The sequence below is a fragment of the Schistocerca cancellata genome, chromosome 2 (assembly GCF_023864275.1).
Source record: "Schistocerca cancellata isolate TAMUIC-IGC-003103 chromosome 2, iqSchCanc2.1, whole genome shotgun sequence".
NCBI lineage: Eukaryota > Metazoa > Arthropoda > Insecta > Orthoptera > Acrididae > Schistocerca > Schistocerca cancellata.
The window spans coordinates 802,544,391-802,688,569 of NC_064627.1; positions in this window are offsets into that span (position 1 = coordinate 802,544,391).

Consider the following 144,179-nt stretch of genomic DNA (forward strand, 5'->3'; position numbering starts at 1 on the left):
GTAGTTGTAAATTGTCGTAGCTGTGCTGGGAAAGAACCAGAGCTCCAAGACCTATAGAAAGCACTGAAGCTCAAATAGTTGTAAGTACAGAGAGCTGGCTAAAGCCGGAAATAAGTTCAGCCGAAATTTTTTCAAACGATCTAACAGTGTTCAGAAAGAATAGATTAAATACAATTGGTGGTGGAGTATTTATTGCTGTCAGAGGTAGTTTGCCTTGTAGCGAAATTGAAGTACATAGGTCATGTGAAATAGTATGGGTAGAGGTTATAACTGACAATCGGACTAAACTATTAATTGGATCCTTTTACCGACCCCCCGACTAAGAAGACATAGTTGCTGAACAGTTCAAAGAAAACTTGAGTCTCATTTTAAATATGTACCCCGCTCATACAATTATAGTCAGTGGTGACTGCAATCTACCCTCGATATGCTGGGAAAATTATACGTTTAAAGCCGGCGGCAGGCATAAAACATCATCCGAAATTGTACTGAATGCTTTCTCAGAAAATTATTTTGAACAATTAGTTCATGAGCCCACTCGAAGCGTAAATGGTTGCGAAAGCATACTTGACCAAGAAATAATCCTGGACAAATAGTGAGTGTTGTGACGAATACAGGGATTAGCGACCACAAGGCAGTTGCTGCTAGGCTGAATACCGTTACTCCTACAGCCATCAAAAAGAAACGCGAAGTATATCTATTTAAAAAAGCTGATAAAAATGCTCTTAACGCCTTTTTAAGAGACAATCTTCACTCTTCCCGATGTGATCTTGTAAGTATAGAAAAATTGTGGAACGTTTTCAAAGAGATAGTATCAACAGCAATTGAGAGACATATACCACATAAATTAATAAGTGATGGTACTGATCCACCATGGTACACAAAACGGGTCAGATCGTCGTTGCAGAAGCAACGAAAAAAGCATGCCAAATTTAAAAGAACGCAAAATCTCCAAGATTGGCAGAGTTTTAGAGAAGTCGAAATATGGCGCGTACTTCAATGCGAGATGCTTTTAATAATTTCCAAAAGGAAGTTCTGTCTCGAAATCTGGCAGAAAACCCAAAGAGATTCTGGTCTTACATAAGCACACCAGTGGCAAGACAGAATCAATACCTTCACTGCGCGATAACAACGGTGAAGTCACTGATGACAGTGCCACTAATGCAGAGTTATTAAACACGGTTTTCCGAACCTCCTTCACCAAAGAAGACGAAGTAAATATGCCTGAATTCCAATCAAGAACAACTGCCAAGATGAGAAACATAGAAGTGGATATCCTCGGTGTAACAAAGCAGCTTAAATCACTTAATAAAGGCAAGGCCTCCGGTCCAGATTGTATACCAGTCAGGTTCCTCTCATAGTATGCTAATAAAATAGCTCCATATTTAGCAATTATATACAACCACTCGCCCACAGAAAGATACGTACCTAAAAACTGGAAAATTGCTCAAGTCACACCAATACCCAAAAAGGGAAGTAGGAGTAATCCGCTGAATTACAGGCCTACATCACTAACGTCGATTTGTAGTAGGGTTTTAGAACATATACTGTATTCGAACATTATGAAGTACCTCGAAGAAAACGATTTATTGACATATAGTCAGCAAGGATTCAGAAAATATCGTTTTTGTGAAACACAACTAGCCTTTTATACTCATGAAGTAATAAGTGCTATCGACAGGGGATGTCAAGTTGATTCCATATTTTTAGATTTCCAGAAGGCTTTTGACACCGTTCCTCGCGAGCGTCTTCTAATCAAACTGCGTGCCTACGGAGTATCGCCTCAGTTGTGCCACTGGATTCGTGATTTCCCGTCTGAAAGGTCACAGTTCGTAGTAATAGACGGAAAGTCATCGAGTAAAACAGAAGTAATAACCGGCGTTCCCCAAGGAAGTGTTATAGGCCCTCTATTGTTCCTGATCTATATTAACGACATAGGAGACAATCTGAGTAGCCGTCTTAGATTGTTTGCAGATGATGCTGTTATTTACCGTCTTGTGAAGTCATCAGACGATCAAAACCACTTGCAAAATGGTTTAGATATCTGTATGGTGCGAAAAGTAGCAATTGACCCTGAATAAAGAAAAGTGCAAAGTTATTCACATGAAAACTAAAAGAAAACAGCTAAATTTCGATTAAGCGATAAGTCACACAGATCTGAGGGCTGTAAATTCAACTAAATACTTAGGGATTACAGTTACAGATAACCTAAATTGGAACGATCACATAGATAGTATTGTGGGTAGAGCAAACCAAAGACTGCGATTCATTGGCAGAACACTTAGAAGGTGCAACAGGTGTACCAAAGAGACTGCTTACACTACGCTTGTCCGCCCTATTCTGGAGTACTGCTGTGCGGTGTGGGATCCGCATCAGATGGGACTGACGGATAACATCGAAAAAGTACAAAGAAGGGCAGCTCGTTTTGTATTATCGCGAAATAGGGGAGATAGTGTCACAGACATGATACGTGAATTGGGGTGGCAATCATTGAAACAAAGGCGTTTTTCGTTACGACCGGATCTTCTCATGAAATTCCAATCACTAGTTTTCTCCTCCGATTGCGAAAACATTCTGTTGGCACCCATCTACATAGGGAGAAATGATCATCACGAAAAAATATGAGAAATCAGAGCTCGCACGGAAAAATTTAAGTACTCGTTTTTCCCGCGTGCCGTTCGAGAGTGGAACGGTAGAGAGACAGCATGAAGGTGGTTCACTGAACCCTCTGCCTGGCACTTTATTGTGAATAGCAGAGTAATCACGTATATGTAGATGGAGATGGGAAGAGTGTTATAAGCCCACTGTGTCTGCTCTTGAGGGAAGGTGGCCCACAGTAGTTGCAACTGTTACTCAGTAACTTGGATTCAAGCACTGGGACGTGGCTGACGTCTGAGCTGGTTTCACACATGTTGTATCGGGGACTGATCTGGGGGTTTGACTGGCCACGCCACTGGAGCGCCCACCGTCATGAGACATGTGGCACGTATGCGCATCCGTTGTCCCGTGGCACCACGATACAGGTGAATGAGAGGTAACCCAGAGGACATGGGGTGTTCGTGACGTACCACTTTGTCGGCAGGCTGATTTCAAATCACTACCCGCCGTGAGCTGAAGTCACAGCCAATGTTTCCCAACGACATGACGCCAGGAGCAACTCCACTGCCTCTTCAAAACATACGAAGAATGAGACCTCTCTTCGTATGGCCACCTTACCCGCCTACGATTGGCACGATGGATATCGCAGAGCAATGATTCATCACCAAACACATTGAAACGTCGATCATCAGTAGTCCGTATTTCCCGGTCACAGCGCCACACCAAACGAGTCCGTGTGATTTAAGTGAAGTCCACGCCATGGACAGTAATTTCATGTCCGGCTGAGGCTGGTCTCGGATCAGTGCTGTGAGATGACGCAGAATATTGCAGGGAGTCCATACTTGTACTTAGGTGTGCGCAGGTGTGACGGGGCTACGGTGTGGTTGGTGCGTAATACGGCAGTCTTCCTTTGTGGTGGTCATACGTTGTCGACCTGACCACTCGCGACGAGAATGCCTGCCCTCATATTTCCACGCAGTCCATCACTGAGTCACTGTCACATCCGAATGCCCCACAAATATGGATACTGCGCGAGTCGACCGCCCAGCCAAATGTAAAGCCAGAACGAGGCCCATTTCAAACTTGTCAGGTGCTGATACCGCTGTCTCACACGTGTACGTGAAGTCTCAGCGCCATTCACAGTGATCACTCAACATGTGACGCTGTTCACGCCCCGTATAAATGCTGCCATGCTTGATAAAACTAATTCACACACTGATGGCCGTCTTACCGACATCAGAAAATTGCAACTCCATTCATTTACATACCAGCCGATGGAATGTACATTTACGAAATTACACTGATATGCGACCGTGTCCTCCGGGTGCTACATATATTTTGTCAGGCAGTGTATTACAAATATTAATCCAGCAGTGGTGATCAAACTGGAGTTAAGGAGGCAGTTACAACAGCAAATTCATGTTTTAGGTCGGTTGACTATTGTTCTCTTTGCTTGTCAAACGCACCGCCTTAATTTCATTCTCCTGGTAACATCATTTCTGTGCCCATGTCCTTCACCTTATCTCAAGTCCTTTTCTCCATATGAATGGCGTCCATCTTCACTATACCGATCAGCACAAAATGTGAATTTAAAATTAAATACGAAGAAGTCCTACATAATTTTAGTACTTCATCAGTAGTTAACTAGTCGCGAATTCCGCTTCACTTGACACCTGTTGTTCTCGGTGGCATCAGAAAACAGCGAATAATTTTGCTGTATCTTTCACAAGCACCTTAATTAGGCAGCAAACGCAATCGGTAAGTAGGCGAAGCTTCTGATCTCTCTCGAAGCATTTAAATTGCAGCACCATGAACACTATGAGCAACGTATGCAAATGATCAGCATTTCATAGCAACCGCTCATAGCAGGTATTATGCATATACGGGAAAACTGAGCAATGGGTTCAGAAATATTGTTTGTAAGAACATCGTCCTTTTCCGTGTGTATAAGGCAACGCAAATGAAAACTCGACAGATGGAAAAAAGTAAGTAAACTGCTCTTTTATTTCACAAGCAATCATCATAAATATTAATGCATTTATCCGCTGTGAGAGAAGACGGTCAATGACTTCATTGAAAAATGTTTGCGGTTGCCTACTGGAACAAGACTGTACTCAGGCGTGCACTTCTTCGTGCGGCTACGCATGTCATCCTTCAGGGATCCAAAGATATGGAAATCGCATGGACAGAGACGTGTACTGTACGGAGGCTGTGTGAGGGCTTCCCAGGAAAACAGCTGCAGCATAGTCGGAACAACAGGCGCTCCTAGCTCTGGAAAAATCACGGTGACTTATTTTCTTTGACTGCAAGGGCCCCTTCTCTTTTACTTTCTGAAACACGATGCCACGAATAACACACAACAGTAGGGACACTTTGGAAAAACTGAGGCGCGCCAACACGTCCAAGTGCCCAGGAATGTTGACAGACGGCATCATTCTGTTGCAGGATAATTTCTGTCCAGACGTTGCCAAGGCTGTTTTGGCTACACAGCAGATGTTCCCCTGTTAGGCCCTTGCACACTCTCCATACAGTCCAGATCTATGCCACGCGATTTCCATATTTTTTGAGCACTGAAGAAGGACTTTCGTCGCCGTTGATTTGCTTCGGACGAAAAGATGCACGGCTAGGTACAGTCATGGTATAAGGTGGCTATAATTTCGCGCATCACAAGCGCTTATCCACATACTTTTCTATAACATACTGTAACCTCCCCCTCACTTATCGATCTTAATGACAGTGAAAAATTAAACCGCGTGTACCTAATGGAAATTTGGGAAAAGCAATCGTCACCGAAGTTAATTTGTCGGTAAAGAGGGAGGAAAGGGTTACATCTAAGTGAAAGGAAAAATGATAATGAAACTGGTGGAAATTAATTTTGAAAAGGGGTAAAGTTAATAAAGAAAGTAAATGTGCGGCCGTTACGTTAACAATTAACTAGCGGTAATTAGATATTTGAGATTTGGGGAAAATTATGGTCGCCAGTCCTAAGGACAATTACTATAGTAACTGAAAAAGAAAGGTTATTACACATATAATTAGCAGTAGAAGCGTGGCAACTGAAGGTTGACACGTGTAGTGTGGAAACTGAAAGTTTGTCAGAAGTAATAAATTTCTCTATACTCTGACTTAATTTAGCAAAAGAATTAATAAAACCGGAAAATCGAAAGTTAATTTAGTGACAGAAGTTAATAGTGAGCTTTCTTTCTGAAGCACATCGAAATTCAGTAAAATACGGTTAGTCTTGGACTACCTCAACAATCATTTCAAAAGCTACTTGAATCTACGCAATTTAGAAATAAGAGATTTAACTTTGAACTTGAATTAAATGATTCTGAACAATTAACAATAGTAAAATTTAGTACATACCAAGCTGAGCTGCAGTCACAGGTAAGCTAAAATATGGTAACAAAACTAGCACTCTTAATTTGTGCTTGTGTAATCTAAGTATTGTAGCCAGCCATGAATATTTTAACTGAACTTTGAAATTAAAGTAGCGAAATGGAATGATTGTATTTTAATACTGGCGTCTGAATTTGAACGACACTCGGGTTCATTCCGGAAAAGGAAGGGACCCTGCTTGGTAATGCAATTGGGACAATAAGCAACAAAGGTTCATGCTAAGTAGCTGTAATTTTGTGATGCAACAATTTTAAAAGTTTGAAAAGCTGAGGTCTGCCATACAGTTCTAAAACTTTACGTGCTTCCAGTCTTCCTTGTTGGTTGATTGAAGGTTTGAAGCCGTCGATCGAGGAGGTGGCGACAGTCACTCATTGTCGGCCGTCGCTGTTGCAGAAGCTGGATGTTGGCGCGCCTTCTTCTCGACACGGTCACCAGGCGGAACGGGCTCTTGATGTGCGCCAGCTAATGCTTCCCGTCCGCGACACCATGTCAGAAACTATCATCGCAAGTCGAGCGCAATTACATGCTGCCAAACCCCGAAAGCGCGGTAACTCGCGGTAGCTTCACACAACACACCTGCTCCACTCGCTACTCCAGCCAGACTCCCTCTGCCCGCGTTCCACGCGGCAGAGTTAACACTACCAAAGATCCTACACACTTTGATTCTTCACACGACCTATCGATGTAATCGTTCGATAGCAGTTTTCCCTAGGCAAGACCCAGCGTAAAAATACAAATAATATTTACGAAACAAACCAATTATACATCGACATAAATGCATAAATATATATATACAAATAGTAAAACAATTACAATATGTAAAGACACAGAAATGTCATATATCCAGGTAACAAAATAAGGAAAACAAATTTATAGTACAATAGATGGAAATAGGAGGATATGCATTTCCGGCGTTACACATGCCCCACGTGTAACCTAAACAGACTCAGAAAATGTCCCAAAAAAGAAACAGCGGAAATGCATATGCTCAAAACATCAACAAAATTTAGCATTCGTCTAATTAACCTAAACCAATTTTTAGACGATAATTAATGAGTGGAGACACTCTTAATCTTATTCCACTCTGTCATCTTGCACAAAATAAAACAGGTTGACAACATACTAAAATTCATAGAAAACATAGAAAATGGTTTAGCTATTCTAAAAATCAAAATTCCTAACAGTATCAAGAAATGGAATTCTATTTACAAAATTAACCAGATTACATGCTCATAGAAAACAGGTATATCAAAATACGCAAATTAATAATTAATTACATAGAGTACGTATTTTATATAAACTTTTCATAATTAATATTCTTGTCATGAGGGTGCACTTAACGCTAAACAAGAAAATAATATACAACAGATCGACAAAAACATAAATATTGACAACAGAATTCTTCCACATCAGCTGTCCAGGAAGAAAAACAACTCCGCCTTCCGTACTCGCAAGTACAAAGAATGCCGACAGCGGCACAAGAGCCGACAGCGACACAAGAGCCGATAGCGGCTCTGCCTTGCCAGTATTGTTGCGCCTGCCTGTGCGGCACGCTTGATCTCACTCGCCCTTGTAACCGCGTTTCCAGAACGTCCGTTTCACTGAATTCTTTCGGAAAAACTCACTCCCGAGTAATCTCAAGGAGTCCATAAACACTATCACAGTGGATAACTCAACACTGTCCATCATCACACGCATGTACTAGCCTGAAACTTAAAACAGCGTCTAAGTACATCGACAAAGACTAGTAAAACACACATTCATGAAATCTGACAGCTAGTTACAAAAGCATTTTTACATTCCTTAATCTACTGTGACTCAGCTGAAAACTTAAACTAGCAGCTTGGATTTTTCAGATGATTACCAATCAGTTACTCTTAAATCATTTAGTCAAAATTAATTTCTTATTAATTACAACTTCTTTAATGTCCTGTTGGTCAGGCAAAAGCATGGAAATCTAGCATATCGTGAAATATTGCACTCTATATTTACATACTGTACAAATTACCCATTCTGTGGTATTAAACAATCCTAGGTTGGTACAATTCCAAGTCTACAATGTTCCGTATACCTAATAGTTTTCCAGAGCTTGGATACTCTAAGCAATAAGCATTTGTGTGAGGAATATCAATGACTTTATATGGTCCATTATGAAAAAACTTAAATTTAGAGATTTCATTGTCTATCTCGCTCGATTTCTCATGAGCTTTTACAAGTACTAAGTCTCCGATAGCAAACTTAGCAAAACGCGGTTTAGCGTCATGACGACGTATGCCAGCATCGACTTTTAGCTTCATTACTTCTCGCAAACGATCTTTTTTCACGCCAATACTAATGTCAATCCGTGGAGGGAATTTGATTATCTTTTCCAATTCACTTTCTACACTTTTGTCAATGCCGAAACTCCTCACGTTACGGCAGTTCAAATTCATTCCTACGTCAATGTCATCCGGCCAGTTAACAATGTGTATAGGCTGGTATTGCCTATGCACACCGTCTCCTGCCTCGTCAAAACCAACTACCATTGTTTTATCTAGTGACATACATGTCAAAGTTTTGCTTTCGCAGTTAATCACTGCACGGTACTTTAATAGCCAATCCAACCCGATAATTACTTCCGTAGTTAAGTCTGGCACGACGACAATCTCTTGTTCAAATCGTACCCCACATATCTCGAAGTGGACAAAAATCTGTTTTGTGACCGGTTTACTGGCCTTCCCAGTAGCACCGATAATTTTCACTCCTCTTACTGGCATAACTACGATGCCAGGTCTGTCTTTCAGTAACTGAAATATTTTCCCAGATACAGCACTCAATTCTGCACCGGTGTCAATCAATCCGTTTAGTTGTAGGTCGTGCATATTAACAGACACTACTATCTGTCTTCACTTGTGCTCGACTGTTTCTTTATTTTCCCACAGTAAATCCTCGTCTATATCCAGGTCATTCCAGAAAAAACCATCCGGCTTTGATCCTAAATCCGGCTTATCTGGCGGCTTTTTCAGCCTCTGTTCACATACAGTTTTAATTTCAACACGTTTGTCCTGAGGCTTAGTCTGTAGCTTCGCCTTCAATACCGAAACCTTTTCCTGTAACTCGTCAACTAGTGAGTGTTGCTTTGCTATAAATTCACTAATTGTCACCTTTGTTGATTCCACTTTGGTCAGATTGATCTCATCTACCAATCTACCTGGAGGAATGTGCCCAGTAGTATCTGCAATTACTTCCTCTAGATCTGCGCAACCCACACTGTTATCGTCTGACCGTATAATGTCAGCTCTAACCTCATACACGCTGTAATCTACGTGCTTTTATACCAATCGTGTCCGCCTATCACTAAAATTCTCGTAATCTTTCTCCTTAATACTCTCGCAATGTTTAAACTGGAGGCTTGCGTCGGATGGGTCGGCTACTTCTACCACTACGACTTTCGGTAAGGTCTGCCGGTTAGGGCCAGAACTTCCCGTTACTACTTCAACATCCAACTCCTGCGGGACTAAACACGACGTATCTTGCTCGTGCTCCCCATTAACATCAACTATTTCTAGTAAAGTCTGCAGGTTAGGGCCAGAACTTTCTATCATTTCACAAACACTATCTTCCTGCGGGACGAGACGCGGAAAATCCTGCACGCGCTCCCCATAAACACTTCTCCCATACAGGCCCCTATAATCTCTTAGTTCGTCGTATAAGCGACCGAACTGCCTTAACCAGACCTCATCCCTCTCTGCATCCCCTCGCTCGATGACGGACGTTTTATCCGACATCTGATATTCTCTCAACACTTGCGAATCATTCTTAAACTCAATCTCCAGTTCCGCTGTGGGTATTACAGCTGCCACTTATACAATCGATTTCCGGAACACTACTTAAATTGTTCTCACTGACAGTGAATGTACTTCCTACTGCCGTGTATACAGCTGATCTACTACTTGTGGGCGCATTCCTTTCTCCTAACACTGGCACACTCTCCCGCCGTTGATTATTCCACACGGAATTTTCATAACGACGACACCTGGGTTTTCTCCTGTTATTGGGCCTCCAAAATTTCTCCACGCCCGGTCGGCCCCTCACCGGCGCGGCTAATGGTTTACCTGTCTCGTCCCAGCAGATACGCTCCCCAGATGCTGCTGAGGTGGCTGATCACACCCTCTGGCGTTATTACTATTCTGTGAAGCCCGTATCACGTTAGTATGATACTGGTTTCCGTCATTCCTGTTATTATTTGCATTGTACCGATTGTCATTACGGCCCGAACCACTATTGTTATTGCTGCCATGGTTGCGGTATGCATTATTCCCCTGGTTTGCGTTGTTGTGGTTCCCGTTGTTGTTACCACAGCCTCTACCACTGTCGCGATTATTGCGCCAATTGTCCTCGTCCTCCACTCTTTCCAGGAAATCATTGGCTGTCTTGTAATTGCCTCCTACGTAGCGTTTTGTATCATCTGGAAGCTTCTTGTAGAGTTCCCAAACTATTTCGGATTCCGTGCGGCGATCACGCAAATATTCCAACTTGCGGATCCAGCCCTCACAAAACTCCTTCATCGAACCGCGCGAATTCGCATCGAAAGGCCTCGATACGACAAATTCGCGCCAGACACTTTGCTGTTTTTGCTCTGACCAGTATTCAGCCAGAAACAAATTTTTAAATTCGTCAAAAGTCAGGTTCGTAATGTTGAGGTTTAAGCCCCAACGCTTGGCATCACCAGCCAGCACATCAATAACCGCATTACTTTTTCTCTCATTAGTCCATGATCTGGGTAAAACTCTTTCACAATTCTTAATGAAATCCGTCGCGTGTATACCGCCTTTTTTCAAGGGGTCGAACCGCTCCTCTTTCGTCAACAATTCCGAACTATGTGCATAGATTGGCACATAGCTCTGTTTTTCGTCAAGTTTCTTTTCTAATTCCGACACTCTCGTAATTACTTGGCAAGTGGTTGTCGCAAGCGTTTCTACTTCCCTTTTTTTCTCTTCGCAGGTATTAGCCTGCTTCGTCACTTTGGTATCTACTTCGGATACTAAAGCCTTTAAAGTTTCCACCTTCTTTTGATCCTCTTTTTTCACTAATTGAATTTGTTCCGTCACCTTATTCTCGATGATCGGAGCAACTGATTCTCCTACACTTTTCTCGATTCTGCTAATTTCGGAATAAAAACGAGTATTTATGCTCGCAATTTCCGCCTGAACGCCTATCATTTCCTGTTTAAGATTACCGATTTCGGTATTAATTACATCAATATCTTCTTTGATTTTATCAACTTTTGTGTTAACAACTCCAACATTGTTGTTAACAACGTTAATAGCTTTGTTCTGATTTTTTCAGACTGAGCTTCTTGCTTGGCAGCCTGAGCTTCTTGCTTGGCAGCCTGAGCTTCTTGCTTGGCAGCCTGAGCTACTTGCTTGGCAGCCTGATCTTCTTGCTTGGCCGATTGACTCTTGATTTCGTTAGTCAAAACATTCAATAAATCAGTTAAATTCCCGGAAACTACCGGTTTTACTTCCGTAGCGGCTTCCTCTTTGATTGTCCCCCCGTATTCGTCATCAAGGGATTCAGATTTGATTTTCACTTCCGATTCCGAAACATTTTCCAAAGTTTGGAATTCCATTTCTGCTCTTTGTTGCGTTTCGGCGGTCGCGTCTTTCATGCTAGCCGCCTGCCCCTGAACAATGGGTACCGCGATGCGCGTTTCCCACTGTTCGACAGATTGTTCCGTATCCAAGTCTACCAAATTTTGGCAATTGTTGCCTTCACTCATTTTAATAATTTTCAATATAAATGATAAATCTCAAATCTAATTAGGATTCCTCACACTAATATTCTCGCTGACGTATCGACCATTTCATAACCAGTACTTTGTTATGAGATTTGCACAATGCAAAATTCGTGTCCAGAACAACCTCAAATCCGAAGATTGTCCTGTCACCAGTTCGCCACGTGTAACCTCCCCCTCACTTATCGACCTTAATGACAGTGAAAAATGAAACCGCGTATACCTAATGGAAATTTGGGAAAAGCAATCGTCACCGAAGTTAATTTGTTGGTAAAGAGAGAGGAAAGAGTTACATCTAAGTGAAAGGAAAAATGATAATGAAACTGGTGGAAATTAATTTTGAAAAGGGGTAAAGTTAATAAAGAAAGTAAATGTGCGGCCGTTACGTTAACAATTAACTAGCGGTAATTAGATATTTGAGATTTGGGGAAAATTATGGTCGCCAGTCCTAAGGACAATTACTATAGTAACTGAAAAAGAAAGGTTATTACACATATAATTAGCAGTAGAAGCGTGGCAACTGAAGGTTGACACGTGTAGTGTGGAAACTGAAAGTTTGTCAGAAGTAATAAATTTCTCTATACTCTGACTTAATTTAGCAAAAGAATTAATAAAACCGGAAAATCGAAAGTTAATTTAGTGACAGAAGTTAATAGTGAGCTTTCTTTCTGAAGCATATCGAAATTCAGTAAAATACGGTTAGTCTTGGACTACCTCAACAATCATTTCAAAAGCTACTTGAATCTACGCAATTTAGAAATAAGAGATTTAACTTTGAACTTGACTTAAATGATTCTGAACAATTAACAATAGTAAAATTTAGTACGTACCAAGCTGAGCTGCAGTCACAGGTAAGCTAAAATATGGTAACAAAACTAGCACTCTTAATTTGTGCTTGTGTAATCTAAGTATTGTAGCCAGCCATGAACACTTTAACTGAACTTTGAAATTAAAGTAGTGAAATGGAATGATTGTATTTTAATGCTGGCGTCTGAATTTGAACGACACTCGGGTTCATTCCGGAAAAGGAAGGGACCCTGCTTGGTAATGCAATTGGGACAATGAGCAACAAAGGTTCATGCTAAGTAGCTGTAATTTTGTGATGCAACAATTTTAAAAGTTTGAAAAGCTGAGGTCTGCCATACAGTTCTAAAACTTTACATGCTTCCAGTCTTCCTTGTTGGTTGATTGAAGGTTTGAAGCCGTCGATCGAGGAGGTGGCGACAGTCACTCATTGTCGGCCGTCGCTGTTGCAGAAGCTGGATGTTGGCGCGCCTTCTTCTCGACACGGTCACCAGGCGGAACGGGCTCTTGATGTGCGCCAGCTAATGCTTCCCGTCCGCGACACCATGTCAGAAACTATCATCGCAAGTCGAGCGCAATTACATGCTGCCAAACCCCGAAAGCGCGGCAACTCGCGGGAGCTTCACACAACACACCTGCTCCACTCGCTACTCCAGCCAGACTCCCTCTGCCCGCACTCCACGCGGCAGAGTTAACACTACCAAAGATCCTACACACTTTGATTCTTCACACGACCTATCGATGTAATCGTTCGATAGCAGTTTTCCCTAGGCAAGACCCGGCGTAAAAATACAAATAATATTTACGAAACAAACCAATTATACATCGACATAAATGCATAAATATATATATACAAATAGTAAAACAATTACAATATGTAAAGACACAGAAATGTCATATATCCAGGTAACAAAATAAGGAAAACAAATTTATAGTACAATAGATGGAAATAGGAGGATATGCATTTCCGGCGTTAAAATACAACCACATTAGGTATTATTTGATAGGTAGTACATCGTATATATGACTATTTAAATGAGACTGACACTGTCACATATGCCTTGTAAATAATTGTTAACACTTATTGCATGGAAGGTGATGGAGTTTCTTTATTATCATACTAGTAGAGGTTGGAACGACAGTGAAAATGAAACGGCAGACGGAACTTAAGCCCTGGTTGGAAGGCCCTCATAGGTATGTTGGTCCTGCTTAAGCACAGAAAAAAGTAAGATGGATATCGTAGCACCTAAGTGCTGGAGCACACTGGCCAGTTTGTAGCCAAACCGGAATGATTATACTTCGGAAACTACGAAAATTTTGGACACAGGTGAGAGGAACGAAGAAGCGGCACCTCCGAAACCACGCAGGCTGGGTTATTTCCAAGGATTTTTACTCAGAAGCATACCATTATACGAGTATAGGTTTTTCCTCGCAAACTTTCTGCGCTGGACGACAAAAGACTAAAATATGGTTGGTCGGCGTTCAGAAGAATCCGTAGAGAGGGAGAATGTTCAGTGATTTCGGGAATATGATTCGTTTTCGGAATTACGATGGTGGGGAGCCAAACCTTGCTGGGAAGCCAGCGCTGGAGAGACGCAGCGCCTCCACCTTTCGTAACTTCATAGAATAGTAGAGGCTGAAGCTGGAACATCCTACGATTCGCCACAACCAACTCAGCATTATTTCAATCGAAACTGCCGCAAGGAAAAAAAAGTTGCCTTACTTATTGAACTCACCTCATAAAATAAGATTTGAAAAACAATGATCTTAAAAAGAACTGCACTGTCATTAATACTGGAAGGGCCTGCCGTGGCATTGGTAGCCTACGTTGAACGCAGAAGGCCGAGAGTGGAGAAGGGTGCGATGGTGGTGTAAGGGTAGAGGACTAGTGGAAAACGAGAAGGGGGCGGCGAAATAAATAGGGATATCGGGGAGAATAAAATTTGAAGGGTAAAAGATGGGTAAGGAAAGACTGGGAAAGGGGAAGAAAGAAAGTAGGGAAATATGGAGAGGGGAGGGAGTGGGAACCATGATGCGGTGAAATGGGTGGAGTAGATTCAAAGGCGGCAGGACGGGTAAATTTCGGAACGGAGTTCATGAAATAGGAGGGGGATACGGATTAAATTTCTTTGAGCTTTGATAAAGTATGTGAAGGGTGTATACGTGCAGAGTTGTTGGGATGTGGTAGAGGCGCGGTGGCATACGAGAATTGCGGATAGACAGGAAACTATAGAATTATTGGAATCGAGTTTGCGGAGGAGTCGAGTGTGAGCGAGGAGAGGATGGAATTTGATGATCATAGTAAATTAATGCATATCTTGGTATCACATGTCGTTTATTCCACACTGTTATAGTAATATTACTATACGATCTTTGAATATTGACAACGTTGTACTATGTTCGTAGTTATGTCATCACTGCGAGTGTTCGGAAATCTGGAGTAGAGCTCTGTGTGCGGCTTCCAAGGAAGACATTAGCATACAGTGAATAAAACGAAGACGGTGTACTGTGGTAGTGTCCGTAGCGCCATAAATGGGAATACGGCGAGCGTTGTAGGCAGCGGATCACGGAGCCACCTCGTGGCGGCGCGTTTAAATGCCGATTCTCCTGGGGAGATGTGTGCGGTCGATATAGATACCAACGCTACTGCCGCTGTCCGCGACGGCGAACGTCCATCAGAGACGAGGGTATCTGCAGGAGTGCCCCACGGAAGTGTGCCAGTTGACATAGAGGATCTGGCAGACAGGGTGAGCAGCAGTCTGCAGCTGTTTGCTGATGGTTTTGTGGTGTATGGATCGACGTCGTCGTTGACTGACTGCAGCAAGATAGAAGAGATTTCTAGTTGTTGTGGTGAATGGCAGTTAGCTCTAAATACAGAAAACTTTAAGTTAATGCACATAAGTAGGAAAACAATACCATAATGTTTGAATACAACATTGGTAGTATGCTACTTGACACAATCAGGTCGATTAAATATCTGAACATAATGTTGTAAAAGTTATATGAAATGGAACGAGCATTTAAGGATTGTAGTGGGGAAGGAGAATGATCGATTCATTTTATTGGGAGAGTTTTAGGAAAGATTTGTTCATCTGCAAAGCACACTGCATAAGGAACAACAGTGCGACTCATTCTTTAGTACTTCTCGGATGTTCGGGATCCCCAATAGGTCGTATTAAAGGAAGTCTTCCAAGAAATTTAGACCCGAACTGCTAGATTTGCTACCAATATGTTCAATCAACACCCAAGATGCTTTGTGAGGCCGGCCGGGGTGGCCGAGCGGTTCTAGGCGCTACAGTCTGGAACCGCGCTACCGCTACGGTCGCAGGTTCGAATCCTGCCTCGGGCATGGATGTGTGTGATGTCCATAGGTTAGTTAGGTTTAAGTAGTTCTAAGTTCTAGGGTACTGATGACCTCAGACTTTAAGTCCCATAGTGCTCAGAGCCATTTGAACCATTTTTGATGCTTTGTGAACCCAAGTGGGAATCCCTCGACTGAAGGTGATGTTTTCTTCGAGCAACGCTGTTGAGAAAATTTAGAGAACCGCCATCTGAAACTGACTGTAGGAGAAGCATACTGCCGCCAACGTACATTTCGGGTAAGACCTTCAAAGATAGTTAAGAGAAATTAGGGCTCATACGGAGGATTTTAGACAGTTGCTTATCCTTCGCTCTATCTGCGAATGGAACAGAAAGGTAAATGACTAGAAGGGTTACAGGGTACCTCCCGGCACGCACCGTATGGTGGCTCGCTCATAAAGTATCTAGATGTATAAGAAGACTCAGATTCAGCGTGGACTTACAGTTATTGGAAACGATTGAGATTAAATTAACACGTGACTACATAAAAGGAGACGGATATTTCTGTTTAAATTCAGCTTGGATTTCTGCTCTCTGCCTGGTCAAACGACAGAACGACAGAGTTAACCCATTGGTAACATCGACAACTTCTTCGTTGGCAATCTTCAGTTGTGCGGTGGCACCAGCTGTATACGATGTGTGCATTGTCTTTCTGCACATGCCTTATTCTGGTTCCTGGTATACGTAAGTCCACCTACAAAATGTTTTGTGACCTGAAGATGACGGGGTGTCCACATCCCTGAGTCTGTAACGAATTCAAACCCTTCTTCTGCTCCCCTGGATGGGGAAAGCATGCCACAGGCCGCTGCTGATCAGAAGCAGATTGGCACAAGTGTGTCAGTGGAACATGTGGTGATGGATAAAAGACGTACTGTCACTTTTTGTCTCCGTCGATGCCCAGGAGCCGCACCACCCACCTGTGGAAGAATGGTATGTATCCTCTGCACCAGATACTGATTTTCCGCAAGATCCCCCCACGTTGTCCCATGCGGCAGTCGCTTTTCCGCACAGCCGCAACAAACAGCGTTTTCAACCCGAGTGAGCGGCACCGCGAAGAAAAAAAAAAAAAAAAAAAACAGAAACACGATGGAAGAGCGGGAACCACCTCTTTACATTGATTCATCCGTTGACTCTGCCATGAACTGTGATACACGACTTTAAAGGTGACTTGCAAGTAATCAACTGCAAACCGCATAATTTTGGTAATAAATAGATGCGGACCCGTACATTTCTCACCTTGAATATGAGCAGAATTAGTTCCGAGCCTATACTTTCGGCGCTGAGACAATTTATTTATGATTCAAGCGCAGACCTAATATTTCTGTAAGAAGTGTTATTTGATTGGTTTTCTATTCCCGGATTTTCTTCTTTCATTAAAATAGTTCCTAAATTATCTGCTGGTATTGGATTATTTTATAGAGAGGGAATACCACTGACTGATCTCGAAGTTCTTGGTAAGGGCCGTGAAATAGCTGTACTTTTTGTGACCTTATTGTATTTCTCCTTCATGCCCCTTCAGGATCTGGCAGTTCCACATATCTTGCGCGCTTCTGTAAAGAGGATATAATTTAACTATTTCGTAAAACTCCCCAGGAACTTCTGTAAGGCGGAGCTTATTTGTGTTTTGCGTCCTGTGGATAAGACCCCTAATTTTAATTTCAGTAAGGAACTAGACGATTTGGTGCGCTCTTCGCAAATACGCGATTTGTGGATATGTCACTATCCGGCTCTCGTCAGATATACGCATTTTACATTTACTTCCAGCATCAGACTCGATCACTTTCATGTTTCTGATTCTTTATGAGGCCAGCTGTTAGCGACAGACATGATATGAGCTTGTTTCATTGATCACTGTGCCATAGCTGTAATTTTAAGTCATGTGCCACAACCAGTAAAACTGTACCGCCTCCCCTGGGTGTTGAACACATCCCTCTTAAAGTATCCTTCCCTCGAGATTATCGTTCAAGAGGTTTGGGCCCGTAGCTTGCGGTCGCAGGACCATTATCCTTCTCTTCTGGAATGGTGGTCAGGGCATGCAAAACCTTTGCCCCAGGGAGCGTTAATGTGTTATGGTGGTGACAGGGCGAAGGATCTCTGTCGCACCTAGGAATTTTATTATTCCGTCTTGTAACTATGGCGGTACCAGACAAGCCCTCTTACGGATTGTGGATGTCCGCCATGTTCAACGAAGCTTCTTCAGTTAAAGAAACAACAAACGGACGGACTTCGAGTGCGATCAAAATCCCGCTCCTTCCTAAAAGGATGAATTGACCTCCTTGTATCACCTTATCCAGTTGCGGACCAGTCTAAAAACAGCATGTTATCACCTGCCTTATTCACACTGATGGTCACGTATTGACGTCGAACGTGACATTTCCAAAGCCGTCTATAATTACACTACTGGCCCTTAAAAGTGCTACACCACGAAGATGACGTGCTACAGACACGAAATTTAACCGACAGGAAGAAGATGCTGTGATATGCAAATGATTAGCTTTTCAGAGCATTCACACAAGGTTGGCGCCGGTGGCGACACCTACAACGTGTTGACATGAGGAAAGTTTCCAACCGATTTCTCATACACAAAAAGCAGTTGACCGGCGTTGCCTGGTGAAACGTTGTTGTGATGCCTCGTGTAAGGAGGAGAAATGCGTACCTACACGTTTCCGACTTTGATAAAGGTCGGATTGAAGCCTATCACGATTGCGATTTATCGTATCGCGACGTTCCTGCTCGCGTTGGTCGAGATCCAATGACTGTTAGCAGAATATGGAATCGGTGGGTTCAGGAGGGTAATACGGAACGCCGTGCTGGATCCCAACGGTCTCGTATCACTAGCAGTCGAGATGACAGGCATCTTATCCGAATGGCTGTAACCCATCATGCAGCCACGTCTCGATCCCTGAGTCAACAGATGGGGACGTTTGGAAGACAACAACCATCTGCACGAACAGTTCGATGACGTTTGCAGCAGCATGGACTATCAGCTCGGAGACTATGGCTGCGGTTACCCTTGACGCTGCACCACAGGCAGGAGCGCTGCGATGGTGTACTCAACGACGAAACTGGGTGCACGAATGGCAAAACGTCATTTTTTCGGATGAATCCAGGTTCTGTTTACGGCATCATGGTGGTCGCATCTGTGTTTGGCGACATCGCGGTGAACGCACATTGGAAGCGTGTATTCGTCATCGCCATACTGGCGTATCACCCGGCGTGATGGTATGGGGTGCCATTGGTTACACGTCTCGGTCACCTCTCGTTCGCATTGACTGCACTTTGAACAGTGGACATTACATTTCAGATGTGTTACGTCCCCTGGCTCTACCCTTCATTTGATCCCTGCGAAACCCTACATTTCAGCAGGATAGTGCACGACCGCATGTTGCAGGTCCTGTACGGGCCTTTCTGGATACAGAAAATGTTCGACTGCTGCCTTAGCCAGCACATTCTCCAGATCTCTCACCAATTGAAAACGTCTGGTCAATAGCGGCCGAGCAACTGGTTCGTCACAATACGCCAGTCACTACTCTTAATGAACTGTGGTATCGTGTTGAAGCTGCATGGGCTGCTGTAACCTGTACACGCCATCCAAGCTCTGTATGACTCAATGCCCAGGTGTATCAAGGCCGTTATTACGGCCAAATGTTGTTGTCCTGGGTACTGATTTCTCAGGATCTATGCACCCAAATTTCGTGAAAATGTAATCACATGTCAGTTCTAGTATAATACATTTGTCTAATAAATACCCGTTTATCATCTGCATTTCTTCTTGGTTTAGCAATTTTAATGGTCAGTAGTGTACTTTACCGACCATCACATTGTCTCTGCTACTGATACGATTGCCACTGAAGCATTTTCTCCTCTCATGTATTGCATGATTGCTCGCGCATTAAATGATGAGTTACTCAGTGATTTCACTTGCGATGATATCAGTGGTTAACTATCGCAAAATTCGCCGTTACTTGGCGGTACTCCTAAGGAATATTACGCACATTTTTGTTCTCTTACAGGTGATACAGTTACGTCACTGGTAAATGAGGCGATTCGGGGGGGGAGGGGGAGGGGGGGAGGGGGCTGGTTCCTGACTGCTTCAATGTTGATAAATTCTGCACGATTACACTACTTAATTTCGATTACAGATCTGTCGCCCGGGCGGTTAATAGCCGGTTGTCGATAATGCTAGCGAAAATTCTGTCTATTCACCAAAGCTGTGTGTCTGGGCGCACGATTCTGATTTCTATAGTTGAATGCTGGAACGTAGCCTCGGCTACTGCAGGGACTGCGGTCTCAGGAGCATTGCTTTCTACTAATTTTAATAAGACATTTGACTGGGTCAGTCATGGTTTCTTCATGCAGGTGCTCGAGGCGACCGTTCTCAATCATACTCCGTGCAGGTATTATTCAAGCTTTTTACTGGTATTCACGCATCTCTCGTAGTGAATGAACAACTTACTCCCATATCACATCCTTACGGGCCGAGTGGTTCTAGGCGCGTCAGTCTGGAACCGCGCAGCCACTACGGTCGCAGATTCGAATCCTGCCTCTGGCATGGATGTGTGTGATGTCCTTAGGTTAGTTAAGTGTAAGTAGTTCTAAGTTCTAGGGGACTGATGACCTCTGATGTTAAGTCCGATAGTGCTCAGAGCCATTTGAACCATTTTTGATCCACAATCTGACGGGGTTTATCGCTAGGAAGCGCCTTCTCCATGTCGCTTTTTGTCTTGTTCTTAGAACATCTGCTTCCCCGTGTTGCTGATCAATTATGGGACTAAGATATTAGAAGAAACCTTCTCAGAACGAGGGTACGCGAATGTTGTTATTGTTTTGCTACGTCATATAGAAAAAATTTCCTTGCTCAAGGACATATTGGATTCCTTTCGTTCTCTCTCTGCGGCCCGCATTAATGAACGGAAATGTACCCTATTACTAGAGCAGGGTTTTCAGCAAGTTGCAGTTCAATGGGCAACGGTGGCTGCTTGCCACAGATCGTTGGGAATTACCGTGGATCGCTGCCCAGTGAACAAGGCTGCACTCAATTGGCGGGAGGTGACGAATCGAATTCAAGGAGCAATTCGTCAACACAAATACCATTCCCCTAGTTTTGTTCATAATGTGCGGATCTTAGATTCCTACATTTTCAGCAAAATGCACTATGTTGCACAAATATGCCCGCTCCGCACGACGATGGCGCACAAATTGATGAAACTGTCCGGTCGTTTCCTTTGGAAGAATTATATTTTTCGACTACGGTGTGAAGTGATTCTGAGGGCCCGTCCCCTTGGAGGGCTGAGACAACTCAATATCAAAGTGAAGACTTCAGTATTGTTTCTTCGGCATACTGTTTTAACATGTATTCGAGGAACTCATTCTACTACATCTCGCTTATTTACGTGTCTTCGACCGTCCAGTCTGACTCCCCTGCCGATGCTACCCGGAACAACTCTAAATTGCGGAACGTACGTGAATTTTATATTATAGTAAGTTTTCTGGGAGCTAAAATTTTATCAGCGGCACTCATTACCGCCAGATCTTTGCTATCTCGTTGGGGAGTACAATCATCCCTCTCCCTATCTGAAATGGAAACAGTGTGGTTCCACGTTAGTCTTCTTGTCCTCCCAACGGAAGTCGCCTCATCGTGGTATGGGGTCATTCACAATCTGCTGCAGACCAAAGAACGCTTGCACCGCACTGGTCTTAGTACGACTCGTCTTTGCGACACATGTTGCCAACCTGATACATTACCACACAGGCTTGTCCCTTGTGGACGAGAACACTGGCACTGGATTCGCCGACAACTGGGTTTCCTTACCTGATCATCAGAAGTGCTTTCTCGGTTGACCGCCTTCTGTGTCCGGACTTTTCCATTTTCCCTTCGACGAAGACTAATTCGATAGTATGGATCCTCGGACACTACGCACCACTATGTAATCGTGTGTGACGACGATCCTGACACCCGTGCCGTGTTTTTCGCCAATATATGGTGAACGCTCATTGAAAGCGGCACAGGCTTCCATGTTATCGTGTTTTATTTGCAAATACTGTATGTTGCACCTTGTCTTAAATCGTCAAGAAACTGGATAGTTTTTTTCCTTGTCCTGGAGTCTTCTCTCATTGTGTTCTTCCTAGAGAAAAAAAAAAAGATTTCTTTTGAGTCCCCGAACTGTAGAATTTGTGTCTATGAGGCTTTCCTTTCATAAAAGAAAAAAAAAATAAAGAAAAAAACAAGAAATATATAAACCATAAAAATAAAAAAAACACTTGAAATAAAAAACAGCAACCTAGTACCCTCTCCATGTGGGGAACCAGCTTAGTAACAGGTGCAAGGGGGGGTGTAGGGGGGGAGGCATCGTGGCCAGCCTGAATATGACAGTGCTCCTTCTTTCTAGTGTTAAAAAAAATCCTCCTTACGGGTTAGAACCCCGCCACCACTTAAATTCTGAACAAAAATCTTCAGCAATGATGGCCAAAGACTTTCTGCATAAAAAGTCACCCTCATTCAGCAACGGCCTTCAGGAGCGGACAGAGTTTCAGGGCACTCTCTTCCTCTTGGGATGGGAAACTGCCCCTAAAGGGGGAAAATCAACAACGATCAACGGATTGACTATGCAGAAGGCAATGATAACCACTATACTAAAGACACATAACGTGTATCCGAAAGACGTGATGCCTGTAATTGATGAAGTGTCGTGATGCTCCCTCCATTGGCAAAAGTTTTCGGACTATTCCCCTGTTCAGATCTCCGGGAGGGGACAGCCAAGCGGTTGGTGACTATGAAAAAAGATTGAATAACCAACGAAAGGATAACGTTCTACGAGTCGGGACGTGGAATGTAAGAAGCTTGAACGTGGTAGGGAAGATGGAAATCTGAAAAGGGAAATGCAAACGGTCAGTCCAGATACAGTGAGGTTCACTGAAGTAAAATGGAAAGAAGACAAGGGTTTCTGGTCAGACGCGTAAAGGGTGAAATCAACAGCATTATAAACTGATATAGTGGGGATAGGATTCGTTATGAATAGGAGGGTAGCATAGACAGTGGATTACTCTGAACGATTCAGTGATAGGGTTGTTCTCATCAGAATCGACAGCAAACCAACACCGACGGTAGCTTAGGTATACATGCCAACGCCGTAAGCCGAAGATGAAGAGGTAGAGAAAGAAACCGAGGATATTGAACCGGTAATTCAGTACGTAAAGGAACATGAAAATCTGATGGTCATAGGGGATTCAAATGGGGTTGTAGGGAAAGGTTGAGGAAGGAATAGGAGAAAGGGTAACAAGAGAATATGGTCTTGGTACTATGAATGACAGAGGAGAAAGACTGAGTTCTGCAATAAACTTCAGCTAGTAATAGCGAATAGACTGTTCAAGAATCACAAGAGGCGGAGATGAGAAAGACTGGGAGATAGGAAAGATTTCAATTAGGTTACATAATGACCATGTAGAGATTCCGAAATCGGATACTGGATTGTAAGACGTACCCAGGAGCATATATAGACTGATGTCACAATTTAGTAATGGTGAAGAGTGGGCTGAAGTTCAAAAGACTACTCAAGAATAACCATAGCCTAAAGAAGTGGAATAAAGAAGTACTAAGGAATGAGGAGATACGTTTGACGTTCTCTGATGCTATAGACACTGTGATAGGGAATAGCTCAGTAGGCATTTAGTTGAGGAGGAATGGACATCTCTAAAGAAGGCAATCACAGAAGTCGGAAAGGAAAACCATAGATACTAAGAAGGTAACTGCGAAGAAATCATGGGAAATACGGGATCGATGAAAGAAGTGTAAAAACGTTGGGGGAAATTCAGGAATACAGACATACAAGTCACTTAGGAATCAAACAAATAGGAAGTGCAGGAAAGCTAAGGTGAAATGGCTGCAGCAAAAAGGTGAACAAATCGGAAAAGAAAAGATTGCCGGAAGGACTGACTCAGCGTATAAGAAAGCCAAAACAACGTTCGGTGAATTAAAAGCAATGGTGGTAAAATTAAGATTGCATTGGGAATTCCATTTTTAAATACAGAGGAGAGGGCAGATATGTGAAAGGGTACCTTGAATGCCTTTATAACGGGGAAGACATGTCTGATAACGTGATAGGAGGAGAAACAGGAGTCGCTTTGGAAAAAATAGGGGATTCAGTGATACAATCAGAGTTTAAAGAGCTTTGGAAGACTTATGATTGAGTAAGACAGAAGGAACAGATATCATTCCATTGGCATTTCTAAAATCTTTGGGAGGAGTGGTAACAGAGCGACTATGCACGTTGGAGAATAGCATGTATGAGTCTGGCCATATACCATCTGGCCTTCAGAAAAGCATCATCCACACAATTACGCAGATTGCAAGAGTCGACAAGTGCGAGAATTATCGCACAATCAGCTTAATAGCTCATGCACCCTAACTGATGAAAAGTATAATATACAGAAGAGTGGGAAAGAAAACAGGAGATCTGTTGGATGACGTTCAGTTTGGCTTTAGAAAAGGTAAAGACACCAGAGAAACAATTCTGACGTTGCGGTTGACAATGGAAGCAAGACTGAAGAAAATCAATCGTAGGATGTGTCGACCAGGAAAAAGCATTCGACAATGTAAAATGGTGCAAAATGTTCGAAATTCTGAGAGAAATAGGGGTAAGGTACAGGGAAAGGCGGGTAATGTACAATACTTACAAGAAGGAAGTGGGAACAATAATAGTGGGAGACGAAGAATGAAGTGCTCGTATTGAAAAGAGTGTAAGACACGGGTGAAACAATTACGTAAATAAAAGAAAGATCCAAGAGCGGAATTAAAATTCAAGGTGAAGGGATGTCAGTGATAAGATTCGCTGATGATATTGCTATCCAGAATTAAAGTGAAGAAGAACTACAGTGTCTGCTGACGGACAGAACAGGATAATGAGTACAAAATGTGGATCGAGAGTAAATCGAAGAAAGACGAAAGTAATGAGAAGTTGCAGAAATAAGAATAACGAGAAACTTAGCATCAAGACTGGTGATGGCGAATTAGATGATGTTAAGGAATTCTACTACTTAGGCAACAAAATAACCTTTGACGTTCGAAGCTAGGACATAAAAAGCATTCTAGCACTGGAAAAATGGCGTTCCTGGTCAACTAGTCTACCTGGTCAACTGGTCTACTATAGTTCAATTCTTTTATCTAGGCGGCTCGCGCATGCCCGCCCAGACGCGGGAGATTTCTGCGTTGCCAGTTGCACACGACGCACACGCCAAGAGAAGCAGCGCCCTAGTATAGCATAGTTCGCAAGCTTACGTTTAGGGGGCAGCGCGCAGTTCATGAAGTAAAGCCACCACGGCCGCATTAACCCTTTCGCTGGTACAGAGACGTGCTCCCCGCATTCCGCGCTGTGCGCGATTTTGTCACTGCACTGCTCGCCTGTGCTGACACATGGTGTTCCGACTGCTTTGACACTCTTATTTCGATTCCACAAAAACTATTTGGCCCAAAAATTAGATTTTTACACATCTTCTTGACTGATACCTTCCCCCATAAATGACTTAATTTTCTTTCGATGTTCAACCCAGTTGCCGTGCGGCATTAAATGTAGTAAACCATTGCACGAAATTTTGAAGAGTTCGCAGAGGTAAAAGTCCATAGCGTATACTTTCGTATGGTCGATTTTAGTTGCCACAATGTTGAGAATGAAATGTGGACAAGATACCTAAATTTCATACAGAATTTACTGTATAATAATATCTTATTTAATTTAAGTACCACATAGGTACATGACAAAATCGCGCACAGCGCGGAATGCGGGGTGCACGTGTCTGCAGCAGCGAAAGGGTTAATGAAGAGACAAAGCACTAGAAATTTCAAAAAATTGCATTCAAACGAATAAAATTCGTGAAGTAAGACACTTCGATATTGTTTTTAAATAAAGAAAATATCACGCACCATACAAGGTTTGAACTCGTCACCTTTCACACACGAACCCAATGCCTTAACCGTTGCGCTAACGCAGCTCGTACTACGATGGAATTCCATGAGAACTGTAACAGGTCATGCAAAATACTGGCAAGTACGGTTGGTATGATTATGAATTACTGACACTTCGTCGAAGTACAACAGGAAATAAACAATTACCGCTTTTCTTTATTCCGAAAAAGCTGTTCGTCAGATTGATACAAACACCTTTCCTTGCTATCGCTTGAATTAGGAGACTTATTGCTTGTTTGGTTTAATTAATTAATAGCATATGAACCAATTGGTATAAAGAATGCTTTTTCCAAACTTTCTATAAAAGAAAGTCTGCTATCAAGACATCGCTTTTGTTCTATTACTTTATTTATGACTGAACGTTTCTAAAACTGAAGACACTCGTCCATGCTCTGCACTGCAGTCGAGATGTGGCAACGTCGTTCTCTGTTCATTGGCTGACTGTGTTTTGTGACGTCAGATGCGCAGAACGAACCTGAACTCGGCCGCCAACATAAATGACGCGCACTTTAGTATCAAACATAGGCCTTAATTTTAGGAAGAAATTTCTGAGAATGTACGTTTGGAGCACAGTATTGTATGGCGGTAAAACATGGACTGTGAGAAAAACAAAAATAAGAGAATCGAAGCATTTGAGATGTGGTGTTGCAGAAGAATGTTGAAAATTATGTGGAATGATAAGGTAGGGGATGATTAGCTTCCGCGCAGAATCGGAGAAGAAGGGAATATAAGGAAAACACTAACAAGAAGAACAGACAGGATGATAGGACATCCGTTAACACATCACGGAATAACTTCTGTGGTACTGAAGGGAGCTGTACAGGGTAAAAAGTGTAGAGGAAGACAGAAATTGGAATACATCCAGCAAAAAACGGGGGACGTAGATTAGAAGTGCTACTCAGAGGTGAAGAGATTGACGCGGGAGGGGCTGTAGAATAGGGTATGAAACAAGAACTCTTGATTCCTTTTAGACTATTGCATCAGAAACGATTAGTAAGTAATTAGGCGTCAACATAACGACTTATATCACAGTGGTGTGCGCGACTTCAGTGGAAACTAGAAGGAAACAGAGTGACAGACGCTGAGGTTGGACAAAAATGTGTAAACACAGCGAGAAATGCGTCCTTGAAGCCTGCTTGCCATGCTGTGCTGTTGTATTTGATGACGAACGTCATCTGTAAAATGTCCTCAATGCCTTGCAGCTGTCAGTCTTGGTCAAAACAGTGCCGTGTGTAGTTGTGAGTGAATTATGTATGGGATACGTCATTTCGAACGTGGGCAAATTGTTGGTGCTCTTTTGGTGCGTTATCCCCTGACCAAAGGAGCCAACATATTTGGTGTTTCAAGAGGCACTGTATCGAAGATTTATACTGTATCCAGAGAAAGCAGAAAAACGTCATCCGCTAAGCCACAACCCAGACGAAAGCGTATGTTAAGACGGTCACTGAAGAGGATTGTGAGGAAAAATGAGAGGACGACAGCTGCAAAAGTCACTGCAGAACTGAATGTCGCAGTCGAGAACCTATTCAGCACCAAAACAACACGAAGGAACCTCTGTAAGCTGGGAATTGCAGGGCAAGCCAGAATTCCAAAACTCGTAACAGAAGAACGTGGTGCCCATACCATAAAACCTTGGATATGAATCAATGAAAGAAAGTCATTTCATCGGACACTGTTTCCAGCTTATGGCCGGGTTTACTTACAAAGACTGAAACAAGGTGGGCCTTCGGTGGTGATTTTGGCAGCCATTCGTGACATTACATGGGCCGCATGATTACTCTGCATGATCGCATTACTGCCAAAGATTATGTAACCAAAAATAGAGGTCTATTAAAAGTTGACAATGGTTTCGACGGTTTTAAAACCGTCTTCTTCAGGAGATGTAATAATCACATTATTTATAGTCAGTATGGGAGTCGTTGACAATCTCTAGTACTTGATTATACGACAATTTTGCCTGACAGTATTCATCCCACGGTGCAATGTTTGTTCCCCAACGGTGATCGTCCAGGACTGGTTTTGTGAGCGCGAGAATAATTGTTGCCCTTCCCCTGGCCACCACTGTCACCAGATCTCAATATTATGGCGCCTTTGTTGTCTGGTTTGCAGAGAAGGGTGCTGGAGGTAGCCTTGTATGACAAGAGATGGAAACATGTACACTACTAGCCATTAGAATTGCTACACCAAAAAGAAATGCAGATGATAAATGGGTATTCATTGGACAGATATACACTACTGGCCATTAAAATTGCTACACCACGAAGATGACGTGCTACAGTCGCGAAATTTAACGGACGGGAAGAAGATGCTGTGATATGCAGATGATTAGCTTTTCAGAGGATTCACACAAGGTTGGCGCCGGTGGCGACACCTAGAACGTGCTGACATGAGGAAAGTTTCCAACCGATTTCTCATACACAAACAGCAGTTGACCGGCGTTGCCTGGTGAAACGTTGTTGTGATGCCTCGTGTAAGGAGGAGAAATGCGTACCATCACGTTTCCGACTTTGATAAAGGCCGTATTGTAGCCTATCGCGATTGCAGTTTATCGTATCGCGACATTGCTGCTCGCGTTGATCGAGATCCAATGGCTGTTAGCAGAATGTGGAATCGCTACGTTCAGGAGGGTAATAAGGAACGCCGTGCTGGATCCCAACGGCCTCGTATCACTAGCAGTCGAGATAACAGGCATCTTATCCGCATGGCTGTAACGGATCGTGGAGCCACGTCTCGATCCCTGAGTCAACATATGGGGACGTTTGCCAGACAACAACCATCTGGACGAACAGTTCGACGACGTTCTCAGCAGCACGGACTATCAGCTCGAAGACCATGGCTGCGGTTACCCTTGACGCTGCATCACATGTAGGAGCGCCTGCGATGGTGTACTCAACGACGAAACTGGGTGCACGAATGGCAAAACGTCATTTTTTTGGATGAATCCAGGTTCTGTTTACAGCATCATGATGTTCGCATCCGTGTTAGGCGACATCGCGGTGAACGCACATTGGAAGCGTGTATTCGTCATCGCCATACTGGCGTATGACCCGGCTTGATGGTGTGGGGTGCCATTGGTTACACATCTCGGTCACCTCTTGTTCACATAGACGGCACTTTGAACAGTGGACGTTATATTTCAGATGTGTTACGACCCGTGGCTCTACCCTTCAGTCGATCCCTGCGAAACCCTACATTTCAGCAGGATAGTGGACGACCGCATGTTTCAGGTCCCGTACGACTGAAAATGTTCGACTGCTGCCCTCGCCAGCACATTCTCCAGATCTCTCACCAATTGAAAACGTCTGGTCAATGGTGACCGAGCAACTGGCTCGTCACAATACGCCAGTCACCACTCTCGATGAACTGTGGTATCGTGTTGAAGCTGCATGGGCGGCTGTATCTGTACACGCCATCCAAGCTCTGTGTGACTCAATGCCCAGGCGTGTCAAGGCCGTTATTACGGCCAGAGGTGGTTGTTCTGGATACTGATTTCTCAGGATCTATGCATCCAAATTTCGTGAAAAAGTAATCACATGCCTGTTCTAGTATAATATATCTGTCCAATGAATACCCGTGTATTATCTGCATTTCTTCTTGGTGTAGCAATTATAATGGCCAGTAGTGTATATAGGAGCGCTTCTCCTGCCGCTTCTCATCTGCTAACTTACTTGCTACTTTTACTCTTTCTCTCCTGGCTCCACAAACCGCAGTCGCTTTTTGGCCTCGTCAGGTAGCGTCTTCCGCAGTATTCTGTTTTCGGTATCTTATTTCCTTGCTTCCAGTACCTGGAGATCCTTGGCAAACTGGTCCCTCCATCTCAATTTCGGCCTGCCTAGAGGTCTTTGTCCTTCCGGTTTATTCTCTGAGACTTCTCTCATTAAAGATCCCGGCTCATCTGAATCTTCTTATCTTGACTTCCGCCACTACATCTGGTTCATTGTACAGCTCCCTGTTTTTGTTCTTCGCCATTCTCCTCCCTCATAGATTGGTACAAATATCTTTCGCATAATTTTATTTTCAAAAACTTTTATCTTTCTCTCTGTTTATTTTGTATTCATCATATTTCTACCCCATATAGTAACACTGGTCTTATTATGGGTTTATACAGGGTGAAAAGTATTTAAACCGACAATCTCTGGGAGGTTGTAGGGGACATCAAAACAAATGTTTTTCCCTAATGCCATTTTTTCCTATGAGGAGTATTTAAGCTGGTAGAGGAAGATTTCTCTGGCGACAAATTAGTTAAACCAACTAACACTTTTCTAATTTTTTTATGACAAAGAGACAACACAGTAACACAACCAAATTTCAATTACAGTAGATTTTCAAAAATGCCTCCATTGACACGTAAACAAAGGTTACACCGTCGGATCATGTTCTGCCTGACACAGGCAAAAACCCCAGGAGTATCGTGAATTGCTCCTGCTGCTGCTAATGTCTGGGCAACCAGATTCTCTTCTGATGCAACAGGAGTTGCGTAAACAAGGTTGCACATCTCTCCCCACACAAAAAAGTCCAGAGGGCACATATCAGGGGATCGAGCAGGCCATGGTACACGACCATCTCTGCCAATCCCACGTTTCTGGGAACCGTCGGTCGAGGAATCAACGTACACGACGACGACTGAAATGTGCCGGCGCCCAGTCATGTTGGAACCACATGCGTTGCCTTGCAGGGAGCGGGACGTCTTCCAGCAATTCTGCAATGCTCTGGCGAGAAAATTGTAATAGTACCTGCCATTTAATGGCCTAGGTAGCAGTTACGGCCCAGTTAAGCAGCCCCCTACAACACCGAACCACACATTAACGAAGAACCGCACTTGATGAGCGCTAATAACTGTGGCATGTGGGTTATCCTCACTCCAAACAAGCGAATTGTGCATGTTGAATACTCCATCAGGCCCGAACTTTGCTTCATCGGTAAACAACACAGAGGATGGAAATGTAGGATGCTTTTCACACTTTCCAGGTACCACTGCGAAAACTGTGCTCTGGGTGGATAAGCAACTAGTTCCAGGTTGTGGACACGCTGAAAGTAAAATGGACGTAACAATTGCTCTCGAAGGTTCAAAAAAAAAAATGGCTCTGAGCACTATGGGACTTAACATCTGAGGTCATCAGTCCCCTAGAACTTAGAACTACTGAAACCTAACTAACCTAAGGACATCACACAGATCCACGCCCGTGGCAGAATTCGAATCTGCGACCATAGCGGTCGCGCGGTTCCGGACTGATGTGCTAGAACCGCTCGGCCACACAGGCCGGCCGCTCTCGAAGGACTGTTCTTACATTCGTCTGATTCGTCCCCATGTTACATGTAATTGCACGAGTGCTAATTGAAGGATCCCGCTCCACATGTTGCAAGACGGCTTCCTCAAATTGCAGCGCTCTTACCGTGCGACGGCGTCCCTGTCCAGGTAATCTTCAAAATGACCCGGTAACACGCAGACATTGGTACACAGCAGCAAAGGTCGTATGATGCGGGATACGTCGATTAGGATATTGCTGTTGATAAACCCGCTATGCAGCTACGTAGTACGCATCAACGATATCAGTGCACTCACTCAAGGTGTATCGCTCCATTAGTAAACAGAGACAATGTACTACTACATTGGTGGGCAGCAGTTGCCTACAACTGAAGAGCGTAATACGCCCTCTAACAAATGAAGATCGTAATACGACCTCTAACAACTGAATAATAAGGCCTCCCCGGTTTAAATAATCCTCATAGGAAAAAATGACATTAGGGAAAAGTATTTGTTTTGATGTCCCCTACAGCCTCCCAGAGTTTGTCGGTTTAAATACTTTTCGCCCTGTATATTCTTACTTTGGTTCCTCTTGGAAACATTTTAGATGGCAATAGTTTGTTGTGTGAGTATGATGCTTTGGATGCAGTTTAATCCCCGCCTCTATTTCTGGCTTCACATCGTTTTTGTCGTTTACTACTACCCCCAGATATATAAATTTATCTTCTTTTTCAAACATGTGGTTATCGATTTGCAGATTTTCCGTCTTTTTGTTCTGTAATTTATTTCTACTCTCATGAATTTTGTTTTGTCATTGTTTACTTCTAATCCACCTTCCTTTGCTTTTTGAAAGGGTCTTCTTTGCCAGTATTTTAAGGTCACCCGTATTTTCAACGATTAGTGCGACATCTGCAAAGACCAGTACATTTAGTTTTGTTCCTATTGTAATTCCTTCTTCTACTTCACTTGCTTGTTGCACTACAAGGTTAGACAAGAGGGGTGATATTCCTTTTCCTTGCCTGACTCCTGTTTTTATGTCAAACGCTTTGGAATATTCTTCATCCATCTTCACTAACCGTTTCGAGCCTTTCAGTGTCACTTTCACAAGATTTATAATTTTCTTCGGTATTCCGAAGCTCTCCATTTCCTCCCACAACTTATCTCTGGTTATACTGTCATAGCCATTTTTAAAATCCACAAATAGTATTGCCATTGTTTTGTTATACTACCACGAGCTAACAGATCTGGCAATTACATCACAGGGATGGTCCGACTAAACGCTGTTCTCTTATTTCAGTTTCCATCAAAAGATTCAATTCAAGTATTAAACCAGGCTCTCCCACATACGCCGATGACCGGAAACAGTATTTTCACCTGACTAACAGCGTGTTGTCCGCCTGTGCAACGCGGTACAGCAGAAATTCCTCGTGGTGTGTGTGGAATTAACGAGTCGTTCGTCGTCTTCCGTAGTTACCTGACACCCGACTCGACGAACAGGTAACGTTATTCCCGCAAATTATGGGCCAGTGGTATGTAGATGCGGAGTCGTGTCTAATAGAGTTCTAGTTGCGTTCCTCGGGTTCAGAATAGGCGATTTTTGTGAACGAGACATGAACATGATGTCACTGTCATGCTCCCAAAACTGGTGTATTGCGATTCTGACATTACAATACGAATAATTATTCCACTCTAATATTCAATCGCCGCCGGGATGGACGTTAAGCATGAAGGAATGCAAGGGGACGATAATATACGCGCGGCACTGATATTACGATACGGGTAGTTATTCTGCTGGAATATGCAATCGCTGTGGGGGAAGACGTCAAGCGTGAAGGGATTCAAGTGAGTTGCAATAAAACCTGACGTACAAAGCTGTCATAGCCTCTTCGATTACCGCCTCACGTCCTATGAAAGCCCAAAAGGATATCTCCTATAGCATAAAATTGCCGTCACCAGCCTGCGTCCATGACGCGGTGCGTTTCGAGCAGCCTCCGCCTGGATGAATATGTATCCGTACACAACCATCGACGTGACGTGACAAGAAATGTGATTCATGCGATCGGACGACACGTTTCCATTGATACACGATCCAGCCTCGACGACCCCGTACGCGCGGACCTCGTAATTGACGTTATAGTCAAATGTTCAAATGTGTGTGAAATCTCATGGGTCTTAACTGCTAAGTTCCTAAGGACAAACACACACACCCATGCCCGAGGGATGACTGGAACCTCCGCCGGGACCAGCCGCACAGTCCGTGACTGCAGCGCCCTAGACCGCACGGCTAGACATTATAGTCGCGTCAACTCTGGAACACGCTGCAGAATCCAATGTTCAAAAATGTGCGCTGAACAGTGTGCCCCGAAACATATATCGCTGCACCAGAACTGTAGTCTGTTATCTGGTCTACCCGTCTATCCAGATTTAGAGAGCGTGCTAACCACCAGCCTCAAAGTTCTTTCATGAGGCGTAAAGTCAGTGTCGCCTCCTCATGGTTTCCTCACGCTTCAGCCACCTCCATGGACACTCGCTTAACAGCCAATCATGTCCTTCGTTTCCAAGATGCTAGATAGTTTTCTATCGGCATATCTTAACAAAGTGTCCTTAGCTAAAGTAGTTTATGTCAGTAGATTTCGCCATTTGCTAGAATAATGCCGCAGACGTCTTTGTACGCGTATATACTTTCCTCATCGCGTCAGCTACCTGCAGTTCCAGTAAGTGGTACGTGACCTGTAGTTGTTATCCTGTTTTCGCTGACCAGCCTAAGTTCTTGAGCACAAATGTGATGTCTAGGAGTATTTTATAAACACAGACATCAAAAACAGCTTTGCGTCACCCCGGTTCCCAGAACTCCTGAAGATAGACGTTGGCTGTGGATATTGTATCAAAGACACAGCTCCTGTGACGGTTCAGAAATGTCACTAACCCCCCCCCCCCCAAAGATGTAAACAACCATACATGAGCAGCGCCTGTTAGATCGAGGGGGTCCGACAGCCGATCAGTTCCAGTCACTCCACCAGGAAGGAGGTACACGGCTCGTGTTGTCTGTAGTTCAACCATGCCTAAACTGTCAATACCGTCCGCATTGTTACTTTGTGCCAGGAAGGGCTCTCAACAAGCAAAGTGTCCAGGCGTCTCGGAGTGAACCAAAGCAATATTGTTCAGACATGGAGGAGATACAGAGAGGCAGGAACTGTCTATGACGTGCCTCGCTCAGGCCGCCCAAGAGCTACTACTGCACTGGATGACCGCTGCCTACGGATTATGGCTCGGAGGAACCCTGACAGCAATGCCACTATGTTGAATAATGCTTTTCGTGCAGCCACAGAACGTCGTGTTACGACTCAAATTGTGCGCAATAGGATGCGTGATGCGCAACTTCATTCCCGACGTCCATGGCGAGGTCGATCTTTCCAAACAAGACACCGTACAGTGCGGTACAGATGGGCCCAGAAACATGCCTAATGGACCGGTCAGGACTGGTATCACGATCTCTTCACTGATGTATGTGGCATGTGCCTTCAACCAGACAATCATCGGAGACGTGTTTGGAGGCAACCCGGTAGGGCTGGAGGCCTTAGACACAGTTCCAGCGAGTGCAGCAAGGTGGAAGTTCCCTGATCTTTTGGGGTGGCATTATGTGGGGCCGATGTACGCCGATGGTAGTCATGGAAGGCGCCGTAACGGCTGTACGATACGTGAATGCCATCCTCCGACCGATAGTGCAACCATATCGGCAGAATATTGGCGAGCCATTCGTCTTCGTGGATAATTCGCGCCTCCATCGTGCACATCTTATGAATGACTTCCTTCAGGATAACGGCATCGCTCGACTAGAGAGGCCAGCATGTTCTCCAGACACGAACCCTATCGAACATGCCTGGGATAGATTGAAAAGGACTGTTTATGGACGACGTGACCCACCAACCACTGTAAGTGATCTACCCGGAATCGCCGTTGAGGAGTGGGACAATCTGGACCAACAGTGCCTCATGAACGTGCGGCTAATATGCCACATTGAATACAGGAATACATCAATGTAAGAAGACATTCTACTGAATGTTAGAGGTACCGGTGTGTACAGCAATCTGGACCACCACCTCTGAAGGTCTCGATGTATGGTGGCACAACATGCAATGTGCGGTTTTCATTAGCAACAAAAAGGGCGGAAATGATGTTTATGTTGATCTCTATTCCAATTTTCTGTACAGGTTCCGGCAGTCTCGGAACCGAGGTGATGCAAAACTTTTTGATATGTGTCGTTCTATAATCGTACTGGCACATATCTATCAGAAATGTACAACGAACTTTTACTTAGTGACGATATCCTACAAGACTTCAAAGTAGGCGGAACTATTTTACTTAAAAAATATTAGAATCTTCAAAATGTACACGGTCCTGTCACATTACTGTGACCATGCCCCGTTTGCGACGTCACGGTGCCATAACCACACACAGGCAGCAGGTGGTATATCCTCATTGGGTATAAAGCGTTTCGGTGGGACGCAGTGCAGTAGTTTCATCTCGTGGAGCCGAGTGGTCTGCTGGTGGTCTGCGTATTCCCAGCTCAGCATCTTTGTTTCCCGACAGTCACAGGAAACAGCTGATAAAGACGCTCAGTTACGACGTTGAAATAGCATGTTGGGAAGACGCAGACCACCGGCAGTACACCCGATTCCACGACATGACACCGAATCGCCTGGAAAGTCTAAGATGTGACAGTGCAGTTGTTGTCATAATGGAGAAACAGAGCGACTTATTGATGTCGAAAAGGGCATCATCATTGTATTTTGTGCCAAGGGTGGAAGTATTTCCAAAACAGCGAAGTCCGTAAAGTGTTCGCGTGTATACATGGCTAAAGTATAACGCTCACGGCAAATTGGCGCTTTCCAAAACTGGCGCCGAGACAACTGTGGTGCACCACGCACCATAGATGACAGAGATGAACAACAACTGCGGAGATGTCAATGGGCGAGCGGATGTGCATCTGCTGAGCAGTTTACCGCCAACATGAACCGAAGAGCTATCAACAATGAATCCTCAACGACCGTTGCTACATATGAGCCTCCGCAGCATGCGCCTGGCTCATGCACCCATTGTTGTTGTTGCTGTGGTCTTCAGTCCTGAGACTGGTTTGACGCAGCTCGCCACGCTACTCTATCCTGTACAAGCTTCTTCATCTCCCAGTACCTACTGCAGCCTACATCCTTCTGAATCTGCTTAGTGTATTCATCTCTTGGTCTCCCTCTACGATTTTTACCCTCCACGCTGCCCTCCAATACTAAATTGGTGACCCCTCGATGCCTCAGAACGTGTCCTACCAACCGATCCCTTCTTCTAGTCAAGTTGTGCCACAAACTCCTCTTCTCCCCAGTCTTATTCAATACCTCCTCATTAGTTATGTGATCTACCCATCTAATCTTCAGCATTCTTCTGTAGCACACATTTTGAAAGCTTCTATTCTCCTCTTGGCTCTGAGCACTACGGTACTTAACATCTGAGGTCATCAGTCCCCTAGAACATAGAACTACTTAAACCTAACTAACCTAAGGACATCACACACATCCATGCCCGAGGCAGGATTCGAACCTGCGACCGTAGCGGTCGCGCGGTTCCAGACTGAAGCGCCTAGAACCGCTCGGCCACACTGGCCGGCTATTCTCTTCTTGTCCAAACTATTTGTCGTCCGTGTTTCACTTCCATACATGGCTACACTCCATACAAATACTTTCAGAAACGACTTCCTGACACTTAAATCTATACTCGATGTTAACAAATTACAAATTTCTCTTCTTCAGAAACGCTTTCCTTCCCATTGCCAGTCTACATTTTATATCCTCTCTACTTCGACCATCATCAGTTATTTTGCTCCCCAGATAGCAAAACTCCTTTACTACTTTAAGTGTCTCATTTCCTAATCTAATTCCCTCAGCATCACCCGACTTAATTCGACTACATTCCATTATCCTCGTTTTGCTTTTGTTGATGTTCATCTTACATCATCCTTTCAAGACACTGTCCATTCCGTTCAACTGCTCTTCCAAGTCCTTTGCACTCATGCTGACTGCTAATCACAGGTGACGAAGTAAAGAATTTGCATACCAGTACCGCAACTGGACGTTCAATGAGTGGCGACAGCTGGTGTTTTCAGATGAGTCACGTGTTAAGCTTCGCCGGACAGATCATCGTTGATGTGTAGGGCGTGAAACCTCTGAATGCAAAGCCGGAAAGTTCCAGGGCGGAGGAGGGATTGTCTGCGGCATATTCCCGTGGCATTCCCTGGGTAACAGAGGCCCAATGGATCAGCACAAGTATGTGTCTATCCTTGAGGACCATGCAGTTTGTTTTTCGGCGACAAGATGGTATCTAGAAGCAGCACAGTCCAACGTGTCACACAGCTTGCAGTGTGTATGCGTTGTTCGAAGAGCACCTGCCCGAGTTTATGGCACTCCCCTGGGCACCATCCCTCCTCCCCTCCCCCTCGAATTTAGACCCAATCGAGAACCTGTGGGACGATGTTCGCGCCATGGATCCTCAACCGAGAAACCTAGCGCAGCTGGTCACGGCAATGGAGTCAGCATGCCTCCACATCCCTGTCAGTATCTTCCAGAACCTCGATGACATTCTTCCTGCACGACTCGCAGTGGTCCACGCTGCAAAACATTCTGATAAGTGGTCACAGTAATGTGACTGTAAAGTGTATAAGATTTAAACATCAATACGGCCGGAGTGGCCGAGCGGATCTAGGCGCCACAGTCTGGAACCGCGCGACCACTTCGGTCGCAGGTTCGAATCCTGCCTCTGGCATGGAAGTGTGTGATGTCCGTAGGTTAGTTAGGTTTAAGTAGTTCTAAGTTCTAGGGGACTGATGACCTCAGAAGTCCCATAGTGCTCAGAGCCATTTTAACCATTATTTAAACATCAATATGTGTCCGAATGCTGGCTTGTTTTCCAGCGCACTGACCCAAGGCTAGAGTCCGAATAACCCCCTTCCCGTTTTTTCTAGTGCTTCCGCATCCATACAACACAGCGAATGGGCGTACCGCGTCGAATCAATTTCTCAAATATCTCGAAACTGTCGCCTTGGTGTGAAGTGCCCACACACGGTCTTCGTGGATAATATTTTCGAAGGCCACTGTACATTTCTATTAATGTCGTCTTCACAGTATAGCACAGTGAGAGGCGTGTAGTAAGGAAGTGTTTAAGAACAAAATCATCGCAAGATTTATTACTTACGAAAACTCTCTACGTGGAACACAAATATTATTTTCCACTGCCTCAGAAAACTTGCATTAGTTCGACTGCATTTTAGATAACAAAAGTTTTGTGTAGGCTATTATCCAGTAAAGTTTTCACTGAAAGACGGAACTGACTGTGTTTCTGAATTATGTCCTTTTCTGTCGAATCTTGTAACCGATATTTGGCGAACCTAAAAACTTCCGAGGGTTCTGCGTGACCAGACGCCATTACGGCGGATGGGGAATTCTCTTTTAAAAGGATTACCATCGAAACGTCGCATCGGAATAACTCTAACCGAATAAAACGACGCACTCAGTTAAAACTCCGACTGCCTGCAGACGTAAATAGCGGAAGGGTCACCCAGTGTGATGGACGCCGTGTCGGCGAGATAAGGAGACTCGGGGCAGTTCAGGGCAGGCGGAGGCCAGCAAGTCAGCGCAGGGTTACAGATGTTACGCGTTTCATGCGCAGTCGCAGGAACTTGGACTGACTCGGGATGATTGATGACGCGATATGTGCACACGGTGCAACAGCGACTACGAATTTTTGTAACGTAACAGATCTCAGAGCTAAATAGCTGTTTCCATGCAGAGCTGTTTCTTGCAACTCTATGCTCAAATATTGGTTGCCAACCTCTGCCGCACGGTAATCCACCAAATTGTGGAAAGGTATCTGCGTACTTCGATGAAATCTCATCTCTGCGACTGAACCAAATGACGCTGTAGTTCAAGTGCCATACTGACATTTTAGACGAAAGGTCAAAATCTCGTCCGGCCATCCATATTTGATTTCCTGTAAACTCTATACATCGATAAAGAGAAATACGATTTCCTCGTGTACTTCGCGCGTGTACTTCAATTACATCTTCACGTGTGCTCCACGTGTCACTATGTGAGTACTCCATCTCGAATTCTTTGACAAATGTGGTACTCAGGAGTATAGCAGACAACAAGAATACTTTTAAAGAAGTCTGTTTCAATCGTCTCGTTTGGTTGTCCCTCACGTTATTCGATCACGCGCCAGTTGCTTCTTAAGAAACTTCTGCCTCCATAAGCTTGTGGGTTATTGTTGTTGCTCTACTTTTCTGATGTGGTCTTGGCGGTCGCTTCCGATGTAAGCTAGGAGCCGACTGTGTGGTGAATCGAACATTCTTTTCTGGGGACAAGCAGAGTCGACTTCTTCCTTCGTGCAAAGTCAATCTGTATGCAGAGCACATTATGAGGAATACCTTGTAAGATGAAGAAGAAACCGGAATTAAAACAGCTTGGATAAACACTAGTCATCTTAGACATCCAGAGACTAACATACTGATGGCAGAAAATGAAGAACAGTTAAAAATCCTCTTACCGGAAACGAAAGAAGTAAGCACAAACGCTGCTCCAACGGTTCAGTGCCTATGCTGATAGGGGCTGAACCAACGAGGAATGGGATAGAATACTCTTCTCGGATAAGTGCAGGTTCAGTCTGAGTAGTTATTCTGGACGTAGCCTTATAAGCGTGAGGTGGAATACGTAATTCACCCAGGATCATTGTCGAACTTGGCCACTTCGGTGATCCATGTGTTATTGTGTGGGTAGATGTAATGTTATTCGGACGTACTGACCTCCAAATCTTTGAAGTCGGTACATTCATCGATCAATGTTGTTGAGATATTGTACTCCCTCCCCATGTGCGAATTTTCGGGGGTGCTTTGGTCCCTGACTTCATTTCTATAGATGACAAAGCGCGATCACTTCGAACTGTCGACGTAGAGGAGCTCATTGAACAAAAGGATATTCGACGAATGGATTGGCCTGTCCGTTTTCCCGAGATAAACCCCATCGAGTGTGTATAGGATGCGCTAGTGATACGTAATGCAGCGCTTCAACATGCGCAGACGACAATCCAGCAGCTGAGAAATGGAACGTCACACTGCAAGAATTTCTTGCCAACCTTGTGGCCACCATGGAAGGAAGTTTGCAGAGCTTGCAAACTTTTGTAATGTCCAGGGAGCCATCACAAATCGCAGTGACATCAGTGTAATTATAGTCTGTGAATAAAAGCGCCACATATATCTGTCTCACTGCGTATTTCTTGCCGTTACCTTCTGTACGATAGTGCAACTGTTCTTTCCATGTATGGTCCAAGTTTCAGCGATATATGTTACTTGGCGGTGACATTTTATGCGAAAGTTACTTCCGCCCTTTTTGCCTACCAGTGCATTTACAAAGTTTCCAGATTTTTAAATTTTTTTTTTTTTTTCCGCGTGGGATTAGCCGAGCGTTCTAAGGCGCTGCAGTCATGGACTGTGCGGCTGGTCCCGGCGGAGGTTCGAGTCCTCCCTCGGTCATGGGTGTGTGTGTTTGTCCTTAGGATAATTTAGATTAAGTAGTGTGTAAGCTTAGGGACAGATGAGCTTAGCAGTTAAGTCCCATAAGATTTCACACACATTTGAACATTTTGAACAGAAGCTTTTTTTCTGTTTTTCGACATTTAGTTCAGAATCTTACATTGTCTCTCATGTGATACTCATATTATAAAGCGGTTGTACTGGAAATGTTTCGTTATTTGTTAGTTTCTTTGAATTAGAAGAATTAGTAATTACCTATAGGGTAAATCATTTGGGTATTGATAGATCCTTTCCTTTTGCAAAACAAGAAATAACGTTACAAGAAGCACCTCGTGCAGTAAATAAATAAATAAATTGTTCCTATGTGGTTACATTGATGGCAGAAAATCGTAGTCTACTGCTAATGCACGTCACAAGCTCGCAAAATGATGATTGTCACTCAGAGTAAGAAGTAAATGAAATACGAGAATTAGCTAACCATTCTTTTATTCCTCTCTGTCCATGAAAGGAGACACATTCAGTGGCAGCCAGACCAGCTATCAACTCCCATTCCGCGGAAAGAAATTGGGCTATTAGATATGCATGCTGCGAGCGCCAAAACGTCCGTGTACTTAAAATGCATGGATCCACTGCGGGAAAAAAGAGCCGTTTACTAGGACAGAGCGAGCGGCCCGTTTGGTTAAATTATGCATGTGAGACGACTTGCCAAATGGGAAACGCTTGCCAGCACCACGTGCCCTGCTTTAAGTTAAGCCTGCAAGGGTCGCCCGTCGTGGTGGCACCACAACCGCTCCGTCACCAGGTGATTACAGCACGTTTCAGTGCTCACCTAGTGGCGTTCCATTGCATCTCATGTTAATGTAGGTCAGTTATTTCGTAACAGGCAAACGCCATGATCTTGGACCAGCACCTTAACGTGTATTTTTTTCTGAGGTCGTTTTTTTTTCAAATCTTTATTAACACAATACAATACAATATGTAGATACAAACAACCCACAACCTTAATAATTAGTGAGTCTGCATATGATACAACATAGTTCAGCACCATTATTACATTAAATTTTCTACAGCTGGCAGATCTATGAGCAAGTTTAATCTACACTACTGGCCATTAAAATTGCTACACCAAGAAGAAATGCATATGAGAAAAGGGGTATTCATTGGACAAACATATTACACTAGAACTGACATGTGATTACATTTTCACGCAATTTGGGTGCATAGATTCTGAGAAATCAGTACCCAGAAAAACCACATCTGGGCGTAATAACGGCCTTGATGCGCCTGGGCATTGAGTCAAACAGAGCTTGGATGGCGTATACAGGTACAGCTGCCCATGCAGCTTCCATACGATACCACAGTTCATCAAGAGTAGTGACTGGTGTATTGTGACGAGCCAGTTTCTCGGCCACCATTGACCAGACGTTTTCAATTGGTGAGAGGTCTGGAGAATACGCTGGCCAGGGCAGCAGTCGAACATATTAAACTTCCTGGCAGATTAAAACTGTGTGCCCGACCGAGACTCGAACTCGGGACCTTTGAAAGGCAAAGGTCCCGAGTTCGAGTCTCGGTCGGGCACACAGTTTTAATCTGCCAGGAAGTTTCATATCAGCGCACACTCCGCTGCAGAGTGAAAATCTCATTCCAGTCGAACATATTCTGTATCCAGAAAGGCCCGTACAGGACCTGCAAAATGCGGTCGTGCATTATCCTGCTGAAATGTAGGGTTTCGCGGGGATCGAATGAAGGGGTCGTAACACATCAGAAATGTAACGTCCACTGTTCAAAGTGCCATCAATGCGAACAAGAAGCGACCAAGACGTGTAACCAGTGGCACACCATACCATCACGCCGGATGATACGCCAGTATGGAGATGACGAATACACGCTTCCAACGTGCGTTCACCGCGTTGTCGCCAAACACGGATGCGACAATCATGATGCTGTAAACAGAACCTGGATTCATCCGAAAAAATGACTTTTTGTCATTCGTGCACCCAGATTCGTCGTTGAGTACACCATCGCAGGTGCTCCTGTCTGTGATGCAGCGTCAAGGGTAACCACAGCCATGGTCTCTGGTTTCCGAACTGATAGTCCATGCTGCTGCAAACGTCGTCGAACTGTTCGTGCAGATTGTTCTTATCTTGTAAACGTCCCATCTGTTGACTCAGAGATCGAGACGTGGCTGCACGTTCCGTTAAAGCCATGCGGATAAGATGCCTGTCATCTCGACTGCTAGTGATACGAGGCCGTTGGGATCCAACACGGCGTTCCGTATTACCCTCCTGAATCCACCAATTCCATATTCGGCAAACAGTCATTGGATCTTGACCGACGCGAGCAGCAATGTCGCGATACGATAAACCGCAATCGCGATGGGCTACAATCCGAACTTTATCAAAGTCGGAAACGTGATGGTACGCATTCCTCCTCCTTACACGAGGCATCACAACAACGTTTCATCAAGCAACGCCGGTCATCTGCTGTTTGTTTATGAGAAATCGGTTGAAATTTTCCTCATGTCAGCACATTTTAGGTGTCGCCACCGGCGCCAACCTTGTGTGAATGCTCTGAAAAGCTAATCTTATGCATATCACAGCATCTTCTTCCTGTCGGTTAAATTTCACGTCTGCAGCACGTCATCTTCGTGGTGTAGCAATTTTAATGGCCAGTAGTGTATTTCATTAATCTATTCTATTTCTAAGCTAATCTACTCTGCAGCGATTACAATTGTGCCAGTTTATGTATAAACCTACTATTGTGGCCTGTCACCGAACTAAACCCAGTGAGCATGCCCCTGGCACTGGGCTGGCGAAGTTGGTTTTTTCGTTGCAGTCCCTACTTTGTTAGTGTGGTTAGTGTTCTATTCTACCTACTACTACTACTAACTTCTAGCAGTGCAATTATCTTTGCCTGGGAGGTGATGCACCCGCTGGCCTAGTCCAGTAGCGCGGCGGAGTCCAGTCGTGAGGCGACTGGCCAGTTCAGCACCCGGCGGTATGGGCGGGTACATCTCAGTCTATTCTGGGTTTTCTGTTATCCATTTTGGTTCCTTAAAAATTCCCTCAAGATCTTCTGTGACACCTCGTTTGCCATAATGTTAAGGACATTAAAGGTTTCACCACGTCGTATTAGGGCATAGGTGTCGTTATTCGGTAATTGTGTTCTTAAGTCATGCGCCACATCATCGTATAACAAGCAGTCATAGGTGATATGCTGAGGTGTACCATCTTGAGCACCACAGTCACTCGTTGGTGTATCTCTTTTTCGAAACCCACATTGATATGTCAGGTATGGCCCATGTCCTGTGAGAAAGTGCAGTAATCCTCTACTTGGCTCCAAGTAGGTCATCCCAAGTCGTTGCTTTATGTTAGGCAGCAGTTGGAAGACCCTTCTACCAGTTCCTTCGTTTTCCCATGATTGTTGCCACAACTCCTCCCCCCTTCTTTTAACAGCAAACTTGTCCCCTACCTGCACCCCCAAGATTTCCCTAGTCCTATCTAGCTTTCCTTTGGAAACCCAGTACCATGCTGCCTGTTCTCTTAATTTTATATCTAGTGGTCATAGTCCCATCAGCACCAATAGAGCCCCTCCCAGGAGTTGTTCTATATGCCCCAACAGATCGCAGAATCATGTTTCGCTGCACCCTTCTCACAGCCATGAGTGACATTACGCTCGTGAGCCTGTGTGCCCAGACCCCACACGCATATCCTACTATTGATGACAAGATGCTGTTATGATAAAGCTTGATCAGTGCGGGTGGCAGGTGAAATCTTTTATGTCGTATGTTAATAAGATTATTTAGAGCTTATAGGGCTCGTTGTGTTGTGGTTTCTATGTGGGATGTGTAGCTCCATTTTTCATCAATGGTTACTCCTAGGTACCGTGCTTCGCGACGCCGGAAAACTGGTGTTCCATCTATTCTGACTGTGGTATTCCTGATCAGACTGATATGTTGACTTATGCGGTGCAACCTCTAGTTTTGCTTCTTGGCACCACTCAGTTAGTATTCTTATTGCTCTTTCTGCTTTTGGTTCTAGATCTTCTCGGCTACGGCCGCCAACCAACAGGTCCTCAGCGTAGGCTATCACGTCTAGCACTTCCTCGCTGAATTGTAGTTTCTCCAATAACGGCTCTAAATTAACGTCCCAAAAGAGTGGCCCCAAAAAAATAGCCCTGGGGACACCCCTTCGTGATGGTTTTGCTTATTTTCTCGCTAGGCGATGATAACCAAACCTCCCTGTCCATGCAATAGCTCCTCAGACAGCCATAGAGGGGCCCTGGGCATTCCTTCTCACGCAAGCAGGAGAAGAGCGAAGGCCACCACAGGTTGACAAAGGCGCCACTGATGTCCACCATGATGCCAATCACACACTTGTGCGGGGCTGAGCTGCAGACCTCAGCCGCCAGGGCGATTGCGTCAGACCCCGATCGCCCCGGCCGGAATCTGAACTGCCTGTCGCTCATCCCGGGCAAAGTCTTGTGTGCAGTAAGTCTGTCAGTTAATAGCTTCTGCAACAATTTCCCCATGATGTCCAGGAGACATATTGGCCTATACGACTTCGCCTCCATGGGATCCTTGCCATTGCCCTTTTTTATAATAACCATATTTGCTCTTTTCCAGATCTTTGGGAATTTACTGAACCTAAGAAATTCATTAAATAACCCCGTGAGAGGTGCTATTAGCTGCAGGGCGAGGAACTGTACCACCTCCGTTACTATACCGTCTGGCAATGGTGGCTTTCCCCGTTTTAATGACATAATATGTGCAGCAACTTCTTCTTCAGAGAACGGGTACACCCTCGTGTCATTGGTGTACTCCTGCTGATCCGCCCTGCGGATTTTCTGCTGGCTCTCCGTTTCTCCATTTTCCTCGTCGTCTGGCAGCAGAGTCCACAGGAGGACCTCGGCAGTCTCTCGCCAGGACTCTGTTGTTCTGCCACCTTCCCTGACTGTGGAGAGAACCGCAGGAGACCTTTTCTTTTCCCTGACCAGCTTGTAAGGAACTCCCCAAGGGTCAGTTGCAAGTTGCCTAAGTACGTAGCCCTCCCAACTTCTGATCCTTACCTCTTTCAGTTCTTTTTGAAATATGTCCTTCGCTTCTCTACATTGCTGCAACCAGTAATGTTTTTCTTGCCAGACGGCACTTCGCTGGTAGTACTTCCTCGCCCGTCGCACAGGCTGGCGCAAACGTTCGAGGTCAGCGGTCCATGGTGATGGGGAGGTCGCTACGGCCCTTCTCCTAGTTGGTGCTGCAGCCTTTACCACCCTAAGTACCGACCCCACTAGTTCTTCGCCGTACCTATCCACGTCAAGGTCACCCTCGGGCAATGGAGGAACATCACACTCTCGAGCTAGGCGCTCCCAATCTATTTTATTGAAGTTGTATTGGATTTCCTACCGTAGGTCCCAGCGGCACTCTTCGTGACTGAGGTGAAAGACAATCAGGTTGTGATCGCTTGTGGTTACTTGATCTTTAACTACCCAGCTTTTAATGTTGCTACTTCCGTTAGGTGTGGCCAAAGTGACATCTATGTTAGTCCCTAACCCACCTCCACCCGTTCATTGGCCACAACAAGCTGTTGGGCCATGATCAGCTCTTCAGCCTTTTCGCCGTTTGCGTCTCTGGTGCTGCTGTCCACCATAGGGGGGATTTTGCATTCATATCAGCTGTGATTATGACCCTCCGCCCCTGCAAAGCTGTGGTGATTCTTGTAAGGTGGTCCAGGTAATCTTCAAAATTTCCTCCATATTGAAAGTACATATTTATGATACATATCAATAGCAGTGGTGTCTGTAACTCCAAGAAGTTAAAGTGGCTGTTTGATGACTGCGTTATTGTTGCTGCCCTTAACTCTTTGTTTGCTATTATCGTGACTGTCTGAGGTTCTTCCCCGGTGGAGATTACCTGCCAAGAGGCGGACATGAAGGGAATTTGCCCAGCTCGAGAATATGGCTCCTGCAGACAGATTCCGTTCAGTCTCAGCTCCTCCACTATCCTTCGCAGCTATACACTTATAACAGTTGATTTGCCCTATCGTGATTCTAGATGTCATTATGGAAAGTATGTGTGGAAGGTGCAGTCAGGGCAGGTTTTGTTCCAGTCTGTCGCAATTCGCCCATTGGCCAGGACAGACTGTGCGTATATTTCATCCATGTCGAATATTTCCCCTCTTCTTTCAAAGACTTTCTTAAGCAAGTCACGCAGGGCTCCGAACTCGGTGGGGAGGTTCATTGACCTTAACTGTATCCCGTCCACAGCCTCCATTGTAGAGAAAGTGACCTTTCTTCCGTGTTTGTGCCCTACACGTACGACGTGCCTAAGTGCTGTTGTAAGGACAGTCGGTTGCTCCAGGCGCGAGAGCTGCATGGCCAATTCTAAGTTGGGATATATTCTTCTTGGATCCACTCCTGTGTGTGTGGGTGCTGCCTCCAGTTCCATTGTACTCGTGACTGAACTATCCTGTAAGACTAATTTCGAGGGTTCCTTCTTGCGCGGGGATTATGGTGTTTGTGTTGGTAGCCTGTGGGTCGTTGTCTGGCGTATGGCTGCTTTGTGTTGTGATTGGTCGGCCCATAGTTATTGGTCGCGCGACAAATTTTGCAGCTTTAGGGTTGAGTGTAGAGAAGGCAACTGGAGGAGCCTGAGCCACAGGTTCGGTCTGTGTAGATATGTCTACTTTAGATATTGTCTGTTTGTCTGACTCTCCTACCGGTTCTGTCTGTATACTTACGTCTGTCATGATTATTTCTTGCTGTTTTTTTTTATTTTCATTAGGAATTCCCTAAATTTGCAAGCCCTTTCAGCGTCTCTCCTTTGTTTGCTGGGAGACTTCCTTTTCTTAACTGTTTTGATTTAGTTTGCAGCATCAGCCATAATCTGTTCTAGCTATCAAGCCTTGTTCCAACATTTTATAGGTTGGGCAGTTGCTGCCAGTTGTTCCTCAGGACTTTTTCCCTCTGCGAGTGCATGGCACAGAAACTCTTGGTTTGCTGCAGTTTTTCCTAAGGTGGTCTTCAGAGCCACACCTGGAGCAAGCCGGCTTGCTACTATAATATTTATGTATATGATCAATGTCCGCGCAGTTGTGGCAACGAGGTACCACCAAGTAGTCTTTCACATTTATTGGATGAAAGCCAATGTAAACCTTCCCCATTGTCGTTAGCCTTTTCCAAAGGGCCCCCGAGACCTCTGCCACATGGTTGACTACGTCTCGGTCCCTTGGTCCTGTCCAGAATCATAATTTGAAGTCTTTCATAAAGCTTTCAATGTCCACGTCATCGAGGTTTTGTTGGTACACGGTTTCACAGAGGTCTTCATTTGTTAGTGTTACTGGTACATCATACAGGATAACTAGTGGGTTTCTTTTACGTGGGGGCTCACACCGAAATGACTTACATAATTTCTGATTGGCGAGTAGTTTATTCTTGTCATCTTCTGTGGCAACATCAACAATGACAACGTTCTTTGTTGCCTTGACCCTATTGATTTTAATTTTCTCTGTAGCCGGGTTTACTGAGGTTGCAAAAACCTCTTGAACTTTCTTGATGTCTTGACCTGATAGTGGTCTTAGAAAGACCGCCGTATTAGGTCGTTTAGAGACTTTTGCAATTGTTTCTCTCGTTGATTGGGCCTTTGTTGCTGCTTGTGCAGCTACGCCAGCCCATGTCTTAGTAGGTTGTTTTCTTAGTCTTTCAGTTTCTTTTTCGAGTTCTTCAGTTCGGCCCTCCAGCTTGGCGTTGGCAATTGACCATGCTGCCAGTTCATTTTTAAATGTTTGAATGGGTGCCTGACTAATCTTCCCGTTCTTAACATTCTGGTCTATAAATTGGCTTAACCTCATGAATCTTTTCATAGTGCTCTCCTCCGTCGCTTGACCCAAGCCGTCTTCTGGCGAGGGATCAGCTAGCATGGAAGTCTTTGTGGTCGCACTCGAGTCGCTTGTCTCATCAGTAGCCATCATTTCGTATTTGAATTGGGAGCCACGTCTCTTACCCTGGACCAGCTCCTCTGGCATGGGGGGGACTAAAATGCAGATCGTCCACGGGCCTCGCCCCTAGACCAAGGACCCCTCAGAGCTACTTGGTTCAACGCGCCATTTCCGGCGCAATGGTCCCCTTCACCCATCCCGCATCAGCAAGTATACCCCGTAGTCCGGAGAGGCGGATGCACCTCCCGTCCTTCGCCCCCTACTAGCCTGACCTTCCACCTGACGGTCAAGGACCCACTCCTGCTCAGGTGGTGGGCCGGTCACCCAGTCGTTCGGGGGTCTGGGCCCATTTAACCTGACCCAGGCTGTGTTACCACCTCCTGGGATTGGCAGAACACGCCTCGGAAGATCAAGAGGCGCGGCGAAGCACACTTGCCGACTTGGGACAGGTTCCCACGACGGCAAACCAAGTCACCGGCACAGGGACACAGTTGGTGGCGTGTCCCTGAGTTCTGGGGAGTAGCGGCGCCAGCAAGGCACAGCATGTCGCAGCCGAGGCCAGCAGCACGCCGCACCCACCCTACACCACCTCTCAACCCAGAACCAGGAGGTAGTGTCCCCTGCGCCATGCACCCTCTGCTTTCGCTTTGGGTTGGGAGCCTTTTAACGTCGTCCAGGACGTGAGGAACTACAGCAGCCAGGCCGCAGGGCTCCGGGATCGTCGTTTCACTTACCCTCATGCCCTCGCCCAACTGCCAAGCTCGACTCAGGAGAGACAGATGGTGTGTCTCTCGTAACGCAGCTTCCCCTGCGCCATGCACCCCTTGCTTTCGCCTCGGGTTGTGGGCGTTTAACGTCCTACCTTGACGGGAGTTTAACGTCATTTCTTGACACAACGACAGCCCTCACCTTTCCACAGCCTGGAGATGTTATGAAATTGTGATGATGTTGATGTAATTATGTTATGGCCCGGATCTTATGTTGTGGAGTTTGACATGTGGTCTGTTTATGTTTGTAAGTGAAAAATACCTTTTTAGGCGTTACCACAAGTGATAAAACGATTTTTTTTACTCTTTTCGCGGCGAACACCACTCGCAAAATAGGGAGACGACGTTAATACCGGAAGATTTACGTCGCAATCAGAAAAACTTCTAATTATTCAACAACACTTGCGAAATAGGAAGATAACGTTAAAACCGGCAGATATAATGCAGCAATCAGAAAAACTATTATTGAAGGAGTTGAGCGTGCAGTTGGGAGCTGTAAGGGGGAGCGATCTGCAGATACTAAGGTTTCTTAAGTACGTTTAGCCTTGCTTCGATGATACTGCTCCTGTTTTCCAGACACCCAACCATAGCTACTGTCTCATATATAAGGAGCGATTAAAAATTTTCCTTTGGAGGGCGTTGCTGCAGCGTATATGCAACGTAGTGCGCCTTCTATACGGGTCTAGAAGCACCGACGTGTCGGCAAGGGATTAGTATGGCATTCGTGTCTTTCCGACGTGAGTACGGTAAATGCGGAAACGTGAACCATGTCGTTGTTATTACCACACGCATCCAAACGGGATCAACGTGCTGTCATTATTTTCTTGATTGCCGAAGGACAAGCGCCGTAGACATCCATCGGAGTGTGAAGAATGTTGATGAGACAGCGTGTCTTCCGAAAAGCACCAATGTGGAATGGTGCGCCAAGATTCTTGCTGGTCGTGGTTCGACAAAAGAAAAATGGTTCAAATGGCTTTGAGCACTATGGGACTTTTAACTGCTAAGGTCATCAGTCCCCTAGAACTTAGAACTACTTAAACCTAATTAACCTAAGCACATCACACACATCCATGGCCGAGGCAGGATTCGAACCTGCGAGCGTAGAGGTCGCGCGGTTCCAGACTGTAGCGCCTAGAACCGCTCGGCCACCTCGGCCGGTTCGACAGAAGAGCCTGGCCCATCTGCGAGACCATCCTCATCCGTAGCCGACAAGTGGGAGGAACTCGAGCATCCATCCCATAGTCCTGATCTCTCTCTATGCAATTATCACGCCTTCGGTCCCTTGAAAACGGTCTTGAAGGGCCGACATTTGCTGTAAGATGTGGATGTGGTACAGACAGTTCCGGACTTCTTTACAGAGCAGGACACAGCGTTTTACCAAAGCTGGTGAGCCGACGGTATGATTGCCTTAATTCTCACGGCGATTTTGTCTGATGACGTACCGATTCTGGACTCTATGGCCTTCGAACAGTAGCTTTCTGAATGCCCTTTATATTTTCCAGTGAAACGGTGACTCTGACCAGACATTTTCGGAAACCTTTCCTACGTTTACAATTCCATGTAGCTGTTTAATTAATTATCCATATGTGGATAGTCTACAACTCCAGACGAAGAATATGCGAAAATAGTGACGTTAACCCAAGCTATGAGTGTGCGTTTATTTGGCAGGGCATGCTGCGCCTCTTGACTGGACACACAACACTTAATCTGTTTAAGCTGAACGACTCCGACTAACCAGAGAGGCATCTGCGATGCGGAAACGAAGGGACTCCAAAACATTGTCTTCCACTGCGCATTATTAAGCGTATTTAGACAACAGAAACGGCTAACAATATTAACGACAAACAAAACACTTGTAACATTCATTTACAAACACGAACAAATGAAGCGTGGAAATATATGAACAGAAAAGAAATAAAGCAAAGAATTTAATAAAAAGATACCATAGTGAATTCTGGGAAAGATTCGTAGCCAACATTAACAGAAGACAGAATATAGCTTTTAAACTTCCGAAGTACATGAATAAAATGCAGGAAGGTACTGCAGACATTAAATAATAACAGAAGATCGATGGTTGCACCATTACAGAAAAACACAAACACCCTCTTCATCATACCATAGTATGATGAAGAGAGTGAAGAAAGATATAACATAAAAATTGATAACTGGATATTAAGTAGTGATAAAAGAATTAAAATCAGCCTTAAATGTAACAAAAAAGGTAGAAAAGCTACTGCCCTAGCTGAATTAATCAAATATGGAGGAATCATTATAGAATTTTGCTTCCTCCCTTTTTTGAAAAAAAATATGAGCTGGAAGAACTGTTCTGTACCTTGAAGAATAGAATACAGCTAAAGTTATTTCAGTCTTTAAAAAAGACACCTTTGATAAGGTGAAAGTACCACTTGTGAAGAAAATATTTGAAATAAAAGGTTTTTCAAAACATCTTATTAAAACCATAGACACCCTATATCTAAGCACAAAAATAGTTATAACTTCAGCTCGAAAATGTCAGATGAAATTTTAATAAATCTAGATGTTCGACAAGGGTGCAGAATATCACCTATTTATTTAATTTATATACTGCCGACCTAGTTATGAAGTGAAAAGATGAAATACTAAAGTAACAATAATTGGTTATAGTGTACCAATGAATAATCTGTTTTGTGCTGATGGCCAGATAATTATACTAGAAACAGAACATAATTTACGAAGATTAATACAGAAATTGAGCCAAAATACAATATATTACAACTTAAATATATCTACAAATAGGACAAAGAGAATGGCTTTCGAAGCAAAAAATTCCAATCAGACCGAAAATAATAATAAATGAGAAAATTTTAGAGCAAGTGTCCCACTTTAGTTATCTAGGGAATGATATAAGTTTTAACTATGACAAAGACATTGAGAAAGAGATTAATAAGTATCAAGCTATCTGCGGGACAAGTAGAAGAATTTTGGAAAGAAAATAAGAAAAGCAACACAAATGGAACTCTACGAAGTTATGGACGTATCTACTCTTGTAGGTACATGGACATAAGAAAAAAAACAAGAACCACGTATCTAAAGCAGCAGAGATAAAGTTAATGAGATATGTAAGAGGTTGTAATAAAATATATAAAATAAGAAATGAAACAATAAGATCAGATTTAAAAATCTTTTCAGTTAATGAGAAGATAAAGAATAGAAGGAAATGGAAAAATCATGTTGATAGCATGACAGAAAATAGATTGCCAAAAAAAGAAAATGAATTATCGGCCGACTGGGCTGAAAGTAATAGGTAGATCTTGTTAGAGATGGACGGATTGTGACTGAGACCGGAACAGGTGATTACAACACCTAATTCTTGGAAGGAGATGATGATTTAGACAAAAACATTCGATTTACACCCGATCTGCACACGGCTGTGAGAGACTCCGAAAAGCAGAACGTAATTGATGACGAAGTGCATAAAGTCTCCAATAAACAGCTAGTAAAATAAATGAAAAGGTGTCATACCCGACTGCTTAGTGTGTCGGGCTTGCAAAATAGGGCGTAAGCTCCAGCAGTAAATGCGCATGAAGAGAGAGCATCAGGTAGTGAAAATGAAGCGATGGGTAACAACGTTTTGCGAATGGAGCTCATTCCTCCATTATTACGTCGCATCCCCATCAATAACTGCAACGTTACCGAACTGTTCTGTCCCCCATCTGGCGCAGGTTCACCATTTCGTCTTAGACAACGTGTTACGTTAACGTTATACCTATACTGTGAAACCTTCCCGTCTCCTCTATATCTCTCTTGTTACGCAACCTTCCCTTCTACAATAACCTATGAAAGCTTCCCTTAGGATTTCTATATCTTGCTAAAAATAACAAATGAAATCTTCCCTTTGAAAATAATTCTCTTTCTCAATCTTCGCATACAAATTTAAATGCTGCTTATTAAAAGTTATTTTCTGATTATTTCGACGAAACATAATGTGTCGTCGTCGTTTCCCTCAGTCGTTACCTACAATAACCCAAACCTGTTCCTTACCTTTTTTACTGTTACTGGATCGCCATCTGACTGCTACATCGAACTGCGACATGAATATACTTACTCTGTTTTACTATATTAGTTCCTGGTGGGCTCTCATAATAAGTGGCTGTATTTATTACCAAAGCTGACGTTATTCTTTAATGGCAGAGCTGACGTTATTCTTTAATTAATTTCACTGAAGTTACGTAATTCATAGTTAAACTTTTTCTTGAAAACAATAAAATTTTGCAAAGTTTTACGTTGATGGTTTTTGGGATGGATTATAATCAGTAATGCAATATTCCGGCAAAAACTAATTATATTCTGAATGAAATAATTTTACAAACGTTCAAATGGGACTTACTTTTTACAATAATCTTACAACTAGCATTGCGCAAACATACCTTCAGTAGTCTTGAGTTTCTCAAAAAAATAATTAGTTCCTCTTACGATAATAGTTAGCTGATGTCTCTGTACATGCGTTTATAATCTCTTGCAAATTATAGCTGGTAGCTGGCAGGCACACTTCTCCTCTCAACCTCTCGCTTCAGACCTGCTACCGACTCGCTTCACATCTCGCTTACTTCTGACTTCCTACGAACGCTAAGTGCGGTCTCTCCCGCCAACAACGCTTTCTGGTGCAGACAATCCCTGCTACCATTACAACATGTATCAACGCGCCGTCTTTCCCGCTCTTTTCTTAAAATGTATCAATACGCGGTCTCTCCCGCCCTTTTTCAAATTATATCAATGTGCGGTCTCTCCTGCCAACAATACTTTGGTGCAGACATTCCCCGCTACCACAGTTATTTCCAACATGACAAATATTAATTATTCCTACTTAATCCTATTGTTATTGTTGTGGCCTTCAGTCCTGAGACTGGTTTGATGCAGCTCGCCACGCTACTCTATCCTGTGCAAGCTTCTTCATCTCCCAGTACCTACTGCAGCCTACATTCCTCTGTATCTCCTTAGTGTATTGATCTCTTGGTCTCCCTCTACGATTTGTACCCTCCACGCTGCCCTCCAATACTAAATTGGTGATCCCTTGATGCCTCAGAACGTGTCCTACCAACCGATCCCTTCTTCTAGTCAAGTTGTGCCACAAACTCCTCTTCTCCCCAATCCTATTAAATACCTCCTCATTAGTTATGTGATCTACCCATCTAATCTTCAGCATTCTTCTGTGGCACCACATTTTGAAAGCTTCTATTCTCTTATTGTCCATACTAGTTATCGTCCATGTTTCACTTCCATACATGGCTACACTCCATACATATATTTTCAGAAACGACTTCCTGACACTTAAATCTATACTAGATGTTAACAAATTTCTCTTCTTCAGAAACGCTTTCCTTGCCTATCATTTATCCATACAGTAAAGCTGCATAATCCTATTAATAAAATATAAACATCTTTCATAAAACTTTCCTTAGGTTAGTTAGGTTTAAGTAGTTCTAAGTTCTAGGGGACTGATGACCATAGATGTTAAGTCCCATAGTGCTCAGAGCCATTTGAACCATTTTTTCTTTCATAAATTGTGGTTTGACCATAGAGAATAGAAATATACACGTCTTACAACTGACAGTAGATATAAGGTACTTTCACTGTAAAATACAGTACGATCCATATAAACCTAAACTAATTTAACGAGTTATAACATCTGAACCAATGATGGGACACATTTGCAGTTTTGGGAGATGATTATATACGATTGGGGGACTACATACATACAAAACCCTCATAGCATATGTTGGAAGTGCCCTCCACCAACATCGACGCACAACTGTACCCGTTTCACCATATTACACGGCTTATTGTGAAGTGTATCCTCCTCAAAATTGTTTATTACGTGTCTAATGGCCTCATGGAATTCTGCAGTTGCCAGTGGTCTGTTCTTCTGCACTCAGCTTTTAAGATACCCCCACACGAAAAAAATCCATGGTAGGGACGAGGGTGGGTGTTAGTCCGATGATCGGGAGGCAGAAAACGTTTTCGAGATTGTTCGGTCTTCAAAGAAACTGTTTACAAGTTGCATGGAAGCGGTAGACGTGTGACATATTGCTGCATCTTGTTGGAAATAACCTTCTCTAAGTTCGATGTCATCCAGCTGCTCCACAAATATATTGAAGATGCTCGTATAAATTGTGTCTATGGTCGTATCAAAGGAAAGGGGGCCAACAGTCCTGGAAGCTGACACCGCACTACAATCTTTCCTTCATGCAGGGATGTTTCGTAGATGATATGAGGGTTTACACCAGCCCAGTATGTGCTGTTTTGTGTGTTGATGTAATCTAGCAGATGGAACCATACTTCACCTGTAAACCAACAACAAATCTCGCCGTTGAATAAAAAACTCTTGAAACCATCGAAACTAATACAGTATTTTCTCATGATCTGTTTGTTGCAATGTTCTTTATGGACGCAATGTCGATACCTTCGCAACTCTCTAGCATGTGACTTGCGAAATGCCTGTCTCCTGGCTCAGTCACCGCAACGACTTAATTGGAGAGTTCTCCAAGCGTCTTCGAACATTATTAACAACCTCTGCACTCAATGATGGTCCGTGTTTACCACTGTCACAGTTCAGTTCACCACTTGTCTCCGGCCTTCTTACAATCGACAAAATTGTTGGCTTTGTTGCAACGTCACGCAGCTGAATTCTCACCGGAATGCTCGTTGTGTTGTAACCAATGAGTCTATCTTCCAATGTGTTTCCACAGTGAAAACCCGCTCTCGAAGTGTGTACCGCACGTTTCTGCCAGCTAAAGACAGGGAACGAATCACTACTCTGCTCTTTATTGTCACGCGGCCAGAACTTCACACTAGCAGACTTCACAGAAGGCGACCGACGAGGCTACGAACGAACTGACACGAGGCGAGCAAACGAGGCTTTATACTAGACAAAGGACCTCATGCACAAACAACAGTCAACTTCCCAATAACGGGCGGTACTTCTAATTCTTCCAGAGCAATGGAAGTCAATAAGACAACTTTTCCGTTTGTACGAGCTTTCAGCAGGAGATTGTGAGTCATTGGAGTAATTCTCGTTTACGTGGATCGCCCTGTACAACAGTTCTTCCAGCAGTAAGGGGAGCACTTGCTACAGATCCTTGGAGTCCGAACTGCAGAACTACACAGAAGTAGAAATAGGGTGGTTTTAAAATGGAGGTAACCAACCAGCCGTGTCGTGTAATACTCGATGTATATTCCAAATCCATAACCATCGGTGGTTGCGATGGGGACCTGACCTTCCTATTTTCTATCCTTGTTTTACCTCGATTTTCCTATAGTTGAATTTAAGCTCGGAAATGAATAACCTGATAAATGTTTCTACGCTGAAGTAATATTAACCATCGCAAAACCAACGGGGCTGGGGGCTCCTTAAGCTCACCGTTTGAAAATATTGTCATCTAGTCATTTAGTTTATGTTTCAAAATATTAATTTTTTTTATTCTTTTTAATGAAATGTTCTATCGCTCTCTGTATATGTCATACATGTTTTAAATCTCTCAGTTTAATTTAACTCAAAAATTTAAGTCTCAATAGTGAACGTCACTTTCCCCAGTGAAAGTCATATGAAATATTCCTAGGTGCAGGGTTTTACTTACTCATCGGTATCTCTTTAAAATGTATGTTGGCAGTAAAAGACAACAACAATGAAAGATATTTGCATTCTTTAATACACATTTTACTACACATTATTCAAAGCGAGTTAATGTTGCTAAGAGTACACTAAAAGATCTCCAGGTTCTGGACCCTACTTACACATCAGCACGTCATTAAAAGTATCTTGTTAGTGTAATTCAAAAGCAATTAACGAAGTTCATTTTTTTAAGTTTTTTAGGGTGTGCATAAAGTAACCCCGTTCCGTTTCCCTCGGTTATGCGCGTTATGAAAAATACTTTGGTATTGCTAGTGCTAGCATATTCATTTCACCAAAAAATTCTTCAATTTTCCGTATAAATCTTATTTTATATAGTTGTACATTCCTGTTTAAGGCACGACATCTGCAATACAATAGGTCCGGTTGTCATCTCCGATGCTCGTTTAGCACCACACAGGAGATACACTATGTGATCAAAAGTATCCGGGAACCCCCCCTCCCCCCCCCCCCCAAAAAAACATACGTTTTTCGTATTAGGTGCATTGTGCTCCCACCTACTGCCTGGTACTCCATATCAGCGACCTCAGTTGTCATTAGACATCGTGAGAGAGCAGAGTGGGGCGCTCCGCGGAACTCACGGGCTTCGAACGTGGTCAGGTGACTTGGCGTCACTTGTGTCATATGTCTGAACGCTAGATTTCCACATTCCTAAACATTCCTGCGTCCATTGTTTCCGATGTGATAGTGAAGTGGAAACGTGAAGGGACACGTACAGCACAAAAGTGTAGAGGCCGACCTCGTCTGTTCACTGACGGAGACTGCCGACAGCTAAAGCGGGTCGTAATGTGTAATAGGCTGACATCTGTCCAGACCATCACACAGGAATTCCAAACTGTATCACGATCCACTGCAAGTACTATGAAAGTTAGGCGGGAGGTGAGAAAACTTGGATTTTATGGTCGAGCGGCTGCTCATAAGCCACACATCACTCCGGTGCATTGTGGCCAAGTGACGCCTCGCTTGGTGTAAGGAGCGTAAATATTAGACGATTGAACAGTGGAAAAACGTTGAGTGGAGCGGCCAACCACGGTACACAATGTGGCGATACGATGGCAGAGAGTGGGTTTGGCGAATGTGCGGTGAACGTCATGTGCCAGCGTGTGTAGTGCCAACAGTAAAATTCGGAGGCGGTGGTGTTATGGTGTGGTAGTGTTTTTCATAGAGAGGACTTGTACCCCTTGTTTATTTTGCGTGGCGCTATCACGTCACAGGCCTACATTGATGTTTTAAGCACGTTCTTGCTTCCCACTGTTGAAGAGCAATTCGGGAATGGCGGAACCATCTTTCCACACCATCGAGCACCTGTTCATAATGCATGGCCTGTGGCGGAGTGGTTACGCGACAATAACATCCCTGTAATGAGCTGGCCTGTACAGAGTCCTGACCTGAATCCTATAGAACACCTTTGGGATGTTTTGGAACGCCGACTTCGTGCCAGGCCTCACCGACCGGCATCGATACCTCTCCTCAGTGCAGCACTTCATGAAGAACAGGCTGCCATTCCCCAAGAAACCTTCTAACATCTCATTGAACATATGCCTGTGATAGTGGAAGCTGTCATCAAGGCTAAGGATGGGCCAACACCGTACTGAATTCTACCATTACCGACGGAGGGCGCCGCGAACTTGTATGTCATTTTCAGCCAGGTGTCCGGATACTTTTGTCATATAGTGTATGTACAGCTCAACGTTTGCTGAAGACGCGGGTATCTACATCGCCAGCTCCCAGTCCACTCTCATGTGCCTACACTTTGAATGAGCCGATTAAATTTCAAACAGTCACCTGTATCATACTGGCAGAATAGCTGCAAGCAGTGGGTTTCAATATGAAAGACGGAATATCAGACTCTCATAAGATCTGTCAGAAGGCCAGCCGACATGGAATTACCGCGACATGTTTGCAAGACGTGATTCGTACAGGCCATGGCATCTGTGCAGAAAGCCTCCACCGCAGGGGAGACGCTTCGTCTTTTTAGTGTGACTGCAGCAACCAACACGACACCTTCAAAGACATTGTAACAAGCTGAAGATTTATTTGAAGTGACGGAGGGAGCTTTTGAATGAATTGAAAATTTTGAAATTAATTTGTAGGTGTAGTGCTTTACTTCTGTCTGTTTTGTAAAATCACGGAATACATAGATATTAGCCGCACTTCAATTTGTATTACCATATGCTAATAAATAAATAATATTTTAGTCTATGAGATTGCCACAAGTTCAAAAAGTAAGCTGTAAAAATATAACATGTTTGTCAATTTCTATTTCACGAGAGCATTTTCTTTCAGATGTTTTTCACTCATGGTGTGATTACATATAAGTACACTGTTTGTACATTTTGTGGAAGTAACACTATTAAGTATATTGTATTTTTGAGCTTTGTCATTGTATTTTCTAGGTCATCCTATGTAATTTTTATTCTGATGAATACCGCCTTAGTGCTGTCGAAACCATGGTCAATTTGACAGCAATTTTATGCAACCGAGTTGGCTACACATATATTAGGTAATTACGTTAACGCACGGTTGCTGGACTTCAGCAAATAGCAATGTTTCAAATTTCATTAAGCAAACTGTTTTGTATTACCCTTATATTGTGTGCACGTATTTGTTCTTGGTGTATTTTAAAGTATATATATGTGTTGAAATATATAAATAAACTGTCAACACCTTACTGACCTACAGAATTCCTTTTATGTAAGCAGCACGCCCTGTTGTAGCAGGGAAAAGAAGGCAACCATCGGAAAAATGCTCAGGTCGGAGCGCAAAAAAAGACTCTGACAGAGAAGTGGGGAACCAGCTGCCTCGATCCTAGTTTCGCCTCGTACTTTGTGCTGAAAGAGCATAGCAGAGAGACAGTGACAGGGGAGGAGAAAGAGAGAGGATACAGTGATGGCAGGAGAGAGGAAGTGGCAGTGAAAGAGAGACAGAGACGGATAAAGACTACAGCATTGGGAGGCAAAGAGAGAGAAGATATTAAGAGCAGATATTAAGGAAGGCAATGGCAATAAAAGAGAGAGAGAGAGTGATGGATGGACATAGAAATAGTGAGAGCGAAAGGGAGAGGAGACAGTTAAAACGAAAAATACAAATTTATTGAGACCATAGACAGTTTGGTGGAGGAGGGGGAGGGGGTGTGGACCCTCCTGGACCTGCGAACTTTAATACGCAGATATAGAACAGCGGCATATTGGACCGTGATTTTTAACACATGGATAGAGAGGAAAAGTTATGCCTCCCCCTCCCCTCCCACCACCGAATGTCTGAGCCGCTGAGGAATGGTGGAGTCGGTGGTGGTGGGAAGGGAATACAAAAGGAGACAGCGAGAGAAAGGAGATGGATGAAAACAGAGACAGTGAAACAGTGACCTACATAGACAGTGGCAGAGAGGGAGATGCTGACTATGAAAACTTAATTACAAATAGAGACGGGGTAAAAGAACGTAGAATGTTCTGTGTTAAAAGAGCACGTACATGTATGTTAACTGTTTGGTGAGGAAGGCATAATGAGTATTGAGGCAGCTGGTTTCCCACTCTTCTATCACGGTCTTTTAAAGAGGAACACTACGACTTTTTTGTGCTCCGACAGAGTTATACTCTGCAGTCCACCGGTAAGACAAATGATGTAATATAGAGGACTTTTGTCCATTATTAAAATGAATCTGTTTATACATTCGTCGTAGAGATATTTTACTAAACAGAAGCAGGGTGATCCTCAACTTCACTGAACGGTATTTGGACTGGGCACCTGCCAGTCATCCTAATAAGGAAACCTCCCCATCGCACCCCCCTCAGATTTAGTTATAAGTCGGCACAGTGGATAGGCCTTGAAAAAATGAACACAGATCAACCGAGAAAACAGGAAGAAGTTGTGTGGAACTATGATAAAAATAAGCAGAATATACAAACTGAGTAGTCCATGTACAAGATAGGCAACATTAAGGACATTCTACGCTGAGGAGCGCCGTGGTCCCGTGGTTAGCGTGAGCAGCTATGGAACGAGAGGTCCTAGGTTCACGTCTACCCTCGCGTGAAAAGTTTTATTTTTTTATTTTCAGACAAGTATTATCTGTCCGTCAGTCCGTCCAATGCAAGGTAACTGCACCGTAGTATGGGGACGCTACACCTAAACAAACATCGAAACACACGACGTCAGTCGACTACAGCGCACGGAAGAGAGAGTATTCCTGCTAACGAGGCTCCCTGGCTGGCAGTTGACTGTTCGCTACTTTGGACGAGAGTGCATTAAATACGTGAGATGTATTCCGTGGGCAATATGAATCCAGCAAATATAGCTCGCGACTTCAATAACAAGGTCAATGAATATTTTCCGAACTGTAAGGAATCGGAAAGTTCCTTAAGGGATCGAACGATTGTCGAACATTTGTATGATTATTTCCTACATTTGTTTGATATACAGTACGTGTGGTGATGACGATACCTTGCTGATTGCTGCGCGGGTGTATGTACAAGATGATGAGATTGTTACGATCCGTACGAAGAACACGAAGAGGAAATACTGCGACTCCAATCTGATGGTATTTCTTTGGGTTACATGTAGGAAATGCTCCAATAGAGGTTACTGTCCAAACCAATTCAAAGACGCAAATATAGATTATGGAGTGAAGTAACAAATAATTGCACGGTTTTGCGGTGCGGTCGCAAAACACAGACACTAAACTTATTACAGTGAACAGAGACTTCAATGAACGAACGGATAGATCACAACTTTGCGAAAATAAAGAAAGTAAACTCTTAACTCGAGGGAAGACTTGAACCAAGGACCTCTCACTCCGCAACTGCTCACGCTAACCATGGGACCACGGCGCTCCTAACCTCACGTTATCCTCGATGTTACCTATCTTGGGCATGGACTACTCAGTTTGTATATTCTGCTTATTTTTTTCATAGTTCCACACAACTTCTTCCTGCTTTCTCGATTGATCTGTGTTCAGTTTTTCAAGGCCTATCCACTGTGCCAACTTATAACTAAATCTGGGGGGAGGGGGGGGTGTGCGATGGGGAGTTTCCCTTGTAAGGTAAGCCATTGAAGAATTCCGTCTCCCGCAGTTTATTTGCACGCTGTGTGTTACGCGAATGCAGTAAGGTCGTGGTAACAGCTGACCACATTATCGGAGCTCAGGGTAACCGTTCACCGTGACAATGGGTGTATTCTGTGGGCTTCGTTCACAACAAATCGTGCAGCTGATAGAGTTCCAAGCATTATCCCATTCGTACCGGCTATATCGGTTCATCAGATTTTTCGTCTTCCGGACATAGACGGTTCCTTTAATAATGGAGACGCGAAAAGATATTGTTGTAGTCAAAATTACGTTCTGTCATACTTTACTAAATGCGCGGTGGAGATACAGTGTTCAGCAACAGCAGATCTTGTTAGTTGCTGAAAGCGAGTGTAGAGTTCTTCCACTGTGCGCGCATCATGCCTATGTAAACTGTACAACAGTGTCAAGGTACTTTCACTGATGAGCCAAAATATTAAGACCATTTCTCACCGCGATGTTGAATGCCTACTGCTGGCGTTGCGGGCACGTGACAAGAATGTAAGCGAAAGAGAGAAGAATGGAAGGCCATTAAAGCGAAGACACCAGCCGCAAATGCCGATATCCACTGACATAAGCGCTTCTGACAAAGAGCTGTTTCTTTACTACTGACGTGAGCACCTATGGAAAGTGGTTGAAAGATGGTGGAATAATGCGTAGGCCGTATGGTACTGGACGTCCATGTCTCATTAAAAAACGTAGATTTCGGGTGATACCCCATGTGTAATCCAGGACAGGCAGCGGTCTCTGGCAGGTCTGACGATTGAGTGCAAAGCTGGTGTAGTCACAAGTGTTTCAGAGCACACCGTTCAAAGGCCGTTTCTGAACCTGGAGCTCCACATCACACGACCCCTACGTGTTCCTGTGCTGACCCAACGACATCGTCAGTTATAACTGCAGTGGGCACAGCAACACTGCGTTTTCACCGTGGACCGACAGAAACCTGTCGCATGTCGAATGAATTGCATTTCTTGTTACGGCAGGTCGATGGTTGGGTCTTTACACGCCATCATTCAGGCGAATGGCTGCATGAAATGTGCACCGCGCCACAGATGCAGCCTGGTAAGCGTAGAATTATGCGATGGGATACGCTGAGTTGGGCTTCCATGGGATCTGTGATGATAATCGAAGGCATCACGGCAGCAGTGAAGATTATTGCAGACCACCTGCATCGCTTCATGCTTGAAGTTGAAAGTTATCCTGGCATGGGACGCCACAAATAAAATTAACACTTGGGGTGATTATATAAAAAATAATGATTGAGAATGTGTGCAATATCCATTTCACCAACAACATTTATTTTCCCAAAAAACAAAGACTAACATAATTTACGCAAACCACGTTATGATAGAATATCGTAAACAAATTACAGGTGGTTTAAGACCACACTGGACAAGGATCATGGTGGCAAAAGTGAGTCAAGAACTCTGGCCCTAAAAAAGGTGGATAACGCAATCTGAATTAATCTGACGTTGAGCAGACTTTGACTGTCCAAATCTACAGAAGTTTATATTGGTTCAAGTGGTGATTGGGATTTGTATACCACGACAAGGCCGGAGCAGCAGTAAATTACCCTGTTTGCTTCGTGCAGTAATGTAACTTGCAGCTGGCGAGATGTGTGCGGGGGGAGGCGAGACGTAAGGTGGCACCTGTGAATCGTCCGCGGCCACGAAAGAAATGCAAAATCTCACTGCCTAGCGATCAGGCAGATGGACCGCAATTTACTCTCTACCAGAGCCCTGAAATCATGGTAGATTTCAGTGTGTCACACACGTTCGCTGCTCGTACCAAGGACCAATTTCATTCACTTATACGACAGAGCTCGTAAGGATTCCAAACGTCAAGACTGGTAAACCAAAAACGAGTTAGTGTGCCCTCGGCAAACGAGTAGTCTGAGACGTTTGAAGTCACACTGTCGGCACAGTAAGAACTTCACCACAGGCTCTCCAGTCTAACTACTCGCAAGTGAAGTTAGTCTTAGGATAGGTCCCATGCACCAACCACACATGCCAGAGTTGGAACCAAAAGTTGCTTCAAGAGCAAGCCCGAGTGCCTCACACCTCTCCAGATAAAAAAAATCCGTTTTCCTACAAAGTGCATGAACGACGCCACCTTCACCCCGTCTTGAGCCAATCACAGGGCTTTAGAAGCACTAAATCTCCCCTCCTACACGACAGCACAAACTCATGTCGAGCCAGCATAAGAGTTAAGAAAACTGCATCTCTGAAAAAAAAGACACCGCCAATTACTGTCTTTTTTAAGTTTTTGCAGTGGGAGAAGATGTTTTCTTCAAAGTCACATCGCTTCCCAACAGCAACAAGCAAGCAGATACTGTCTCAAAGATCTTTATCTGAATTGCTTGTGCCTTGGAGCATGTTAGTCCTAGCTATGAGGTGTCATAAAGATTCTCTCTAAACGTTTCTCAGACTCCAGAGTTTCTTATACGACAGAGGAAGTGGGTCACAGGCCTATTTGCAGTATCAGCGAACACGAAAACTTCGGCTGGCACCAATGTAGGTATAGTGGCATTGACCTGCTGGAGACCAGTCTTGACTAGGGGGTGCTCTGTCTGCCCTGGGCAGCTGTGGGCCTGTCCAGCAAAATTTTACTGAGGGGTGGGCTCGCTGCCACTTGCTTTCAACTTCCAACATGCAGTTTCTGCGAACTAAGAACCATAAAAATACCTCATGCTTTTTGCGCCCTACCAGGTTCCATCAACGCCTGCTCAGGACGTTAACTTTCTAGAGTCTTGCTCAAGTTGCGTAACGTTGTAACAAAATCTTTATGAAAAATAGGTGAGAGAGTAACTTTTAAGTCTCCCCATATTACAGTGACATCTTCTAGATGGATAACTGTCCATGTTGCATGTTCAGTGGTTTGAGGGGCACTGTACTGAACTCATATTGATATCTTGGTCAGCAAATGTTCCTGAGTTGTAACCATTGGAACAAATATTGTGCGCTAGCTGTATGCCCATAAACCACCAGTCCATAATTTTCGGGAACTGCCTGACCTTTGTGTAGACGTCTGGTGCCACATATTCTGGAATCCTGTCAAGCACTTGAAGAATCCATACCAAGCAAAATCTCTGTTGTATTGTGTTTTCATACTGGACCAACACGCTATTAAACAGGTGGTCATAATGTTTTGGCTCATCAGTGTATATGCGATAAGAATCTTTATTATAGTCATGAAATCATCGTCCTGACGAAAATCAGCAATCAATAACAATTTGTGCAATTGAATCTCACTGTACACCTGTTCTGCACCTCGTTAACTCATGCAGTGCAGTGACAAAGAAAGAACATGTATGCACTAAGTATATAGAATGATACCTGCAAGTAGCTTAGTCTATTACAAAAACACAAAGTCGTGATCATGGGAATAGGGAATTGGAGGATTACGGCAGATTATGCAGTGGGTGTATGAAGACAGTAATCACAACTTGAAAAATCTATTGAGGTGGACGTAAAGGCAATGGGGGTTCCAATCGCAAGGTAAACATATGCAGGACGGAATACTGAAACAACACACTGCATGATAATATAATGCAGAAAATGCAAGCATTACGATTCTTGCAGTGACTAAAGTCATACAAAATGCACAGAAAAACTTAGCGAGAATGGGTGTATTACAATATGAAAAACAGACGGCGGAAGCAAAAATGTCCATGTGGGCCAGAATACATATCGGAATACTATTTGATCATGAAGCACGCCAAGATTCGTGAAAACCAGTTAATCTAAATTCTGTGACTATAAAACAACCAGAATGGAGCTCCAGTACTAATAGGTGACGCAACTAATAGGAATTATCAAAAGACTTCGGCGAAACATACACTACTGGCCATTAAAATTGCTACACCAAGAAGAAATGCAGATGATAAACAGGTATTCATGGGACAAATATGTTATACTAGAACTGACATGTGATTACATTTTCACCCAATTTGGGTGCATAGATCCTGAGAAATCAGTGCCCAGAACAACCACCTCTGGCCGTAATAACGGCCTTGATATGCCTGGGCATTGAATCAAACAGAGCTTGGATGGCGTGTACAGGTACAGCTGCCCATGCAGCTTCAACACGACACCACAGTTCATCAAGAGTAGTGACTGGCGTATTGTGACGAGCCAGTTGCTCGGCCACCATTGACCAGACGTTTTAAATTGGTGAGAGATCTGGAGAATGTGCTCACCGCGATGTCATCAAACACCGATGCGACCATCATGATGCTGTAAACAGAACCTGGATTCATCCGAAAAAATTATGTTTTGCCATTCGTGCACCCAGATTCGTCGTTGAGTACACCATCGCAGGCGCTCCTGTCTGTGATGTAGCGTCAAGGATAACCGAAGCCATGGTGTCCGAGCTGATAGTCCGTGCTGCTGCAAACGTCGTCGAACTGTTCGTGCAGAAGGTTGTTATCTTGCAAACGTCCCCATCTGTTGGCTCAGGGATCGAGACGTAGCTGCACGATCCGTTACACCCATGCTGATAAGATGCCTGTCATCTCGACTGCTAGTGATATGAAGCCGTTGGGATCCAGCACTGCGTTCCGTATTACCCTCCTGAACCCACCGATTCCATATTCCGCTAACAGTGTAAGTAGGCTGTTTATAATTTCTTATTGGCAACGTTACGTAGCGTTCTGTATGAAAATCACTGGCTGTGCTTTGTGCAGCCTGTGGCTAGTTTTGCATTGTTGTCTGCCATTGTAGTGTTGGGCAGCTGGATGTGAACAGCGCGTAGCGTTGCGCAGTTAACGTTACGTAGCGCTCTATATGAAAATCACTGGATGTGCTGTGTGCAGTCTGTGGCTAGTTTGCATTGTTGTCTGCCATTGTAGTGTTGGGCAGCTGGATGTGAACAGCGCGTAGCGTTGCGCAGTTAACGTTACGTAGCGCTCTATATGACGATCACTGGATGTGCTGTGTGCAGTCTGTGGCTAGTTTGCATTGTTGTCTGCCATTGTAGTGTTGGGCAGCGGCAGCTGGATGTGAACAGCGCGTAGCGTTGCGCAGTTGGAGGTGAACCACCAGCCGTGGTGGATGTGGAGAGACAGATGGCGGAGTTTTGAAATTACATATATTATGACTTTTGATGATATTAAGGTAAATACATTGTTTGTTCTCTATTAAAATCTTTCATTTGCTAACTATGCCTATCAGTAGTTAGTGCCTTCCGTAGTTTGAATCTTTTATTTGGCTGGCAGTAGTGGCGCTCGCTGTATTGCAGTAGTTCGAGTAACCAAGATTTTTGGTGAGGTAAGTGATTTGTGAAAGGTACAGGTTAATGTTAGTCAGGGCCATTCCTTTGTAGGGATTTCTGAAAGTTAGATTGCGTTGCGCAAAAAAATATTGTGTGTCAGTTTAAGCACAGTCTTGTATAATTTGTTCAAAGGGGACGTTTCATAACAGTCATTGGATCTCGACCAACGCGAGCAGCAATATCGTGACACGATAAACCGCAATCGCGATAGGCTAGAATCCGACCTTTATCAAAGTCGGAAACGTGTTGATACGCAGTCCTGCTCCTCACAAGAGGCATCACAACAACATTTCACCAGGCAACGTCGGTCAACTGCTGTTTGTGTATGAGAAATCGGTTGGAAACTTTCCTCATGTCAGAACGTTGCAGGTGTCGCCCCCGGCGACAACCTTATGTGAATGCTCTGAAAAGCTAATCATTTGCATTTCGCAGCATTTTCTTCCTGTCGGTTAAATTTTGCTTCTGTAACACGTCATCTTCGTGGTGTAGCAATTTTAATGGCTAGTAGTGTATATGACAATAATAGAGAATTCGTTACCCACAGCTTGAAGCACAGCTTATCAGAGGTAGGTCCCCTCTGTTTCGCGGTCACTCGGAATGTGTCTGTTGACATCAGCCGGCCGTGGTGGCCGTGCGGTTCTAGGCGCTTGTCCGGAACCACGTGACTGCTACGGTCGCAGGTTCGAATCCTGCCTCGGACATGGATCTACGTGATGTCCTTAGGTTAGTTAGGTTTAAATGGTTCTAAGTTCTAGGGGACTGATGACCTAAGATGTTAAGTCCCATAGTGCTCAGAGCCATTTGAACCATTTTTCTTGACATCAATTCCATACTAGTATCTACGCCCGACCGGAAGTCGTCGTTACTTTCTCTGACTAGCCTAACAAAGACGAAAGTTTAAAACATTTGATTGGCTGTGATCCAGCAACCGTATGCCACTTAATTACTGGACATATATACAGCCATTTCGGCTGCACAGACGTTTGTCAATTGACCACGATTACGATTGCACTAGGCGATAGGCAATCTTCATCAGAATAATATTTTACATGGAATACATGTAATCACACCAAGGTTTAAAACTTTTGAGAAAAAGTGCTCTCGTCATTTCTGTTTGACGAGAGCACTTTTGATCGGACGTTTTAAGTCCTGGTGTGATTACATGTATACCACGTAACTTTTTATTCTGATGAAGATTGCCCTAGTGCAATCGAAACCGTGGTCAATCGGCAAAATTTTTTGGAACCGAAGCGGTTGTATATACGTCCTGTAATTAAAGATGCAAGTTTTTCTTGTGCCCAAAGAGTCTCCTGCCTCAGCAATATTGGTACTGAGGTGATATCTTTGTTTCAACAGGTGCTTATTCTGCTGAAGACTGGCGAAGAAATGGGAGCTAAATGAAAGTTCGTGTGAATGATTTTTGCTGCCGTAAAAACTAGCAATACAGCCAAAATTCACTATCGTATGACAATAACCATGTTCCATTATCTTGAATGTTTAATGAAATAAAAAGAGTTCAAAGTTTTTGTCATTCAGAGTACAGGATGGTCAGGAGCAGTCTTGAAAAGCTTGTAAGAGTGTCGCAGGAGATACTGTGCTGAGAAATAATTCAAAAGAACAATATTCCATACTTTGCGCCATTTCCGAGTTAATTAGCAGTGAAGTTAGCCAATCAGGCCGTTGCGCACGCGTGTTCATGCGGCCGCCAGATACAATTAGTGTCAATTGTTCTCATAGCGCACGAGACAGCTCAGCCTTTGGTTCTGGTTCGATCCTTACTATAGACCTTTATCCGGTTTCTGAGTAGCTCTCTTGTTCGGATTTCCGAAACCAAACAAGGAACGCCTTAGACTACACCTTCTTTGGCGGGCCGCTTGAATTTGCGCGCCCACCGGCCTGATTGGCTAACTTCAACGCCAGTTAACTCGGAAAAGGCACAACGCAACGAGTTTTTTCCTTAACTCACACAATTTACTCTGCAACACCCTTACAAGCTTTTCAGACAGTTTGTGATCATCCTGCATATGCATACACGGTCTTCGGAAAGTATTTCATTCATAAATGAGGTAGAGAATGTGAAAAATATATGTATTTGGATATGGTACGTATGAACCCCAACGGCAGTTTCTAGTGATAGGGTAGAAGGTAGAAGGTAGTATAGTATCCTAGCTAAAGCCTTGGCATCTACATAAACTTTTGGAACACGCGACCATTAGCTGGTATAAACGCAGTACATCGTCAGACTATTGATTGTCGAATCCATTCGAAGATTCCTTACATGTCCGCAATGATACTGTAAGTAGGCTGTTTATATTTTCTTATTGGCAACGTTACGTAGCGCTCTGTATGAAAATCACTGGCTGTGCTGTGTGCAGCCTGTGGCTAGTTTGCATTGTTGTCTGCCATTGTAGTGTTGGGCAGCGGCAGCTGGATGTGAACAGCGCGTAGCGTTGCGCAGTTGGAGGTGAGCCGCCAGCAGTGGTGGATGTGGGGAGAGAGATGGCGGAGTTTTGAAATTTGTCATGAACTGCTATATATATTATGACTATTAAGGTAAATACATTGTTTGTTCTCTATTAATATCTTTCATTTGCTAACTATCCTTTCAGTAGTTAGTGCCTTTTGTAGTTTGAATCTTTTATTTAGCTGGCAATAGTGGCGCTCGCTGTATTGCAGTAGTTCGAGTAATGAAGATTTTTGTGAGGTAAGTTATTTGTGAAAGGTATAGTTTAATGTTAGTCAGGGCCATTCTTTTGTAGGGATTTTTGAAAGTCAGATTGCGTTGCGCTAAATAATATTGTGTGTCAGGTTAAGCACAGTCGTGTATAAATTGTTCTAAGGGGACGTTTCATAAGATCTATTAAATAATTATTTCATGACCCACATTCTTCGAAAAAGGAGCTCTTGGAATGGAAAGAACAATAAGAAGGGACTAATAACAGTAACTGCATATATCATTTTCTTTTCAAGTACTTGGTAATTTCTTTTGTAGAAATAGTTGTGGTGCACCACTTTAATTACATAGACATTAAGATGTGAATAGACATTTCCCTTTTCTGCATTGTTGTTTTTATTGTAATATTTTTTCTGCTTGAGCTATGTCATGTATAGATACAAGTTTTATATTTTTTATATTTTTTATATTTGCTGCTGCTGTTTGCCAGGCATAATGTTACAGAATTTGACTTTGTATTACGCTGTTAAGCCAGTTTTACTACGGATTTAGTTTTCTTGTTTGCTGCACAGTGCCTTATATTAGTTGTAATATTGCAATTGCTTTGCCAATTTGAATTTTTGGTCATTGATGTTTGTGTTAATTGTTTTGTGCTGCTGCATTGCCTCGTCCCTTAGTTTAGCATCTGAGCTCAGTAGATTTAAGTTAGCTTAAGAGGGGGTAGACTATATAAGAGAATGAGTTGCGATGAATTGGAGGAAATGCATTGAGAAGTTATACAAAAAAAAGTACAGAAAACAGGTTTAGGTAGGATTTTCTTGGAAATAAATGATGAGGTAAGAAATGTGTGAACATATAAATACAGAAAGCATGCTTAGATAGAATTTTTTTGGTGGAAACAAAGCATGAAATAAGAGGAAAGATATATGGAATGAAGTTTTGGGTTAGACTGCAGTACCAAATGTTACACTGAAAACAAACCCTGTCCTTTCCTTTTGTGTTATCCCACTATGTGTTTGTGTACCATTGTGTATTTGTTTTCTTCCTGTCTCTGTGTAGTTTCATAGAATTTTTTCTTCTTCTAATACTAAGGTATATTCACTATGATGAGGAATACTGTTATCCTCAAATATAATTGGCATTAATAATATGTTATTTACCTTGTAAAGATGCTTAGACATTATTTATTCTGTTTTGTTTTAATGCTCATGTGTAAAGTTGATGTTTCAAAAGTTATTCTGATCGTTTATGTATTTACTTATATCATAATTCCTGTAACACTGATGTATATGTTTATTTCAATTCTGTTGTAAAGCCTGTACTACAAATGTTATCTGTATTGTTATGTTCTTTAATGATGTATTTTGTACCTTTGTAATTGTATTTTTATGTTATAAAATTGTACTTGACACCAGTCCATCATATTATTAACTTGTAAGTTCCATTTCACTTGTAAGTTACATTTCACTGCACACGTTTCCGTTGGTCATAGTATATGGACAATATGTGAGAAGTAGGGACTGTTAGTGTTTGCACGTGTGTTGATAATTCAGCAAGGGACTGGATAACAGCATTGCTGGTTCTAAGGACAATTCCAAAAAATTTGTGAGTGCACAAGTGGTGGTTATGGACTTGCTATATTAACTGCAAGACTCTTCAATGGTGATTGTGCACCCGCACAGTCACAACAGATGGCTGCTGGGCATCTCTACAAGGACTACAGTGGGTCTGCGCCTCTGGTGGCCCACCAATACCATATTCTCTACCAGGACTACAGTGGGTCTGCTCTGTGACGACCTACCTACCAATATTCTTCAGAACTTCGAATGACTCTGCTGTGGGTTTGCTTCATTGTGGCCCATTACCTGTCAGGATGTCAAGAGTCAGCACTGTCTTTCCGTTGGAAGAACATCGCTACTTCTTCAAGACTGCATGGAAATCCACTACTTCTGTGTGCAATTTTTTTTACTAATGAGACTTTGTGAAAAAAAACTGTAATTACTATTATGATGAATGATCAGGACTGTCTTTATGGACTGTGAGAAAATTTTAGCTTTTGACCAACATTGTATCAATAAGTGTGTGCATTGGATATCTTTGTAAGTGTAATTATAAAAAAAATTTATCAAATCATTATTGGCCACTGTCCAAAAACAATTTGTAAAATTTTTTGTGGGGAGCATGGGGGCTATGTAAGTAGGCTGTTTATATTTTCTTATTGGCAACGTTACGTAGCGCTCTGTATGAAAATCACTGGCTGTGCTGTGTGCAGCCTGTGGCTAGTTTGCATTGTTGTCTGCCATTGTAGTGTTGGGCAGCGGCAGCTGGATGTGAACAGCGCGTAGCGTTGCGCAGTTGGAGGTGAGCCGCCAGCAGTGGTGGATGTGGGGAGAGAGATGGCGGAGTTTTGAAATTTGTCATGAACTGCTATATATATTATGACTATTAAGGTAAATACATTGTTTGTTCTCTATTAATATCTTTCATTTGCTAACTATCCTTTCAGTAGTTAGTGCCTTTTGTAGTTTGAATCTTTTATTTAGCTGGCAATAGTGGCGCTCGCTGTATTGCAGTAGTTCGAGTAATGAAGATTTTTGTGAGGTAAGTTATTTGTGAAAGGTATAGTTTAATGTTAGTCAGGGCCATTCTTTTGTAGGGATTTTTGAAAGTCAGATTGCGTTGCGCTAAATAATATTGTGTGTCAGGTTAAGCACAGTCGTGTATAAATTGTTCTAAGGGGACGTTTCAATACCAGCGGTGCCGGAAATTCTAGCGACGAGGTCTTCTCCTGTTTCCACAACGATTTCATACATCATCTGGTTCTTGCGCTCCCAGAGGAAGAAATCCGGGCAAATGAGGTCAGGTGAGCTGCGTGGTCAGGCCATCGATTTCTGGAGGTGGCTCTTAGATGATACCTCACAGCAATGCTGGACTGTCGCCCTATGGTGCTGTAAGTACACTTTTTTTCTGAAAGAACAGCAGTTCTGTCAACACTTGTCCCACGAAGATGCCATATTTCCGTCTGTTAAGGATGAATGGAAGAATGTATGGTCGAATCAAACTATCACCGAATATGGCAGCCCACACATTAACTCCTCATCGCTGTTGATGGCCGGCCGAAGTGGCCGTGCGGTTCTAGGCGCTGCAGTCTGGAACCGCAAGACAGCTACGGTCGCAGGTTCGAATCCTGCCTCGGGCATGGATGTGTGAGATGTCCTTAGGTTAGTTAGGTTTTTTTTCTGTTGATGAGCACTTGAGTGTCTCGTGGATTCACATGTGTGCAGGTATGAGAACTGTCGATATTTGAAAGTCAGAGCACGTTCCCAGTCAGCGACATGGGCACAAGTTGACTTCAGAGGGCATATGTTCCTTATCGAAAATATTTGTTTTGGTGTTTACCTCCTATATTAACACCCCGTATATGGGATTTTCTATTCATCTCGACCAACCCAAACAACTTCTTATCCAGGGGAACATCAACCTGTACGATTGCCGTTACGTATATCTGAATACCAGTGTCTCTTTTAAATAGTACGGAAACAACATTTGTAACCACTCATACATACGCCGTATGTACAGCGGTTTACACTGTCAAGTCCTGTTGGTGGACGAGCCACGTTATCCCGGTGCCTGCAGTAAGTGCTACTGCAGGAGAGGTGGTATGGGCCTGCAGCTCGACGTGGAACCCGAACCGGGTGCAACTTTCACATCAGCAAACGTTGCCAGCTGTGAAAAGAGTAATGAGTGGCAGATGGACATACTAGGACTGATTGAGTTCGGTCCACCAATCCTTCTGATGAAGAGTCGGGTATTATACCGCTGAACTACACATACACAAACACACACACACACACACACACACACACACACACACACACACGCACGCACGCACACACACAAGCACACACACACACACACACACACACACACACACAGTCTGATATTGTATTCACGGAAGCGATATAATTCTTTGCAATTTACTCAAAGTTTAAATTACACGCCATAGTACGTGGAACTTAAATCTTAATAGTTTCGTGTTTTCTCCTTCATCTTCTGTATTCATACTGTCATACAAAGATACAGTGTTGCAGCCGGCCGGAGTGGCCGAGCGGTTCTGGGCGCTACAGTCTGGAACCGAGCAGGTTCGAATCCTGCCTCGGGCATGGCTGTGTGTGATGTCCTTAGGTTAGTTTGGTTTAAGTAGTTCTAAGTTCTAGGGGACTGATGACGTCAGAATTTAAGTCCCATAGTGCTCATAGCCATTTTTAGATACAGTGTTGCGCATTTTTCTCGGGACCTTACAATAACATTAATTAAATGTACTGAGTGCTATCTATATCTACATATCACATACGTTCTCCGAAAGCTACCATAAGGTACATTTACCACTGCGAGCCATTTCCTTTCGTCATTCACTAGCAAATGAACCGAGAGAAACACTACTATCTATATGTCTCCGTACGAACCGTAATTTCTCTTATCTTCGCGGTCCTTAAGCAAAAATTACGTTTTCAGCAGAACACAAGTCAACGGTAAATGCTAGTTCTCTAAATTTTCTGCATAGTGTTTCGCGGAAACAACGACGCCTTTCCTCCAGGGATTCCTGTTTGAGTTCACGACGCATCTCCGTAATACTTGCATGTTGATGGAACCGACGCCTGCCGATAAAAAAATCTGTCAGTACGCCGCGGAGCTGTTTCGATCTCTCCTTTAATCCGATCTGGTGCGGACCCCAAACAGTCGAATAGTACTAAAGAATGCGTCGCATTACTATTCTGTACGCGGTATCCTTTATAGATGAGTATAAACCGAAGTAGCCCATTCGCCTTCAATACAACGACCTTTCGTGTTCGTTCTATTCCACACTGCATTGCAACGTTACACACAGGTATTTAATCGAAGTGACTGAATCTAGCAGCACAACACTAATACTCCATTCACACATTATGGCGTTGTTTTCTCTGTTCAGTTGCATTAACTAACATTTTTTGTTCATTTAAGGCAAGCTCCCATTTATCACACCAAATAAAATTTCTGTCTGTCATCTTGTATCCTTTTAGTCGCCCAATAACGATACTCTCGCTCATACCAAAGCCTCGTCAGCAGCCAGTCGCAGATTGCTGATCACACTACCCGTCAGATAATTTACGTATATAGAGATAAAGTGCGATCCCATCACTCTTCACTGGGGCACTCCTGACGACACCCTTGTCTCTGATGAACACTTGCCGTAAAGGACAATGAAAAAGCATGGTACCCTGCCACGTCACTCTCGGTTTTGGTGACGATTCATCCTCCCGCGCCGGCCGAAGTGGCTGTGCGGTTCTAGGCGCCGCAGTCTGGAACCGCGAGACCGCTACGGTCGCAGGTTCGAATCCTGCCTCGGGCATGGATGTGTGTGATGTCCTTAGGTTAGTTAGGTTTAACTAGTTCTAATGTTCTAGGGGACTAATGACCTCAGAAGTTGAGTCCCATAGTGCTCAGAGCCATTTTTGAACCATCCTCCCGCTCAATCCTCCCCCCCCCCCTCTCCTCCCCAAATACGGAAACAAGACCAGAGTTCACAAGTTCATGTGAGCTATAAGGTAGGTTAACGATGTGACAGCGATACCAAATTCACCAAAATTCTGCCCAACACCACCGTCGCGTTTCAAAGAATGGGTACGTTGTCATGCCCCCTCCTACCAACATTTCAGCAACTCGCTTGACGCCTCTAGGATGGAGGTCAGAAACGGGAAACCTAGCGATGAAATCACGCGGGTTTCTTATGGGTGACTGAGGAAAACTTTTCGAGTACGCAACGCACTGAATCGACACGAAAGGGCCTCAGGCAGTAGCAGGAAGGCCGTCAATGATACCACTTTCTACGCATTTCGCATTCGAAAACGACAGAGCAATGTGATGTACATCAGGACGACGTTCTTGACAAACGTTCCCTCTGCTGTCTGCTGAACCCCCCCCCCCCCCCAGACGATTCGACCCTTTTCTAAAGACATCGCAGGACTGCAGGCCCATTGAACGCGATTTCACCCGTGTGGAGTGTAGCATGACCACAAATTTTGCTTGGTATGCGGGGTGGAACCATTAACGATCGTTCAAAACAATTCACGGAACTTTGAACGTGAACCGAAGCAGAAAAAAGTGTTTATGCTTTTCCATCCCTCCTTTTTCGTACGCTCCTTTGGCGTATCTGCTGGGGGATTCGACAGGGAAACGCAAGTGAATACAATGGCAAAGGATGTCTCTAAGACGCCCATTTAGACAACACGATCAGTGCTACCTGAGCACCATTGTTGGGCACTTTAAAAAGTCTCGATACAGAGACATCCATCTACCGAGTTCTACTCGCTGACGAGGTGGGCAACCCTTTCGACCACCCATTTTCGTATGCGACCAGCAGGCGATAGTGGGAGTGGGTTGTTTCTCCTGCCTCAGGTAGGGACTGGTTCAAAATGGTTCAAATGGCTCTGAGCACTATGGGACTTAGTATCTGAGGTCATCCGTCCCTTATAACTTAGAACTACTTAAACGTAACTCACCTAAGGACATCACACACATCCATGCCCGAGGCAGGATTTGAACCTGCGACCGTAGCGGTCGCGAGGTTCCAGACTGAAGCGCCTAGAACCGCTCGGTCACACCGGCCGGCTAGGGACTAGTGAATGAGTGTATGTACAGGGAAACTTTAAAAATCGCCCAGCAAAGGAGCTTGGAGTGGCACCAATGGGTTGCTGAACTGGGGGAGGGAGAGTAGTCTTAGAGGGACCCTTCACCATTTTATTCACGTGCTGGTCAATTGTTGCACCCCTCCGTGCACAAGCCACAGGTGGGCGAGGAGACGAGGGATAAAAGCATTAACACCATTTTCTGCTCATGATCATGTCCCATTGGTTGTGTACTCTGTGCACCAAACCATAACTAGATCACGCTGCACTCCAAAGGAGTAAGATCACGTTCACTGACCTTGCAGCCCCGATGTCTACAGAAAAGATTGAAATGCCTGCCAGGTTTCTGCAGTAGCGAAATTTCTCAAGAACGTCGTCCTGCTGTTCATAGCACTACTAAGTGACGTTTGATTTCCAAAGGTATGAAACTGAATGCCACTAGGGAATGGTTGGTTTCATTGACGCTCTTCATGTTACCTTCTGAAGACTTTTGTGTCGATACTGAGCGTCGGTGAGATCGAAATGTTTCCCTCGGTCATACATAAGAAACCCATGCGATTTCAACGCCAAACATTGCTGTTCTAGCCTCCATCGCAGAGGCGTTAAACGAATGGGCAAAATGTGCATTAGTGCGAGTACAATGACCTTCCCATCGTGAAACATCCACAGGGGCGTTTCGGCAGAATCGTTCTTAAATTTTGTGCAAGTGAGATCATTAACCCACCTTACAGCACACATAAACATTTGAGCTCCAGTTTTTTATTCGCATCTGTCGACACCTTGCCGTCTGAAGTGTCGCCGAGCCAGATGGTGACGTTGCAGGATGCCACGAGTTTGCAGCATTACAAAGGAAGATTGTACGTACCTCTGAGTCAAATTTCTAACTACTTATTCGCAATGGGATACTGTTACTGGGTTACAAAAAAGTGACCCTTTAAGGAGGTTGTCCTCTCTGAAAATTTAAAAGAAATCGACTTATTGGGCGTAGAATGTCCTCTGGGACGTCTACTATGTTGCAGCGTTCATCTCAGAAGCTCCGCCGGCCGGAGTGGCCTTGCGGTTCTGGGCGCTACAGTCTGGAGCCGAGCGACCGCTACGGTCACAGGTTCGAATCCTGCCTCTGGCATGGATGTGTGTGATGTCCTTAGGTTAGTTAGGTTTAATTAGTTCTAAGTTCTAGGCGACTGATGACCTCAGAAGTTAAGTCGCATAGTGCTCAGAACCGTTTGAACCATTCAGAAGCTCCGTCATCGAGTTACAAGGCGATTTATGAAAAAGTGTCTCCGAAAGCCATTCACAGCGGGTATAAATAGTCGATATGTAATTTCAACGACGGCCTAACAGCCATTATGGAAATTATGAATGTGCTCGAACTTGACTGTGGACAAGCCTGCTACAACTTTTGCACAAAAGCGAACAAGATGTATAGCGACTGAGCAGCGCAGCGGATGACAGAAGCTGCCAGAGAGGCCCGCACAACCGCCTTGGCCACGAAGAAGAAGGAGAAGGACTTCCTTTTGGATCTGGAAAGATTGCTGTCTGATCAAGGAATCGCTGGCTATACGTATATCTAATTGAAGCAGAAAAAATGTTAACCAAACCTTTAAACGCGTTAATCTCGAAGTCGAATTTTTCGAATTCTCGGAAAACATAATTTGAGAACGATACATGCGTTTTGATTGGAATTTGATGCTAGCATTCTGCACTGAAGAGCCAAAGAGTCCCGTACATCTGGTAATATCGTATAGGGCTTGACTGTGAAGTAGTGGTGGAGGGAATTGAAACAAAGAGTCCTGCAGGGCTGTTCATAAATCAGTAAAATACCAGGGGGTTGGAGATCTCTTCTGAACAGCACGTTGCAAGGAATCCCAGATATGCTCAATGTCTGGGGAGTGTGATGACCAGCTGAAGTGTTTACACTCAGAAGTGTTCCTGGAACCACTCTGTAGCAATTCTGACCGTGTGGGGTGTCGCATTGTCCTGCTGGAATTCCCCAAGTCCGTCAATGCGCAATGGACATGAATCGACGCAGGTGATGAGACAGGATGCTTACTTACGTGTCACCTGTCAGATTCGTATCTTGACGTATCCGGGGTCCCATATCGCTCCAATTGCACACGCCCCACACCATTACAGAGTCTCCAACAGCTTGAACAGTCTGCTATGACAAGCAGGGTCCATGGATTCATGATATTGTCCGCCCGCTCGATACAATTTGAAACGAGACTTGTCCGACCAGGCAATATGTTTCCTTCGTCTCCGAAAGCCCATATAGATAATATTTCGTTGAATGGTTCGCACGCTGACACTTGTTGATGGCCCAGCATTGAAATCTGCAGCAACTTGCGGAAGGATTGCACTTCTGTCATGTTGAACGATTCTCTTCAGTTGTCGTTAGTCCCACTCTTGCAGGATCTTCTTCCGACGGCAGCGATTTCGGATATTCCTGATATTCGGATATTCCTGATATTTACACTCGTGAAATGGTCGTACGGGAAAAGTCGCTACCTCGGAGATGCTGTACCCCATCGCTCGTGCGCCGACTATAACACCACGTTCAGACTCACTTAAGTGTTAATAATCTGCCATTGCAGCAGGAGTACTCGATCTAACAACTGCGCCAGACACTTGTTGTTGCCGACCGTAACGCCGTATTCTGTCTGTTTACTGTTGAAAAATATTATTTTAAAGGCAAGAAAACGTTTGATTAACTTTATAATTACACCATGGATACGAAAAAAACACATTTACGGAAAAAACCACAGAAGTTACACAAAAACAAAGAATAAAGATATTGACAGCAGAGTCATGGAGCAGCACATAACATAGACCTCAAGGAATTTTTTTCTTTTCTTTTAACACTTCCTCCAAAAGAAAAAAAATCATGAAATTATTGCTTTGTCTCTTGCATGCCAATTTCTGAACATAGAAAATTAAATCGAACTTGTTCAAGGGGTTTCGTCAAAATATCTGCCAACTGGTTGTGTCCATCAATGTGTTCCAAGAAAATCTCACCATTCAGATATCTTTCACGAACATATAAATGTCGGACCTCTATATGTTTAGAACGTCGATGATACTCAGAATTTTTGGATAACTTCAATGCATCAGCATTGTCAATGTAAAGAACTGGAGGCTACCCCCAACATTTCCACTAATTCTGATAGCAGACGACGTAACCAAACTAACTCTTCCACCGTAGAACCCAGCGGTTTTGCAATACTTTGGCATTCTTCGGACGGTCAACCAGCAGCCACGTATTGTTTTTCTTTAGTGATTGAAGTTCTTCACTGATAGCTTGCATCCATTCTTCATTCTCGTTTGACTGCAATATTTCTGAAAAACAGTTTTTGCCGACATACAAAATTCACCACTTTCCATCCAGGTTGGTTTTCTTCGTTGTCTATTATTCTTCTGTTTCTCTTCATTAGAAGATTCAGCAGATTCTACTTTTGTTAATTCTTTATTTTCATCAGATTCACTGGACTCTTGAATTTCTCTAGAATTGAGAGTGCCAATTATCTCTTGAGTTTGACTTCCTCCAGAAGTGTACAGCCTAGGAGATTTACATTGGCCATCTTTAGATGAATTCGGATCATTAAATTCTTCCTGAGGGACTTCAAATTCAACATAATCACTATGTAAATCACAAACAATTTCTGGCTTAAATTTCACATCGTGACTCAATACCACTTCTCTTTTAGATGGAATCCAAACTCTAAACCCATCCTTGTCATTAACATATCCAACAAGTCGTCCAAAAACTGCCTTATCATCAAATTTGGAACGGAACTGTTTGTTAATGTGAACATAGCAGCCTGTGCCAAAAATTCTGAGATGATCAAGTCGTCCTACTGCTCGATTAAACCATAGTTCATAAGGGGTTTTATATTCAACTGATGATTTTCCAGTACGATTTATTAGGTAGACTGCTGTGTTACATGCCTCTGCCTTTAGGTAATTTACTCGGATTTAGCATTGACCGGGCAGCTTCAACAATGGCCCTATTTTCCCGTTCAGCCACACCATTTTGTTCAGGAGTGTAAGGAGGAGGAATCAGAAGCTCTATTCCCCTGTCTGCAAGCAGTTCACTGAAATTCTTATTCTTATTGTTAAATTCTTTGCCACCATCACATCTAAATTGTTTGACATGTCCATTAGTTCGTGCTTCATTTAAAAACTGCTTAAGCACAGTACACACTTCACTTTTTGTCTTAAAAAGAAAATTCGACGAAATTTACTAAAATCGTCTTTGAAACACACATAATAATTCTTACCTCCAAAAAATTTCGTGCTCATTTGTCCATTTACATCCGCGTGGATTAATTCACCAGTACTGGTAGAGCGTATTGTTCGTGTTTTGAATGGCAGCCTATGCATCTTTCCAACCGCACAGCCGTCACAAAATTCACTCTTCGCATCTTTCACATAAATGTTCATTCCTTTTAAAATGTTCTTCACATGTTGTTTATTTTGATGACCAAACCTTTCCTGGTAAACTTGCAATGTTTCGGATGAAGTCATCAAGTTCTCACGATTCATTTTTGCATTTCTAACAACACGCATGTTCAACACATAAAGTCCATTTTTCACATAACCTGTCATAACAATATTGCCATTGACTTGTTTTCGAACACAGACATTATTATAACTAAAATTAGTACTGTAGCCTCTGCAGGCAATGACTCTCACAGAGAACAGATTAGAACTTGCATCAGGGACGTACAAAACATTGTCCATTCTAGCATTGTACCATTTATTGTTTCGTCGAATTTGGATGTAAACTGTTCCTTGACCGTACGCACATATTTTGACATCTTGTTTTCCCAATGAAATTACTTGAGGGGCATCAAATTCGCTATACGCAACAAAATACTGTTTGTTGGGAGTGATATGATTTGTAGCGCCACTGTCGCAATACCATTTATTTGGGTCACTGTGATTACTGGTAGGCCTACACACACCCATAGCGTATGAAGTAAATGCAGCGTGTTCACTGTCTCGCTTCTTCTCTTTTCTTTTATTGCTGTCACGAGTGTTCTGTGGACACTCTGCTGCCCAGTGACCTAATTGTTTGCATATATTACACGGAAACTTCTGTTTTAATTGTGACTTCATCTTTACTTGCTGATTACTTGTTTGCCGTTTTCTTGTTGAAGAAACGACGAAAGCTGCACTTCCATTAATGCCTTGTTCACGCAGTTTAATAGTACAGAGTTTTTCAATTAATAAATTCAAGCTTTGCTTTTCTGTCGGTATCGTATCCCAGAGATCCTTAAAATTGTCGTAGTCTTTTCCCAGTGTAGACAAAATTCGACCATTTAAGATTCTTTCAGATAGCGTATTTTCTTCATGTTTTGCTAATTCATCGTTCAGGTCCACAAATAACTTTTGCAGTTTGGTCACATGTGCACTAATATCTTCCGTTTCATCACGTTTAACACGGAAAAATGTTTCAATCAACATATTTAAACGCTGAGTAATGGTACGTTCAAATCGGGCGCGTAATTTGTGCCAGATTTCTTTAGCATTCTTGCACGTTAAGACGAGTTTTGCGACAGGTTTACTTAGCGCACTTGCTATAAGACTTGCTGGCTTTGCGTCGTCCGTGTGCCATTCCACATACGCTTCTTTTTGTGCACTTGTCGCATCTTGCGGCAACTTTACACGTTCACGCGCACCGTTAATAATATCTTCTAGTCCATATGAACGCAGCACCATAGAAATATGTCATTTGGCCCAGTCCTCAGATCCTTCAAGCTTATCAATCCTAACCTTATAATCGCCGCTAGCAACCATGTTTCTTTACAGACATAGGCTCATTTCAAATATTGTTTTAATTAAACTATGTTGTTTGCATTTACACGTGCACTGGGCCCATAACCTAATGAAAAATATTATTTTAAAGGCAAGAAAACATTTTATTAACTTTATAATTACACCCTGGATACGAAAAAACACATTTACTGAAAAAAACACAGAAGTTACACAAAAACAAAGAATAAAGATATTGACAGCAGAGTCATGGAGCAGCACATAAACATAGAACTCAAGGAATTTCTTTTCTTTTGTTTTAACAATACTGATCTCTGTACTTGAATATGCATGCGTATGACAGTTTCTCTGGCGTATAAATTGAATTTTCTATCGGTGTACGTAGTCCTTTGGCGACATCTTCAAAAGACAATTTTCGGTGCGACACGTGGCAGTGGTATGTATGTCCGCTGTCCACGCTCACTGTACTTCTCGTCATGATTGGATACATTAAAATAATTTACACTACGTGCTGGAAAGAAATGTTTCCTAATTGCCTTTCTGCTCTTAAAACTTTTTAAGTAAAACAAAAGATAATAACATTCTACATCTTTATTCTTCATTTCTATACATTTGAAGTCCCCTGCCGATAGAGGGATCAGAATTGTACCGTGTTAACATCGCGCTGTGTAACGGAACCATGTCGTTGCCTTAGGAACAGCTTGCTGTAATCAAGTTTCGAATTCAGAGAGGTAATCCACACATGGAGCCCCCTCTCCTTCAGCATAACAATGCCAGACCACACACGAGCGCTGCGACATCTGTAACAATCCGTGGCCTTGGGTTTGCTGTCATTCATCATCGTCCATAATTTACCGACTTGGCACCATCCTATTTTCATCTGTTTCCAAAACTTAAAGAATACCTTCGAGGACTTTACTTTGATAGCAATGAATCGGTGCAAGCAGAGGTGAGGTTGTGGCTTCGACAGCAAAGTCAAACATTTTAAAGTGACGCTATCAACAAACAGGTCTCTCGCTGTGAGAAATGTGTTCTCAGCTAGGGTGACTGTGTTGAAAAATATATATGTAGACATGAAGAATAAAGTTCTAGAATTTTAATAACATTTGTTTGATGTAAAAAGTTTTACGAATTTACTCATAAAAGTTTGGAGGTATTACTTTCTTGCACGTCCTCTTATTTACGCGTGTGACAATTCGCCCAACTATTATTCATATGCTGGTGTGCAACGTGTTCTCAGCTGCCCGTTGTGTAAGATCATCTCATTTTGACAAGTGTGGAAGGTGCGGTTGGACTACAGTGATGGAGAACCGAAAAGGTAGGTCTGCTATGCATTAGATCCAAGCACTGTATTAGATTACAGCTTTCTGATACAAGCAGTTTATATGTGGTACGTTGTCGGTTAAAATTTTGATCAGCTTTATTTTCCCTCGTAGCAAATCAATATGTTTTGTTTCATTTTGTTTGATACAAAAAGGGGAGCTAGTCAAATTCACGAAAAATGCGAGATGAAAGGGCGAATAGGTTACACGTGCAGGCTTTTGTCTCGATTTGTGGGCGAAGGAAACGACATTTGCTTCGGTACATCACTATTTTATTAGAACTTTAAGTTGATAGAAAATATACTGAAAATTACTTGTGCAAAATATTTTGTTACCCGTCCAATAGGAGGTCTTCGGAAATTCCCACCGATGACGAACGTTCCAGCTGCGAGGGTTCCTTCCACCTGGTCCATCGACTACAGGAAGCGTCCGATGTGTACAAAATGATTTCTTAACGAAAAAACTGTACAGAATAAAAATATTATCATATTTAGCATTAATTTTTATTTGACTTGAAAAAAATCACTTATTTTTCACGCACTAAAAGAGGGCTACCCCCTTAACTGTGTTGCGCGGCGTATTTTGAGCAGTCCTGGAAAAAGTAATGTCTAAAATGAATTGAACATCAAAGGGAATTCAGGTTCTGGGAAAGAGATTAAATACCCTGAGTTTTGCCGATAGTATTGTTTTACGAAAGATAATATAGAAGAACTTAAAATGTTCGTTAGCGAACTTGTGTTATTCTGCTCGGAAGTTGATATAAAAGTGAACTATGATTAAAGCGAGATCATGATAAATAAATGGACACCAGAGGGAAATATACAGGGTGTAAATGGTATGAGTGGAGCTATTTGTATTGGTTTCTGAAGACGGTGTACTGAAGAACATTACATTAGTGTTTGCATCATTTACAGACTAATAAGTATGGCTACAACAAGCTGTATGGTTTTGGTTGGATAGTACCTCTAAGTACATGAGGCAAGAGCAAGCCATTAATGCTCATTTTCCTCTGGGTAGCAGAACAAGTGTTGAAATGTGGACACATAGACGCAAAATATTTAGTCCATCCTGACAGAGGTAGTCCACTTGCATTTGTGGTGCAGGTACGACCGTGCAGAAAACATCAGGTAGTAAACTATATGGCGTGTTTGTGGGGAGACCATTCGAGGCAGAGAACAAACAACCAACACACTTGAACCGTGATTTATTTTCAAAGAATATTCTTAGGAATTTATTTTATTTACTAGCGATTCATCAAGAACATTAACACATTTAATCACACTATGTAAGCATGGAAGTAGTTGCCAGGGAGTAACTGATGAAATCATAAGCTAATTCCTTTTAACAAATGGGAATTTTATTCGTAAAAGCATTTTTTTAAAAGAAACAGATGTAAAATTATAATCAGAAAGCACCCTCTAAATATCAAGTTACAATTTATTCAGAGGCAGAAAGAAACAAGTTTTGACTGTATGAGCTTTCGGGCAGAGAACCTTGCCGCTCCCTTTTGACACGGTCGTAGTTACGACCGCTCACAACAGCCCCTGAAAGGCTACACTGGTGCAAATCTGCAACACACCAGATTACTTTAAACTAAAAGTTTTAACAATTTACACAAGCACACAAACTATGCACACCCGTAAGGGGGATGGAAATGGTACAAAACACTAAAAATTAAAATGTTAACTTTGTCACCGAAGGTGCAACTTGATTTTAAATTCTAAGAAATGTCTTACGGTGAAAGGGTGGCAACTTTATATACTAAAATGATCATTTAATTAAAAGCCCATGAAATACAATGTTATATAAAATTTTACAAGGTTGGCCAAACAAGTTAAGATGCTCTACAGTACACAGATACCGCCTCCCAAGATGATAGGCAAGATCAAAACAAATTTCAGGTATTAGGCCATTACACTCCAAGAAATAAATTTGTTAACACACCAAATCCGACAAACATGACAGAGGCAGTTCCGAACGACAGACAGACAGTAACTGCATAATAGATGCGGATGAGAGACAGACGAGCAAGCTGGGGACGAGAGACTGACCAAGAAAACAAGTAAAAGTTAACAAGAGTAAATCAAACAAGATATCACCAATCACTTAACTTCTAATGAACTGTGATTTCTATAGAAGACCTGGCGCAGCACCCCCAAATCGCTCTCCCGAACCGTCCGCTGCCAGCCACTTCAACGGATGCAGGAAGGAGCGCCGATCTCCCGTCTCACGGCGCCGCAGCTCGCACCGGCCAGACCGATGTCGTGGGTTGACTCCTGTTGCTCTCGTGTCGAGCGCGAAGCCACTACCCCTCGCTATACGTGATCAACCGATCGATCCAACCGGCAATGACCATTGCCTGAGCAAACTCGAGCAGACTGGCGGCCTAACGCACAGACTCAGATGCAGGAACTAAGCCCCGACCGGGCGACCACTCGCTGAGTTCTCTTACTGGCGGAGTGGGAAGACTCTCATTTTGCCGGCTTTAAAGGTTGATCCGACCGACAGACAGACACTAACTGCCTAACAAATGCGGACGAGAGACTGACTTGCTAGCTGGGGACGAGAGACTGACCCCAGACTGACTTCACTCCCCCTGGCGAGCTCATAGCGCCCCTTAGATGCACGTGAACAGGCAACCTTTCCCCTTTCCCACCTGAGGGAGACAAGAAAGCTGCGATTGCCACAGCGGCGCCACCGCCAGAAACGGAGGGCGACTGCTTCACACTACGCGCTGCGGCGCTGTCTTCAAAACAGCAAATTTTACCACGGCTCAACACTAACAAAATATTTGCACTTATACCCTTTGACACTGTACGTGTTGTAAGTACGCAACTACACAGGGTCACAGTCTATGTCTGTATGGGTCAACTTGTAAATACGAAAGGAGGCCTAAAATCGGAAATATTTCGACGTGTTAAATTTTGGTGGCAAGCTTATGGAAGATACTCTTCAGTTTTGAAATCTAAAGTGTCGGCCAGGCTGAACAAAACAGTTTTTGATCAGTCTATACCGCAAGTTGTAAGTTACAGCTGTGAGTCACGGGAATTAAATGAGTTCATTGTTAGAGAGCTAACAGTAGACCAAAGAGGAATGGAAAAATCAGTGTTGGTCCACGCAAAGCAATACAGAATGAAAGGAGTTGATATCAGACGTACGAGAAAGGTCAGTGACATAATGGAAAGAGTGAATACCTTGAAATGGTAGTGGTCTGGCCATGTAGCTCGGAGAAGAGACACAAGTACTCGGATTGAAGCCAAAAAAAGACCGAGGGGAAGACCACCGGACAGGTCTACATCTACATCTAAATCCCTACTCCGCAAGCCACCTGACGGTGTGTGGTGGTGGGTACTTTGAGTATTTCTATCGGTTCTCCCTTCTATTCCAGTCTCGTATTGTTCGTTGAAAGAAAAATTGTCGGTATGCCTCTGCGTGGGCTCTAATCTCTGATTTTATCCTCATGGTCTCTTCGTGAGATATACGTAGGAGGGAGCAATATACTGCTTGACTCCTCGCTGAAGGTATGTTCTTGAAACTTTGACAAAAGCCCGTACCGAGCTACTGAGCGTCTCTCCTGTAGAGTCTTCCACTGGAGTTTATCTATCATCTTCGTAACGCTTTCGCGATTGCTAAATGATCCTGTAACGAAGCACACTGCTCTCCGTTGGATCTTCTCTATCTGTTCTATCATGCCTATCTGGTACGGATCCCACACCGGTGAACAGTACTCAAGCAGTGGGTGAACAAGTGTACTGTAACCTACTTCCTTTGTTTTCGGCTTGCATTTCCTTACTATTCTTCCAATGAATCTCAGTCTGGCATCTGCTTTACCGACGATCAACTTTATATGATCATTCCATTTTAAATCACTCCTAATGCCTACTCCCTGATAATTAATGGAATTAGCTGCTTCCAGTTGCTGACCTGCTATATTGTAGCTAAATGATAAAGGATCTTTCTTTCTATGTATTCGCAGCACATTACACTTGTCTACATTGAGATTCAGTTGCCATTCCCTGCACCATGCGTCAATTCGTTGCATATCCTCCTGCATTTCAGTACAATTTTCCATTGAGACAACCTCTCGATATACTACAGCATCATCCGCAAAAAGCCTCAGTGAACTTCCGATGTTATCCACAAGGTCATTTATGTTTATTGTGAATAGCAACGGTCCTACGACACTCCCCTGCGGCACACCTGAAATCACTCTCACTTCTCCATTGAGAATGACGTGCTGCGTTCTGTTATATAGGAACTCTTCAATCCAGTCACACAATTGGTGTGATAGTCCATATGCTCTTACTTTGTTCATTAAACGACAGTGAGGAACTGTATGGAACGCCTTGCGGAAGTGAAGAAACGCAGCATCTACCTCGGAACCTGTGTCTGTGGCCCTCTGAGTCTCGTGAACGAATAGCGAGAGCTGGAACAGAAAGACAGCAGTATTGAATTGGCAATGGAAATCTCAAAGTCGGCAGAAATGGAAGAACCTGTTGGGATAGCAAGTTGAATGCCGACTCAAGGAAGACACACAACCAAGCGATGGACTGTCTGATGACGATAATGATGATAATAATACACGGGAGTCAACTGTTTTCGAGTCGTTTGGTACAAATTAATGGCGTCAAATAACTGTGACTCGGAGAAAATAGGGTCGCCTGTAATCCGCATCTAATTTATTACTCTCGCAAGTGCGATACGGAGCGTATTAAAAGACGCCACTTCGCGGGGCGTCTGCCCACTACTTCTGAAACAAGACGAGTTAGATGTCGGAGCTCGCGACTACTTCCTGCAGTATTTTCTTCTCGGCCAGTTTACTCGGGCATTCCTGCCGGCGCTGGGATTCGCTAAAGATAAACATGAAAGGCGCGTCACTCGTCGGCCGCGGGCAGGGCGTCGCCATTGTTTACGGAGCGCGGCGGCTGGCCGGCTTCCCAGGGCGGCCGCTGGCTGCTGACTGCTGACTCACCTGGCAGCGATGCGCGCCGCCCGCTGACAGCCGGCGGCGCCCCCGCGCTTTGAAGTGGCGGAGAGCGACGCCTGCGGCCAGCCGGCTAGCCGCGCCGCGAGCGACCCGCCGTCCGTTCCGCCAGATTCATTACGCTGCTTTCCGACGGCGCCGACCCCGAATATCTGGGCCCGTACAGCACGTGAAACCTACACACAGTAGCAAAATTATTACGACCCTCGGACGTATCTGTAAAAGAGGACTCCCGCAGCCCGACACAGAGATTCATGAGGGTGACTCAATTAGTAAGTCGCGTACTGAGGGGGGGGGGGGGGGGTAAATCTGAGCGGAGTGTTCCAGCCTGAAATTTATTTTCCTTTCCACCATAGTACTCTTGTAAACTTAAACACTTTTCGCATCTTTCGACAAAGAGAGGCGCATTCAGTAAGTAATGCAACACATTTTCCCTCGGTTGAAAAAATGCGGAATTTTTTGTAGGGCATCGTGGGATATTCCCGCTTCAGACCCTATAGTTTCGTAAGTACCGATAGGTGGCGGCGCCATAAGTAATATTCCAAATGGGGTCTGTAACGCACGTCCGTTCAGAGCAGAGAGCTGTCATTGAGTTTCTTTTCCCATAAAACAATAGCATCGCTGATATTCGTAGGCGCTTTCAGAACATCTGCAGAGACCTGGCAGTAAAGAAAAGCACAGTGAGTCGTTGAGCGAAGCGTCTATTATCATCGCATCAGGGTCGCATAAACCTGTCCGATATCCCGCTTGCCGACTGGCGACACACAGCTGTGACTTCTACAATGTTGGTTCAAAAATGGTTCAAATGGCTCTGAGCACTATGGGACTCTGAGGTCATTAGTCCCCTAGAACTTAGAACTAGTTAAACCTAACTAACCTAAGGACATCACACACATCCACGCCCGAGGCAGGATTCGAACCTTACAATGTTGGAACGTGCGGACACTCTCATTCGAAGTGATCGACGCATTACAATCAAACAACCTCGCTGATCAACTGGACGTCACTGTTGATACTGTTGACATTCTCGTCCACATGTCGGGGTTACTTAAAGGTGTGTGTCCGCTGTGTTCTTCGACGCCAAACAAAAGACCATAAAGAGCAACGAAGGACTATCTCTGTGGAATTGCTTGCACGTTACGAGGCTGATCGTGGCGATTTATAGTCGAACACCTTAAAATTAAAAAAGGCTCCAAGCATTATGTGACTTAACATCTGAGGTCATCAGTCCCCTAGAGTTAGAACTACTTAAACCTAACTTAACCTAAGGACATCACACATATCCATGCCCGAGGTAGGATACGAACCTGCGATCATAGCAGCAGCTCGGTTTCGGACTGAAGCGCCTAGAACCGCTCGGTCACAGCGGCCGGCTGAACATCTTCACAGGGAATGAAAGATAAGTTCGCCACTTAGAACCGGAAACAAAACGGCAATCCATGGAGTGGCGCCAGACCAACTCTCCTCCGAAGAAAAAGTTCAAAGCTGCTCCCGCAACCGGTAAACTCGTGGCGACGGTCTTCTGGGACTCTGAAGAGGTTATTCTGTTTGATCTTCTCCCTCGCGCTACAACCATCAACTCTAAAGTGTATTGTGCTACCTTCAGTAAACTGAAGAAACAATTTCAGCACTTTCATTACCACAAAAATGCAAACGAATTTCTGCTTCCCCAAGACAACGCAAGACCTCATACAAGTCCGTGCACCCTAGAGAATCTCACAAAACTTCTTCCTCGTCCACGCTACAGCCCAGATCTCGCACCTTCAGACTTCCATCAGTTTAACTCAATGAATGATGCTCTCAACGGGAAGCAGTACGTGGATGATGGGGAAGTTGTTGATGCAGCAGGAGGCTGGCTCCTAGATCGACGAGTAGAGTCGTACTGCGTGGGCACACAGGGTTCTGTAGCCACATGAGTGGGGGATAATATGATGTATTGTAATCCTGAACAAATCCAACCTGCTTTCAGAAAATAGTTGTTGCAATACTTTGAGCCGTGGCCAGCTCATGTTGATGCCTTGTTCTTTGGTATTTGTCACAATCGAGTTGCATCTTATTTCTCCCTGAGTTACTGCCATAACGAGTTGCTGACTTTCCTCCAACAGTGGCAGCAGCAGCGCTTATCGATACTAGTACTGCTGTACCATCTTTGGTGTGAGCGCTATATTACCGTGTGTGGTGTGTGTGACAGTCGGTCACTTGGGACAGAGCAGCGAGAAAGTCTCTGCGGCGCGAGGTCAGAATCGGGCCACTGGTGGCATGCACGCTCAGTCGGATTTGTGAGGCGCTAGCTGCAAGAGCTGCACCTGGGCACTGAAGCTGAGTGGTCAGTTAAACTGTTATGAAACCTCAACTGCTGTGACATCTCTTCGTTCATTGCCAGATGTTGCTTTCTGAGCCATTCCCACAAGCAGCAGCGTGTGGTGTGTTGGAGTCAGCGAAATTTTGCAGACATCTTCTTGTATGGTGTTTAACCATTGAAGTGGTTGATACTTATTAGTGAAGTGCACCAGTGCTATCTTCTGACTTTTGGCTGTTAACATGAGAGGTGGCATGAGCCCCCTCTCATATTTCTAACTTACGATTTTCCTCTCTAATTGCATGCAGTGAAACGTCGCTATTCCTTCACACGCGGACTTCCCACGCAGCGTCTCTCGTCTCCCGGGTGGACCAGTGACAGGCGGGATCTGCTGATCTGGAAAGCGTTAAGCCAACGGGTGTGAGGAAGTCGAGTGAATGCTTTGCAGACGCCGACATTGTCAAAAGACACGCCCGGAGGGGTCTGAAGTAGCGGCTGGGCTAGAGGTTCCGTTACTTCGCAGAAACTTAGCGAAAACACTTTCTGGTGGGCTACCAGAGAGGCGTGGGAATGACTTGTGTACCCAGGCAGTTGTGGCGGGAAAATTACCGCGCTTTCTGCAAAATAGTAACTGTGATTGGCTTGCTCAGGGCATAGCTCCGTGACGTAGCAAAATCAGCGCAGAAATTGGCGCCAAGAATCTCCATTGGTGGAATGGTAGTGCTCTGGCAATAGAGCGGAATTTTCCGCCGGTTTTCGAGTTGCTGATCGGAACGTTTAACCACGGCCACTGTCGTGGGGGCGGGAATGTTGTGTGTTCGGCCTGTACGGGTGCTCTAGGTAGTCGGCTCTCGCCTTTCGGTCGAGGACGCCGAAGCAACCAGCCATCGCCTCCGGTACGACAGATCGTGTTCTGGCAGTTAAGAAGACAGTTTGGTAATGTATGTCCGCAGCACTGGCAGATAGGGATTTTCCTAGTTGATAATCAGAGCTCAGCAGAGCGCGCCTGTTCGTCTTTTTCTAACTTTGTTCTGTCTTGAGTAGCAGCAATTAATGTTGGGTTAGCTGTGTGTCTCTCTTAAGATTTGAGTGGCAAGGAATTGGCTCCACGTACCACTTTGTCTTAAACCTCACAATCTAGTTTAGGGACAACTTCACCTTCATAGCGTTTGTTTGAGTATCCAATTTGAGCCAATTTGATGTATTATAAATGTTTCATGTGTTTTTGTTTATTATTTTGTGTTTAGTCTTAATAAATCATATTGTTATTTTGGACAGAACTTTCATTCTGTTAATCGGTAGAGCAACCCCATCATTCCTCACTATGTTAATGAAACCTTCGTTTATTTAACTTATTTATCAAATTAAATTATTGCAGGTGCCAAACTCTCTTCTACTCCACTGGCAGGGTTGATTAGAGTCAGTTCGCTCTTTTTTTTTTATCCTTGTGCAACAGCAAAATTTGGAGTTAGAATAGGGGGGGGGGGGCTTAGAGCATCATTTACATATGTAGATTCTAGAAGAATTGAGTGTTAAATACACTGCTAGCCCCGGCACCTCGCATAAAATGGCGACCCTTAGCCTCGGATCTTTCCTGTGAATCACTGATTAACAAACAGTATTCTTAGTAGGAACATTCAAATTTTTTTCTCTCTACTTTTTTTTGATTAATACCCTAGTTCTTTTTCTTGTAGTTCCGTGATTAGTTTTAAGTAGCGGCGCATGATTACAGTTTTAGTTTTCAGTGTATATATTTGTTTGTTCATTGTTTTATGTGTTTCTTTGATGTGGTGTCCACACCACATCACATTGTGTCGGGTTTGTGTGCACTTTCTGTACCACAACAAATCGTGCATGTAATTACGGCGTTGGAACGACGTTGTTGAAATTTTATGTCTATGTGGAAAAATATGTGGAGTAGATTATTTTTATTGTGCATCGTAGATAAATTAGTTTTTCGTGAATGATCACGAGAAGTAAGGCACGACTATTATCCAGCAAAGCTAAAACAAAAGAGGATAGCATAATGGATAAGGGGCAATTTACTGACGGGGATAGGTTCGGAGATGAGATGGGTACACTTTTAGCAGGACAGGACGACAGAGTCATTGATGAGCACGGTGATTTGGACGCGATCTTAGGGCAACGTTGCGGCCGTGATTATGATAGTGAGGTAGAGGATGAAACGGAGACAGGCACACAGGTCGAGACGGTAGCAGAAGTTTATAGTCAAACGAACGAGAGCAGACAGAGGCCAGCTCGGTCACGTCAGAGCTATAGCGCCCAGGCGTCCAGAGTTACATCGTCCATGTGTGACGAGGATCAAAAAGATGACATTAACCCAATACTGAGTTTCCTACGGTCAATGAAAGAAGAAGCTGACGAACAGCGCAAGAAGGACACTCAAGCAATAATTTCGCATATAGGGGAAATTCGTGAGGAATTACTAACAATAAAGAAAGAATGTGGAGAAGCAAAACAAATGTCAATAGTAGCACAAAAAGTAGCAGGCCTGGCCAAAACGGCAGCAACAGGGGCAATGAAAATCGCAAAAGCAACTTCTCAACTCGCAGGGCGCTTGCGACGTGCGACACAAGCCCACTCAAAATCCCTAGCAGTCTTAAAAACTTAAGGTAAAGTTGCGGTTATGAACATCACGAAACCAATGAAAGAAGTAGAGAGTCGGATAGCAAAACTGGAGCGAAACGGGCACACGAGCACCGCGCGTTCGGATACCAACGATGGAGTACACAGAATTGCTTCTCCGAGGAAAATCCCGCCGTGCTCTAGCCCAGTGACAGAGTGCGGAACTAACAATGCACACGCAGAAAGAGCGAGTAATAGCTCCAATAATTGTAGCCCACTTAGGAGAGTGAATTCTGAGTGCCACTTCCACTGTGATACAGAGGTAGCACATCACAGTTATCAGCAAGATAGATCAGGACACTCAGCAGACGTGCAAGTATCGGAAACGAGTGACAACACCAGTGCGAGGATCAGACAGGATTTTGATCACAATCACTTCCTGTCGATACTAAAATTCCAGAAGTTCAAAGAAAATGGAGGGTCGATGCATCCCAAGAGCTGGGTGATGCAGTTTACAAATTCATTACCGGCATCATGACCAACCCAGGCAAAATTAGAATTCATGTGTGGACACATCTAAGGCCAAGCCGCGGATAAGATGCGAGGTGTGGCAGCGACGTGTCGGACTTATCAGGAATTTGTTGGCGCATTCCTGCGGACCTACTGGTCAAAGGAAACGCAAGACAGGATTAAAGAGGAAATAATATTTTGTCTTGAACTGGAAGTGTCCGGGCATAGGAGCGCAAGCAAATTTCTTGATGACTTACTCAAGAAGAATCAATTTTTAGATAGTCCATATAGCAACAGAGAAATCATCAAATTTTGTTTTTCTAAATTGCCAGTTAGGTACCAACAGACACTTGTCGGGAAGTGTGGATCTGACATAGAAGCATTCAAGAGTCTATTGCGTGAACTCGAAGTAGTCTTCGATAAACAAGACGCAAAGAACAGGAAGAAGGCGCAAAATAACAAATACCACGGGCCAGCAAGGGAAGACGACAACAGATCGCAAAATCGCACTCGTCAGTTAGGAAACCAGGGTTACGGAAATCAAGGTTACGCTATTCAAGGTTATGGAAACCAGAGACACGGAAACCAGAACGTCAGGGAACAGGATCATGCTAGACAAGGAAGCGGGGACAGGAGGAATAACGAACGGCAAAGCGACCGTAATTGGAGAGAGCGAAATCAAGGACAACAGGAGAACCAGGAGACTGAAATTAGACCTGCAAATCCTAATGCACGTCAGAGGAGGGGGAGTCTAACAAGGGATTGGCGCTAATCCATAGGACTCCACCACATCTCTCACACAAAGAAGTTCATGGAATAATAGTAGTTTAAGTAATGTACAGGGTTATTACAAATGATTGAAGCGATTTCACAGCTCTACAATAACTTTATTATTTGAGATATTTTCACAATGCTTTGCACACACATACAAAAACTCAAAAAGTTTTTTTAGGAAGTCACAAATGTTCGATATGTGCCCCTTTAGTGATTCGGCAGACATCAAGCTGATAATCAAGTTCCTCCCACACTCGGCGCAGCATGTCCCCATCAATGAGTTCGAAAGCATCGTTGATGCGAGCTCGCAGTTCTGGCACGTTTCTTGGTAGAGGAGGTTTAAACACTGAATCTTTCACATAACCCCACAGAAAGAAATCGCATGGGGTTAAGTCGGAAGAGCGTGGAGGCCATGACATGAATTGCTGATCATGATCTCCACCACGACCGATCCATCGGTTTTCCAATCTCCTGTTTAAGAAATGCCGAACATCATGATGGAAGTGCGGTGGAGCACCATCCTGTTGAAAGATGAAGTCGGCGCTGTCGGTCTCCAGTTGTGGCATGAGTCAATTTTCTGCGGGCTACACGTGAAACTTGCCCGCACGCGTTCAACCGTTTCTTCGCTCACTGCAGGCCGACCCGTTGATTTCCCCTTACAGAGGAATCCAGAAGCTTTAAATTACGTATACCATCGCCGAATGGAGTTAGCAGTTGGTGGATCTTTGTTGAACTTCGTCCTGAAGTGTCGTTGCACTGCTATGACTGACTGATGTGAGTGCATTTCAAATACGACATACGCTTTCTCGGCTCCTGTAGCCATTTTGTCTCACTGCGCTCTCGAGCGCTCTGACGGCAGAAACCTGAAGTGCGGCTTCAGCCGAACAAAACTTTATGAGTTTTTCTACGTATCTGTAGTGTGTCGTGACCATATGTCAATGAATGGAGCTACAGTGAATTTATGAAATCGCTTCAATAATTTGTAATAGCCCTGTACATAGTAGAATAGGCAAATATATGAACCGTTCTTCGACGAACAACAATCGTTGCATTAATAGAATAAGATAGTTAAAGTATTAACACGCTGCGTTTTCTCGCATAAGAATTTACTGCAGTTAACTTTCTTTGTCTATGTTCGGGATCTCCTCTGTCGTTGCGATAAGAGGCACTACCTTTCCATGAGCAATGTTTTTGTCCTTTCCTATCTGGTGTCCATGTTAAGGGATAAAGATGAGTGACGAGATGTCGCACAAACGGGCGCATACAAGAACGTGCTCTTAGAAGCGTTCTGAGAAGTCGTGATACGCTCCATAGCGGCCACAACCAGTTCGTGAGACGTTCATACCAAAGCTTACAGGCACGCGTCAGTGCACTGCAAGATGGTGGTATATTGCGTGATTTCGAGGATGTATATGGGCAGTATAGTTTTTTACAGTGATGCGCCAGCATCGTTGTCTTGCAAGTCGGGGTGAACCTGTGAGCGTTTGACTCCAATGGTGCCCTAGGGCCTAGACGGTAGAAATTCGGGCATAAAGCCTACCATGCCAATGTGCTGGTTGGGGATTTAGCGTGCTGCTTGTGACTGTCACAGATGAATAACCAAGGAATTATACTTGGAAATTTGTGACATACTGTGTAGCTGATGTGTGGTGGGCGACGGAATCCTCAACAGGAACCAGTCCTGGCTTGGTCATATTACATTGCCTCTGGAAAGGTGTGCTTTGATCGCGAATACTGCATAACATAGAAAAAGAACTTGCAACTATAAATTTATTGTCTTGTATAGTCATGGCTAACCCAGTCTCTGGAGTTTCAGTGAGGCGTAGTGAGAACTCGGAGGCCAAATCGTATGGCGCGCACATCACTGTCGTCAATAGCGGCGAGCAGCGAGACATCTCAGCGTAACAGGAATTATGTAAGAGTGTTGTATAAGGTAAAAAACATAGAGAGAGTACCATATACTAGGATAAATTAAACTTTAGGATTTTACAATAACTAGATCCTTAATATTGTGGCGGTTTTCTACCACAAGTGTTTGGCGCGCGCCTGTTGAGATGCTATTTTTCAGGTCACCAAACCACAGACCCGAGATGGAGGAACGATGGGCGAGCGGAAGTAGCATAGTTGCATGTTCTTTATAGCACAGTAAAACTTAGACCTGCATAACAACATAATTTAATTAAAAGACATAGAATGTAGATCGTTGGCAAATGGTAGTTAATTCTTGAGCATGTCTACTGTCGATCTACACTCCTGGAAATTGAAATAAGAACACCGTGAATTCATTGTCCCAGGAAGGGGAAACTTTATTGACACATTCCTGGGGTCAGATACATCACATGATCACACTGACAGAACCACAGGCACATAGACACAGGCAACAGAGCATGCACAATGTCGGCACTAGTACAGTGTATATCCACCTTTCGCAGCAATGCAGGCTGCTATTCTCCCATGGAGACGATCGTAGAGATGCTGGATGTAGTCCTGTGGAACGGCTTGCCATGCCATTTCCACCTGACGCCTCAGTTGGACCAGCGTCCATGCTGGACGTGCAGACCGCGTGAGACGATGCTTCATCCCGTCCCAAACATGCTCACTGGGGGACAGATCCGGAGATCTTGCTGGCCAGGGTAGTTGTAAAAACCCAAACAGGTGAGTATATAGCGTCCCTTTCTGTTCTGAGGCACATGAGCCGCAGGTTCTGACACGATATGTGATCTTCTTCGTGTACTCACAACCACGTGGTCTGCCGCAGGGAATCCCTCCAAATGGCTACCGCGTCTGGAGAGCTAGCAGGCTGTCGCATGTGGGTCGCGTGTCAGTGTCAACGGCCAGCCTCACTTTCGCTTGTGGCCCGGCGAGGATCCCGCCTAATACCTCAGGTATACGTCCCGGTGACTGTCAGCTTGCAGGACCGGATGCTCGCCTTCTTGCAGGTAGCCGAAGACCTCTTGTTTTTGCGCTGGCTGGCCTCTGCATTGCCAGGATACCCGTCATCTGCACAGTTCCGACAAAAATCTTATGCCTAACTTTTTTCCAAGACCTTCAATGTTATAATAAATTTACATAATGACACATTGATGGTCTGTCATTTCAGACACTCTTATTTTACTTTTATAGCCATTAATCTATGGCTATAATTATAACAAAATAGAGACCGGTCTCACTACTGTACATAGTGTGTGACGCTACACTGGATGAACAGCTAAATGTGCGGGCCCACACTAATATTACTATTAATTATATACACTCCTGGAAATGGAAGAAAGAACACATTGACACCGGTGTGTCAGACCCACCATACTTGCTCCGGACACTGCGAGAGGGCTGTACAAGCAATGATCACATGCACGGCACAGCGGACACACCAGGAACCACGGTGTTGGCTGTCGAATGGCGCTAGCTGCGCAGCATTTGTGCACCGCCGCCGTCAGTGTCAGCCAGTTTGCCGTGGCATACGGAGCTCCATCGCAGTCTTTAACACTGGTAGCATGCCGCGACAGCGTGGACGTGAACCGTATGTGCAGTTGACGGAATTTGAGCGAGGGCGTATAGTGGGCATGCGGGAGGCCGGGTGGACGTACCGCCGAATTGCTCAACACGTGGGGCGTGACGTCTCCACAGTACATCGATGTTGTCGCCAGTGGTCGGCGGAAGGTGCACGTGCCCGTCGACCTGGGACCGGACCGAAGCGACGCACGCCAAGACCGTAGGATCCTACGCAGTGCCGTAGGGGACCACACCGCCACTTCCCAGCACATTAGGGACACTGTTGCTCCTGGGGTATCGGCGAGGACCATTCGCAACCGTCTCCATGAAGCTGGGCTACGGTCCCGCACACCGTTAGGCCGTCTTCCGCTCACGCCCCAACATCGTGCAGCCCGCCTCCAGTGGTGTCGCGACAGGCGTGAATGGAGGGACGAATGGAGACGTGTCGTCTTCAGCGATGAGAGTCGCTTCTGCCTTGGTGCCAATGATGGTCGTATGCGTGTTTGGCGCCGTGCAGGTGAGCGCCACAATCAGGACTGCATACGACCGAGGCACACAGGGCCAACACCCGGCATCATGGTGTGGGGAGCGATCTCCTACACTGGCCGTACACCACTGGTGATCGTCGAGGGGACACTGAATAGTGCACGGTACATCCAAACCGTCATCGAACCCATCGTTCTACCATTCCTAGACCGGCAAGGGAACTTGCTGTTCCAACAGGACAATGCACGTCCGCATGTATCCCGTGCCACCCAACGTGCTCTAGAAGGTGTAAGTCAACTACCCTGGCCAGCAAGATCTCCGGATCTGTCCCCTATTGAGCATGTTTGGAACTGGATGAAGCGTCGTCTCACGCGGTCTGCACGTCCAGCACGAACGCTGGTCCAACTGAGGCGCCAGGTGGAAATGGCATGGCAAGCCGTTCCACAGGACTACATCCAGCATCTCTACGATCGTCTCCATGGGAGAATAGCAGCCTGCATTGCTGCGAAAGGTGGATATACGCTGTACTAGTGCCGACATTGTGCATGCTCTGTTGCCTGTGTCTATGTGCCTGTGGTTCTGTCAGTGTGATCATGTGATGTATCTAACCCCAGGAATGTGTCAATAAAGTTTCCCCTTCCTGGGACAATGAATTCACGGTGTTCTTATTTCAATTTCCAGGAGTGTATGTTTATTACGTAGATATCTAAAAAAATACGAAACTCCCAAAAATCTTTAAACCATTGATAAAGTATTTGTTTTAATTACACCATAAAAACATTAAAAAGATAATAAAATCAGTAACTAAAAGATGGAAGACTAGGCTCACTACTAGTAAATGCTAAATTTAGGTAGGTATGATTTCAAAACTAGAAACGTCATGTGATTACAAGTATACAATTGAAGCTACTTATTCGTTGTAAAAGAATAGAGGAGAAACAATGTCAGAGAGTGGAAACAATGAAAAGACTTATATGTTCCGAATACTGATAGCGTCTTGTGACGATAAGTATGCACTTCAAGTTACTCTCTACTAAATATGAACGAAAGAAGTCTTATCAGCTTCTGTATCAAGAAGTCAAAGTATCGAAGTGGGAACATTATCACATTACTAGAGCACGAAATAGTAAAATCAGTATCAAGGAATGGAGAAAAGGAGCGACCTATGCGTCAGAAACATATGTATATACAGGCAGTGGCACCCACATAGTGATCTTCTGTCACGTAATGGAACATAATAGGGAAAATTGTTTATGTAACAGGAAGTCAGCAGATGTCGTCATTGTCAATTACAATGAAGTGAAACTTACTTGTATTTCCATAATTAGACTTATTTACAAAAGCTCTAGTCATACACTAGGAACAGAAATAAAAGAAGGCTATAATAGGATCAACATGTCGACAATACTTGTTACGTGTTTATATGTGCAGCTCATTTACACACATAAGTGTTAGTTATCATCTAGAGCTTCACATGTAAAACAGACGACGACGAATGCAGACGAAAGCGTCCGACAGCGATTTAAAAACTGCGACTGAAGCCTCAAGTTCTTCTTCCAACAACGGCGTCTACGAGACAGTGGTAAGTTGTCAAGTTCCACTCCTGCATTCTCCACTAGTCGTCCCACATTGGCTGCAGGCTGCTCTGACGGCAGCAAGGAAACAGATGCTCCCCGTCTGCATAGTTGCTATCTGCGATGTACTGCAGCCAGCGGCTACACAGGATGTATTAGCTGCCACCAGGGTAGCGCCGCTAGGCAGTGTATATCCACGTTAAGCCGTCTATTATCAATCAGGATTACTGCCTGCTGCTGTGATACACCCGCAGCTGAGGTAATTACTGTCACAATTTCGACGCGAAGTAAAACTGAGGGAAGTAAAACTGTTTAGGATTCTCTGTGTCCTAGAAACGGTATAATATGCGTTCTTTCACTGTCTGAACAATTTCTTATTTTCCTGTTCGCTTTATAGCGCTATCGGTTTCGGTGTCATATGACTCCATCTACATTACCCGCTAGAGTTACTCAGTGTGACCAACTTCCGCAATATTTATTTACTAAGCTTTTCTGGTAACTTACAAACATTCGGCAGTTACTACTCTGCAACTCTGATAAAAGGTTGTGGAAGTAAGGTAACTGAAACTAGGTCAGCAAGAGTAACCTGAGCCGAGTGGAATTAGATGAATCTTGATTTCTAAAAAATTTTTCCTTTGTATCTCATGAGCGCCTTGTAAGAAAATAATGTTTGCGTTATATGTATTTTCCAATGGTCTGAGGACATTTGGTACCAGTTGTCTGCGACTGGAATCACCATCGAGAACACGTTTGCCTCGTGGAAGAGTAATAGTGCTGCTTATTAGAAGCTTATGATTAAGCGGATGTTGTACTGTTGCGATCTCTGACGTTTCACAGGTGGTAGACTTTTTTTACAAGAAATGACTATCAAATCGTCATCAAAACCGACAAAGTACCATCAGAAGAACAAGCAGGTTCGACGCGACAACCGTTATTATGGTTGGTGATCCAGTTGACGAAAGAGACATCAAAATCACACGTCGAGACAGCAGTGTTAGTACAATTTCAGACGTACACTGTCCGTATGACGCACTTCAGTATCCTCTAATATTCTGGCAAGGACAGGATGAATATCACATCAACATCAAACAGTGTGATCCAGTTATTGGTACGATTGATATTCAACTTTTTAATTCTTTATTTTATTGATTTTAATTTCTTACTCTTACTTGAATTACTCATCTTTTTTAGGTAATGAAACGAATAAAGAAGTTAGTTCAATGAACTACTACGCTCACCGATTGATGATCAAACTTTATAAAGATCATTATATCCTTCGATATCGTCAGCTGTACCATCAGCGCTTTGTGGATATCTACGCTAAGATCGAAAGTGAACGTTTATGATTTATTAGAGACTACCAGGCTAAGTTACGATGGAAGGAAGAAATCGATTTACGAGATGCTGTTATCGGAAACATCGATGAAAATTTAAACACCAATAACATCGGTACTGCCTTTATTTTACCTTCACGCTACATCGGCAGTCCACGGAACATGCAGGAACACATACAAGATGCGATGACTTGCGTACATCATTACTCAGTATTCTCTAACCAGTTGCTGGATAATGGAAACGGTGAAATTGAACTGCATAAAAATACACAATACATCTGATTGCCAGACCATTTCTGCACTGTAGTTGAGACAAAAAGTGAACTAATTGAGAGTATCTTCCCGGATATATTCACTGCATATGACAATAGTACAGCGGATTCCAGATAATTTTGTACTCGTAATCTTTCGCCACATCACCAAAGACATGTCATGGGAACGGTGAGTTGTTCTGGGTTACAGTTTCCACATTTTGTTTTAAACCAGTCAACGACATCCGGTTCTTTCATTGCCGTACTGGAAGTTCTGTCTTTGGTAACTGAATAAGACGACTCATTATCCATAATATTTAATGTCACTCTATTTAAGTTTTTCATTACTTGTCCCTTGAACCAATGAAGAAGACTTTCGTGATTCAGTTTTTTCTCAACATTAGTTTGCTTTCTTCACTTTATAAAACAAGAGGGAGATGGATGTTAAACCAGAGTAAGCTCAAGCAAACAAAACAACAGTTCTTTCCTTTTTCCATTCTAAGACAGCATTACTTCAACTCACACTGTTATCTGTTCACTCCTTTATCGTAGAATGAACTGTCCATGTTTTGTCCATCAACACGATGAGGTCAAAAATCGTCAGAAACAATGATGTCACTTGGGTCCGGTATTAATGTGAGTCATTTTTTTATCTTAAATAGAAGGCTATCTCAGCTGTTAACACAAAAGTTTTCTGTCACTGTGCAACTCGGCCGGCCGACCGGAGTGGCCGAGCAGTTCTAGGCGCTACAGTCTGGAACCGCGCGACCCCTACGGTCGCAGGTTCGAATCCTGCCTCGGGCATGGATGTGTGTGACGTCCTTGGGTTAGTTAGGTGTAAGTAGTTCTAAGTTCTAGGGGACTGATGACCTCAGCAGTTAACTCCCATAGTGCTCAGAGCCATTCAGCCTTTTAAATGCAACACTTCTTTTTTGTAAATGAACGTTCTGGTGTTTTGTAATACCAATGTATATGCCGAGGAACTGCATCATGTAGGCGCGCGATGCAGTTCGTTACCACATCTTTCGGCTTCCTCATTTTACGAGGTGTCCATAGCTTAGGTGGCAGCTTCTTCACGACCTTTACAACATACCTTTTTTGTAGTCCTTCAGTACAGTGTTTTTGCAAATCTTCACGGCATCTGCAATATTTTCTGCTGTCCTCATCACAGATAGGAGACGAGCTCCATTGCCTCTCTCGTTTTAGAAATATTCCTGCGTCAACCACATAGATTCATGTGTCTGACCATGCAATACGTGTGTGTAGATAGGTGAACTTCATACAGCAACACCATTTGATGAGTACTTTTATTAGTAGCTGCTGATACTCCGTTTCATTAAATAAGCCTACCGCATGAAATGAAGGAAAAGGGCAGAAACAGAAAGGAAAAATCAGAACGCGGTATCCGGAAGCTGAGCTAACAGAGCAGGATGACAGCAGATCTCCGTAAACATCTTGCTGACAAACACTTTCTTATTCTCATTCAGACGTAAATTCTTATACATTTAATTCAATTACTGTGTTTTTGTGAAGCCGAAATAAGAAAACGACTTCTAGATGAGCAGTGTGGTTGCTGTAAGCCGTAGTAACCGTTAGCTGCCAATACTCCACTAACAACTGACTGTAGGTCGATTTCGATGAAGCGATATGGTCCGTGGCACGTGTGGCAGGGTCAGGGGGGGGGGGAGAAGGGGGAGGAGACTAGGCAGGAGGATGAAGTTTGACTGAATATCTTTTCCGGTATCTGTGGCGACCATTGCTAGCGAAATAACCAGCTGTTACCGTTGTTCGATAGAAATCACTTTTTTTGATTATGTGTATGTGATGTTAGTGTTCTTGTAGTACATAACTGCAACGCGGACAATGAAAACAAATTACACTCCTTGACGTTCCCCATGAAACAATTTTGTGAGGACATGTGTGCGTTTTCTTAACGTTCCTCTTTCTCAGTTTTCTCCCATTAACTAACACCGCTCATCTTTAGAATACAAAGGACAGGACACTAATCCCAAAAATTTACTTTTTCTTTTTTTTTAAGTCTTGAAATTACTATACAGGAGACTACGGCATTTGTATGCGTCACGAAAATTATGCTTGCTGGGATCTGAAATTAAAGTAAATCTATGAATCTAACAATTTACATATATATGTATAGCTTATAAACATCTGTTCACTCTTACCGGTAAAGAGCATTTAATAGAATCTCCTTATTCGCACCATTTTTCAGAGGAAAGAGGTTCTGCTGTTGAAATCTTTCCATAGGAAGTCACGAAGAACTTAAGTTATAGCAATATTTTAAGTGTTTTGAAATTCGTGTAACTGACAGATAAGAATAAAAGACAATATGCCGAAATTTCAAAATGGTTCAAATGGCTCTAAGCACTATGGGATTTAACATCCGAAGTCATCAGTTCCCTAGACTTAGAACTACTTAAACCTAACTAACCTAAGGAGATCACACACACCCATTCCCGAGGCAGGATTCGAACCTGCGACCGTAGCAGTAGCGCGGTTCCGGACTGAAGCGCCTAGAACCGCTCGGCCACAGAGGCCGGCCCCGAAATTTCAGTGCATACTGGAACATGGTGTACCTTTCATAACTTTCGCCCTAGTTTTAATGTAAGTAAGCCAGCCTTCAAACCATAGGTTGGTTTGAACATCGTAGTGCTTTATTAATTATGCTCCAATTGGATATAGTACGCAGTTGCGTTCCTCAGACCTTCGAACTGGTTTACTCAGCCATTTATAGGAGAATTTACAGTTTAATGTGGTATCATAACCATGGTGCAACCAGGCATTTTCCACATTAACAAATTGCCAGAAGTAAAAGATTTGGTAAATGACGGACAAAACATTCTAGGACTAACCGGAGATCGAAGCCAGCACATTCGGATCCACAATTTGGCAATTTGCCACTGCGCTTCAGCGCTATACAGTTTAAAAGTATTTCTTAATTATTTAAGAGAATATTTGTATTCGTCTCGTCCTGCTGCGTCGAATATGCCACAAAAGGACTTTATTACATTGTGTTATGAAATCAAAGATGCTGCTGCGTTCGATTATATTACTTCATACTTTCGGCCTGTTTTGGCGTGATTTCCTACTTCACATTAGTTGTGAAAAGTACAGAGTTTCGTACAGTATTTCAAATTTTTAAATAGACAATTTACCCTAGTATGGAAATGTAGTTTCTGCGCTTGGGTGGTCTTGATATCCATATGAAATCGATGTCTCAGTTACTGGTACATAATTATATAAGTTTGCTGCTTTGATGCTGATGGAACTACATTTTTTGAGCCGTACTTTATGTAGCTGTCGAATTATAAATAATTACATTTCTTGACAGCTATATTGACAGATGAGTTAGCGATCTTACATGGTTACAGGGCGGTTGCTTCTTTGGTATTCTCTAGGTCACATATATGTTCTTATCAGCTATATTACATTGCTTGTATGATTCGGCTTTATGTGATTCTACGATCATATGCAATTTAATCCTATTGGTTTTTTTATGGAATTGGTTATGCCACGTAGTGTTGTTGTGCGCGAGGAGTGTGATAATTTCCCGATTCTGATTTTGCAAACGTATGTTTCCAAATTTTTAATTTCACGATAACATGATCTCTGATATGTTCGTAGATTTTGTTTTTCTATTCATCTCTTGTTCAGAAGGACAACTTTAATGAAATATTCTATGTAATGTTTGTGTTTCAGATCGATCTGTTCATTTAAAGTATTTGGTAGTTTCTCGGGGGTATTTTGTGATTTCTTCAAGAACACTCGTTAGTGGTCCTTTTTGCGCTGTGTGTAAAACCTTGACAGCCTGTTCTGTATCGGTCCTCTGTATGTCGTTATTTTTTCAAGTGGTGGAAGGAAGTTAATGGGTTACTGTCGCCATCTCTACAGTGTTCTCGGTGTCGAATACTGAAATTCCGTCCAGTGTGACCTATATAAAATTTATCAGCTACTTTACGCTGAATTTTATGATTCCTGGATTTAAATGTATGGTTGGTTTTCTTTCTCCAGCGTATAGTACTGTTCGAATATTGTGTCGTGTCTGGTACGCAAATTTTGTATTAGTGTGTTTCTAAATGCTTTATTTGTGCGGAGTATTGTCTAGATATATAGCAGGTAAATATATATATTTTTTTGGTAATAGGCTTGTCAGCGTTCTTTCCTTACGTATGGTGGATTGTTTAGGCTTATTGAGTTTATTGTATAAGAAAGTGACTATTTTAGGACCAAAATCATTTCTTTCTCCAACATATTTTGGAAACTGAGTCTCTTTTTGGATGGTGTCGTACTCCATAGGCAGGAGTATTGCTCAATTAATCATAGCATGAAAATATGCGTATTTCTGCGATCTTGGATGACAGGCATGTGCGTTAAGAATGCTGTCTGTTGTTGTCGATTTCCGATAAATCTCGAATTTCTGTGCGTTATTGATGTTTCTTATGATCGGTGATTTATTGTTATTTTCTAATTCTATTGTGTACTCTATTTAGGGATACAGATTGTTGAGAGCATCATGTGTTAGATGGATGTCTTCCTGATTTCTGTCTATTAACATCAGTGTCATCAACATATTTACAGCATTTCTTGCGGGTATTTTTGTTCTGTCGTTGCAACTACAAAAAATGCGTGATGTTTTTCACCAGACGTGTATTGAGGTAAAGCATCATCAGTGGTCAGTAATTAAGTTATTTAAATTTTGATTTGCTTTTACATCGAGAAACATTTCGTTAAGAGTATTTTGATTTGTACTTACAATGATTTTCGCGTGATTTCCCGCTTAAACTCCAACAGCATCAAAGGAGCCAACTTACACTGAAGAGCTAAAACATTACGACCACTTGCTTAATAGCTTGTTTGTCCATATTTGGAACGAATTACAACACTGATAATGAGCATAGGGAACTGACATGTAGGTTTATGGAGGTATGTGGCATTAGATCAAAGGTCACGTAATTCGCATAAATGAAGGGCCGCTGATTTGCATACTTGGTGCTGGCTGGCTCCCGATAGCGACTCAGATGTGTTCCATAGGATTTACATCAGGCAGATCTGGTTGTCGGGTCATGAACGTGAGTTCACTGTTATGCTCCTCACACCACTATGGCACTGCTCTGGTTCCGAGACACGGACAGTTACACTGCTTAAAAACGTCATCGCTGTCGGGGAAGACATCAAGCACGAAGGGAAGCAGGTGCTTCGCAGCTGTCAGCGTATCGTCGATTAGTACCACAGATGCTATGCAAGCACTCCGTTTTCAGGCCACGAGTGGCCTACCGGGACCATCCGACCGCCGTGCCATCCTCAGTGGAGGATGCGGATAGGAGGGACGTGGGGCCCGCACACCGCTCTCCCGGTCGTTATGATGGTATTCTTGACCGAAGCCGCTACTATTCGGTCGAGTAGCTCCTCAATTGGCATCACGAGTCTGAGTGCACCCCGAAAAACGGCAACAGCGCAATGCGGCCTGGATGGTCACCTATCCAAGTGCCGACCACGCCCGACAGCGCTTAACTTCGGTGATCTCACGGGAACCGGTGTAGCCACTGCGTCAAGGCCGTTGCCTACAGATGCTATGCAAGCACAGGAAAATGTTTCCCATAGTACAATACTCTACCAAACAGACTGTGCTGTGGCGTGCTGCACGTTTCGAGCCGCAGTTCACCTTGATGACTGGTTTTATTGAGACGACCAACGACCTAATGTAGCAAAAATATGACCTACCCGAAGAGCCGACTCGTTTCCATTGATCGATGGTCGAATCCCTATGGTCCTGTCTCCAATGTAATCGTAATTGACGATGTCATTGAGTCAACATGTAAAGACGTACAGTTGTTCAACAATGTACGATGAACGGTGTGTTCCAAAACACTTTTGCGTGGACCAGCATTGTGCTCTTTCGGCAGAAATGCCACAGATCACCATGTACCCTACCTGACAGAACGGATAAGCCTCCGAAACCTACGTTCTGTGAATGAGACGTGGGCGTCAAACCATGTAGCACGTAGTGGCAGTTTCACTGTCCTATCTCTTACCGTAGATGCTCAAGACAGTAGCACGTGAACATTCGACCAGCTTCGCCGTTCAAAGGCTCTGCATAATGATTATGTGTCCTTTGTCAAAGTCGCTTATCACAATAGTTTTCTCCATTTGCAGCCCATATTTTCGCTAGGGTGATCCCCCGTCTGTGTCTGCTCCTCTTACATACTTCTGTTACCGCGTCACGTGCCGCAACGCCACCAGGCGGCACCCAACGTGACGGTGGGCAGTGGTGTGCGTGTGAATTCCTAAGGGACCGAACTGTTGAGGTCATCGGTCCCTACACTTACACACTACTTAAACTAACTTAACGCTAAGGACAAGGCACACATACCCATGCCCGAGGGAGGACTAACTCCCCATCGGAGGTTCGAGTCATGCGTGTGTGTGTTGTTCTAAGCAATGAGCCGTGGTAAAAATTGCTGTTTTGAAGAGCGCGCCGCAGCGCCTAGTGTGAAGCAGTCGCCCTCCGTTTCTGGCGGTGGCGTCGCTGTGGCAATCGCAGCTTTGGTGTCTCCCTCTGGTGGGAAAGGGGGAAAGGTTGCTGTTCACGTGCATTTAAGGGGCGCTATGAGCTCGCCAGATGGCCAGTCTGGGTGAGTCTGGAGTCTGGGGTCAGTCTCTCGTCCCCAGCTTGCTAGTCTGTCTTTCGTCCGAATTTATGGCGCAGTGAGAGAACTCAACGAGTGGTCGCCTGGTCGGGGGCTTAGTCCCTGCATCTAAGTCTGCGCGTTAGGCCGCCAGTCTGTTCGTGTTTGCTCAGGCAATGGTCATTGGCGGTTGGATCGAATGACCGGTTGGTCGGTCGCGCACTGAGACACAAGGTGACTTGTCCGTCTTGAACGTCGGCGCGTGTGACGTCGCCACGTGAGTCCAGTGGGCCGCGCCGTATAGCGAGGGGTAGTGGCTTCGCGGCCGACACGAGAGCAACAGGAGTCAACCCACGACGACGGTCTGGCCGGTGAGAGCTGCGACGCCGTGAGACGCCGTGAGACGTCCTGCGTCCGTTGAAACGGCTGGCAGCGGACGGTTCGAGAGAGAGTTTTGGGGGTGCTGCGCCAGGTCTCCGCCAGAAACCGCAGTTTGTTATAAGTTAAGTGATTGGTGATATGTTGTTTCATTTACTTGTTAAATTCTACTTGTTTTCTTGGTGAGGTCACCAGCCGCTTTGTTTTGGGGTTGTCCCACCACTCTTCTCCGTTTGTCCACCCGCGGGAAGGTGGTTATTTTTGAATTGGGTGGTCCGTTTTTCCCTTGTGGAGTAGGGGTGGGTTAGAGGAACTTGCGGTTCGGGTTGTTCGGTAATCTCCCTATCAATCTACCGTATGTTAATAGCTGCCTCTGTCATGTTTGTCGGATTCGGTATGTTAACGAATTTATTGCTTGAAGTGTAACGGCCTAATTCCTGAGAGGCGTTATATGTTTACTGTAGAGCATGTTTGGCCAATCTTGTATAATTTTATGTAAGATTGCATTTCATGGGATTTTTATTTAAATGGTCATTTTAGTATATAAAGTTGCCACCCTTCCACCGTAAGACTTTTCTTACAAGTTAAAATCAAGTTGCACCTTCGGTGACAAGGTTAATATTTTAATTTTTACTGTTCAGTACCATTTTCATCCCTCCTATGGGGGTGCATAGTTTGTGTGCTTGTGTGAATTGTTAAAACTTTTACTTTAAGGTAATCTGGTGTGTTGCAGATTTGAACCTGTGTAGTCTTTCAGAGGTTGTTGTGAACGGTCGTGACTACGGCCGTGTCAAAAGGGAGCGGCAAGGTTCTCAGCCCGAAAGCGCATACTCTCAAAAATTTGTTTTTTTCTGCCTCTGAATAAATTGTAACTTGATATTTAGAGGATATTTAGAGGGTGCTTTCTGCTTATAATTTTAAATCTGTTTCTTAAAAAAAAGGCTTTTAGGAATAAAATTCCCATTTGTTAAAAGCAATTTCATTTTGATTTCATCAGTTACTCCCTGGCAACTACTTCCAAGCTCACATAGTGTGATTAAATGTGTTAATGTCTTGATGAATCGCTAGTAAATAAAGTCAATTCTTAAGAAAAAGTTTTGAAAATAAATTCACGGTTCAAGCATAAGTTAGTTTAAATTACTTTAAGTAGTGTGTAAGTCTAGGGACCGATGACCTAAACAGTTTGGTCCCTTAGGAATTCACACACATTTGAACGTTTTTTGAGGACTCGAACTTCCGGCGGGGAGGGTGGGGGGGAGGGCTGTGTCATAATGTTTTGGCTTATCGTTGCATACAGTAGTGTGACAGCAACTAAGACATCGATGTCGTATTGATATCAAGACGACCTGATGCATGTAGCAAACCACAATTCTATAATAGGTTAAATTATCTAATAAAATTATAAACAGCCGACCAGTTGCAATGGATAAAGAATTCTTTACCTAGGTTTCAACAAATTTAAATTTGTCTTCTTCAGAAGGTGGCAATTTTACATTAGTATGGACTAATGTACCATCGCGGTTGTGAGCTCTGCAACATCCATGTACTAATTTATATTTACGTGACAAACCCTATTTCTAGGGCTATATTTTAATTTTGACAAATGGATCTATACCGACATTTGTAAAAACGGCGATGGTACATTAGTCCATACTAATGTAAAATTTCCACCTTCTGAAGAAGACAAATTTAAATTTGTTGAAACCTAGGTAAAGAATTCTTTATCCATTGCAACTGGTCGGCTGTTTATAATTTTATGACGTGGAACCGTTGCTGTTGTGCAGCTATGTTTAAAATACTTAAATTATCTACTTAAAAATTTGAAATATTGTACGGAACTATGTGTTTTTCATAAATAACCTGTAAATGGCAATAACGCCTGAGAAGGGCTTTAGGAATAAACGATATAATCAAACACAGCAATCTTGGGTCTTATACATAATATAATAATGTCATTAAGTGACTATTTCGTACGCTGTTTGCTGTTTACTTGCGTCTACAGTCCTGCAGTATTTTACGAAGAACATGCTCTGCCGTGACAGTTATTAAATGTATTAATTAGCGCGATGGCGATTTCGGCCTATTTTGCCAGTTTCAAGAGTCAGTTCACTACGAAGTGGGTCAATGAACATAGATCCCCTTAAGAGAAACCTGTAGTCTTGTCTGATACGTTCGTATCGATATTTAAGGGGTAAGCTGGTGGTTTTACTTTGACCAGAAGCTCTTGCTTCGACGGTCGGTAAGAGACGCCGCGCAAGTGCGAAAGAACAAGAGAAGGGCGTGGGCGGCGCAGAGAGCACCAGTATGAAAGCAGCCAGAAATACGTGAACGTTGCCCAGGACAGTGGAGAGTCTTGATTTTGTAACGTGGCAGGTTTTCCTTGTTGGAGGTGGCGAGTTGTGGACAGCTACATGTAAGGAGTTCACTTCTTTCCAGCCGTCTTCATTGCTGTAGTAGTATATTAAATGTTCTGGAGCCAGGTTTCAATTCCGCCACGAAAGTACTTCATCTAGGTGTAGCTGTGTGGCCTTTATCATCATTACGTAACAGAAGTTAACGGTGAGCGCTTGTCTGCTGTATTACGTAACTGAGATATCAGAGGCGAATTAATTTGTTGACTCTTGTGGGAGATGCGCTGCTCCATCATTTATGTTTCTTTTATTCAAACTCTTAGCGGAGTGCCAGCGGTAACTAGTGTGCGTTTTGGAGGATCTGTATGTGCCCGTAACTTCAGCACCACCTGTGCAGTATTTTGCCATAAATTAATTTTGGCCCTGGCCAGTGCTCTGTTTCAGAAAAAGGGGCCGTGCACTAACTGATCATTCATTGATAAACCTATTTACGTCGTTAACTTGGTTAAGGGATGCTTAAGATGGAAAACTATTTCTTTTCCTTAACTGATATGTAATTGTTTTTAAGCTGCTACTGTATGTGTGGAACATAGTTTATTTTCCCTTTTAGGGCTCTAAAACGTAACTGTTTTTACTCTACCAGTGTAAAATTAATGGGACGAACGGTTGCGATCGATGTCGAATGTAACTGAAAGCTCTTGGACAAAATTTCTGAGCGAGGCCTTGGTGTTCCTTCTTGTTCTTCTTCTTTTAGTGTTCAACTCTGTGGTTGGTTTGCAACAGAGCGCCATTCCTCTCTTCTGCCTGCCTTCTTCTTCATTTCCACGTATGTGTCACAAACCACGTCATTCATGATCTGTTGCATGTATGATATCCTTGTTCGCCACACTTCATTCCTTCCATGAATAGCTCCTTCTGCTATAGTTCCAATGATGTTTTGTGTCATAGGATCTGCCCTACAAGTTTGTCTCTTCTTGTTTGGATGTGCCTCCACAGATATCTGGTTCCCTGTACTCTTTTAAGCACCTCTTCATTTGTTACTTTGTCTCTCCAGCTGATCTTCATCATCCTTCTATAACACCACATCTCCAGGGCCTCTAGCAGTCTTCTCTCTTCTCTTCCAGTTGTTCAAGTTTCATATCCGTATAGGGCCACACTCCAAACGAAAAATTTCATGATACGTTTCCTTATTTTCAGGCTGATGGTCTTGCTGGTGAGTAACTTCCTCCTCTGATTAAATGCAATTTTGGCCTTTTGTATTCTGCTCGCAATTTCTTTCGGGTTTCTACGATCCCTTGTGATTTTGCTTCCCATGTAAGTAAATTCCTCTGTCACTTCCAACCACTGTCTCCCAATTATCATTCTCAAAGGTTCATATTCTACTCCTGTACTGCATACCATCACTTTAGTCTTTTTCTTGTTTATTCTCATTCCATATTGACTGCATAGAATACTTTCCATTGTTCTGAGGACTTCCTCTACATGTTTAGTCTCCGTGATGATAGCAGTAGCACCTGCATAACATAGCATGTCTATCTTCTGCCCATTAATTTTGATCCTCACCTCAGTAGTTTCTCGAAATTGGTCTATAGCTTCCTCGATGTAAGTGCTGAATATAAGAGGAGAGAGAGCACATCCTTGTTTTACCCCTCTTCTAACATTTGCGTCTTGCTCCTGGTGACAGTTCCTAATGATTACCACCTCGTTCCTATATAAAGTATCACACGGATGACTTTGTACTTCATTCCACTTTTACTCACCACTCTGAACATCTCTTGCCAGATAACGTTATCAAATGCCTTTTCCAGGTCTACAAAGGCAATATAAGTTGGTTTATTTTTCTGTAATTGTTTTTCGATAAGGAGTCTCAGTGCTAGAATCGCTTCTCTTGTTCCCAATCTACTTCTGAAACCAAACTGATCTTCACTCAGCATATCCTCCACCTTCTCTTCAAATCTGTTCGGAACTAATTTTATGAGAACTTTTGATGCATGTGATATTAGGCTTAAAGTTTTGTACTGTTCACATTTTGTAGCTGCTGCCTTCTTTGGTATAGGAACAATGATGCATTTCTGGAAGTCTGTCGGTATCTCTCGTGTGTTATAGATGGACCTAATAAGTTTAAGCAGCATCGTTTTCCTGCTGTCACCAGCATACTTTATTAGTTCTGCAGGGATGTCATCAATACCCATTGCTTTGTTGTCCCGTAGTTATTTCAGAGCTTTGTCAAATTCTTCTTAAAAAATGACATCTCTCTTGTCATCTTCGTCTTCTTGCTCTTCTGTTCCTATTACTTCCTCCGAAAGAGGTATTCCGGCATACAATTCCTCTATATATTCTTTCTATCTCTTCACCAGGTATTCACCAAAGAGCATTTTCCTCTCCTTATTTTCTATTGCGCCTGATAGTGTTGTTTTACGTTTGTTAAAAATGATTTGCTGTTCTGTAGGCTAAATCAGTTCTCCAGTTTTGCATATTTTCTTCCACTTTCCTGCACATTTCCTCAAGAAAATTTTCTTTTGCTTTCCTAACTTCTCTATTGACTAAATTCCTAAGTATTCTGTATTTCCTTGTTCATCAGTTGCATTATTGTGTAATCTCCTGTTTTCTATAAGCTCAATAATATCTGTTGTAATCCATTTCCTCTTGTTTTTGAATTTAGTTTTTCCAGCTACGTTTTTTGCTGCTTTGTATATACCACATTTAATTTGATCCCACTCTTCATTTACTCCACCATGTTGAAAATTTTTTGCTAGGTTGTCTGTTTCGTGAGCATAGCGCTTTTCTAGTCCCTCAGTTTTCATTTTTTTCTAGTTCCCATTTAAGTTTTACTGGCTTCTTCTTCAAACATTTGAATCTGAGTGAACTTTTGATCAGGACCAGGCTATGGTCACTGCCTACGTCTGCAGATGGACAGCCCCTGCAATCTTTTACCTGGTTCCTAAAACGTGCTTCCACTAGACTGTTGTCTCCTCAGGTCTCGAGAGACCTTCCATGTGTATCTTCTTCATTTGTGGTGTTGGAAAAGTGTGTTTGCAACAACTGATTTGTACCTCGAGCAGAACTCGATTAGCCGAACTCCTCTTTCATTTCTTCTTCCAAGTCCATATTTGTCAACAAGTCCTTCCTCTGGTTCTTCACCCACAATCGCATTCCAGTCCCCCACGGCAATCAGGTTTTCATCTCCCATAACATTTCTCATCGCGTTACGTATTTCTTCGTATATTTAATCAATGACTGCATCTCCTTCTTTGGATGTTGACGTGTATATTTGTGTTATCACAGTGTCCTTTGGTTTAGTTTCAGGTTTGACCAGTATTATTCGAGAGCTATATTGTCCCTTCACACGTGAGCCATAATTTTTCCTCAAAATTATTCCAACTCGTCCCATTCCTAGTCTATCTTTGTCAGTTCCGGTGTGAGTGACTCTGTATTCTTCAGACCATAAATCACGTGGGTGGGGCCATCTCATCTCCGATATGCCTAGGATATCGATTTCTAGTCGTTCCATTTCAAATTTTAGACTTTATAGTTTGCTACACTGAAGCAGTGTTCTCAAATTCCAAGTCGCTATGTTAAAATTGGGATTCTTTCTCTTTACCTCGTCTGTATCTTTTGCAGTCCCCACCCGGAGATCCGACTGGGGGACTATTTTTTCTCCGAAAAATTTGACAGAAGATACTGGCATGGTTTATTGCTGATGCCTGGGATAACCGTAGTTCTTTAATGTGGTGGTTTCCTGTTGCCTTCCACAACCTGTGCCGTCGATCATCAGGTGGTTCTTCCGCCTTTGGAAATGATTTCTCATTTCCAGGGCAAGAGGGTGCCCTGTCCAGCAAATGCGGGGGTGATGACATCCCGGTCATCCCTCGGTCCCTGTCTACATTAGCCATCACATAAAGTGACGTTGCCCACTCTCTACCGCGTGGAGTTGTAGATCATGAGTTTCCCTTCACCGGGTCTAGGACCTTAACCGCATTTCCTAGTCCCCTCCAGTACTTTATGGAGTTGGTGTTCCTAGTCGGGATAAAATCCGCCCCTTTGTACTAAGTTGAAACCTATAAAACTGTACGGTGTTTCTTCTCATTACTGGCGCGTGTAGAATATATTTTGATATTACTTTGGTTAATTTGGTCTTTTGTGTTTTAGAGGTCTTTTGATACTAAACTATCTTATTAATGCATGCTTGAACATAAATGTAAGTATTAGGCAAGCCTGCAGGTTGCGCTGTTGTATTTGAGCACGAAAGGAAACTGCGCAATGCCCTCAGTACGTTGCAAGTGCCAGTCGTCGGGAGAACAATGTTCTGTCTAGTTGTGAGTGTATTATGTCGGGGTAAGTGAAATGGAACGTCGAAAAATTGTTGGGGCTTGTATGGTGCGTAACGAACGAAGCCGAAGAGTTTGGTGTTTCAAGGGGGCGCCATATCGAAGATTCGTAATGCAAACAGGGAAATTGGGAAGACATTATCCGCTAAGTCACAACGCGTACTGAAGTGTGTGTTGAGTGCTCGTGACGGACGGGCACTGAAGATGATTGAGACGAAAAATAAGAGGACGACAGCTGCAGAAGTCACTCCAGTTGTATGTTGCACTCAAGAACCCTCTCAGAAACAAAACAACACCAAGAGAAGTCCATAAGCAGGGAATTGCTCTCATCAGTGATTTAAGGGCACCTATTAGGAAAACTTGCTGCCGGAACCATAAAACTTGGACCATGGAGCTCTAGGACAAGTCATTTGGTCGGATGGGTTTTTTTGCACACTGTTTTCCATCTTCTGGCCGAGTTTATGTCACAGTACTGAAACACTGGACGGGGGTGGTGGGGGGGAGGGGTCGGAGGGGGGTGTTCGGTGATGACTTGCGCTGCTGTATCGTGGTATTCCGTGGGCCCCATGATTACTCTGCAAGATCGCATTACTGCCACAGATCATGTGGCCATTTTGGCTGATTTGATCCTTCCCACGGTACAATGTTTCTTCCCCCAACGGTGACTGTGTGTTCTATTACGACAGGACCCCTGTTCAGATAGCTCGCATCAACCAAGACTGATTCTCTGAGCACGAGAATGAACTGTTGCGTCCCCCCTGACCATCGCAGTCACCAGATCTCAAAATTACTGAGTCTTTGTGGTATACTTTGGAGGAAGCGTGATCGCTATCCACCTCTATCATCGTTACCTGTACTTGCTCCTATTTTGCAGGAAGAACGGCGTAGTCCTACGTAAAATCGGTAAGCGGGTCGAAGGCTCCCATCCAGTCACTCAGTGATCAGTCTGGCCTGGCAACGGAAGACAGCAAAACAAAAGCTGAAATTTTAAATTTAGCATTTGAGGGATCTTTCACGCAGGGGGATCGTACAAACATGCCGCCGTTTGAGTCTCGTACAGATTCCCGTATGGAGGACATAGTGATAGACATCCCTGGCGTTGTGAAGCAGCTGAATGGGTTGAAAATAAATAAATCGCCAGGTCCTGATGGGATTCCAATTCGGTTTTACAGAGAGTACTGTACTGCATTGGATCCTTACTTAGCTTGCATTTATCGCGAATCTCTTGCTCAACGTAAAGTCCCGAGCGACTGGAAAAAAGCACAGGTGACGCCTGTATTAAGAAGGGTAGAAGGAATATCCTTAACATCGGTTTGTTGCAGGATTCTGGAACATATTCTCAGTTCGAATATTGTAATGTTGATGCATTAATTTGTTCTGAAAGCGGTGCTGATATTCAAAACAATAAAAGCGGGTTAAAAGCCGTGAGCTATCTGGGAAAGTCAACCTTGCATTACTGAGCAACTGTTTCACCAGGTATCCAGTCTAGCTTATCAAATTCCCAACCAGACTAACATTAATTATAATCTTTTAATAGTCATCTTACGACAACCGGTGATATATATATATATATACTCCTGGAAATTGAAATAAGAACACCGTGAATTCATTGTCCCAGGAAGGGGAAACTTTATTGACACATTCCTGGGGTCAGATACATCACATGATCACACTGACAGAACCACAGGCACATAGACACAGGCAACAGAGCATGCACAATGTCGGCACTAGTACAGTATATATCCACCTTTCGCAGCAATGCAGGCTGCTATTCTCCCATGGAGACGATCGTAGAGATGCTGGATGTAGTCCTGTGGAACGGCTTGCCATGCCATTTCCACCTGGCGCCTCAGTTGGACCTGCGTTCGTGCTGGACGTGCAGACCGCGTGAGACGACGCTTCATCCAGTCCCAAACATGCTCAATGGGGGACAGATCCGGAGATCTTGCTGGCCAGGGTAGTTGACTTACACCTTCTAGAGCACGTTGGGTGGCACGGGATACATGCGGACGTGCATTGTCCTGTTGGAACAGCAAGTTCCCTTGCCGGTCTAGGAATGGTAGAACGATGGGTTCGATGACGGTTTGGATGTACCGTGCATTATTCAGTGTCCCCTCGACGATCACCAGTGGTGTACGGCCAGTGTAGGAGATCGCTCCCCACACCATGATGCCGGGTGTTGGCCCTGTGTGCCTCTGTCGTATGCAGTCCTGATTGTGGCGCTCACCTGGAATGCGCCAAACACGCATACGACCATCATTGGCACCAAGGCAGAAGCGACTCTCATCGCTGAAGACGACACGTCTCCATTCGTCCCTCCATTCACCCCTGTCGCGACACCACTGGATGCGGGCTGCACGATGTTGGGGCGTGAGCGGAAGACGGCCTAACGGTGTGCGGGACCGTAGCCCAGCTTCATGGAGACGGTTGCGAATGGTCCTCGCCGATACCCCAGGAGCAACAGTGTCCCTAATTTGCTGGGAAGTGGCGGTGCGGTCCCCTACGGCACTGCGTAGGATCCTACGGTCTTGGCGTGCATCCGTGCGTCGCTGCGGTCCGGTCCCAGGTCGACGGGCACGTGCACCTTCCGCCGACCACTGGCGACAACATCGATGTACTGTGGAGACCTCACGTCCCACGTGTTGAGCAATTCGGCGGTACGTCCACCCGGCCTCCCGCATGCCCACTATACGCCCTCGCTCAAAGTCCGTCAACTGCACATACGGTTCACGTCCACGCTGTCGCGGCATGCTACCAGTGTTAAAGACTGCGATGGAGCTACGTATGCCACGGCAAAGTGGCTGACACTGACGGCGGCGGTGCACAAATGCTGCGCAGCTAGCGCCATTCGACGGCCGACACCGCGGTTCCTGGTGTGTCCGCTGTGCCGTGCGTGTGATCATTGCTTGTACAGCCCTCTCGCAGTGTCCGGAGCAAGTATGGTGGGTCTGACACACCGGTGTCAATGTGTTCTTTTTTCCATTTCCAGGAGTGTATATAGGGTGTCCCAGCTATTTTGTCCACCCAAAATACTTCTGGAACAATAACAGCTATTGGAAAACGACTTTCACCGGTATCAATGTAGGGCTGGGGCCCATGAATGTACATATTTGGAAACATTCTAAAACGAAAGCATATGTGTTTTTTAACAAAAACTTATGTTTTTTTAAATGGACCTCCTATATTTTTTCTTCAGCAATCCATAGCATGACAAAGCACATACACAATGGCGTTGATTGCATCGCAATATTCCAATTACATCTCGAGATATTGAGACGCGAAGTTGACGCTTGAAACACCCGACATGCGCTGCTAGCGCACGTCCTGAGGCTCAGGCGTGAACCCCATGCTGCCCGTAATCGCGATGTGATTGACATGTGTAATCACACCTCCATACTTATCAAGAGGTCCGAAACGAATAATACGGTCTGCTGCCATCAACTCTCATAAGGACATAATGGTTTCCCTCTTGCACGTTTTAGGTATCTACGTACACAATATGAACCAGTACCGATCGGTGTACACCCGTCAGGTTGTCTTATTTATCCTGCACACCCAAAATAAGGTTTATCTAATGCGTTATATGACCCATTGTGCCTGTCGCGCAGGGCCTGGCTCTACCTAGTCAAGTGTCCAACGTAATTCCCACTACTGCCACAGTTACCACTTCGCCTTGTTTATGATTTGCGACCCATGCAAACTCCTGTACTCAACCACCCTCCGAGCATCCCATTTGTTGTTGCTTTGGCGTGCAGTACACCGCTTGCCAGTGTAGTCGTGCATCAGAGTAATCTAGTGACGGCACGGAGGTAGTACACATTGTGAATAAACGTTGTGTTGTGGAACTTAACTGTACGGTATAATGTACACACATGAAGATATGATAGAAATGCTGCTGATCTATGGAGAATGTACGTTGACGGGAAATACGTTATGAGATTGCTTGTTTGTTGATAGTACTGTTAGCGAACATTATGATTATTAAGTTAATATGTCTTTTTTCTACCCTACTCTACATACCTGTACTGTACCCTGTTGTAGGTGGACGAAATGCTGTTCAGGCAGAACAACTGTACAGAAGATGATTCCCTGACAAGCCATCGCCTTCGCGCCGGATGTTTGGTCGTCTCACATCTCGTCTACGTGAAACGGGAAGCTTAAATCCAAGACCTCGACATCGTCCTAGAACACGCACAGATGAACGTGCTGAAGTTGCTGTGCTCGCTACCATAGCTGTGAATCCTCAAATGAGCACACGTCAAATTGAACGTGAAGTTGGTGTGTCGAAATCAAGTGCACAGCGTATTCTTAAACGTCATAAATTTCATCCTTACCATGTTCATTTACACCAGGATATTCATGGAAATGACTTCCGCAATAGGGTAACATTTTGTCGGTGGGCTCAGCAAAAGCCTCTGACTAATCCAAATGTTTTTGCAGATGTTCTCTTTACCGATGAGGCATCATTCTCCAACAAAGGAATTGTCAATATGAAGAATATGCATTATTGGTCCGCAGACAATCCAAAATGGCTCCGTCCGGTAGAGCATCAACGTCCGTGGAAAGTTAATGTTTGGTGTGGGATTATTGGAGATACCATTATCAGACCTTTCTTTATAAATGGCATCCAAAATGGCAGACAATACTCCAGATTTATACGACACAATCTTCCTGTTCTCTTGGACACCGTACCTCTGTACCGGAGAATGGTCATGTGGTATCAGCATGACGGATGCCCTGCACATAACGCCTTACGAGCACGACGACTTCTGAACCGTAAGTTCCCTGGTAGGTGGATTGGACGAGGTGGCCCAGTTAGGTGGCCTGCCCGATCTCCGGACCTTACACCGCTGGATTATTTTCTTTGGGGAGCAGTGAAGGATGCTGTTTACCAACATGAACCAACAACACCAGAGGACATGAAGCAATGCATTATTGATGCTTGTACAGCCATCAAAGAGGAAACAGTAGCACGAAGTAGGGAATCCTTCATCCGCAGAGTGACCCTATGTATGCAAGTCAATGGGCATCACTTTGAGCATGAGATATGAACGCTATGTTTAGTATGTAGTGCTGATATCACAGTGGAAGTTTCTACAAAGGGCCATTTTACCCAGTGATGTTCAGAAACATTTGTTTGCAACAATTTGTCATTTAACGCATTAGATAAACATAACATTGATAATTATGTGATAATAAAACTAATTGGTTAAACATGTTTACACTCATCTTCTATGGACTACCTGAACTTCCCAAATCAAAACATTTTTACCTAAACAACGGTAAAACTTTTAGTCCACTTGCTCGTTTCACTAAAACCGTCAACATGAATTTTACTATTACGAGTGAATGATTAACTGTCACTTGTGCTAGATCTACAGTAAAGTAAAGTTTTAACGTTGAACGGCATTACCTTTTTAGTAACGGATTAACGATAAGCGAAGTTAACTTTGTGACTAACGTTGCCGTACACAGATTTGTTACCGAGCGAGGTGGCGCAGTGGTTAGCACACTGGACTCGCATTCGGGAGGACGACGGTTCAATCCCGTCTCCGGCCATCCTGATTTAGGTTTTCCGTGATTTCCCTAAATCGTTTCAGGCAAATGCCGGGATGGTTCCTTTGAAAGGGCACGGCCGGTTTCCTTCCCAATCCTTCCCTAACCCGAGCTTGCGCTCCGTCTCTAATGACCTCGTTGTCGACGGGACGTTAAAAACACTAACCACCACCACAGATTTGTTACAGAACCGCATCACCCCTAGCCTATAGGATAAATACCTGTTGGAACTTACGACGTCAATTCAGGATGGCAGAAGACCGTATTATTCGTTTCGGACCTCTTGATAAGTATGGAAGTGTGATTACGCATGTCAATCACATTGCGATTACGGACAGCATGGGGTGCACACCTGAGCCTCAGGACGTGCGCTAGCAGCGCATGTCGGGTGTTTCAAGCGTCAACTTCGCGTCTTAATATCTCGGGATGTAATGGGAATATTGCGATGCAATCAACGCCATTGTGTATGTGCTTTGTGATGCTGTGGATTGCTGAAGAAAAAATATAGGAGGTCCATTTAAAAAAACATAAGTTTTTGTTAAGAAACACATATGCTTTCGTTTTAGAATGTTCCCAAATATGTTCATTCATGGGCCCCAGCCCTACATTGATACCGGTGAAAGTCGTTTTCCAATAGCTGTTATTGTTCCAGAGATATTTTGGGTGGACAAGATAGCTGGGACACCCTATATATATATATATAACGAGAATTTAAGAAAAAGAAATAACTCAGCTTATATTTGGACATTTATTTTAACATTGATCATTGTTCCGTTAAAATTTCAGCATATTAAACTTGATTCATAACTAAACTGGTGCCTTATTTAGGATTGTGGAAATGTGAGTTTGTAAAGTTACGGAACACCTCAAATATGGAGCCAAGATTGGAAGACTGCATACAACACTGCATTCATAAAATAACAAACGAAGAACGTTGAAACGCATGCAAAAGGAAATTAACCACAACCAACCGATTCAATTTTTACGTTCGTAGCGCAATCCTGTCCATCATGAAATTACCACACACTGGTATACTAAATTCATACTAACTCTCTGTGAAATCTTCCCGAAAAGAATAGCTGAGGGCTACTTTGATGATTACACCAAATGCTTCACGTGGTCAACTTGGTTTACGCAAAGAGTGTAACTCCACAATAATTTTGATAATTAAAATAAAATACATCGAAGCGCAATTTACAACGAAAAACCTCGAACTGGTTACTATCGTCTTACTATTAACCTGATGGGTCAAACAATTGTATAAGCACGTGGTACTGGTCTCACCAAGTACACCCCACGTGGGTTGAACATAAAGAAAAGTTGCTATATTGAAAAATATTGTCAAGACGAGACGTTATAATCTTACGCACATTTGAATTTAAGATTGATGATCTTAGTTAGAGTTACGGATCCTCAACATGTGGCTCCACTTTACTCACAAAGTAGTGACAAAGCAACTAATGGAAATTATTCTGAACTTCACACTCGAATTACACTGCGTTGCAATTTAAGATAACATTAGATATTTTAGATCTAAACCTGAAATAAAGGTGATTAAATTTTCAGTTAGGCTGAACTCAAGAAATCCATTGTCCTACGGACATAGCAGAGATGCGCTTAGCCAGAGATCTTACCACTTCAGATGCTCGCCGTGGACCGACTGCCATGGGCCCCTACCGAGGGTGCTTCATAGTTACAAACGGAAGTGACCAGAGAGGCAGCTTCCTATACCAACATGACAAGGGACGGACAGGGCCATACCTCTTTGCTTTTAGAAAGCGCAGCTACCTGTTCCGACGTTGGTCCTACTGTTCTCTAGGAGACAGGCTTGTCTGCTACCATCAAGATCGCAACTAGAAATATATTTGCTCATTCATCCTTTCACACAGAAGTGAAGGGGGATGACAGTATCTTATCATATACACTATATAAAAGAAAGCGCATGTAGGTTCCATATGAGACTGGGTGTCATGAATTACATATAAACTGTGTTTTAAAATGTAGTAGTGAGACAGATCGTTCTTGTTTATGTGTAAAAGTAACACGTTACACTGCTCAGTCTCCTCCCAGATAGAGTCAGAAACACCACAGTAAATTTAGAAGAGGAGTTATGCCGTAAATGACAACAGATTTAAGAAATTAACATGTCGCTCCTGCGAAACGCAACTCGCCCTTTTTTCATGTGATAGCTTGCGAACCATGGATCAAGGGTATCAGACGGATGCCACATTCCTTGACTTCCGGAAAGCGTTTGACTCAGTGCCCCCTACAGACTCCTAACTAAGGTACGAGCATATGGGATTGCTTCTCAAATATGTGAGTGGCTTGAAGGCTTCTTAAGTAATAGAACCCAGTACGTTGTCCTCGATGGTGAGTGTTCATCAGAGGTGAGGGTATCATCTGGAGTGCCCCAGGGAAGTGTGGTAGGTCCGCTGTTGTTTTCTATCTACATAAATGATCTTTTGGATAGGGTGGATAGCAATGTGCGGCTGTTTGCTGATGATGTTGTGGTGTACGGGAAGGTGTCGTCGTTGAGTGACTGTAGGAGGATACAAGATGACTTGGACAGGATTTGTGATTGGTGTAAAGAATGGCAGCTAACTCTAAATATAGATAAATGTAAATTAATGCATATGAATAGGAAAAAGAATCCCGTAATGTTTGAATACTCCATTAGTAGTGTAGCACTTGACACAGTCACGTCGATTAAATATTTGGGCGTAACATTGCAGAGCGATATGAAGTGGGACAAGCATGTAATGGCAGTTGTGGGGAAGGCGGGTAGTCGTCTTCGGTTCATTGGTAGAATTTTGGGAAGTTGTGATTCATCTGTAAAGGAGACTGCTTATAAAACACTAATACGACCTATTCTTGAGTACTGCTCGAGCGTTTGGGACCCCTATCAGGTCGGATTGAGGGAGGACATAGAAGCAATCCAGAGGCGGGCTCCTAGATTTGTTACTGGTAGGTTTCATCATCACGCGAGTGTCACGGAAATGCTTCAGGAACTCGGGTGGGAGTCTCTGGAGGATAGGGGGCGTTGTTTTCGTGAATCGCTACTGAGAAAATTTAGAGAACCAGCATTTGAGACTGACTGCAGTACAATGTTACTGCCGCCAACTTATATTTCGCGGAAAGACCACAAAGATAAGATACTCGTAAGAGAGATTAGGGCTCGTACAGAGCCATATAGGCAGTCATTTTTCCCTCGTTCTGTTTGGGAGTGGAACAGGGAGAGAAGATGCTAGTGTGGTACGAGGTACCCTCCGCCACGCACCGTATGGTGGATTGCGGAGTATGTATGTAGATGTAGATGTATTCCTGTGTCGTCGAGTTACAAACAGGGAGCGGCAGGTGACGTCACGGAGCGTGAACCACCCACCTGCTGGCCTCTGCTCAGACGCGGAATTATTGAGTCCTGTATTTATACATTCCAACATATCTGGATGCCATTTTAAATGTCAACGGGTTTCCTACACCGTAATGGGTATGGTAACGTAATTCTGATATTTCTATTTTTTTTTTTTGTCCACCGTCTGCAGTTATAACTGCGTCGAACGATTTTAGTCTCAGTTTGTGTAATGTGTATCGTAGTCTATTTGGTTACTTGCGCAGCGTTATCTCGACTCACATAGTGTGAGCGGTAAACTTTTGAGTCCTCTGGCGAGGTGTCGTCACACGGTCTCCATGGTTACGCCGCCTACACGTGTCGGAGCTTTGTGAATGCGGGACAAACCGGCAGCGGGCCGCCTCAATAATTCCGCGTCTCAGGAGAGTCTAGCAGGTGGGTGGTTCACGCTCCACGGCACCGCCTGCCGCCCCCTGTTCGTAACTCGACGACACAGGAATACAAGCTCCGAGCGACCCAGCGACGACCGGTGGAAGATTTGCCACTCGCAAAAATCAATCACTGTTGACCATTAGAGTTGTAACACCAAGAAGGTGGTATGTCACATATGAACACCTCCCTCAAAGAAGGTTGTTTATCACAATTCCTTAATTTTTCAGTAATTAAAAATAATTGTAGTGGCCTTTAGAACTATTTGTTTATAGTATTTGAATAATGATAATTAAAACCAGTAGCTGCATTGTAATGCAAAGTCGTTTATTCAAAACATACTACCAGTTTCGACGTCAAGAAGCATCATTTCTCGCCCCAAGCGTAATCTGCCATCAACCTACGAACCACAGCGACAACGACCAACAAAGTCTTCAAATGGAAACAGTACAACATATTAAGCACGTTACGTCAGCATGTGCAACAACACAGTCGAGTGCAGAGGAGCCAAAATCGACTGGATTTCGTATCTTCCCATTACAAGCCCACCAATGGTCAATGGTCAAACGATGATTGTCGTTATTCAAGTACTTGATGCCCAGCAGCTGTCCCATCGTACTCGATGGATTATCAGAGACTATTTATTTAAGGGTTTTACTACGTATGACCATGCATTAGGTATCATAGAACACCAAAACTTATTTAGCCTATTTTACAATATTTAGAAGTTACCTTAATTTCTGTATAACTTTCAGTGTAAGAAGATTGCATGTCCTCTAAAAGTACACCGTGAAATAAATTTGTGCATAAAAATTTTTAATTTACTGTTACAGTGACAAAAACAATTGAAAGTATTAAAAGAATATATTATTTGAGATAAAGAATAATACAATGTATTTAATTAGCCTCCAAACCAAAAAAACGCTGGTTGTATATACGGCAAGAAACAACAACAAAAAATGGTTCAACAGGGGAAAATATAAAAAACTCTTCACTGAGAAGGTAAGTTCACATAAACTACCCTGTATTTTATATGAAACACATGTCGAATAACTCTTTCATTTTCTCCGCTTGTAGAGGAAGAAGCTCTTTATACAGTAAGTAGAGCCTCATAACTGGTATACGGATGTTAATCTGAGGTTGACTTTTTCTTTTGTTTTTAGCTGGGTATGACGTACGAACATACACCGCACTGATTTCCAAGCATGTAAGTAGTAATTCTCAAGTTTGGATCACAATTCATAATTCCTTCAAGAGCAACGAAGTCATTCTGGTTCCTTTCCTTTATAATGATAGTTGTACTTAAACAGGTTTCAGATATTGCAGAGTTCCACTCATAGGTAATCATGACATGGGCAGGAAACTGTGCCGCAAAACAAACTTTTGCTCTGCTGTCGTAAAACATCCTACCAAATCACGATAATTGTACAAAAGTATCGCTTTCCAGTTGTTGTTTTACCCAAACCAGCGGCAAGAACAAACAAATTATTCTAGTGCACAATTTTTACGTTAAACTGATATGTACCCCACGCACATACCACAATTGAAGTACCTTTCGGAAACAACTTTATCAGCTTTAAAAATGAAATATTTTTCGCTCTTCCACCTGTTTTTATTGACATTATGCTTCCAGTTTTTATTTAACGATACAGTATCCTTTGGCGTGAAACTTACTTCAGCCGCATCTGTCAGTTTCATTGATATGTAACGTTATTCCAGGACGGTCGTTCTTACAACTATAAATAACAGAAAAAAGACATCCATTACATGTGATGTACCATTTTATTACAGTGAAAACTCAACGTCGCCAAAAATTTGATCTACATTCTTCAAATGTCAAAATAGCGTGAAGTGTACTGCATCCTGGGTTATGCAAATGGTTAGCATTTCAGCGCGACCGCACGAAGTAACTGGGAATGTGGCAATCTGTATTACTCAGGGAATCCCCAATTTAGAAGTCACATTTCAGTGTTTTTAAATTTGTTAGACGATTATGTTCTGCATCGTTTAAGAAGCAGCAACGTTGAAAGTTGCGTGCTAAACCTCACTTTTAGTTTCTGCTACAGTTTTGTTTCATTAGCTCGCGATCTGGTCTTTGCAAACTTTCGCAATGATATTCCGTAACCAGAATCGATATGTAGTATCGAGTCTTTGAGCTGTCACTCTGAGATGTTGCAGGATAGCGTGTTTACCTTTGGTGCCTTCCGCACGCTTCCACACAACTAGAGAGCTGGCGGTTAGCTTTTTGGACCATGCATCCGAGTAAGGTGTTCTGGGACATCCGGAGTTGTGGCGGTTTAGAAGCGGTGGCTGCAGTTCGTAGTTTTTGTGCGATCGTTTCACTTACTTGCATTTATCGCTAATACGCAAGGTTCTGAGTCACTTCATTCATGTGATATTCGTATCGCACTGTTTATTTTGCGGTCAGTTCGCTCGGGAAGCAGCGCGTTAGCCCGCGAGGCTAGCCGGGCGGGATATACCTGCCAGTTAGTAGTTTAGTATTTTTTTGTAGATGTGTATTACTATGACCATCCCTTTTTCTGTTATCGAAGTCAGACCGCATTACAGAATTGGTATTGGGTCGTGAGTGCACTCTTTATCCAGACATAGCTTCAGTAAATCAGAGTCTAAAGAGGCTGTTTGTTGCTGTAATCCTGTTTTTAAAACAGTAACCACCTTGCAGACTCTTAGTACACGTGTCGGAGTTCGACAGCAGTGGGATCGTGGTGCATTAAGAACGTGATAATTTTGCGAATTATGAAATCGATGCGTTCAGGAGGGTCATACACAACGCACTGTAGGATGTCAACGGGTCCCTTGCCACTTGCGCAAGGACAAGGGCAGACATATTATTTTCTTAGCTGCGCAGGATTGTACAGCCACATCATTTCCTGGTAGATTAAAACTTTGTGCCGGGCTGAGACTCGAGCCCGGGACTTTATGATTTCGTGTGCAAGTGCTGGCGGAAGAAGAGCTGCGAGGAGGGGGTCATAGGTCGTGTTCGGGTAGCTCAGTCGGTAAAGCACTTGTATATACACATCTGACTTAACAGTATACCGCTGACTATCATATACCGTGTTTGTCAATCCAGTTTAGCTTTTAACATGCTTCGAGAGTTCAATGGCGCTCATTCTAAGCTCTGTGGCGCTGGGCCACACCATGAAGAAAGGCTGCACGTGAGGGTTGTTGTCCAACAGTGAGTTAGCGAACTATTCGCTTTACTATGGGTTTGCTCTTTTAATATTGACACCCTGCTGCAGAGCGAAGATTTCATTCAAGAAATGGATTTATTTGCAGCAATGTCAGTTTGCATTCGGTCAGTGCAATGACGCCCAGAGCACCACGGACTATTCATCCAGCATCCCAACTCATTTATATGGGTTAAAATTGGAAGAATTGCATGGTATAGAACACTAAATACCACCGTCGCACAACAGTAATGCTGAGAATAATTGCAGACAAAACCCACCGTCTAATATGAACCTGTGAACTGCTAACAAAACGTTTCCATCAATATTAAAAGAGCAAACCCATAGTAAAGCGAATAGTTCGCTAACTCACTGCTGGACAACAACCCTCACGTGCAGCCTTTCTTCATGGTGTGGCCCAGCGCCACAGAGCTTAGCATGAGCGCCATTGAACTCTCGAAGCATGTTAAAAGCTAGACTGGATTGACAAACACGGTATATGATAGTCAGCGGTATACTGCTAAGTCAGATGTGTATATACGTGATGGACATGCACATAGGATGGAATGGGGTTCTGATATTTCTGACTTCGCAACTGACCGGCAAACTATACAAGGATCTCCTTCCCGACCATAAGCACTTGCTTGTTCTCCCTCAGCAACCCACAGGGGGGCCTATATTTTCAGCAAGATAATGCACAACTCGATTCATCTCCAATTGCGCCAAAATATTTGGTTGACACTCCTCATTAACAAATGTGCTCAGGTAGCCTGCCAGTTCACCTTATTCAATTGTACTGAGCCCATCTGGAACAACATCCAGGGAGTTATGCACATCTTGGACTCGAGCACTCTCCGTGAATTGTGGGTGAAGGTTGAACGGTTGCTGATCATGATCGGTTTCCACCGATGTGCCCCGAATCATCGCCGTTTTCATCTGTGTAAGAGGAGGTGTTAGAGGCTACTAGGTACACTATGTCATCAAAAGTATCCGCACACCTGTCTGAAAACGACACAAAACTTCGTGGCGCTCTCCGTCGGTAATGCTGGAATTCAATATGGTGTTGGCCCATCCTTAGCGTTGATGACACCTTCCACTTTCGCAGGCAGACGTTCAATCAGGTGCTGCAAGGTTTCTTGGGGAATGGCAGCCCATTCTTCACGGAATGTTGCACTGAGGAGAGGTATCGATGTCGGTCGGTGAGGCCTGACACGAGGGCGGCGATACAAAACATCCTAAAGGTGTTCTGTAGGATTCAGGTCAGGACTTTGTGCAGGCCAGTCCATTACAGGAAAGTTATCGTTGTATAACCACCCCGCCATGGCCGTGAATTATGAACAGGTGCTCGATCGTGTTGAAAGATACATCCCCGAATTGCTCTTCATCAGTGAGAAGCAAGAAGGTGTTTAAAACATCAATGTAGGCCTGTGCTGATAGTGCCACGCAAAACAACAAGTGGTGCAAGCCCCCTACATGGAAAACATGACCACACAATAACACCACCGCCTCCGAATTTTACTGTTGGCACTACACACGCTGGCAGATGACGTTCACCGGGCATTCGTCACACCCACCTCCTGCCATCGGATGGCCACATTGTGTACCGTGATTCGTTATTCCACATGACGTTTTTCCACTGTTAAATCGCTCATTACACCAAGCGAGGCGTCGTGTGGCATTTACCGGCGGCGTGATCTGTGGCTTATGAGCCGCTCAACCATGAAATCCGAGTTTTCTCTCCGCCCGCCAGACTGTCAGTAGATCGTGATGCAGTTGGGAATTCCTGTGTGATGGTCTGGATAGATGTCTGCCTATTACACATTACGACTCTCTTCAACTGTCGGCGGTCTCCGTCAGGCAACAGACGAGGTCGGCCTGTACGCTTTGGTGCTGTACGTGTCGCTTCACATTACCACTTCACTATCACATCGGAAACAGTGGACCAAGGGGATATTTAGGAGTGTGGAAATCTCGCGTACAGGCGTATGACACAAGTGACACCCAGTCATTTGACCACGTTCAAAACCCGTGAATTCCGCGGGACGCCCCATTCTGCTCTCTCACGATGTCTAATGACTTATGAGGTCGTCAATATGGAGCACATGGCAGAAGGTGGCAGCACAATGCACCAAATATGAAAAATGTATGTTTTTGGGGATGTCCGGATACTTTTGATCACATAGAGTATTTCTCACTGATATAATTCTCCGACGTCTGTCTGGGACAAACGTAAGTTCTCCACGATATTTCGGCAAACAGACTTGTTGCCATCTTCAGGTTATTCCTTATGACTGCTACTCTGCTTGAAACAGCGTTCTGTATACACTGTCCGTTACCCTTCCAGCGCTCACCACCTGTCAATGTCCTTGCAACCGCTGCGGTGAGTGGTGCCGCTGGTGGGCTTAATGATGCTACACCCGCCATTCCTGGATACTACCTACAAAAAACTACTGGGTGTACACCTCAAAATAGTTTCATTGCTCTCTCCCATCTCGTGAGAGTTTTTTGACAGTGTTGCATGGACAAGGAAGATTTTATGCTGACTATGCTACAAATATACGACCATTCTTATTCGTTATCCATCAGAGATCATTGGAACAGCGGAAAGTTCCATGGGACTTGAAGAAGGCCCAGGTCATAGCAATCTATAAAAAGGGTAGAAAATCGAATGCACATAATTACCGGCCGATTTCACTGACATCGATTTGTTGTAGAATCATGGAACATATTTTGTGTTCAGACTTAATGACCTTTCTAGACTCTGAGAAGCTCATCTTCAGAAACCAGCACGGTTTTAAGAAACAGCGGTCATGCGAGACACAGCTGGCCCTCTTTGTGCATGATATACAACAGGCTCTAGATACTGGCTCCCAGGTTGATGCCTTATTTCTCGACTTTAGAAAGGCGTTCGACTCAGTTACGCACTGTCGCTTTGCTACAAAAAGTGCCCGCTTTCGGTTTATCCGATGACATATTCGGTTGGAGAGAATGTTTTCTAACAGACAGGGGCAGTATGTCGTCCTGAACGGGGTGACTTCAACAGAAACAAGCGTTAACTTCAGGTGTGCCCCAGGGCAGCGTAGTAGGTCCTCCGCTTATTACGATTTACATAAACGATCTGGTTGATGGTACTGACAGGGGCATAAGACTGTTTGCCGATGATGCTGTAGTCTACAGGAAGGTAGTATCACACGAAAGTTGCGAACAAATCAATGAGGGTTGCAGAAAATAAATGCGGGGTGTAATGACTGGCAGTTATCTCTCAGTATTAGGAAGTGTGACCTACTGCGTATGACAAGGCGAAAAGCCCCATTACTGTGCGAGTACACCACTTCTGTGTGGTGGAAGCCTGACTTATTAACCGCAAGTCGGGAGAAATCTGTGATCATCTAAACCTCTGATCCAGACCCTCCATTCGGGTATGTACCGCTGGTCTGCAATGGGTTTGTCGTCAATGCTGCTGGAATGCCACCTTTCAGAGGACGGCTTAACCAAACTCAAACACGTGTAAGGACTCATCCATTTGACAAATTTTATTACCATCAAGAAAACGCCATATACTCACATCAAAAAAAGGTTTGCATCACCTCGGTTTCGAGAGTTCCGGAACCTGTGCAGAAAACTGAAATAGAGATCAACACAAACATAATTTCCGCTCTTTTTATTGCTCATGAAAACCACACATTGCATGTTGTACCACCATACAGCGAGACCTTCAGAGATGGTGCTCCAGATTGCTTTACATAGTGGTACCTCTAATATCCAGTAGCACGTCCTCTTGCATTGATGCATGCCAGTATTCGTCTTGGAATACTACCCACAAGTTCATCAAGACAGTGCTGATCCACTCCTCAACGACGATTCGGAGTGGATCCCTCAGAGTGGTAGGCGGGTCACGTCGTCCATAAACTGCCCTTTTCAATCTATTCAAGGCATGTTCGATAGGGTTCATGTCTGGAGAACATGATGGCCACTCTAGTCGAGCGATGTCGTTATCCTGAAGGAAGTCATTCACAAGGTGTGCACGATGGGGGCGCGAATTGTCGTCCATGAAGACGACTGCCTCGCCAATATGCTGCCGAATTGGTTGCACTATCGGTCGGAGAATGGCATTAACGCATCGTACAGCAGTTACGGTGCCTTTCATGACCACCAGCGGCGTACATCGGCCTCACGTAATGCCACTCCAAAACGGCAGGGAACCTCCACCTTGCTGCACTCGCTGGAACTGACCGGGTTGCCTCCAAACACTTCTCCGACGATTCTCTGGTTGAAGGCATGTGTGACACTCATCGGTGAAGAGAACGTGATGCCAATCCTGAACGGTCCATTCGGCATGTTGTTGGGTCCATCTGTACTGCGTTGCATCGTGCCGTGGTTGCGAAGATGGACCTCGCCAAGGACGTCGGGAGTGAGGTTGCGCATCATGCAGCCTGTTGCACACAGTTTGAGTCGTAACACGACGTCCTGTGGCTGCACGAAAAGCATTATTCAACATGGTGGCATTGCTGTCAAGGTTCCTCCGAGCCATAATCCGTAGGTAGTGGTTATCCACTGAAGTAGTAGTCCTTGGGCGGCCTGAGCGAGGCATGTCATGGACAGTTCCTGTCTCTCTGTACCTCCTCCAAGTTCGAACGACATCGCTTTGGATGACTCCAAGACGCCTGGACACTTCCCTTGTTGAGATCCCTTCCTGGCACAAGGTAACAATGCGGACGCGATCGAACCGCTGTATTGACCGTCTAGGCGTGGTTGAACTACAGACAACACGAGCCATGTACCTCCTTCATGGTGGACTGACTGGAACTGATCGGCTGTCGGACCCCCTCCGTCTAATAGGCACTGCTCATGCATGGTTGTTTACGTCTTTGGGCGGGTTTAGTGACATCTCTGAACAGTCAAAGGGACTGTGCTTGTGATACAATATCCACAGTCAACGCCTGTCTTCAGGAGTTCTGGGAACTGGGGTGATGCAAAACTTTTTTTGATATATACATCGGCCTCACATAATGCCACTCCAAAACGGCAGGGAACCTCCACCTTGCTGCACTCGCTGGAACTGGTTTAAGGCATATATATATATATATATATATATATATATATATATACACTAAGAGAAACAGTTTCTGAGATCAGCAACATTCACGTTAAAGGACAATTAAAACGAGAACAACAGTTTGGGTACCAGCAACCGTTTTAAAATGAAACATTGACTTTTGTCAAATTATAACTCTTTATAGACAAGTCTATAAACCCGAGATATTTACTTTCAAATCACGGCCAAATGTAATTATGATTTAAGCCACAGACAGTATTATTTTAAGAACGTTACAAACTTGTTCCACTGTGACTCAACTTTCAAGCAACCATGAAACTAAGGCGCAATGGCGCGATTTTAGAATAAAAAAATAACAAATATCAAATGTCAGGACTATGCGTGGCCTCTATACATCCAGCGAGAAATAAATTACTGTGCTGGAACCAACCTTAGAATTCAATCGGTGAAGAAACAAACTCTTCTTCTTAAAGTATCAACGAACTCTACCTCAAGCACGAGGCTTAAACTATGCAGTGCAGATTATATGCGTTCCCTCTTTTAAGATTTGACTGGTAACACCAAACACAAGAAACAGAACCCAACAGGGCGATAACCTGACAAAATGAGTAACCAAAAACAATCTGTTTGCATTTAGGCTCCGAGCTTACGAATACAGTCAACTGTGGCCAAATCAAGCGCAAGCTCCCCAAAACCAAAGCCGTTACAGCCCCCGACACTAAAGAAAAGGAGAGGGCTGCCGCATTTAATAACTACTATACCAAAAGAATAATCAGTTTACAACAGGAGTTGCTTCCAATAATTATTCAAAAATAATTGGCTAAGTTTAAAAGGACATTACCCTATTAAAATAAGGGGAACGAGACTGGCGTAAAATAACTGGCGCTTCGACTCTTAGAATGAGGAAACAGAAGTTACATAAAAGAGTTACTAGATTACATAATTTAGCGAGTGACGATCTCTAGTGACCACCTAGGCCTTTAGAATGAGGGAAACAGGATTTACATGAAACAGTTAATAGATTACAAATATATAACGTGGTGAAATCAAAATGGTTCAAATGGCTCTGAGCACTATGGGACTCAACTGCTGAGGTCATTAGTCCCCTAGAACTTAGAACTAGTTAAACCTAACTAACCTAAGGACATCATCAAACATGCATGCCCGAGGCAGGATTCGAACCTGCGACCGTAGCGGTCTTGCGGTTCCAGACTGCAGCGCCTTTAACCGCACGGCCACTTCGGCCGGCATAACGTGGTGAGCAGCGACCTCTGCGGCGAAGATGGTGCAGGCTAGCGGGGCGTGTAGAAACACAGCTGCCACGGCACAACGGTCCAGGAGTCCTATAAGACGGCGCACCACACTGTCCGTGACGATGGAACAGACTAAAGGCGTCTCTAAATCCGGGCCACCACTGTACGCTCAACACTGCTGCAGTTACACTGCTCAGCGATAAAGGGTAAAGTTGAGTCAGCGTTTTGGCACACACGCACAGTGGGTACAATAAGAGATGGTGGAATAGAAAAATAATTCAGGAAGTACTACCACGCATGTACTAAACAGCCAGAATTTTGCAACTCAACTTGGCTCCTCTCCGATTTAAGAAAGCACCGGGAACGAGACAGGTGGAACAGTGATACTACTACACGACCGAAACAGTCACGTTCACTGGTAAAAGATCTACCCTTTCAGGGAAGAAGTGGGTTTCTCGGAGCCAAAACCAACACTAGGCGAACAAGCGACACACGGCAAATAAATCAATCTCGGAAGACTTGAGTGAGCTCTACACTAAGAAAGCCGTTGTACACACAAACTTCACAGTGCCCAAAGTCATTATACCTCGCCACAATTTCGAGCCACCTGATCCCCTTGACACGGAGAGAGAAGGACGTCGTCACCCAAGCACCACCAGTCAACACTCTCCATGGCAAACCTTCGCTTACCCAATTGCGTCACTTCCACCACGTCCCCTAGATAAACAGCACACTCCTTACTGAGGCTGTGAACTCATTTGGATGAGGCTGGCCGTTTGTAAAAGGAAAGAGAACTGACATGACTCAGCTACAGATGATGAGCTGTGACTTCATATAGCAAGAAAGGCTGGCAATCTTTACCACTTCAGTTAGCTGCCCAAAACCAGAGAGGATCTGTTCCAATCCAAAGCGACACACACCATCAGTATCAACATGAGCTATCACCTGTTTCTGGGTACACCCTGTGCTCTTTGTGGCATCCAAAAGCACTCATGGCAATTTGGAATGACTCCTCCCATGTACACAGAATGCACACTGGAGTTCTCCCCCTCCTTGATAGCCATATCTTTAAATGCCCCCCTCATGGTCCCCACAGTGGAGCTGCCAATAATAAATAATCACAGCCACTGTGAATACCCAGATATAGTGGGCCAAGAAACTTTGGAACAGGTTGAGCGACTGTATCTAGCTCAGTGTCTCTGCCAGCTGTGGATAGCGCCAAGGCTGTTCATCAGATGAACTGCAGTGAGGTGCACGAGTGATGTGCTGGACTTATCTTGTGTGCCTACTTCTGGTATCCCCACAGTGGTGCCAATGAGCAACAGGCTCAACCTACGTGACTGAAGCCAGTACTGCCTGGAGCTGTGAGCAAAGGGTTGCCATCTCAGCTTGCATCTGAACGCAGCAATCACCGTCTGTATCCATACTGACGATGGTGGAACTGTAAAGTGCATTAACTACTGGAATGAACTGTGGCTACTACATATACAAATAAGCAAAAAGTTTAAGGATTTAGACTAAAATGCAAAAGGTAAATAACAAATGTGTCACTTCTAGTTGTAAGAAGCTAGTTGCTTCTTATAAACGAATTGACGTGTTCTGGTGTAGTTGCTGACCAGATGGGAGCTGCTCTCCTTAGAAGGTCCCAGTGCTACTGCCAGCCACCTGACCTAAGTTAATACCTTTCTGCCCTCGGTTATATATCCCACTACCCAGCCCAAAATCCATCTCCCCCACTTCCTAGTATGGCAACCCATTTACCTGTATTTTCCTGAGCCCCTTATCGCCCTATCCTTCCATCCTACCGACACAGCGTCTACTAGGAGCTGACCTTGAAGGATTTACTGAAGACGCCGCCACTACTGTCAACGTTTTAGCACCAGCAATTTGGTTTTTATATAAAACCGTCGAAAAACTTATTTTTTATCTTGTTTTAAACAAATTATTATAATATTAAAACTGTAAAGAAAACGATGTACATACTGTATATGTGGTGGCGACATTTGGCTGGAGAGCAGATAAAAAAGAACACCAGTGAGTCCAGAGAGAGACTACTACAGGTGTGGCCGAAATGTTAGTATTATTCAGTGACTTACTTTAAGATATCCCTAGAAAGAAACTGACAGAATTTTTTTTGTTTTTAAATAAACATCTGTATTCATAATAAAACTCCATCTGTCCATTTGAAAACGCTAATCTCCAAAATTACTGCACGGATTTTTTTGTGGTTTTCATAGGTGCTTGAGCGTAGCTTGGGGCGACGTATAGGCTTTGTTTCGACAAAATCGGCTGACTTAAAGAAAAAAAATATCGTAATTTAAAGTTTTATCTAAGACCTTGTATTTGTCTGTTTGAATACGCTAATCAACAAACCTACTACACGAACTGTTATGGGGCTTTCATAGGTAACTTGAGGGTAGCTTGGGGCACCATATAGGCTGTATTTCATCAGAATCGGATAACGGAAGAAATGATATCGTAATTTAAAATTTTAATAGTTTGCTCAGCTGAGTAATTCGGATGTTTACCTTAGTGACAGCATAATACACCAAAGGACCAGTACATGGCGTTGTTAGTTTCTTACCTCAGTGACAGCAATATTTTCGAAAGTTTATGTCAGTGACAGAATTATGCGCCGCAGTCTTATCTTTAAGAATACAAACTAACATTAAATTTACTTGGCTGGAATGTGCTGATTTACTGATATGAATTCGCGTATTAAAATTTTAACGATCGATAGGGTTCACTGGTATTTGATTACTTGGCTAGGATAACTGAATTTATCTATAAAGTGGTCCTAAAAGCGTTTCGCATCTACTGATTGAGTTACGGAACCATAAGCAACGCGGTTGTACTGGCGCACTTAACATTCTAATTGTTACCAACTGGGAGAAACGTGTATTGATAAAAACGAAAATAAAATTAACTTACAGAATATGAGTAGCCGTTAATCTTATGTAGACCCTAGTCACTGACAGCAAATGTCATGGGGTAATGAGGCACAGATGGTTCAGGTGTGGTATTGCGCATCACACTCCCACTGTGCCAGCTGCAGTTTTATACGTGTCCTTGAGAGATCGGATTGTGCAGGCGTTTTGTGTAATGTGCAGCGTCGTCGTGAGGTGACGCCGTTCGCATGGGGTATGGCTGTCGGCTTCAAACGTTAGCCGTGGCCAAGGCGTACCGTGAATTGTTAAATGAGGGTGTCGTATTCCACAACAGATGAACGACAGGGAGTCCAGCCACCCTTGATGACTGTGATCGGCGACATCTGAGACGGATCGTCAGAAGTGACAGAAGGGCAACAGTGTAACAAATGACGGCTCAGTTCAACACAGGACGAGCTGCACACGTCTCGCAGTGGACAGTCAGCAGGAGCATGGCTTCCATGGGGTCTGGTAGCCGGCGCCGCATCTTGGTGTCACTATTATTGGGACCACACCCTGCCTATCTAACCTACGTTAATTTAGGCAAGTATTTGACCCATTTCTGAAAAAACTATTTGATGCAGGACCTTAATATTTTTACTGTTTGTTACATGATGCTAATAGAATCAACTGTACTAAAATCTACATTGTCCATTTTATAGTGTTTAACAAATACTTTTTTAAATTTATTAACAAAAAATATTAAGTTTTTTCTGCAGAAATTATTTTTTTTGTGAACTTCCTAATAGGGGAATATTAATGAATGTAGTACCAGAGGTGGATTTTTATGTAATGCAGAGTCTGTGAAAATTATCATTTATCTTTTTTAGTTGCGGGAAACTGACTTTAAAGAAAAAACTTTTGAAATTTGTTACTTACAGTTAATTAAAACTGTCCTGCTGCGTATGATGGCCCTTCTTTGGCCTCTAGCAGGTCTTCCAGCTTCTTTTTCACCTTCCTGGATGATTGTCTTGCTTTCTTGGCCATATTAGATGCAGACCTGTGTGCATCGGCTATCCTCATTTTATCGCAGTGTTGCAGCCCAGTGATCATATTTTCACCAGGATTAATTCCCAGCTTTTTCAGTACCCAACACTTTCCAATATTACCACAATTAAAAGTAATAACAGCATCATGAACTCCTAGTTTCATTGTATGCATGCCTACAAATACAGTTTTGGGAAGGCGGTTCCAAATTATGCTGTTGAAACATTCATTTTGGTACTGTATCTGCCCATGCGGATATTTCCTTAGGAGGTCAGGATGAGCCAAGTCTCTGAAAATAGGTTTAATTGCTGTAATAACAGCAGCAGGAAGAGAATGCTGGTGAGAATAAGATACTCTAGTTGCCTGAGCCCTATTGTATTTGCACCACGAATTTTCTGCTGATGGACACAAACCATGACATGGCTTATCATCAGTAGAGGACTTATGGAAGAATATGGCCCAAACATCTCTCTTAATTGCCCCAGATCTTCTTTATTTCTCCTAATTGCCTACCCATAGTATACCCGCAATTTTTCTATAGCAACTACTCGCAATCACACTTGAACAAAACCGCGTGTTTGAAAGCGTGTTGTTTACAAACAGCAGAAATAAAAGAATACCGACCGTTGCATTCCAAGGATAGCGAACACACTCGAGAGTAAAAAAAAAAAAAGCCCTAACGTGCAATGTAGGGGATATAAAGATCAAAAATATATGCAGAAAAGTGGGCGTGGCACATAAACACACGTGGTAGGAAAATGCTCTTTAAATACTCGAAAATTTTTTTCAGCAAAATCCTTTTCAGAGTACTTAAATAAAACTTTAATTTATCGAAATATGATGAAAAACGAAAATAGATTTTTTTCGACCTGAACCACGGTGTGGTCCCCTAACGGCAACATCATCGGGCACAGGGGCTTGCATTTGTTTGCAATCACCAGTGATGGACAGTGGAACAATGGCGTAACGTGATATGGTCGGACGAATTCAACTGCACCACGCCGATGGGAGACATCGTGTGTGTTGCGAACCACGTGACTCGATTGATCCCACCAGCCACGAGGGTATGGTCTGTGTTGTGGTATGGGGTGCATGTTCCTGGTATGGAATAGACGCCCTAGTTGTTCTAGGTTGAATGGTCCGCACCATGCTCAGCTCCTCGGGAACCACCCATTTTTGGCCTTCCAATACCCTGACGGTTCTACTGTGTTTCAAGATGATAACGCGCCGTCACCGCTCCAGTGTCGCCCGGAAATCGTTCAAGGAATACGCATAGGAGGTCCAAAGACTGAGATGGCCACCCCGGAGCGCAGATTTGAGCCCCATCCAGGACATTTGGGATGTCTTGGAATGCAGGCTTTCTGTCGCACATCCTGCACCCAAGAACAGACTAGATTTGGCTACCGCTCCGCTAACAATTTAGAATCAGCTGCCTTCAGAGGAGTGCCACGGACTTTTCTTCCGCGGCGTCTCACTGCAGTCCACAGGGCCAGGGGAGGCCCCGAGCGATATTAGATGTCTGTTCCACGACATTTGCTAAGTTAGCGTACGTTTTGTGCAGTCGGAAAGCATACGAGCCACTACCCCGTTGCCCGGGTGCGAGGTGACGAGCGCGCCCGGGCGGAGCGCCCCGGCGGCGGCTGGGGTCTAGCGTGCGGCGGTTGCAGGGCGTACGGGGTGCGCCCAGCGATCTATTTATAGAGGCGGCGCGAGTCCTAGGCTGCGCCCGGCGGCGGCCGCGGGCTGCGTATCGACGGCGGGCGCGCCCTCTGCGCTTGCGCACTGCCCGCCGCCGGCACTTGCTACAAGTGCGCCAGCGCCGGCCGCCTCTACCTGCGATTTACAGGGCCGTGTCTAAACCAAAGTGTGAGGACGCCTTACCAACTCTCAGATACACTTTTAATTAAATTTCACTCTATTTTCTTAGACATATTATAACATCCACCCCTGTTAGCGTGAAACATTGCGAGGTGAGACAATAAAGTAATGAGACAGATTTCGTTGCACGATGTGGCAACCCTGCAGGCTTGCGTAAGCACAATATCTTTGACCTTGGTCTATAAGGGGTAGCATTCATCTCACGCTAGGTGAGGAGAGTCCTACGTCATAGTGACGTAGGCACGCGTCATCACGAGTTTCACGAGTTGTCCTATCGACTGTTGTGTGCATTCTGTATATATCGACTGTTGTGTGCGTCTTGAATCTACATTGTTATTTGTTTATATGCTTTCATTGTCCTATTGTCCGGTGTTGCTAGCGTGTTCGTCGTTCTGAACATGGGCTCTAACGGAGATGAGAGAACTTTCGAGCAGATCCATGAAGATAGTCTGAAAGATTTCACTATCTTTCTTAGTTACAACACGAAGGCAAAATTAAGTGGAACTAGATGGTTTAATGTTTCTAGCAACATTCGGAATTATCTTCAGAACCACTTCAATTTCTCATTTTAACACTTCTGCCCACATGAATTATGTACAATTCATTGGATTTTATAAAAATAAGAAACACATTAATGTCTTCTTATTTCACGTTTTTATCCACATGATTTATTCAATATTAATTGGTCGGCCGCGGTGGTCTAGCGGTTCTGGCGCTGCAGTCCGGAACCGCGGGACTGCTACGGTCGCAGGTTCGAATCCTGCCTCGGGCATGGGTGTGTGTGATGTCCTTAGGTTAGTTAGGTTTAAGTAGTTCTAAGTTCTAGGGGACTTATGACCTAAGATGTTGAGTCCCATAGTGCTCAGAGCCATTTGAACCATTAATCGGATTGAAAACATGACTAGACACTTTTTTTAACTTTCATTATGGTTATGATTCCTTCATTCAGATATTCGTTACGTTCACGAAACACACAATAACATCCCACATTCTTTGGATTGCAGCTTAATAATTAATTACTTCACTTTTCTGTCCACACGATTTATGCTCGATTCATCGGATTTAAAAATAATGACAAGCTTTTTTTTTATTTCGTTATGGCTCCTTCGCTCAGACATTAATTACGTTCATGAAATACACAGTAACATCGCAAATTGTTGGGATTACATTTAACAATTCATTCAGCTGGGATGGCATATCACACAATTCCTGCCACTTCGTTGGTACACATGTATTTACATTTAGCTTTGACGTTATCGGTACAACAGCAAAGATCGATATACGTACTCATTTAGTCGAGTTAGGTTATTTACGTCATGATGACGTAGCGTTACGTCATTATGACGTAGGGTTCTCCTCACCTGGCGTGAGATGAATGCTACCCTTCTATAAGCTGCTGCTAGTCCAAGCGGCACATCGGTGCAACTGCTCAGCCGGAGTTGGCTGTAATAAGTTAACACATGTTTGTGTCTCTCATCACGGAAATGGAACCGCATAATATTGCGCAACAGTATGCCATTTCTTTTTTCGGCTAAATTGGGTGAAAACGCTACGACAGCTTACGGTAAGATTCAGAAGGCTTTTGGAGAGAAGGTTATGTCAAGAGCTCAAGTTTTTCGTTGGCATAAAATGTTTAATGACGGCAGAACGAATGTTTACGATGAAGACTGCAGTGGACGACCATCAACCTCACCGACGGATGTCAGTTTGGCCAGGATGCGTGAACTCGTACGATCTGATCGAAGATTATCAGTGGAAATGATTGCAGAAGAACTGAACATCAACCGAGAAACGGTTCTTTTAATAACAGCTGAAGATTCTGCATCACTCTAATGCGCCATCCCATACTGCTCTGTCAGTACAGCAATTATTAACCTCAAAACAAATTTCAGTATTACCACAGCCACCTTATTCACCAGATATCACTCCGTGCGACTTTGTCTATTTCCAAGAGTCAAAACGGCGGTCAAGGGACACCATTTTCAAGCAACACAAGACGTCCAAAAAGCTGTGACGAGGGTCTTGGAGGATATTACAGAAGATGAGTTCCAGAAATGTTACCATCAATGGCAGAAGCGCTGGAAAAAGTGTGTGCAATCAGAAGGGAACTACTTTGAAGGAGACAACACTAAACTTGACTAAAACGGCAAGCAACATTTTTTTTTCACGTCATTAATTTGTTGTCGCACCTCATATAAGACACGATCCATACGTCCCATGAAAGGCAATTAAAAATAATTTGATTGAATATTATCATGTTAACCAATCAGAACAGCGATCTGTTTTAGTTTTTAATGGCTTTCTAAAGCCAGGATCACATAAATGTCTGTTTATTCACAGCAACCTGTTTCGACAATGATTAGAACATGTCTATTTAACGCAAACAGATGTGATATTGTGCATTTTATTGAATACTGTGATTTTTATGACGTATCTATCATCTGTGAGCGCTGTATGTACGGACACTGCCATATGCACAAAGTGCTTTTTGATTTTAAACGTTTTATTTTTGACAAACCTTTGTATAATGTGCTACATTTTAGCCACTAACGTAACATCTTGGCGTGAAGTTCCACTCGAAAAGAACACTTTTATAACAAACGTTTTTGAAGATCTGAAAACGGAAGGAAAAGTCTGTCGAGACCGGTTGTTGTGAATAAAGAAATATTTAAGCGATCTTCGCTTCAGAAAGTTTTTATCAATAATAATTCTGTCCTCAAGATGGACACAGAATCCGCGTCAGCGTCATGCTAACAAAAATGCATTCAGCTGTTCAGCTGTCCACAAGACACGGCAGACACGTGGTACAGGTTCAGAAGAAACGAGAGAGTTGGAAGATAAGCAGATATTCTTGACTGTTTTCTAGCTTTACCCACGGCCTTTGTTGCGAGGCTGCTGCTACTTGAAAGGGTACTGACTGGTGAAGTTGATGTGAGACCAGGAGGACACAAAACTAGAGAGTATTGTTTTTAGAAAAGTCGGGAGGAAATTGAGATTATTTGTGATTTACGTTTCGCCTCTGCTGGAGGGACACTTTGTTACTAGGGAACTGTGCCATGTGGTCCTTGTGGTGTCACCGCCAGACACCACACTTGCTAGGTGGTAGCTTAAATCGGCCGCGGTCCATTAGTACATGTCGGACCCGCGTGTCGCCACTGTCAGTACTTGCAGACCTAGCGCCACCACATGGCAGGTCTAGAAAGACGGACTAGCACTCGCCCCAGTTGTACGACGACTTTGCTAGCGACTACACTGACGAAGCCTTTCTCTCCTTTGCCGAGAGACAGTTAGAATAGCCTTCAGCTAAGTCCATGACTACGACCTAGCAAGGCGCCATTAGCCTTACATAGCAATTGATAATTATCGTCTAAAGCATGTCTCAACAAGAACGATGTATACCAAAAGGATGGATTAAAGTTAAGTAAACAGACATTACGTTCTTTTCTTATTAGCATTCATTGAGCGTCCTGTTTCAGACTTCACGATATTCTGGGTGAGCTTATAGCGTGCATATCGGCCCCCTCAAAATAACACTGTGTCGGCTCTTATGTCGACACATCACATGGCGACGAGTTAAAAATGGGTTTTGTTCTTTCTAATTGCTTGTGTCATGGCTTCGCCACAGTCTCCAGATGTACTGTCCGAATTTTATCGCTTGCAGAATCAGCAGACGCAGGCGTTATTGGATGCCCTGGGACAGCTCGTCCAGGGTCAACGTGCGCTGCAAAACGAT